A 144,179-nucleotide genomic window follows, 5' to 3' on the forward strand; every position below is an offset into this window, starting at 1 on the left:
AACTAGGTCTTGTTTCAAACCCTGGTGTCCTGTATCCAGGATTAGAGACAAGAGTATATATCTACAATAATATATAACCAAATAGTCACAAGGTTTCCAATTTTCCAGTTCTGAAAGAAAACATTCCATGACTGAATATTTAACAAGAACCTAATGCCACACATAGAAGTTGACAGAAAGATTAATTACACAGAAATCTAGCCTTCAGATAATGTATATAGGCCACGAGCAAATTGAGAGCCAAGAATATTCTTGCTTTATAATCTCAGCACCTAAGCGAGTACCTTACTAAAGCTGACTGAGGGTTTGGGTAATTACTAAATGAATGAAGGAAGGAAGAAAGGAATGTATGGATGGATGAACTGTTCTAGCTTATTACTTGTATGTCTGAAAAGTTTGCTATGGAATATTTTACAGATGAGAGAACTTAATGGAAGTCTGAGAATCAAACATTTGTTGGAGTAGTGAAATCATAAATCCCATGAAGCATCTCTACTGGGAAAATAACCATAGAAAAGTCTTTGATCAATTTAGTTCTCTCTTTTCTGCAGCTGTTATATTTTGCACTACAGAAGAAGTACAAAAACTGATCCCAGTTTAATTTATTTTCATGTGACTCCATTTTTTCTTCATCCCTTCCTTAGTGGTAAAATACTAATCACCCCCAACCACTAGAAGATAAGGATTAGAAAATAGAGGAAGTAAATTTCTGATTATTCATTCCATTAATTGGTTCTAATAGAAATTTGGAGAGCATAATTTAAAGTAATTTTCTTGTATAATCACATAATTCAATAATTTATGCTTTTCTTTATTATCATCATTGAGATTAACTTCAAATAATGCTACAGCTGAAGTGTATATATAAAAATAGGGATGTATGTGTGTATATATATATATATATATATATATATTTCACAATTCAGCCTGTGATGTGTAAAAGAGCAGAGACATTGCAGATGAGTTTTTGTTTACATGTGTACATGCGTATATGCCCTGGAACAAAATGTGGCTCTCTGGATGGGGCCCAGTGGAAAGGAAGCATCACAAAACTTTTTCTCAGGTTCCTTGTATAGTAGAAAAAAAATGTTAAACTCCTTGATTCGGCCCATCCAAACAAAATTCCATTATCAACGTGAAATTTCTCTTCAAAATCAGCAACACATGAAATATGAGTGAACCTAGGAAAGGAAAGTTACTTCATGTTTCTCTCATGGGTTTTCCTGATAATAATTGCCTGTGTTTTTCCATTTACCCTTAGCTTCATCAGACACCCTTCACTGCTTCCATAGATCATCCTACCAGAGGTCACAGATCATCCAGAACCTACAGAAACAGGAAATCAAACTTCCTGAGTCCACTACAAAACACAGAAACCTGTTTCCTCTACACATCTCAAATTGGCAAAGCTCTGTCTTAGCAGATTCAGTGTGGAAGCAGCCATCGAAAAGGCTAGAAGGACTTTATCCCCCTCCCAATTTCACATGAGCTTTCTAGCTTCAAACTACTGAAATGAAAGGAGCAAGGCTATTCATCCTGCTTTCTAGTTTATGGAGTGGGGGGATTGGGCATAACAACACTACACATACTTGGACTACACCCGAGGATGAGAACTCCCGGAACTCCCAGACCTCTGCTCCGGTTCCTCTAAGCAAAATACAAAGTCTTCAGGTGCTGCCAACCACCCAGATCACATCAGTGGAGATGGCCACAGCTCCCGAGGTAAGCACTTCCGAAGAGAGTCTTCTGAAATCAACACTGCTTCCCTCAGAGACAAGTGCATCTCCCGAGCGTGTAAAAAACCAAACTCTCACACCCACAGGGAAGACAGAAGTGGTACTGAAGTTACAAACCCTTGCCCTCCCAACCAAATCAAGCATCAGGTTCAGTCCTAAAGCAGAGTCAGTGGTCCTTTCCAACTCCACCCTGAAATTTCTTCAGAGCTTTGCCAGAAAGTCGAATGAACAAGCCATTTCTCTAAACTCGGATAGAGGCGTGGGAAATCGATCCCCACGGGAAACGTACCTCAGCAGAGGGGACAGCCCTGGAAGCCAAAGAACCAGCTACCAAAAATCAAGCTTTGAAACAACTAGAGGAAAGTAAGAAACATTCTTTTTTTTTTCTTTCTAACTATAAGGTTTATAAGATTGCAAGCTAACAGTTGTCTCACTTCCAGAAAAGGATTTCATGTCCAAGATGAAACCAGATCATATTTCAGTTAGGTGAGGTAATTAAGTGTTACCTTATCTAAAAGGGAAAAGATGAACAAACAAAACGCAGCAATTTATTTTAATTGAAGTGGTTGAAGTTACTAATAGAGGTGCTTTAACTGGGGATAGTCGGTAACAAACAATGTAACCTCACAGTGACTGTTAGTTAATTCAGATCAAGGGTATGTTGGTTGTGCTCAGAACTACACGCACACCATGAAAGAAAAAATGTCATTACTGTTAAGGTGTGAACAGATTTAAAAACTGAAACAGCCTGTGCTGTGGAAAGTATATGGTTATCAAGCTCAAACTAAGCAGAGCTAGGTTGGAATCCTGGCTCCAGTACTGTCTAGATCCTTGACTTGAGCAAGTCAATTGATGTCCCTGAATCTCAGTTTCTTCATTTGTAAAATACAGATATGGTATAACGAGTACAGATAAAAATACCAACTTTGCAGGGCTGTCGTGCAAGATTCAAATTAATGAGATGTGCTTAGACACACGCTTCTCACAGAATAGGTACTTAACAAGTCATATTTTACTAGTACCATTATATTGAATTATGCCATCATTATGAATGTGTTGACTAGAAAGGCCAATTTTTCAAATTGATTTTGATTTAAAATTAGAGAAAATTCAATTTGAATTGTTGAAGCAAAATAATAAAACAAAGCTTAAAAGAGTATCATTAAAGAAGTCTTTCAAAAGGACCAAAAAACAAAAGCAAAACCCTGGAAAATGCACGTCAATGTTCTATTCATTTAATGTTCAAAGTTAAACACCTGACTATAAAAAATAATTCGAGTTAATAATAGCAACTGACACCTGCTATGAAAGGCATTGTGTTAACACTGTTGTTGATATAAACATGAGACACTGGGAAGCATATAAGCCAATAGATTTGTATTTATGTATTCTTTATTATTCAAATCCATTTTTCACTGTATTTCAAAGGTTATGGAATTTTTTAAAACATGAAACTAAAGTTGATTTTATAAAAACTTATTAACATGGTGGAATTTGGAACATGCCAATTTACTGTAAAAACAAATGCTACAGATTACAAAATGTTCAACTTAGGATAGATAGACTGCCTAAAACAGACATTTTAACAGATATAAATTAAACTTTCTCATGTTTAGGAACAACAGAATGTGGTCTATTAAGTAAAAAATGTAATTTATTGAGAGTCTTTTCTGAGTCATGTATAAGATCATTTCTCTTAATCATATTTTGTTAGACTATGATTTAATTTTTTAAACCAATTATATAGAAATCTTAGTTATTCATAGGAAATGATTTGAACCTTTTAGAGATGTTATAAAGGGATTTTCCAATAGACTAGTAAATATAACCAAAAGAAGGGAACAGTTGAAAGTAAAATACCAATTAAATTTTACATAGCATATAGAAAGTGGCATATGGTTGTTTCATAATTAGAACTAGTAATTGATAATTTAATGAATACTAGTTTTTAAATAAATGCTATTTGTTTTATCCAAAAACCTCACTGTCAAAGCTTATGAACCCTTACTTATTTGATGACTGTTTATACATTGCTGGTCTCGGGGGAAACATAGAATTTTTCAAATAAAAATAATTCCTGCTCCCAAGGAATGTGTTATATAAAAAGAAAGCACCAACATATCTCAGATTTTTAAAAATTCATTATATGTTAGGAGGAAACAAGATATTAAAGGTGTAACTTGCTGAGCAGAACTCCATCCCATGCATTTTCCAATGAAAAAAATCTTAAATTATTTCTAGAGAAAAGAACTAACTGTACTTAGAGATTCTACATCCTGAGGTCCTAGAGAGCTAAGGTTCTCTTTGGTAATACTTTTCTTTTATAAATTTATTTATTTTTGGCTGCATTGGGTCTTTGTTGCTGTGCACGGGCTTTCTCTAGTTGCTGCAAGCAGGGGCTGCTCTTTGTTGCGGTGCGCGGGCTTCTCATTGCAGTGGCTTCTCTTGTTGCGGAGCACAGGCTCTAGAGCACACGGGCTTCAGTAGCTGTGGCATGTGGGCTCAGTAGTTGTGGCTTGTGGGCTCTAGAGCGCAGGCTCAGTAGTTGTGGTGCACGTGCTTAGTTGCTCCGCGGCATGTGGGATCTTCCCGGACCAGGGCTCGAACCCGTGTCCCCTGCATTGGCAGGCAGATTCCTAACCACTGCACCACCAGGGAAGTCCCGGTAATACTTTTCATTAAGTATTCATTCATTAAGTAATACTTCATTAAATCCCAGACTTCTTACTCATTAGCCATGCAATTGATAATGGTATTAGAGAAAACTTAGGTCCATCTATTATGGCCACAGTGCTGATGCAAAGAAGCCTTGGTAAGGTCAAAAGAGGTCTTTCATATTTTTGTTTGATTAGCAAATAATAATAATAGCAAACACTTTACGGCATTTTTCTTAGTACTGTACTATTCTGAGTGTGTGTGTGTGTGTGTATATATATATATATACACACACACACACACACTCGCATATTTTCAATCCTTTAATCATAACCATAATTCCATGAAGAAGATTCTGTTACTATTTCATTATAGAGAGGTTAAGAAAATTAACTAGGGTCACTTAGCTAGTAAATCCCAGGACAAAAATTCAAACCCAGGCTGGCTGGCTTCAGAGACGTAGCTCTCAATCCGTACATTATACTCCTTCAGCAAATACAGTCTATTATCCCAACTGGGAAAATACAAGTGGCCAGTTTCTTTCCCCACTTCTTAGGCTTCAGAGGCTATTCTTTGCCTCCAGAATAAATTCCAGATTTCATTCCTAGTCGGTCATACAACGCCATCCTTGATCTGGCTCCTGCCTACTTCCCCAGCCTCATCTTCTGTGACTTTCTGGCCATGAAAATTTGTAGTTTTCTAGTCCACAATATGCTGTTTGTTAAACCTATCTTTGTTCCCTGTTTGTCCCTCTGGCTAGCATGGTCTTCTTTTCCCATCACCTACTTCTTCTTTTTTTTTTTTTTTTGCGATACGCGGGCCTCTCACCGCTGTGGCCTCTCCCATTGCGGAGCACAGGCTCCGGACGCACAGGCTCCGGACGCACAGGCTCAGCGGCCATGGCCCACAGGCCCAGCCGCTCCGCGGCATGTGGGATCCTCCCGGACCGGGGCACGAACCCGTGTCCCCTGCATCGGCAGGCAGACTCTCAACCACTGCGCCACCAGGGAAGCCCTCACCTACTTCTTTTACACCTGATAATACCTCCAGGAAGCTTTCTCAGGCTCAGTTATGTGGCCCTTCTAACTGTTCACTTACCTCTCTTCGAATTCTTCTATCACCGCACTTACAATGGTATGTTATAATTACAGTGAACTTGTGATCTCCTTGCATTTAGGGACAGATTTCCAGTGCTAGTAAAGTGTTTGGTTTACAATAAGTATACAGTATTTAACAAGCTGAATGTAAAGTTTATGGATCAATATGTGAATGTATAGATGAATCCTTCCCAAAGAAATATTTCTGTATAATAAAACCTTGTTGACTTGGGATAAACTCATCTTAGGTTTTGGGTTTTTTTCTTACTATTTTTGGAATTTTATAGTGGTTCTATGTAAAAGGAATACTTCTGTCAATAGAATTTTTCTGGCATATTTTTGTCTCATCTTGTACTTTCCCTCATCTTACCACCACAGGAACTCCTGGCTACACCAGAGCTGTGGTTTCCTGTCTGGAACAGTGGGTGTTGGTCAGTGACCAAGCACTTTGAAACAGGCAGGATAAAAAGAAGAAATTGGGATTAATGCTTTTAGGTATTGAACCGATATTTGCTCAGGACCTAATATGTCCCGAGCATTGTGCTTGTGCTGAGGGTAAAACAGTGAAGACAAACTCCCACCTGTTCTGTCCTCATGGAATCTGCAGTCCAGTGGGAAAAGGGCATGGGGAGGAAAAACAGTACATCACAAATGCTGATGCTGAATCAAAATGGTGATGAACAAACATTCTGAACGAAGTTTATGAGAGTACATAACAGAATGAGTGGTCTACCCTGGAGGTTATGAGCTTTCCCTGAGAGGATAGTAGGTGAAACGAGATATTGATAGGCATTAACTGCCTACCTAACTTCTCTCACAATCCCAACCCCTGCACACACGTACTTGAATCTTCATCTCAGTGAATGGCTAGTTGCATAACTAGAAACCTTGGGTATACACTTTACACTTTTTCTCTCTTGTCCTTTATATAATCAATCAAGAAGTCTTCTTGGTGTTCCCTCCAATATCCTCCAAATCTGCCAGCTTCTCTCCACCTTCACCACACCATGTTATTCTCAGCCACCATTATCTACTACTTAGTCTCCTAACTTGTCCACGTTTCCACTCTTGCCTCTACACGTGTGAGATCTTTCAAACTTTTTTTTTATTGAATACTTTGGACATAGAACATTGTATACATTTAAGGTATTTAAACTTTAATTCAGGTTAATGCATTTCATTGGATGTAAGACTTCATCTATTGTGATGTGATTTTATGTACTAATCAGAAAGTATGACGTTATTTAAAGTGTTCAGATTTATCTCAGAGTTTTTATATCACTTTTGCCTCCTTGAAATGAAGATATAAATGAAACTGGTTAAGACATTTCTAAGGCAATGACAAAAACTACCGTCTGACTAGTAGTGACTAAAATATATCATTGATTTCAAAATATATTCCTGATTTCAGAGATGTTTTAAAACCTGTGAAATTTAGTATTTTGCTCACATGCTCAAAATCACTTAGTAGCTTTCCAATACATTTAGAGTAAAATCCTAAATCCTTACCATGCACATAGGGTCCTGCTTGACATGACCCCTGCCTATCTTTATGATCTCATTTTCTACCATGCTCCAAGCTCACTCCACTCAATCTCCTCCAGCCACACTGGCCTTCCTCCTGGTTACTGACCATGTCAAGTTAATACATATCTCAAGGAAACTCCTGTTTGCTCTTGAGAGAATGCTCTTCCCTCAGCATTTAGACAAATGACTCCTTTTCTTATGCAATTTGAGCTTTAATGTCCCTCCCTCAAGTAGACCTTCTCCGACCACCCAATGGAAAGTTGCCATCCTTATCTTATCACCCTTAATTTTTCTTCAGAGCATTTATTTGAAATTATTGGGTCTATTTATGCAGACAGTTGTGTATTTTATATTTTTCCACAAAATACATTCTGTGAAAATAGGACCCTTGACCTTCTTACTTATTATTATTCTATTCACTGCCAACAATAGTCCCCTGCACATAGAGAGAGCTCCACAAAACTCTGTGGAATGACTGATTATTGGATAGATTTGGAGTTCACAGTAGAGATAAAGACTAGAAATATAAGTTTGGGAAATATGAGAACTATAGAAATATGGATGCTCAATTGAGGAGTTTTTCTTTCTTTCTGCCTTTCTTTTTTTTAATGAAAGGGAGGAGGGAGAGAGGGCAGAAATCAGAGCTCTTCCAGAGAGTTTCCCACTTACTTGTTTGTCATTGTATTTGATTTTGCATATAGAATGGCCATAAATATGGTAAAATGTTAATGAAAGGGCCAGAAGGGAAAAGTTGAATATGAAACAAGATGAATACTATATTTGCTGAGTTTATTGACTTTATTTATTTTAGAATTTCACTTGTTTATTCTTTCTATAAGCTATATAACTTGCTTTATGTACAAATAGGTGGCTCAAGTTAAATGAATTCTGATTTCTAATATGTCTAACATGATAAATTCTACAAGTCTTTTATTAAACCACTTGTAATAGAAAATTTAAAATTTAAAATTTAATGGTTTAAAATTACAAAAACTAACCACTAAATTAACTCTGCTGCCTATTGTAATATGCATTTTTCTGCTTAATTCTGTAAATTATGAGGTTTTAAATATGAAAAATCTGGTCAATTAAATTCAGATGCCATCTTAGTCCATTCAGGCTGTTATAACAAAATGAGCGACTGGGTTCCTTATAAACAACAGAAATTTATTTCTCACAGTTCTGGAAGCTGGAAACCCAGGAACGGGTTGCCAGCATGGCCTTTTTCAGATTCCTGACTTCTCATTGTACTCCCACATTGTGGAAGGCATGAGGGATCTCTCTAGGGACACTTTTATAAGGGCACTAAGCCCTTATACCTAGCCACCTCCCAAAATCCCCATCTCTCAATATTATCACAATGGGAATTTGGATGTCAACAAATGAATTTTGGGGGGACACAAACATTCAGGCTTTATCGTGTGTAGTTGGCAAAGTTCTTATCAGTGGCCTAGTAGCATCCAAGGGGATTATTCTCACATGCTGTTAAATTCTAAAAAGAAACACACCATTATATTAAAGAGTATTTTTTATGTCCTTGAGAAATAAATGTATCTACTACATTACTGCCAGTGAAAATACTAAAGTATATTCTGTATCTCAGTTTTTTCTCATTAATCGTTTCCTTTTTTATTTCTTTGATATTTCTACTCACTAAATTGCTGCTGAATATACACATACATATTGTATGATACATGCCAGAATTTAAGGAGTGCTTATACAGTCTAGGTGATTAAACAAGAAATGTTTGTACACCTTCTGTTTCTTTAAATACCAAAATATTAATTTAAAAATGTGTTATTTCAGGAAATGCTAAAACAGTCAGTTTATAGGAACAACTGGTTTAAGTATAGAATTAAGCATCACAGCACCTATTAGCCTGCCTTTCCTGAGGCTCTGTGGTCTGCACACTGGGAAAGTCTGACACCTACTGGAATAGAATTTACAATGTCCCTGAATACGTTGAAGTAACAGGATGGGGAAAACAAACAAAAAAATAAAATTAGGTAAAATAAAACAAATTTGTGAAAAAAGTTTAATTAAGGTAACTTTAAGAATTGTTTCTTAGGTATAACATATGTATGTTTATATCTAATTCAGTGTACCTCTTAAAAATGTACTGTCATTGGCTTTAAAACTTTGAAAATAGGTTGGATCCAAAAAGCAAACTCCATGCACATCCTGAGAGGGGGACACACTCAGCTCATTCTCCTAAAATTTTACACTGAGAAATTATTATTAGTATTATTATTGTATGTACACAATGATTTGTGACTCTGAGGTACTATACAGCATATATCATTAAAAACTCAATTACATACTACACTGTGCCCACCATGGAAGGCAAATCAGTGATGCCTGACAAAAGATTTTCATTGCAAAAGTTGGTATATAAAAGGGGTTTCATCTTAAAACCTAAATTAACCAGAAAATTAAAGTATCAGAAATTCCCCGTAATCTGAGCTTTTCATGATTGCCTCTCAAGATTTGTTTCAAATATTTACATGACTCTTTTATAAAACTAATACTTCTATCCTAGTTTATATATTATGTAGACTTTTGAAAAAGGATGGCCTATATAAAGGTATTTACACTAAAATAAAATGAACCACAATATTTTTTTAATTTGAAAACAGTAATTTTCTTAAGGAGATTTGTATCAAGATGGACTTATCTTTTGGACTAATAGCCAAAACTAAATATAAAAAGTCTAATGCTTTATTTGTGTGTGATTTACATATTAAGAATCTTTTTACTAAATCTAAATGCTTACTTCCAATTTCTGTTAATATTTCTTTCACACTGGGTATATTTCCTTTCTCATTTATGACTGATGAACTACCTGTAAATCCTGGTCTCTCATTATAATTAATAATTAATAATTTCATCTTTTCTTTTTAGTTTGATTGAAAAAAATAAAGATTCCTATAAAAATTACATAACATTTAGGAAGTATTTTTGTTCATAACTACTTAAGACTATAGAGACATTTAGAATCTATTTCTTCTGAGAGCTAAGCCTCTTCATATGAATTGAACAACACCAATAATAGTCTTCTGTCATGGTTTTCTGGAACTTATTATTGACCTGATATACATAAGCAATTATGGTAAAGATGAATTTATCAGGTCATTACAGAAACAAGAAAGGAGCAATCTCTACTGGTGTACGAGGCCAAAAACAAAATGGGAGATATATACATACACATATATAGCTATATAGATACCTATGCCCTTCATAAAAAATCCTACTGAGCTCTCTGAATCATCTAGGCATTACCAGCAGCAGCGTTTTACATATATTAAGTCATTTAATCTCACAACAATCCTGTGAGGTAGGTAGGTAATATTATTATATTTATTGTATCGATGAGGAAGTCACATTTAACAAACAAGCTAATGGCTAATAAGTTGTTTCATTTTCTCTTGTTCCTCATTGAATCCCTAAGTTCATCTCAATACGGGATGACAGGAAACAAAGCCAAAATGTCCTTAAATACATCATCTCCCCAAGCAGAAAATCTTCTCCAACTTCCAAGAGAAAATTACATATCATTGGCTAGTTTATGGAGGGGATTTTGCTGGTTTACCTTGATTTCTAGTGAATAGCCTCAGGACTTGGTATTTTCATGCTATTGTGTCAATTCAAATCACAGGTTATGAATATGAATGTTTAAACATTGTCTTCTACGAACAGGATGACAAGCAATTTATTAATCTGTGCTCTAAGGACTAGTATAAATAAATAACATTAATTCTTAGATTGACGTCTTCTATTTCTTAAGGAAAATATTTGTCATGGTCATTATTTAAATGAATCCTTTTTTGCTTCAGTCCACTCTCAATTCAGGATAAGAATGGATATGTTTGGACCAGGGTTTGGTCAGGGTACACTTCAAATGGCAAATGACCAATTTACGGAATCTTTGTTTTTAATTTAGTGTTTTCACGGCTCCTTGGAAGACTGGATTTCTAAAATGTTTCAATCAAAAGTACAGTGATTGTTTACTTACAATGCTTTTCTTAGTTCATTATCCACAAGACTTCAAGTTGTCTATGTCAAAATAGAATCCTTTCCTCCCTTTTGTTTTGTAAGTTCTGCAAGCCAGGCTCATGTTCATAAATAACAAAAGATGTCTGCTTTTTCTTCAAACAAACATTTTACCTATTAACTTGGAAAATCCAAAGGATCAATACAAGCTTTTTTCAGTACATGTTGCCGCACAAAAGCAACACTGTTATTACCATTAAAGAGAATCCCAAATGAAGCCTGCTGTTTGGAGTGTTCGGACCCCACAGAAAGCTCAATACTTCAAAGAAACTGCCCTCTGTCCGCCATAATCACTCTGGAAAGGTACAAAGGATTTCTAGATTTAAGCAAAAATACTTGTCTGGGGTCATTACATTTGTTTTTATACTGGCCTGTCACTATTTCACCATGCTGAACTTTCTGTTTTTAAACTTATATTTTCAGATTATTACGTTTTAAATTTATATTTACATTTTTAACTTCTCTTAATGAGCTTATTTCATCGGTGGCATAAAACTAATTACAAGTCACACCAGGGGCTCTTTGGCTGTGGATTGTTCTTCCAATTGATACTGGATCAAAGATTGCTGGGCCACTGGCAATCTGCTTTTTTGCCTACTCAACTATTTTAGTCATGAAATGGTTTTACTATTTAGGGTTTTAAACAATCTCCGCAGGTGACACTGATTTATTCTCACAAACAATATCTTTCTGTTTGTCAATCTATCTTTCTAACAACCATCTCTTTTTCTTTTTTTTCAGTACCCAGGGTATGTAGGGACGGTGGTACTTTTTTCCTGCCTCACCCTGTGCCCTCCATAGTCATTCAGCCAATGCTCACGTGACAGATAATTTGTGCTTCTGATGAAGTTAGACATTCTCTGTAATTAGGATAATCAGTGGATTTGCAGGAGAAATCTATTTTTAAAATATTCCTTTATCATGGTGTCTTTATTAATTTAAAAATTTTTATTTCCTGTTTTTGCCGTACTTAGTTTCACATTATTTTTCCAAGTATCACCATGCTTGAACAAAATGTACCAATGTGTCTTTTTATGCCTTTATGGAACTGAATTTTCAAAAGAACCTTGCACAATAAGCTGTATAGTGCTCTATTTATCTGCCTTAGACAGATGAATGACTGAGTCAGCTTTATTTGTAGAGGGACATTTTGGTCCAAAGAGGCCTAAATATTCCAAAGCAGATGTTTACTAACTTTAGTGACTCTACTCTGGGGAAAAATGTGTTCAATCTTTGTTTTTTAACATTTAGGTTGACTTTTGTATTATTTTAATTATAATAATAATTATTATTTTAAGCAGCATAGAGTTCTTATGTTTTACTGATTTAGTGGCGTACATCTCATATTAATTTGAACTCATAGTGATTTGATTTTATAGTCACGTAGCATTTCCTTTAGTACTATATTTTGTAAATCATTTCTGCCTCTACCCTCGATAAAAAAAAACCTCCGAAAACAAATGAGAGGGAAGAATATAAATTTAACATAACAAGGTACATATTCACAATAGGGAGAAAATGACAGAAACAGAAAAGTAAAGAGAAAAAAAAATCATGCTATAATCCAATCATTCAATCTACAGTTATTAAGAACTTTCTACAGTTTAGCATAGGATGTTTTATAATAAAATAACTGGTATTACAACCAGAAATGAGGCTGATTTTTGTTTTCCTAAACAGTATCTATATGATTTTGGATGGTTTCTACCAGAATGTCATCTAAAAATAGGTATTTTAATAAAGGCTGTTTTTGTCTGATCATGGCATTTTTGTGGCAAATGGCCTACTTTGATGCTGTTAAAGTTTCTCAGCTTCACTGGAGCATAGTCAATTCATATTCCTCTACTATCTTATATGTTGAAGACTGTAAGCATACATGGATGGATATAAACAAAAGTTTTTAGAAACGGGCTTGAGAAAAGTTATGGATACAATATGGTCTAATTGATAAGACATGTGGATCAGAACAGCAATTCAGCTAAATCTTTCTGTAAGGCAGGATTTATTTGTTATTCTTAATCATATCATTTAAAACTGTGCTATATTTGATACAAAGTAGATGTATTATAATACCTAATTTTACCATATGTATCCCTAACAGTGTATCATTCACTTTTATATTTTAGCTTTATGTAAGAAATAAACATTGTATGGTATTATTTCTGTAACTTGCTTGCATCACACAAGTTTATTATAAGTTAAATTTGGGTTATTGGATATTACAGTCCCTTTGTTTAACTGGTGAATAATACCTATGTGTAAATATTTCAATGTATTTCTCCATTCTATGGTAAATGGACATTTAAACTACTTATAGGTTTTGATAGTTATGAATAATGCTTGCTACTATAAATACTCAGATAACATGATTCCTGGAACACAAGTGCAAGAGTTTCTCTAAAGTATATATCTAGAAGTGTAACTGCTGGGTCAGTATACGCATGTTCATTATTACATGATATTAACACACTGCTTTTCAAAGTGGTTTTACCATATATTTCTACCAACAGTATATATGAGTTCTCTATACCCTCTGAACACGTGAGATGGTCAAATTCTCAAAATTTGCTTATTTGGTGACATACAGCAAGAGCCTGGAAAGGCCTTTCCTAGCCTTCATGAATTGGGCCTGGTGTCAACCAGCAGCTTTACCAGAAACTCGAGGTCTGTGTGATGCAGCAATGTTGGCTGCATCTGGAAAACCCTTGAGTTCACGGGAGATGAAGGAAGGCACATCTGGGGACTCAAAGCACACTTCTTCCTTTATAGGAAGCACCTTGGCACACTAGAGGCTTGCCCCCCTCAAAGGCTTTCCCCCTTAGTGCTAGTTCTGAGGGGTTAGCCAGCCCCTCTGAGAATGGAAGTTTGGAGAGAAAGAGCACGTGTGTGAACACGAGACTCCTAAGCCACAGCTCGGTCAGTATTCCAGGTTTCAAACGCAAGAGCTGAGAACAGTCTGTGGGTTGCAAATCTCTAGAAAAGGACCTTCCCTCACTCCCCTCAAAAAGCAGAGGGAAATCAACCAGCCTCAAGAGGCATGAGAGAGAAAGCAAGAACCCGAGGGTTTAAGAACCCATTCCATCTCCTAATTTGGTTTCTGGAAAGAAGCAAGCCAATATAGCAGTGACTATCTACACCTTGGCTATAAGAATTCCCTGAGAAGCCACTGAGGACCAAGTCTCCAAGATGACTAGCTTGGACTTGAGGATTCACTTAGGGAACACTGGAAAGCTTTCCACTGGAGATGGCTGTCAGAACCGTAGGCTACATGCATGCTTCCCAGCTGCCAAGGAATCCGTCCAAGCAGTTCCAAGACTGTAGCCAGTTTAGTCAGAGAATCCTAGTATTTCTCCCCCATGTGCTGAGGTGGACTTGCCTACCGCAGAGGAGCCTAGGAAAGTCCAGCCTCTGTTTCACTCGCCACCCTGAAAAACATACCCAATAGGGAGGAGGGTTGAAGAGGTGACTGTATCCCCTTGAAGAAAGTGAAGTGGGGAGGCTGCCTGAGACTCAGAGCTGAATTTGACAGAGGATACAGGTTGAAATAATCAAGGCCTCACTTCTTTCTGAGCATGCTGGAGTTTAATCTTCATGGGAGAAGATCAAAACATTTTACCTCCCCAGCAGAGATCACAGATGAGCTAATCTAGACGTCTGGGCAATTTCCAGGTAGAATGCATTTAGGCCTCCATGTAGCCCATGGTATGTAGCACCACCAATGTTTGTTCCTCCTGGCAAAGTTTCCTTTTTACATACATATTTACACACTTAAAAGCAGTTCAATGCCTGCTGGCTTGGCTCATACAAAAGAGGGTTAAAACTCTCACTGAGGAAAAACGAAAATGTGCCCAATTGTATAAAGGCCTCTTCTCTTGCAAGAAACAGGGAGACAGCTGATTTCCTCCAATTTTTCCTCTTTTGCAAAAGAAGTCTTAATTGTAAGTTCGTGTTGTAATTCGAAGACCCATTCTCAGGCCATTTTCCCCGACTCTAGCCTATGTTGGAGCTAGGCAGTGTTACAAAAGAAAGTCATTTTCTTCTTTTTCATAACTCCAGTATACCATATACAGTAGGAAGTCATATAGAATTAAGAACATAATACGTTACCATTTATAGGATAAAAGCACGTAGCTAAAAGAGCCACATTATCAGAAAGGACAGGTACAAACTTACTGATAAGAGTTCTATATCCAGTTGATAGATATTATTTCCATTAGAAAACATTATCTCCATCTTCAAAATACTTCAACCCTCTCCAGCCACTCTCAAATGTGTTTAATACTTAAAGAGAATTCTTAGTGAGATTGTTGAAAATAGCTGTTATCAAGTTTTGTCTGTGTTTTGGAAGATTTTTTTGCTTTGCTTTACAGTTGGCTAAACGTAGGCCAAGTCTGACCACCATATTTCTTATTTAAACTGCAAGTAATTATACACAATTCCTCTTTGTCCTGTTACTGCCTTAACAATCTCAACCTTTCTTAAATTCCTATTTGTCTAATAACATTGTCCCACCTGTTTTGTTTCTTTAGTCTCTGCCTTTCGTTAACTCACTCTAAAGACACAGGTGTGCTTGTTATTCCATGCTGACCACCAATTTGGAAATAGACGATTTTTCTCCTAGCTCCCATTTCACTAATTTGACTTCTTATATTTCCTATTTGTTTTTACTGTGCTTACTCCTTAGACTGACTGGTATGATCACATGTTTCTTCTTTTCCCTTCCTGTTAAATTAGCAAGTATATCGTTGACATACCCCATTTTGGAAGGGCTTTTTCTCAGGATGACCAGAGCAAAATGACACCAAAGAGGCGTCTTGGGTGGAACTTCCTCTAACCCAGGCACAGAACATGTTCTTCAGTGGAGAGTTTTCCTGATTTACAGTCCCTCATTTCTCCTTTACCCTCTCACACAACATGGTAATTGGGGCAGGTTCCATTAAGAACACACACCTGTATCTATACCTCCAGGCAATCCTATTAGGCATGGGTGAAAAACCAACCCCTGCGTAAAGCAAGATTTCTAGTCAGGCAGCAATATCTTACCTCCTGATTCAGAGGACTCTCACTAATACCAGGTTTAATATTTTGCTACAGTCATCCACGAGCCAACCCCTCTTAACCGATCCTAACAAAACAGACATAGACAAACATGGACAAAGAAATCCAGTCTGAGGACACAATCCTTTGAGTACCTCGGCAGCTGTAACCTTTTATATTGTCTCCCTTAGGGTGGGAATCTAACCCACAATGCTGAGAAGGTTAATAGACAACTTTAGGTGCTGGCACATTTTAACAATGTTACTCACCCAAAAGACATCTGATCCAGGAGCGGTTTCTTCTCTCAAAAGTGAAAGCAGGGCTTCCCAGGTGGCGCAGTGGTTGAGAGTCCGCCTGCCGATGCAGGGGACACGGGTTCGTGCCCCGGTCTGGGAAGATCCCACATGCCGCGGAGCGGCTGGGCCCGTGAGCCATGGCCGCTGAGCCTGCGTGTCCGGAGCCTGTGCTCCGCAACGGGAGAGGCCACAACAGTGAGAGGCCCGCGTACCGCAAAAAAAAAAAAAAAAAAAAGTGGAAGTAGCACCAAGGAGCCTGGAGAGCAGCAGCGGGAAGCAGCAACGTGACAGCCGACCCTCTAGACAAGTTTGGTCTGGGTGACCGCTCAGGGTGGGTGATGAGGGCCTGCACTCTGCCAGGGGCTGCGGTGCCTTTGGCAGGCAGTCATGAGATTTACATCCCTTTGTGGTGACCAACACTGCTACCGAGCAAGGGCTCCTTGCCCAATGTGCACAGAAGCCAATACCAAGGCACTGGCTTTTGAGAAAATAAAAGCTCTACTGCGAGATCGACTGGCAAGGAAACAGGAAGCAAGGCGCTCGCATCTGTCTTCTCCATCCAGGGCTCGGGGTGAAGTTTAGGGGATTAGGGAAATTTCAAACTTGGAAGCTGATTGGCTAGTCTTCAATTAGTCCACATAAGCTCCCACTGTTGCTGGGAGCCAGATTTTCCTTGTTGAAGAACGTCTCATTTCATAAAAGCCTCAACACGTCTATTCTTTGAGTTCCACAGACTGAAGATTCTCGGCTCTGGGGTTATACTGGACACATGGGTTCCTGTCTTGCACATGCCCAGGGCTGTCTGTAAAATAACTCAAGATTTGAGTAATCAACATCCTCTTTAAGGATGCAAAACCAGTTTAAGCTGGTCAATGTTTTACATGCTGTTAAGTTTAACAAGAACAATGTTATTTGTCCTATTATAAACAGTATCTTTTTTAACTTTGTTGTAAGCACATCAAACTATAACTGATCTTAACTGTATGGCTAAACTTTTTTATTAATTATAAAACATTTTATATTGATCTTCACTAAATTGATGAACTCATTCATTAGAATCATTAACATATAGACTCCTTTATATTTTCTTTATTCACAATCATATCACCTGCTGCTAATAAGTTATTTTCCCCTCTTTTTCGATCCTTACATTATTTATTTATTTGCTTGTTTGTTTATTTATTTTCATCTTACTGCACATTGTTCAATGGAAGTAACAGATCTAGGTCTGAGTCACTACCTCAGTCTAATATTGATATCTGCGTTAGGGCAACTTTGGATTTTGACTTAGCTTATAGCTAAACAATAGAAATTCTGGTTTTAGCTCTGATCTATTCTTAATTTACTTTTATCTTACAGTGCCTTTTTTCTAAACATCTTTATTGGAGTATAATTGCTTTACAATGGGTGTTAGTTTCTGCTTTATAACAAAGTGAATCAGTTATACATATACATATGTTCCCATATCTCTTCCCTCTTGCGTCTCCCTCCCTCCCACCCTCCCTATCCCACCCCTCTAGGTGGTCACAAAGTACTGAGCTGATCTCCCTGTGCTATGCGGCTGCTTCCCACTAGCTATCTATTTTACGTTTGGTAGTGTATATATGTCCATGTCACTCTCTCACTTTGTCCCAGCTTACCATTCCCCCTCCCCATATCCTCAAGTCCATTCTCTAGTAGGTCTGTGTCTTTATTCCTGTCTTACCCCTAGGTTCTTCATGACCTTTTTTTTTCTTCTTAGATTCCATATATATGTGTTAGCATATGGTATTTGTTTTTCTCTTTCACACTCACTTCACTCTGTATGACTCTAGGTCCATCCACCTCACTACAAATAACTCAATTTCGTTTCCTTTTATGGCTGAGTAATATTCTATTGTACATATGTGCCACATCTTCTTTATCCATTCATCTGTTGATGGACACTTAGGTTGCTTCCATGCCCTGGCTATTGTAAATAGAGCTGCAATGAACATTTTGGTACATGACTCTTTTTTTTTTTTTTTTTTTGCGGTACGTGGGTCTCTCACTGCTGTGGCCTCTCCTGTTGCAGAGCACAGGCTCCAGAGGCACAGGCTCAGTGGCTCATGGGCCCAGCCACTCCGCGGCATGTGGGATCTTCCCGGACCGGGGCACGAACCCGTGTCCCCTGCATTGGCAGGCGAACTCCCAACAACTGCGCCACCAGAGAAGCCCACATGACTCTTCTTGAATTATGGTTTGCTCTTTGCTTCTCAAAGAACCAGTTTTTAGTTTTATTGATCCTGCCTATCGTTTCCTTCATTTCTTTTTCATTTATTTCTGATCTGATCTTTATGATTTTTTCCTTCTGCTAACTTTGGGGGTTTTTTGTTCTTCTTTCTCTAATTGCCTCAGGTGCCAGGTTAGGTTGTTTATTTGAGATGGTTCCTGTTTCTTAAGGTAGGATTGTATTGATATAAACTTCCCTATTCGAAATGCTTTTGCTGCGTCCCATAGGTTATGGGTCGTCGTGTCTCCATTGTCATTCGTTTCTAGGTATTTTTTGATTTCCTCTTTGATTTCTTCAGTGATCACTTCGTTATTAAGTAGTGTATTGTTTAGCCTCCATGTATTTGTATTTTTTACAGATCTTTTCCTGTAATTGATATCTAGCCTCATAGCATTGTGGTCGGAAAAGATACTTGATATGATTTCAATTTTCTTAAATTTACCAAGGTTTGATTTGTGACCCAAGATATGATCTATCCTGGAGAATGTTCCATGAGCACTTGAGAAAAATGTGTATTCTGTTGGTTTTGGATGGCATGTCCTATAAATATCAATTAAGTCCGTCTTGTTTAGTGTATCATTTAAAGCTTGTGTTTCCTTATTTACTTGCATTTTGGATGATCTGTCCATTGGTGAAAGTGGGGTGTTAAAGTCCCCGACTATGATTGTATTACTGTCGATTTCCCCTTTTATGGTTGTTAGTATTTGCCTTATATATTGAGGTGCTCCTATGTTGGGAGCATAAATATTTATAATTGTTATATCTTCTTCTTGGATCAATCCCTTGATCATTATGTAGTCCCTCTTTGTCTCTTGTAATAGTCTTTATTTTAAAGTCTATTTTGTCTCATATGAGAATTGCTACTCCAGCTTTCTTTTGATTTCCATTTGCATGGAATATCTTTTTCCATCCCCTCACTTTCAGTCCGTATGTGTTCCTAGGTCTGAAGTGAGTCTCTTGTAGACAGCATATATATGGGTCTTGCTTTTGTATCCATTCAGCCCATCTGTGTCTTTTGGTTGGAGCATTTAATCCATTTACATTTAAGGTAATTATCGATATGTATGTTCCTATTCCCATTTTCTTAATTGTTTTGGGTTTGTTATTGTAGGTCTTTTCCTTCTCTTGTGTTTCTTCCCTAGAGAAGTTCCTTTAGCATTTGTTGTAAAGCTGGTTTGGTGGTGCTGAACTCTCTCAGCTTTTGCTTGTCTGTAAACGTTTTAATTTCTCCATCAAATTTGAATGAGATCCTTGCTAGGTAATCTTGTTTGTAGGTTTTTCTCCTTCATCACTTTAAATATGTTCTGCCACTCCCTTCTGGCTTGCAGAGTTTCTGCTGAAAGATCAGCTGTTAACCTGATGGGGATTCCCTTCTGTGTTATTTGTTGTTTTTCCCTTGCTGCTTTTAATATGTTTTCTTTGTATTTGTTTTTTGATAGTTTGATTAATATGTGTCTTGGCATGTTTCTTCTTGGATTTATCTTGTATGGGACTCTCTGTGCTTCCTGGACTTGATTAACTATTTCGTTTCCCATATTAGGGAATTTTTCAACGATAATCTCTTCAAATATTTTCTCAGTCCCTTTCTTTTTCTCTTCTTCTTCTGGGACCCCTATAATTCAAATGTTGGTGTGTTTAATGTTGTCCCAGAGGTCTCTGAGACTATCCTCAGTTCTTTTCATCCTTTTTTAAAATTCTGTTTTGCAGTACTTATTTCCATTATTTTATCTTCCAGGTCACTTATCTGTTCTTCTACCTCAGTTATTCTGCTATTGATCCCTTCTAGAGTATTTTTAATTTCATTTATTGTGTTGGTCATCTCTGCTTGTTTCCTATTTAGTTCTTCTAGGTCCTTGTTAAATGTTTCTTGCATTTTCTCTATTCTATTTCCAAGATTTTGGATCATCTTTATTATCATTATTCTGAATTCTTTTTCAGGTAGACTGCCTATTTCCTCTTCATTTGTTAGGTCTGGTGGGTTTTTACCTTGCTCCTTCATCTGTTGTGTGTTTTTTTGTCTTCTCATTTTGCTTATCTTACTGTTTGGGGGTCTCCTTTTCGCAGGCTGCAGGTTTGTAGTTCCCGTTGTTTTTGGTGTCTGTGCCCAGTGGCTAAGGTTGGTTCAGTGGGTTGTGTAGGCCTCCTGGTGGAGGGGACTAGTGCCTGTGTTCTCATGGATGAGGCTGGATCTTGTCTTTCTGATGGGCAGATCCACGTCTGGTGGTGTGTTTTGGTGTGTCTGTGGCCTTATTATGATTTTAGGCAGCCTCTCTGCTAATGGATGGGGCTGTGTCCCTGTCTTGCTAGTTGTTTGGCATAGGGTGTCCAGCACTGTAGCTTGCTGGTCTTTGAGTGAAGCTGGGTGTTGGTGTTGAGATGGAGATCTCTGGGAGATTTTCGCCGTTTGATATTATGTGGAGCTGGGAGGTCTCTTGTGGACCGGTGTCCTGAAGTTGGCTCTCCCACCTCAGAGGCACAGCACTGACTCCTGGCTGGAGCACCAAGAGCCTTTCATCTACACGGCTCAGAATAAAAGGGAGAAAAAGTAGAAAGAAAGAAAGAAAAAAAGAAAGAGGATAAAATTAAGTAAGATACAATAAAATAAAGTTATTAAAATAAAAAATAATTATTAAAAGAAATTTTAAGTAAAAAAGAATGGATGGACAGAACCCTAGGACAAATGGCGAAAGCAAAGCTATAGACAAAATCTCACACAGAAGCATACACATACACATTCACAAAAAGAGGAAAGGGGAAAAAATAATATATGTTGCTCCCAAAGTCCACCTCCTCAATTTGGGATGATTCATTATCTATCCAGGTATTCCACAGATGCAGGTACATCACGTTGACTGCGGATATTTAATCCGCTGCTCCTGATGCTGCTTGGAGAGATTTCCCTTTCTCTTCTTTGTTCGCACAGCTCCTGGGGCTCAGCTTTGGAAATGGCCCCGCCTCTGCGTGTAGGTCGCAGGAGGGTGTTTGCTCTTCGCTCAGACAGGACGGGGTTAAAGGAGCCGCTGATTCGGGGGCTCTGGCTCACTCAGGCCGGGGGGAGGGAGGGGTACGGAGGCGGGGCGAGCCTGCGGCGGCAGAGGCCGGCGTGACGTTGCACCAGCGTGAGGCGCGCTGTGCATTCTCCCAGGGAAGTTGTCCCTGGATCCCGGGACCCTGGCAGTGGCGGGCTGCACAGGCTCCCGGGAGGGGCGGTGTGGATAGTAACCTGTGCTCGCACATAGGCTTCTTGGCAGCGGCAACAGCAGCCCCAGCGTCCCACGCCCGTCTCTGGGGTCCGCTCTTTTAGCCGCGGCTCACGCCCGTCTCTGGAGCTCCTTTAAGCAGCGCTCTTAATCCCCTCTCCTCGCGCACCAGGAAACAAAGAGGGAAGAAAAAGTCTCTTGCCTCTTTGGCAGCTCCAGACTTTTTCTCGGACTCCCTCCCGGCCAGCCGTGGCGCACTAACCCCTTCAGGCTGTGTTCATGCCACCAACCCCAGTCTTCTCCCTGCGCTCCAACCAAAGCCCGAGCCTCAGCTCCCAGCCCCTCCCGCCCCGGCGGGGGAGCAGACAAGCGTCTCGGGCTGGTGAGTGTCGGTCGGCACCAATCCTCTGTGCAGGAATCTCTCCGCTTTGCCCTCTGCACCCCTGTGGCTGCGCTCTCCTCCGCGACACCGAAGCTCCCCCCCTCCGCCACCCGTAGTCTCCGCCCGCGAAGGGGCTTCTAGTGTGTGGAAAGCTTTCCTCCTTCACGGCTCCCTCCCACTGGTGCAGGTCCCGTCCCTATTCTTTTGTCTCTGTTTTTTTTCTTTTGCCCTACCCAGGTACGTTGGGAGTTTCTTGCCTTTTGGGAGGTCTGAGGTCTTCTGCCAGCGTTCAGTAGGTGTTCTGTAGTGGCTGTTCCACGTGTAGATGTATTTCTGATGTATCTGTGGGGAGGAGGGTGATCTCCGCGTCTTACTCTTCCGCCATCTTCTCAAATCTCCCCTTACAGTGCTTCTCTACTGTCCATAAGTAAAATAATGAAATAACATATGTTTTCTGTCATTTCTAGATGTTTTAAAGCCAGATATCAAGTTTTCAATGTATCTGATACACAGTACTGACAGTAGATACAGGTCTATGCAAATAACTTTGATGAAAAGAATTCTTTCTGACAATAATTTTTATCTAACAAAAATGATCTCTTCCTTAGGAACTGGTGTGCTTATGTACATACCAGATTATCTCCAACAGTGATACTGGACAACCAAGTCACTTATGTTCCAACTGGCACAGGGCCCTGTGGCTGGACCAGTGGATCCTGTCCTCAGAGGTATGTAATATTTCTTGAAAATACCTACTTCTTGTACCATAATCATGTGTGGCCTGGAATATATAGAGAAAGTTAGTCATCCCAGGTCCACATAAGTATAGGAGGGTCAGGGTAGGGTCATCACATTGAACTGGAAGTATGATCTTAAATAAGTTAAGATGCAGAAACTAATTATACTTGCCTCATGTGGGTGTTTTTAGAATATGTGAGATAAATGGAGTAATATGTTTAGCCTAGTACCTGGTACTCTGTGAGTCTTCAGTGAATGTTAACTCATGTTTGTTTCTACTTTTACTGTTACTATTACTTTTATTCTATGACCTGACCAATAATCCTGTCCTTTAATTCCATTAAATTCATACACAGTTTTAAAGGGCTATTGATAATTTCCCTTTCATACTAGGCCAAAGAGAAGTCCATAACTTTGCAAGCCACTAATTGCTATTATGCATGGTAAAGCAGCTAAATAGGGCCTTTCTTCTTGTGTCTATTGTAATGACTTATTTAGGGTTTTTGTTTTAATTATGTAATTGTCCTAAAATGTGGGGCTGAGTAATTGATAAATTCTCTGAATTCATACAGTCACAGTAGCGCAGCTGGGGGTGTTTCAGGAATGCCTGCAATAAAAACTAAAATTGCCATTCAGGCCATGATGGCTAATGTTATACAAATAGTCATACAAATAACTCAGGCAGTGAATCTAACACATTGGCAATCTGGAACAGCGTGCAATAAGGATACATAAAATCAAGGTGTTTCGTAATCCCTAAGGAATAGCTAGGGCTCATGGTCCAGAGAGCTAAGCATATCTTAGGGATTTGGGAGAGCTGAGCTCCAGTTCTGTTTCTGGCATTTACTCCCTTTGTGACTATTTCCTAGTCAACCTGAGATACAAAGAATGCACAGTTAATTCTTTAGTAATGAAACTATTACCACAGTAACCCCCATCATACTGCCCTTCTGAGTTCAAGGTGAGCTTTCTCTCTTTAAACAAACTAGGAATAGGTATCTTTATTCTCATTTCTTATCTTTCTCTGCATTTGAATGGGTCTCTCCATTCACTCACTATTTCAGTGCATGTGCAATGTTTGTCACTTTTTCTTTCTGTCTGAGCCCCATACACCAGCAATCTAGTTTGCCAAAGCAGGAACACTGAGTCCAATAATAATGCAACTAACTGCTTGAGTTCACCCTAATAAACTCTAAAGAATCCTTTCCAAACTACCTTACTTCCTGTTTAGCACTAGCTGTTGGACTAGATATGATATTTCACTGGACAGAGTTATTTGCTGAGTATAATTTACAGAAATAAACACAGATGAATGATTAGCCTACTTTCAGAGATGGAGGGAGTCTTACAGCTCATTTTAAAATTGAGGAATAATTTCACACATAATTAATTGCCCATCAGGTTATAGCAGAAACTAAAACCCAGTCTGTTATAATGCATAATCCATGAGAGTGACTACTGTTGTCGCCACATAGTCATATGTAACAAACTCTAGATAATAACAGGAGGCTAACCCATGCACAGTGGATTAAAATACTAGCTCGATACTTTTAGATGTGGGACTTTCAGCAAGTATTCCATCTCTCTGTTCCTCAGGTTCCTCATCAGCAAGTCAAGATAATAATAATACTTTCCTCATAGAACTAATATGAGGACTAAACAAGATAATATGTACCCATTTCATAGAATCATTTTATAGATATTAGCTAAATATTGAAGTCATGGGGATAAGGATAATATGGCCAAATTGGATTTATGATTTACATTTACATATATAACGTCTGCAATTTAGGGCCATTCACTACTTATATTGATTGTTAATTTGAAATGTTATAGTTTCTTCATTTCCCTTTCATGGTTTCTTCTCAAAAACAACATTTTCTCATGTTAGATCCTTTTCCCTTCCCCACCTCCCTCTCAGAGAAATACTATATGAGAGAAATAATAGATGGTATAATTTAAAAACTTGAGATATGAGCAAGTACAGGTTGAAATCACAGTGGAATATCTAATTTGTTTTGAGTTATTTGATATTGATCTGGAGGAAAACAGATCCTTTTAACTATAATTAAATAAGAAATAACTAAAAAAAATATTCCCATAAACTATTTAAAAATTAGAATTAAAATAAGTTTTAACATTGGTTTAGTGAAAAGCATTACCAAGGGAAAAGTTATAGTATCTTTAGAAAACATAATGATAGGTATAAATTTTAAATACCAAAGAGTATAAACCTTAATGCTTTTTGTAATGTACTTAAGGAAATCTAAGTTTGACAGTAATATTGATGATGAATATTATTATAATAAGAAGAACAGATAACACTTACTGAATGCTTATTTTTTTAAATATTTACTTATTTATTTGGTTGAATGGGGTCTTAGTTGCGGCAGGTGGGCTCCTTAGTTGTGGCATGCGGGTTCCTTAGTTGTAGCATGCAAACTCTTAACTGCAGCATGCATGTGGGATCTGCTGACCAGGGATCGAACCTGTGCCCCCTGCATTGGGAATGTAGAGTCTTATCCACTGCACCACCAGGGAAGTCCCTGAATATTTACTATATTCCAGGTATCATCCCAAACACTTTTATTCCAATTGATAATTTAATGTGAGACAAATAATCTGTTTTCCCCCAACTGCTCTCCTCTCTAGATCTCAGAAGATATCCAATCCTGTGTACAGGATGCAACATAAAATTGTTACCTCATTAGAATGGAAGTGCTGTCCTGGATTCAGTGGACCAAAATGTCAGTTAGAAGGTATATTCTAATATTAATTTCATAATAACAATGAGAAGCATAAAACTTCTAAAGAATAAGCAACTGATTCCAGTGAAAAAAAGAGTTGCAATTTATCTTTTGAACAAAGTTAATTAACATGTAGCCAAACTATCAAGACTGGTACTTTCTTCAAGCTTCCTAATTTAGTAGCTGTGATATCTCATAAGCTATCCTTTAACTTCTTTCATCATTTTTATATTGGTTTCACAGGATGAATAATTGGAGACCTGATTACATATCTCACTGTTTCTTAGCTATATGGCATAGACACATGCCTTGTTAAAATATCAGAAATCCTAATTGTATATTTTTAAATAAGCTGTCATTAGAAGTGACCCTATGTAAAAATAAGATTACCCTCTAGTTTTGTTCCAGTTCAGTTATTTGAAATAATATTGTCTATAAATGAAATTCAGTTTTAAAGAATATACCAATATGACATGAATAATCCTGCTTTTTAAAAAATATCCTGGGCTTCCCTGGTGGCGCAGTGGTTGAGAGTCCGCCTGCCGATGCAGGGGACACGGGTTCGTGCCCCGGTCTGGGAGGATCCCACATGCCGCGGAGCGGCTGGGCCCGTGAGCCATGGCTGTTGAGCCTGCGCGTCCGGAGCCTGTGCTCCGCAACGGGAGAGGCCACAACAGTGAGAGGCCCGCATACCGCAAAAAAAAAAAATAAATAAAATAAAATAAAAATAAATAAATAAAAAAAATAAAAATAAAAAAATATCCTAATGGAGCCATTTTTTCAACAGATTTTAAGGATTTTCTGGTGGCAAGTCTGATCAAATACATGGTAACCTGCTGTGACCTAACATCCATGTGACTATTATTTTGCTTTGGGCTTTAAACAGGTTTCCTTTGAAAAATAAGATATGGCATCCGCATACATATTTTAAGTGAATGAATATTACAAGGAAGGCTATTAGTGGTAGTGGGGAATTCCATCAGCAGTGTAAGAGACTGTGATTAAAAATTAATGTAAGTGTGGAGAAACCATTATGATTCACATTTTAAAAAGAGAAAGTTGTAATATAAAAGCTCTAGGAAACCTGCAGTTTAGTTAAGGATATTATATATGGTTCTTCTAGCCCATTCGTTGAGAATCTATAGGCAAATTTCACTGTAACGCTATTTATTCTGGATATGGCCTTAATTTCAAAGATGTTATAAAAATTTAATACATTTCCAGAGTACAGCATGAATATGTACTTCATTTATAACCAGGTAAAATAAAGTTTTAAACAAAATATCATCTATACCAAAAATATTTGCAAACAAGATACTTTACCATATTCTAAAAAAAAAAAAAAACTCCAAATATGATCCTGCCTTCAAAGGATTTCTAATTTCCGTGAGGTGCACAGATATACTCACAGTGGTAAAACCTATTTGTTTATAGTCTGTGTAGGTCAGACGGTTAAGAGTTCTGGAGAGTATTTAGAATTATATTTCTAAAGTCTAAGATTAATTTTTATATTTCTCTCCTTATGAAAAAGGATTATAAGTCCATGATCATTTCTTAAATATTCAGTGTTTGTTCACAATATACCCTTCTAGAAATTGCGAATGTCGTTCCACACCCTATCGTACATAAGGGACAGGAAGCAAAGTCTGTATGTCAAAGAATGTCATGGTGTCCAGCTGATGAGGACTGTGTTGTTTCATGCTTCTTCTTCCTTTTATACCTGCTAATCGATTATTAATCACTATGACAGACTGTATATGCCTAGGAGGGAAAAACATAGAATTCCATCATTATAAATATACACACAAGAAACAAGACTAGTTGACAGTTTTGAATACCTGCTATGTACTATTTTCCCCTTTTAAAAAAAGGTATTATATGAAATACTTAAATGGAATTCAAACAGTTTAGCTTTGATTGCTAACACCTCATGTTCTAATGGAAGCAACCTGTGGATATCTTTAATACTGGATTCACACATCGTTATCTTGAATCCCCATTAACAAAAATGTCCCAGAACAGTTCTGTGACTTTCTGTCACAATACTGTAACTAGAATTACTCATAATTCAGGTATGTGCTGATTAAGCTGCTGTGGGAAGGACTTCTTTCTATTGAAATCTATGGTAGGAATAATTTTCTGATGGCAGATATGCCCATTGTGTCATTTTGTCATACAATCAACTCTAATACAACTGTGATTCCAAAAGAACCTACTGTTGCTCCCTACGATATCCTGACCATCTTAGTCTTCACTTTTATTGAAGTACATAAAAGCTGTTGAATTTTTTATTACTGCAATTGATGCACTGGTAGTATCAAGAACTACTGAGTCCCTTTGTCCCTTGAACCATTCTTCATTATCTCATCTATCCTTGGAGCAGGGGGTGGGGAGGTGCACATATTTTCCTTCTGATTCCTACCCAATTATGTGCCAAGGTCCCCCTCCCCTTTTCATCACACTTTATATATGTGCCAACAGTCTTTTATTCTTATGTGGGAGAGAAAATTGTCAGGTTTCCTTTGACAGCACTCTCCACACTGTCTCATATGACAAGCAGCTCCAAATATGGCAAGAATAATCAGTGTGGCTGATCCATTCTTTAAAGCTCTTCAGAGCCCTCAAGGGTTTGGAAAACCTGGTTATGTAGCTACCGTGATAATTACTTCAGTGCTAGTCCTTTACAACAAGAGGAAATTATTTTATTCACAGAAAATTTGTAAACTATTACATGAATTTCACAACTCCCTGTTTCCCCAACAAGTTTCCTCCCCAAAACAAAATTAATTTCATAATAGAAAAAGTAACAATTTTAATTTAAATTGCAGTAGGGAGGTCTTTTTAAATATATAAAAAAATCAGTAGATCAGGAATAAAATGGAATTGCTGGCAACCGTACTCTTGTTTATTTCTCCTCCTTCACTTTCTATCCTCTCTTTTTCTTTTTCTGTCTGTCTCTCTCTCCATAGACCCATCCCCAACCTGTTCAGAAAGGATGTTGTGATTCAAAATTCGGGTCCAAAGAATTTGAAAAAGAACAGATCCATGTATATGTATAACTGAATCACTTTGCTGTACACCTGACACTAACACAACATTGTTAATCACCTATACTCCAATATAAAATAAAGAGTTAAAAAAGAATCCATGGGGCAATTATTCCTGTTGTCTTATTCTCCAATGTGCTGTTTATAATATTACTAACCCTCCACACATGCTCTTTTTGCTGCAACTCAGATAATCAAAATTCTGGTAATAAGTTCTAGATCAGTTTATTAAAAATATTAGTCATACTGTCAAGAAGAAACTAAGTTTTAAGAAGTCTAAGTGAATAGAGTTTTGCTGGGAAAAAAAGGAGCATTAAGTCCAATGGCAAAGTAATACTTTTTATATATTTTACATTTGTTATATCTTTTTGAGGGTCAACGAGTTTGTCTCAGAAAAGGAGCTAGATTTGTGATATGATATGCGAGAAAGTTTTTTGAGATGTCAGTAACAACATACTTTTTAAGCCAATTTTATAAAATTTGCAATAATTTGCTTTTCCAGTAGATGTCTCTAAAATGTTCTAAAGTAGTACAAGGAAATTGTGGCTTTGCTCTAATGACACAAAGTACAGGGATTTAAGTTCAAATAATGTTAGATCAGAGAGGAGGAAAAAAAAAAAAAACTTCTTTGCAAATCTGTTTTTAAAAACTCCAGTCAGCACATGGTATTTGTTTTTCTCTTTCTGACTTACTTCACTCTGTATGACAGACTCTCAGTCCATCCACCTCACTAAAAAAACTCAATTTCGTTTCTTTTTATGGCTGAGTAATATTCCATTGTATATATGTGCCACATGGGAAGCAGCCGCGTAGCACAGGGAGATCAGTTGAGTGCTCTGTGACCACCTAGAGGGGTGGGATAGGGAGGGTGGGAGGGAGATGCAAGAGGGAAGGGATATGGCGATATATGTATATGTATAACTGATTCACTCTGTTATACAGCAGAAACTAACACAACATTGTAAAGCAATTATACTCCAATGAAGATGTTAAAAAAATTAAAAAACAAAAAACAAAACAAAACAAAATCCAGTCAGCTTTAATCAGATCCTTTAAGTAGGGAAAGGATATTTTATAAAATTGTGCTTTATAAGATCTATCACAGTTATTATGAATGTTAAAAAATGCAATTATGCAGTAATTGGAATGAACTAACCCTGCCATATGTTATGAATATATACAAATATTTCATTACACAAGTGTGTACTAATTCAATAAATTATGTAAGAGCTATTGTAACTAACATTTTATATATGGGGCTTCTCTAGTAAGATTATTTTAAATATTACTCCAATTACTATGCCATAAAAGTTATAATATTTAAAACAGAAAAAAAACCCTGTATTTCTTATATTTTTGCATATCTGGTTCTCCTCGGTGGTGATTAATGCTTTCCTCTTTGAAAAAGAACATTACCTCCTGTAAGCATCTTGCTCAATAAAATTATGATACATTTAGTCAAAAAACACCAGGGACCTTTGTTGCATAAAACTGCATTCTACTGTTTAACTACTAAATCTTGGTAAATCTTTACATATGTAGTGAACATCATCATGCAAGCATTCAGTTGATATCAAAGAATTGGCCGGAAACCAGTCTTGTCAAGCCACACAGGAAAGTTTCTGTTTCTAAGGCAGAGAGAGCAAGCTTCCTCATTACTGAGTTGCCATTAATGACTTCCACGATATGCCTTAAAGGCCTGGAAGGAAAAAAAAAAAACCTCACAAATAATACCTGTCTAATTAAAAGAAAGAAAGAAAGAAAAATCACCTAATAAGAAAACGGTTGCTCTTGACACTTGCTGACCTTGCTTCTCTAAGTCCTTGATCCACCAAGATCAGAGTTTCTAGTGCAAGGAAAAAAGACTAATTGTATTGGGAGAAGAGAGAAAAGAAATCCAATTTTTAAAATATATTGAATTTTTTTAAAAATGAGAAGTACATAAAGATCTCTGGAAATTATTTGACTTAAATAAATGCCCTTCTGTCTCAGCTCCAATATCTTAGAAAGGATCAAAAAAGAGAGACAGAAATTTGGGCCCTGTGGAACAAAGCAAAGGTCTGTGCTTAAGTGCAAGATAAGATACATTGCCTGGAAAACCTAGAATCGTGGCAGTCCTGTGGTAGAGAATACGTGGGGAAGACAGAAAGATTGCTAAATGAAAAAATAAAAGAGCATCGATCAACCAGGAATTTTATCACAGGAGAGTAACTGACTCCGCTGTCAGAGATCCTATCAGTGCTTCTCCACCAGCTAAATACTGAGAAATAAATTGGGATGAATGCAAGTATTGAACTCCAGTCAACAAACAGAGCTAAGAAAAGATAACAAACTATTGAATTTGCTAAACAGGTATTTCAGGTTTTCACAGACCCCATCCAATGAATTCCAGAGAAAAGAGGTTCATATGACAATTGGATCTCAAAGATCTTTGTGTGATGCTTAATAGTTGTTTCTTTTACAATTAGGAGTATAATTTCCTCACCTATTTCCTCCTAAAACAATTAATTTAAAAATAACTATAGCTAAGAGCAAATGGAAACTTTTATGCACACACACACACACACACAATCACATTAGTTTTTGTAATTCAATATTGAAAGGATTTTTCCAATTACATTTTCTTTCAAATCAGTCTCTTTAAAACTTTACAAAAATATGGAGAAATTTTCATTTTTATTTCATAGATATTATGTTTCCACATACTGAGGAGTGAATCACCAAAAATGAGTATGCAAGAAAACTAAAGACTTCCACTCAATACTTCTTTCTATGTGTTAATCTTTATCCCTTTCAATTTATTTTTTTTTCTTCCTGAAAACTTTCTTTATTTAATATCTCTTCTCTCCTACTTGTCACTGCTTTAAAATTTTTTTCTTATCTTTTTAGTTTTTATTTCTAATTTGCTGATTTTCTCTAGTATGTCACTTTCTATTCTCTCATTTGCAGTGCAATAGGATTTTTCCAGATTGCATGAATAAAACTTATTTGAAATTTTTTTGACCCTAAGGTCAATAGAAAATTACTCTTGAATTCTTTTTGTTTACCTCCTTTCTGTTCTTGACCCTTTCCCTCTAACCTAGGTTTGTTTTCACTTCTTGCACATTCCGGATCTTGCCTGGGCTGAGTGGCAAAGAGAGAACTATGACTTGATGAATTACCCCCCTCAAATAGAAATGGGGCACACATAAAATACCCCCTACTTCCCCTTGTGTGAATGTGAGTGTATGTGCATGTGTGGGCATGATTCCCTGCTTTGCCAGTACTTTTCAAGTGGAGAATATTCAATGAAATGCAATGTAATAATCTCTACATTAACTATGCAAGATGTAATACTTTGTAAAGAGATGAAGAGACCCAATTTCATTAGAATATGATAATGCAATATAAAATAATGCCTTATGATTTATAATAAAACTTTAGTATAGTATTTTGAGCCCCTGGAAATAAACCCTATGTAAAATGCTGTTGTGATTTTTATTGAGGTTGCTCCACCTTAGTCAGGATCTTGAGCGCCTCAACCAATCTGCCTCTTGATTATGAGGATGGGGTAAGAAGGGGCAGGGGTCATATTCAAACATTTGACAACTGACTCAGTATCCACTGACTCAGTATCAATTAATATATATGTTAATATAAAAATTAAGAATGCATTACTTTTATTTTCTTAAGTTAATGCATGTTATCTATATTATAAACTACATACCAAGTAATATAAGCCATAACACAAATCACTCGTTTATCATTCAAATAATTTCTAAACAGTTTACTAATTTCTACAAATTATTGGTGTGCTCTTTCTTTTGACATGGATGACACCAGCTAAATGATGTCAGAGAGATGATTTAATATAGGTAACTGCCTCCATCTCCTTTAGAGATTTCTCCATCAGATTTAGAGCCATTAGGTGACAGGATATCTCAGTATATTTATAATTTCTTTTAACATCAATGATATTGCCATCCTGCTGAATTATCTACTAGCCACTACTGAGTTAACAGTGATTGCATTCCTTTTTTTTTCAGTCCTTGAATAGTGTGTGCATTTTAAAATATTCAGTATATTTATTATTAACTAAAGCATAAAAATTCTTGTAGGAATATCCTATTTAATTAATTCATAGAGCTTTGCAAACATCATTTGGTCAAATTTAGGGCATCATAAATCAAGGAACTTAAACATTTATTATACTTTTGAGTTTTGTCATAAAAATTTCATTTTCATATGATTTATTAGAAGATCTATGTTTTCTCATGTAGTTTATCCCTTATTAATTTTTGTGTCAAATAGTATGTATAAACATTTTTCATATGTAAAATATCTTTTATCAGTTTTCGAGTTATCTCCAGTTTAAAAAGGGGAATATTTTTTTCCCTTATAAAGTTAAAAAAGGATTGTCATTTCTATTAGACTGTCATTTCTGAAAACCAATTCTCTTTTTTCTTTTTGTAAAAAACTTGTTTTCCAAATGCTAAATGTAAAACTGATTTGAAATGATATTCTTATATCAGAATTATTCCATATTATTATTTATTATTATTCCATATTATTATTATTAATATTATTCCATAATATTTTTCTTTTCTGAAATGATGTACTATTTCAGTTATATGATAATGTTAAAAGTTCTAATTTTTTCTAAATATTTTTATTTTATTGATTTTTATTAACATGATAAAGTGTTTTTGAAGTTTTTTATTTCAAAAGCTTTGCTTAACTTGAAAATTTTTATTATTACAAAAGCTTATTTCATGAGACTAATTTCATAAAGTTCTTTAATATTTTTCTCTTGATCACAAATGAATTTTAACAAACTGAATGTCATTATGAGGACAAATAAGTCTAGTAATTTTTATTTTACTTTTTTTTATAGGCTTATATTATTATTTAGATCAGTATAGAGGGTTTACTTTTTTATTAATTAATTAATTTATTAATTTGGCTGTGTTGGGTCTTCATTGCTGTGCGCAGGCTTTCTCTAGTTGCAGCGAGCAGGGGCTACTCTTTGTTGCGGTGCGCGGGCTTCTCATTGCGTTGGCTTCTCTTGTTTGGAGCACGGGCTCTAGGGCATGTGGGCTTCAGTAGTTGTGGCTCGTGGGCCTTAGAGCTCAGGCTCAGTAGTTGTGGTTCACGGGCTTAGTTGTTCTGCGGCATATGGGATCTTCCCAAACCAGGGCTCGAACCCGTGTCCCCTGCATTGGCAGGCGAATTCTTAACCACCCCGCCACCAAGGAAGCCCAATTTTTATTTTAAATGATACAAATTTATGTCATTATTTGAAATCAACATTTATATATTAAGTAAAAATAGTCCACTAATTTTTATTGAAAATCAAGCTGATTATATTTCAAAAATACAAATTACATTTTAAATTGAACTGATTTTTGATATTGATTTGATATTTTTGACTTTGATATTTTATATATCAAAAGATGTCCCAGACTAACTGATTTTTGCACTGTATATTAGATAATCCAGGACTAGGTTCATTATTGAAAACATTTCTGTTTTTTTCTCGGATTCAAAAAATTCCAACTCATGATATGTCAATGAAATACTTTGAAAATGTAAACTTTTGTCTCTTCCAGTGTTTTCAATAATTGATTATCAATTCTTTAATAATATTTAGCAAAAATTATGTGCTGAGGACAATTAGTACTAGCAAGTAAACTAAGTACCAAACAATTTGGAAATTCTAACTACTACATAAATCACACATAATGATAAACTGATGATTCTGCCAAAACATAGAATGTTTCATAAAATCTATGTAGTGCATGAAACGGGCCCAACAAACTGCTAGTTCTGAAAAATGGTTCTCGGATGTTATTATAATAGGAATTCCATACAATTATCATGTATCTTACAAGATTTATCTTTTATCTTTATCATGCATCCACAATTAACTTGGAATAAGTTAATATTTTGATTTTTATAATTAATTGTATCAGTTATTACACTTTATATATTTGCCAATAGGTATGGCTGTATTTCAGTATTTTAATAATTGCTAGGTCACACCGGTGCATACTGACTAAATACAGTTTTGGAGTTGGGGTATGTGGAATGTTACCAGGTGGGAGTCAGGAGCTATAGCCTAGGCTTTGAGCGGAAAGGCCCTTTTATTTCTGAGACATTCTACAATTGTAAGTGGACTCTAGGTTTGATCGCTGGGGAGGTGGCTCAGACACTTCACATGCATCCATGCTTAGGAGTCCCTCTTCAGGGATCTTGTGTCCTAACAACAGAGAGAATAATATCATCTATACTAGGGAGTCGCGAACTGTGACAATCATCCTCCACATCCACCCTGCTTCACTTACTCCTTGTAAAGGCCCGCTTCTCTATGGAATGGTAGGAGAGTAAAGGTTTTTATTCACTAGAGTTTTAATAAATCAAGTCTTTAACATATGCTCTTGTTATCAACAAGCACTTACGGCTGTTGAAAAATCTCTGAAGATCAATTTCTGGATTGCAATTTTTAACTTAAACATCTGGTATTTTCTGCCTTACACCATTGAATTTACTTATTAGAATTAGAAAAATTTGAAATTTGTTCTAAATTAGTGTTTCTTAACCAGGGTCATACATCGCAATCACGTGCAGAGTTTAAAAAACTCTGTACACACATGCTCAATTCCCCAGAACAGAGTTCCTGAATCATAATCTTCAGATGGGTGGGAGGGGAATGGACAAAACATTAACACTTAGTGTTTCAAAGTTAACAGATGCTTCTGATTTCCACCCATGATGAAAAATCACTATTCTAAAGAAACGTAAAAAAACAAAGCAAAAACATAATATGCATTAAAAGTTAATGATAGAAAAAGAAATGTGAGGAGCAACCTTGTTGTATGTCACAAAACAATATGGTCTTTGTTTTTACCGTAATTACACATTGCTTCCTAACAAAGTCTTCTGCCTACCAAGTCATGGTATGCATTTCAATACACCAGCCCTTTTTGTTTTCCTATGATCTAGCTCAGAAAGGTAAGCAGTAAAAAAATGAAAAGACCAATTTGTTCATTCTGTTAAACCCACCTGTTCCTTTTGCTGTAATACAAGTCTGTATCCTGAACACTTGCACTGCTAAGAGAAACAGGGAAGGTAGCGAGGTGGGAAGTTGCTAAGGAAGATGTATCTTGATATCCTACTCCAGTGGTTCTCAAACTTTAGTGTGCATTGGAATCAGCTGGAGAGCTTGTTAAATCACACATTGCTGCCTCACTCCAGAGTTTCTTAAATTAGCAGGCCTGGGATGGGACCCAGAAGTTGTATTTTTAAAAGTTCCCAGGTGATGCTGATACTGCTGATTCAGAGATCCTGGTTTGAGAATCATTGCTTTACTCTCTGGTAACCCTACTGGGTAGATAGATTTTAGCTGTCAGGAAAATGCTTTATTACATCATCTAAGAAGGAACCTTGATTTTAAAAACCATACAATTATTTAGCAGATATATTTATATGAATTAATTTGAATTGGGGCTATAAGAACTTTATTACTAGGATCTAGCAGAAATTTAATACTTTTCACCACCTACTGCAGCCCTCAAATACATACACTTTTCCCCAAGCTACAGATTGTCTTCTTCCACCAAATAAATCAACAGTTATGCAGGACCATCTATTATGCAGTGGAGAAAAAGAAGAAACAAAATCAAACCAAAAACCTTGGACATGAATGGAGATTCATTAATTTAGCTCACTGTCCTGAAGAAAGCAATGCAAAATTCAATCTAACAATAGAGACTAACTCAAATTAGTGGCAAATATATTTTCTATGGAGTAGAGATGCTTTAATATTATTGTCCCAGCCACATATGCCTTAGGGAGCATAATTAACATGTGCCAGAGGTGCAGTTTCATTGGTACATAATTTCACATGGGAAGAAGCATGGACACCAAACGCTTGTTTTCTCATGTCTGATATGCAGACTTCCATGAATAAATTTGTTCATTAGAAGTCTGCAAATTACAGACATACCTTAATTGATGTGTTCAATATGTTTAAAAAATCTTCCCTCTAAACTGTTTTCCCCAATGAAAAATTATATTGCCATTTAAAATATTACTTGATTCATGGGAAATGAGAAGCAATTATTTAATAGAGTAAATTTACTTTATAAGAATTTCTATTTTTCTGAAATTTCACTGATTTTACAGATTGATCCCCTCGAGACATGCCCTATAATGGTTTACTTTTACATGCAGTCCTTATGTTTTGAGCCTATGCATTTCTTAAAAATCTGGGAACAACCCATTTAAGTGGCACTATTACGGAGGTATTCTTTTAGTAAAGAACCTGTAGCTCTCCCTTACTTCCAAGTGGCCACCAGTTGGAAACTGCATTGATAAACAAGCCATCTTTGTGACAGTCCACTTAGAAAGCTGCTCTAGCTTTTAACACAGCTGATTTTAAGGTTCCTCTCAATCATGCCGGCAGTTTACATACCCCGGTTTACACGGCTTCCCCAAACTACCACCCATTTTCACCTAAAAGGAAACCTTAATAATTTTATTTTTTCCAAACAGAACTAGAGTCTTGCACTTCCAACACCAATATGGGAGCACATCACCCTGTGGATGGGGGTGGAGCCTCTTATTCTGCAGTCATCGCTGACCATCAAGCTTCAGTACACAGGAAAATGCACAGCAGCCATATTGCTGCTCAGGACTGGAAAAAATGAGGCGGTCCCAGTGCTTAACACTCTCTCTTCTCTTTTTGCTTCCATCTAGCCCAGGAACAACAGCAGCTGATACACAGCAACCAGGCTGAGAGTCATGATGCCGCAGGTGGCAGAGGGACGCCTGAGCAGCAGCAGCAAGACTGTGGTGACCCAGGTCACAGACTGTAATTACTGTCATCCCTAACCCAATCATTGTCAACACTATTCATGATGGCTTCCAAACAAGACATCACTTGGCTGTCAAACGTTTGATGGTGACATTAACATACCTCTCGATCCTTTTCTATTTGCATGTTGGGAGAAACTGTGGGTGAGCTGCAGGTTCCCAGCCTGAAGGGAACATGTGTAATTATTAGAGCTCTGTGTGCAGACACGGAAGGAGAATAAAAATGCTGTCATACTAGGTTGTAAGGAAATCACAGGTTTCCAAAATGAAATCAAACTTTTGTCCTGCAAAGAGTACAATCATGGAAGAACCTTGACATGGATGGGCGGACTGGATCATTTTAAGGGAACTAAGAAGGCTCCCTTCCCTTTGTTGATAAGAGATCACTAAGGGGTATTGCTCACTGACTAGGGCAAAGAATGTGGCTCAGAATCAAGAACCTCGTGTTGATCTAAAGTTGGCATGTTACGTATTTTCTCATCTTTCTAATCATAAATATTTTACCATTCCTTTTAGACTTAACCTCATCTCTTAGAAACATAAAGTTGGTTACTGCTAAAAACATCTCGCTATGCTTGGCATATATCTAGCCATACAAAATAAGGCACTCAAATTGAGAAATCTGATTTAAGGGGATCTCTTTAAGAATGCAGGTGAATATAGCTTAGGATCTGTACTCAAATTGTTTTAAGGGACTGAAATTCAGTATTTTCACAAGATACCATAAAGTCCTCCTTGAATTATTGAAACGTATGTGTAATGGCATGGAAAGTATCATTGCTTTATAAAGTGATTCTAACCAAATTCTGAATCTCTTTATCTCTCTAAAGAATATCTCAGTAAAGAATAAAATTCTCAGAATATAGATACAAACTACATATATACATGTACTATATATACATATGTGTGTGTATATATATATGGTTACATCTATTTAATGCTGGAGCATTGGATTTGAAAGCAGAAGATAAAGCATTAGCTTTGTAACCTCAAGCAAGGTATTTCAGTTTTCTGACCCTCAATTTCCTCATCTGTTGAAAGTTTAACAACAACTCTTTAAGGTTAGCAAAAGAGAGACTGAAAATCCTGGACAAAGTTAAAACATTTTAGAAATCTAAGATATTAGAATGCTTTTTACAAATTTCTACCCCTAAATATTAGTATAAAATTCAGGATGCCATTTGGTAAGTGCATATAATCTATATTTTCAAATATGAAGTGCAAACATGGCTTATTTGAATTACCTTTCAATCTATCATGAAATCTGAGTGGTTTTTAAATATGTATTTTTAAACGCTTCCCATTTTCTCTTCTTCTATATGCAGCAGTGACACAAAAAATGACTGACCAGATGAACTACCAGGCAATGAAACTGACCCTTCTGCAGAAGATGATTGACAATATTTCTTTGGCCGTGAGTGATATAAAGAACACATACTCCTCACTAGAAGGGAAAATCAATGAAGATAAAGGCAGGGAATTTCAATCTTTTCTAAAAGGTAAAAGGAAAATAAATTATTCATTCAGTTGAGATAAATAGCAAACGACTCATTTATCTTTTCTCACATCATTTTGGGATCTTTGCTTTAGATTGGGTGATAGAGAAGTCTAAGATTTTTTTTGAATAAGATACTTTTAAATCCCTCAATTTCTGAAATAACTTGAAGCATCTAAATATTTTTTACTAATATAGTCAACTTTTTGACTGAATATTTCATCTGACTTATTGACATTATGTACCTAGTTACAGTCTAACTTGTATTCCTTTATAGTTAAAATGAGCCATACTTAATCTGCTTCAATTGTGGTTCGCAGCTCAAGATAAAGAGGAGGTTAAGGGATGATTATCAGGAACAGCTAGATCCATGGTTATCTTAATGTTGATGAAGATATTGAGGATAAATCTAAAGTGCATTATTATCCCAGAGAGTATCTCGCTCATGGAATATAATCAATGAAATATATTCTAAAACATATCAGCTTGTTATTCAGAGAAATGTGAGTCAGTTTTGCCTGAATTTTGTGCTCTTAAAATAGCAGGCTGTGTTCCTTTCTGGAGGATCTACAGGATGATCCATTTCCTGCTAATTTGAGTTGTCAGAATTCATTTTCTTGCGGTTGTAGGATTGAGATTCCATTTTCTGGATGACGGTAAGCTGGCTTTTTCCCAGCTTCTGGAAGCCACTGCATTTCTTGGCTTGTGGCCTTGGTGAGCCCTCATGGCGGCTCTCAGGCCCACTCTTCTGCCTTCTTCTTCCTTTTTAAGGACCCATATGATTACACTGGACCCATCTGGTTAATCCGGGATAATCTCCTCATTTCAAGGTTCTTAACCTTAATCACATATGTCCAGGCCCTTGTGCCATGGAAGGTAACATATTCACAGGTTAAGGGCATTAGGGTGTGAACATCTTACGTGGGGCAGCATTTATCTGCCTACCAGAGAGATTTATGCTGAATATATAGTGAGAAATTGCCATGGTAGTGTTATGTACAATACAGTGGGACCCCTTGATAGTTTCAATAAATCCAGTCTTAGACTTCAGGGAAGGTTTCTGCAAAGAAAAACCATCTCAACTGATAGATAATGGATCAGGGGGAGTTAATTTGGCAGAGGTTTCAGGTAGCGCACAGATATTCTAGACAAGTATTTTGGTTACTAGGCGCATCTCAATTCACTGGGCTTATTGTTTGTTCCCAAGTTTCAGGATTATTGGTCCCTTTCACTTTGTTTTATACATAAAACATACTCACTGTATACCCCATTTCTATCACTCACAAGTTATTTTTTCTCTATTTTATGTGGTTCACAGGTAAAAGAAATAAAAAGGTGATTTCTATATCCTTTACCAGTACAGAGCAGTCATGATTTTTTTTAATCATGCAAATTACTGGTGCTATTAACCAACTGAAAGACTCCATCCTACATTTCTGGCATGCTCCCTATGGCTAAAACTTACCCATGGCAAGCCTGAGAGAGGAATATATTTTCCCTGAAGTGAGCATGAGAAAGAATTCAAATAGGAACAATACATAATTGACTATAACCACAGTAATGAAATTTGTTCAGCAAAATTTGGTTATCATAACCTGAGTGAATTAGGCCTGTCAACAGCTTTTTGTGAACCTACTAACAAAAATTCTGACCCTGACATGGGAAAAAATACACACTCATAGCAACAACAACAGTATTCCCTCTTCAACAGGACACGTTAATCATGTACTGAGCACAATCAATTATGAGAACCAGATGGCTTGCAGTTAATGAATGTTTATACAGGAAACAAAAACTAAATTCACCCCCAAGGCACTGTCTTTTCCTAAAACCACCACCCCTTCTCTCACTTACTCTACATCCAAGTTGAGAAGCAGTGCTTCATTTGCTAGTAGCCAGCGAAACTGTTCAAAATCAAATGCCCCAACACCTTAAGAAGTATCTGAATCTTATGAATAGGCCATGCATTCACAACCACAGAAGGGACATGCCTAGGTGTCTGATAATCAAATATATCTGTTGTTACCAAATACAATATCAAATCATTTAGGAAGTAGAAGCACATGAGTCACATGAAACAGAATCAAATAGAGTTAAAATGATGTGCACACTCATATATTGACATAAAGCACTTTTATGTATCTTTGCAAAATCAGATTCTTGCACTGTTGTTTCTTTAGTAACAAATTATAGAAATATTATCTGAAAAGCTTGTTTTCCTGAAACAAGCTTTTAAGCCAATAATGTGTTTGATTCCTTTTCAGACACTGCTGTGATTTTTACCCTTTGCCCAATGTAGTTTTCCATTGAAGGTTTTTGGGTTTTTTTTCTCCTTTTTTACTTACATTAAATACATCGGTAAATCAGCAGTTGCATTCTATTACCACGATTGTTATGTTGGGAGAGGAAGAAAGGGGAAAAAAGGCAAATCCTTTCTTAGAAGCCAAAAAAGAAAAAAAGATACCCCCCCTTAAAAAAAAAGATCAGAATTAAAAAATGAAGAGCTGGGAAATAAAAACTAAGATTCCCTAAGCCCAACAGAGCTCAAAGGAAAGCAGAAGAGCTAATAGAAAGTAGAAGGAAGGCAGCAGATAGGCCCAGAAGCTAAGGCCAATCCTGTTCCTAACAGGGGCAGGGGAGAGGGGAAGAAGCCTGGAGAAATGGTTTCCCAGCCTCAAGGCAATGAAACATCTTCACTACTGCTCCATGGGGAAAACTACACAGAGAAAGAACTTCATTTCTAAGAAACTTAAGGGAGCTGGCATAGTTCTTCCACTTGTAAGGATGCACTGGCTGCTTTGGGGGGCTAGTGGATGCTGGGAAAAGGAGGGGAAAAATGTGTATGTGTTTCAGGGCCACGGGAACTAAGGCTGCCCCTGGTAAAGGAAGGGAATTTAGGTGTAGGTGGAAGAACCTAAGCTGGGTCCTTCAGAATCTCAGCTTCATGGATTTCTCAGCTTCTCTGGGACAGGAGGCAGTCTGCAAGCCAAAAGGGCAGAAAGGTTCCAATCCTAGGTCACTATGGCCTCTCCTATCTTATTTCCTCCAATTTCCTCAAAACCCTGGGCTAGAACAAGAAGGGATTTAGAGTTCTCTCTTGCCTTGATGGCTTCCCAAAGACATCTTAAAATACTGGATGAGGGATGTGAAGAGAGACTAGAGATTTAGAAAGGACCAATGTCCTCTGGTGATGTGAGACAGTCGTGAGGGACCCTCAGTGCCAGTCGTTCCCTGTCCACAGGAACAGGTGTTATGACACTAGGGGGCCACAAATAGGCCTCTGTGGTACTACCCCCTCTAGTGGTACGTGGATTAAACCACTGGTTGCATGGGGGGTGGGTTTGGGGGGTAAGCATGGGGGGGCCAAACCGAAGATACTAACAAAGGAGAAAAGATACAGGGCCTGATGGGAGGTGGGGGGCAGAACAGACTGTACAGTGGGAATAAAGATCATACCTATTTACAGGGAAGTAGAAAAGACGTGGTAATGGGTGGATCAAATTGAATGGGAACCCTGGGAAAGGACAGAAAACTCCTCTCTCTTGCTGATAATCCTCTTCACTCCCCTACAACGGCCTATGCTATCCTGAGACTGCTCTCCGGTTGCTCAGTTAATTCCTCAGGAAAGGTAAACCTACACCCAAGAGTTAGGCTAGCCAGAACATAAGTGAAGTAAGAATCAGAGTTGGAGGAAGCTAGCAGGGGAGATTGGGCTTGAGTAGCTGCCACCGGTACTGTTCTCTACAGCCCCTCCCCAAACCTCATATACACCTCGGATTCCACTTAATTAAAAAGTTAAGAGGGCAGGTAAATCAATCAAAACCCCCATAAAACAGTATCACAACTGAACTACCATCAATTAAAGTGCAAACTGCAGGGGGGATATAGTGTCTGGGGCTGAGGCCATCTGAGCGCCAGAGAGGAAAAAATGCATATGTGTAAGTCAGAGGCTGGGTATCAGAAACTGGCCCGTCCATTTAGATCACAGTAGAACCAAAGATGCACGCAACCAATGAAGATTCTTTGGAGGACTCTGGGGTCCAGAATCTCCCCCACTATGGGGGAGAAGCTACCTAAGAGGCTGGGTGAGGGGAAAGTAAGCCTTGGAAGAGTTCCTGAGCCTGACACTGCATCTCCACCTCTGCCCAGTTAGCTAACAACAAGACTCCAACCTGGTGCCTGAGAGCTTGCCTTCCCATTCTCACCTCTACCTAGAAACACCCTCCACAAGGCCAACTTGGTGTTTTCAAATATGAGAAACTCCAGCCAAATAAAAACAAAAAGGAAATGTTTCCTTACTCCCCTCTGCTCTGAGGCTTACTTTCCCCCAGGGGCCCTAAAGTGACTGAACCGGAAACCTCCTTCCTCAGTTCCTGGGTTCACTACCTTTTCCATCCCAGGGAGGGGAAGAAAAAGAGGATCAAGAACAAAGACTGACCAAAAGCAGAAGGGGAAGGGGCAGGAGACAAAAAAAATTGTTTTCTGAAAAAATTGGGGAAGAGGAAAAGGAGGAAAGATAAGTAGGTCACTGTCTTGCACCTATAATACAAAGTGAAGAAAGTTTGATTTGGAAGGTAAGTCCTGGGGGATCTGCCCCCCCGCAAGCCCCAGAGTAGGGGTAGGAGGCCAGTGGCAACAGCTGCCTGGTGGTGTTGCTGAAGCGTTACAAAGTGCCATGATGGAGCTGTCAAGAGGCAGCCCTTGGGAGCCAGGGCTCAGTGTGCTGTTACCGTAGGGGCTGTGTGCTGAGCGGTGGGGATGGAGGTGATTTCTGAGCTCTCGTGCTAGCTCCATACTTGCTTGCTGCTAGCCACCCCTCAGCTGCTACAACACTAGCTCTTGTTCTGCTGGGACTGCTCGTGGAGATCCACACCCCAGCTTCGGCGTGCTGCACCCCCCAGATCCTGGGGTTCACTTCGGCAACTTCTTAGCTATTGCCAGGAAGAGATCGTTCAGGTTCTTAGCTGTCTTGGCTGAAGTTTCCATAAACAATAAGCTGTTGTCATCTGCATACGCCTGGGCCTCTTCGTACTCTGCCATGCACTTGTTGGCCAGGTCAGCTTTGTTCCCCGCCAGGGCAGTAACGATGCTAGGACTGGCCTGTCGCTGTAGGTCCTTTACCTGTGTCTTTGCTCAGGCGAAGGTTTCCTGATTGGTAATGTCAAAAACCACAGTTGCAGCTTGGGCATCTCTGTAGTACATGGGGGCCAAGCTATGGTATCGCTCCTGCCCAGCTGTGTCCCAGATCTCAAACTTGACTGTTGTGTCAGCTAGACAAACCGACTGGGTAAGGAAGGCCACTCCAGTGATGCTCTCCTGGTACTTGTGGAACTGCCCTTTGATAAAACGTAATACCAGGCTAGACTTCCCCACTGCAGACTCACCCAGCGGGACCAATTTGAACGGACATATTTTGATGGCCTGGGGCTGCCCGCTGGGCCTGGCTGTGCTTCTGCTAGTCATGGCTAGATTATCAGAGTGGGAAAAGGTGGAGGGAGGGGGATGCCACAAAGCGGCAGAGGGGGAAGGGGGGAGGGGAGGGAACTTCCAGGCTTCAGCAGTCCTGGGGCTCCGTCTCCCCGGTAGCCTGTGTGGAACAGACAAACAGCTGCAGCTCAGCCAAACCCTCCTGACCCTCCTCCTCCTCCTCCTCCTCCTCGCCCTGGGGTGGGGCCCCCAGCCTCCACTGAAGTTTTAAAGCATGAGAGTACCTTCCAATATTTACTTTGTTTTTTTCCTAATTAATTTGATCAAGATTCTGTACTGAATTTTACTTATTACAGTGTTTTCACCTATTTTCATTCTTTTTCTGACTTTCAGATCATGTAGTTTTTCCCTTGCTGAAGTTAAAATCTGTTGTTATTGTCCACAATTAATTAATTAATTTAATTATGCTTAAGTTTTATTTTTCCTTGTCAATCTTGAAAAACATTTTTTTTTGTGTGTGTGTGGTACGCGGGCCTCTCGCTGTTGTGGCCTCTCCAGTTGGGGAGCACAGGCTCTGGACGCACAGGCTCAGCGGCCATGGCTCACGGGCCCAGCCGCTCCACGGCATGTAGGATTCTCCCGGACCGGGGCACGAACCCGTGTCCCCTGCATCGGCAGGCGGACTCTCAACCACTGCGCCACCAGGGAAGCCCCTTGAAAAACATTTTAAGCCAAAATTATGAGGTTATAAATCCTAGGGAAGTCTGATTCCTAACCTTAATTATTTTATTGTGTTTCATCTAGTTGTTTTTGTCATGAAAATTAAAGACAGTTTTTTGTTTGTTTGTTTGTTTTTGCGGTACGCGGGCCTCTCACTGTTGTGGCCTCTCCTGTTGCGGAGCATAGGCTCCGGACGTGCAGGCTCAGTGGCCATGGCTCATGGGCCCAGCTGCTCCACAACATGTGGGATCCTCCCGGACTGGGGCACGAACCCATGTCCCCTGCATTGGCAGGCATACTCTCAACCACTGCGCCACCAGGGAAGCCCTAAAGACAGTTTTAACTAACAGGAAATGACTAAATGACTAAATAGAAAGTGCAATAAAAATAACTTTGCTATTAAGTAGTGCCTTACACTCAGTGAAGTTAATATATTCTATTTTAAGTATAAGAAATCTAATTTTTCAAATTTCATTTTCTGTGTAGCAGCATCTAGAATGTACTCAACGAAGATTTGTTGTATAAATGAGTGACATGTCAAATGCTAAGTAAAATTTAGAAAATAAGGGCTTCCCTGGTGGCGCAGTGGTTGAGAGTCCGCCTGCTGATGCAGGGAACACGGGTTCGTGCCCCGGTCTGGGAGGATCCCACATGCCACGGAGCAGCTGGGCCCGTGAGCCATGGCCACTGAGCCTGCGCATCCGGAGCCTGTGCTCCACAACGGGGGAGGCCAAAGCAGTGAGAGGCCCGCGTACCACCAAAAAAAAAAAAAGAAAGAAAATTTAGAAAATAAAAATACTTCAAAACTTTTCTTGGTATGATTATTCATGTTAGTAAATGCAAAAGTTAGAACTGTTTCAGTATAATTTATCTTAACTGCAGCTATATAATCTTTTCTAAGCCTTTCCTTAGTACTTTGGTGCTGTGTGTCACTAATTACTATTTCATACTTCACATGCTTTTATTATTTTTTTCTATTACATACAAGTTGATTTTCACTTACTTATAGTTTTTAGACTTTTAAGTTTATATCAGTTGCCACTAAGTTTAGAAATGTAAAATAAATTTTTGTACTCTGGAAATCCTAGACCCTAAAGATCAATTAAAAACATGCATCTTTAAGGTCTAGGATTTCCAAGGAAATATTTATCCATTCACAGCTTTGTCTTTGTGCCACATTAATTAGTATCAAGACCCTCAAGCAATACATCATTCTATTTGGTATAGTTGCTCTTTCACAATATGTTTTATGGAGGTCTCTCAAGCAACTTACTTTTTAAAACTTGCTTACAAAATAGAGACATGTAGAGACTATGTATTTTTATCCTATAATCATCTTTCTTGAATAGACTTCATAGTAGCCGTAACTTACTTCACAATACCCCATTGTACAGACCTTCCTGATTAAAATGCTTTGTATTATGTTGCCTGTATTTTACCTTATAGATATTGGCTACATTGGCTACATGTTTGAATGAACATATCTTCCATTTATATCTGTTTCATTGCCATGTACTATAAATATGCCTCAAGCATGTTTTATTTTTCCCGTTTTCTGTTTTTGTATGTAACAGGATTGTTTCTATGTTTTTACATGTTTGAATATTTATTTCCTGTTCTAAGTAGTTCTGAATAGTTCAAGACCCTTTTTTTCTTTTTCCTTTTTTTTTTTTTCTAATTCTACGTTTATAACTACCCATAATTCTGGCCCATGATCAGTCTATTCTTTCTAAAGGGGAGATACTAGTATGTGCTTCATTAGTGGCAAGTTTCCTCTCCTCTTTTTGTTAAGAATTAATGTCATGATATTGTAAATCAACTATATTTCAATAGAAATATTTAAAAAAATAATTATCAAACTAAAAATAAATAAATAAAATCACCTAAAAATTAATGTCATATTATGAGAGTCAATGTGTATCTTAAATTTCTGTCATTTGACTTAGTTTTGTGATCCTCAAACCTCTCATTATTTTTATTTTATTGTTATCATGAACTATTGTTGAATCTTGTGATTATTACTTCATATTGTTCCTCCTCTGGGAACCTCATTAAATTTCATCTCTGCAGTCAATATATTAAATTTTATAAGCTCGAAACACAAGTTCTGAAACCTAATTACATTTGACCCTTGATCAACATAGGTTTGAACCTCCTGGGTCCACTTACATAAGCAGACTTTTTTCAATGGTAAATACTACAGCGCTACACAATCCACAGTTGGTTGGCTGAATCTAAGGATGTGGAACTGTGGATTCAGAGGAACCTTGGATATAACGGAGGGCCAGCTATAAATTATATGTGGAGTTTTAGCTGTGCAGAGGGTCGGCACTCCAATCCCTGCATTGTTCAAGGGCCAACTGTACTAGAAACCTAATAAACAGTCATGAGCTAACATCAGGTATTATTTAGTAAGGCAGAAAGCCCCAAACCATTTATTTTCATACAAGACTAAGGCTAGAATCATTGAATACAAGGGTGTATTAACTGAAGTCGGTAGTAGTTCCTTTATGCCTTTGTCCAGAGAAGCTTAGTTCTATGATTCTAGCATGTTCCCGGCAACTGATTTTTTCCCTCAGACTTATCAGTTAAGAGTGTGACCACCTTATATGAACTCTAGTAATTTTTTTAAATTTCATAAGTAAATGTAGTCAAGAGATATTTTTATTATTTCATGTCATTAATGTTTAGTCTCAAACTTTTATCTTTTTAGAGCTATCTAAAGTTTACATTATTAAAATCATGTATCATTTATTGTTGTTTATTGTTTCTTTCTCCAGGTCTAAAATCCAAAAGCATTAATGATCTGGTGAAAGATATAGTAAGAGAACAATTTAAAATTTTTCAAAATGACATGCAGGAGACCATAGCGCAGCTCTTCAAGACTGTATCAACTCTCTCAGAGGACCTTGAAAACACCAGACAGATAATTCGACAAGTTAATGAAACCGTGGTTTCAGTAGCAGTCCAGCAAAAGTCTGTTTTAATGCAAGAAAATAGGCCCACTTCGACTGATATACTGGATCTAAAAAATCGCATTGTGAATGTAAGACAAGAAATGACTTTTACATGTGAGAAGCCTATTAAAGAACTAGAAGCAAAGCAGACTCATTTAGAAGGTGCTCTAGAACAGGAGCGCTCAAGGAGCATTCTGTATCATGAATCCCTCAACAAGACCCTTTCTAAAATGAAGGACGTGCAGGAGCATCTTTTATCAACTGAACAAGTATCAAATCAGAAGAGTGCTCCAGCCGCTGGATCAGTTAGCAATAACGTCACTGAATACATGTCTACTCTACATGAGACTATAAAGAAGCAGGGTTTGATGCTGCTGCATATGTTCGATGATTTGCACACCCAAGACAGCAAGATTAACAATCTCACCCTTGCTTTGGAGATGGAGAAAGAATCTGTCAGGGAGGAATGTGAAGACATGTTATCCAAATGCAGAGATGATTTTAAATTTCAAATTAAGGACACAGAAGAGAATTTACAAGTTTTAAACCAAACATTGGTTGAGGTTCTCTTTCCAATGGACAATAAGATGGATAAAATGAATGAGCAACTAAATGATTTGACTTATGATATGGAGATTCTTCAACCCTTGCTCGAGCAGGGAGCATCCTTTAGAGAGACAGTGACATATGAGCAACCAAAAGAAGTAGTAGCTACAAAGAAAAAAGTGGAAAAGTTGATTACTGCTGTTAGCAGTCTAAATTTGCTTATCAAAGAACTTACAAAAAGATACAACTTACTTAGAAATGAAGTACAGAGTCGTGGGGATTCCTTAGACAGACGTATCAATGAACATGCTTTAGAAATGGAAGATGGTCTAAATAAGACAATAACTATTATAAATAATGCCATTGACTTCATTCAAGATAACTACGTGCTAAAAGAGACTTTAAATACAACAAAGTATAATCCTGAGGTCCATCACAAATGTACCCAAAATATGGAAACTATTTTGACATTTATTTCTCAATTCCAACGTTTGAATGATTCTATTGAGATTTTGGTCAATGACAATCAGAGATATAACTTTGTTCTGCAAGTTGCCAAGGCCCTTTCATATATTCCTAAAGATGAAAAACTAAGTCTGTCCAACTTTCAAAAGATTTCTCAAATGATCAATGAAACCAATTCCCAAGTGATAAAATACCAGCAAAATATGAGTCATTTGGAGGAAGAAATACTCTCAGCCACAAAAATTTCCAAAAATTTTGAAACTCGGTTGCAAGGCATTGAGTCTAAAGTGACCAAGACGCTCATACCTTATTATGTTTCACTAAAAAAAGGCTTTGTAGCTACAAATGAGAGAGACCAGGATCTACAACTACAGGTACTAAATTCCAGATTTAAAGCACTGGAAGCAAAATCCATTCATCTTTCCATTAATTTATCTTTACTTAACAAGACTCTCTATGAAGCTTTAACAATATGTCATGATGCTTCTACAAGTATATCAGAACTGAATGCTACCATACCCAAGAGGATAAAAGGTTCCCTACCAGATATTCAGCTTCTTCAGAAAGGTCTGACAGAATCTGTGGAATCAGTGATTGAAATAAAAACTCAAATTGCCCTATCTAATTTAACTCGGTATATAAATCAATCATTGTCTGGTAGTCTTGCAAATATTGTCAAGTCACAGAAGCAAATAAAACCATTGCTGAAGAAACCCAATACACTTAAGAAACCAACAGTGAATCTGACCCCTGTCCTGATGGGCCGGACCCAAAGAAACACAGACAACATTCTACTTCCTGGTAAGCTATTGTTAAAAAAGAACTTTTAATCTCTCTTCCTATTTAAGTGGTATTTAGTAGGTCTGTATGGTTTAGCAAGACCATAAGAAATAAAGAGCACTTACTTAAGCTTGAGTAAATAGTTAAGAAATTCAAAGATCCCTGATATATTATTTGAATCTGATTTTATCCTATATAAAGCAGGCATCAATACAAAACAACTGTTTATAGTATAAATATTTTTCTCCATATTTCTTAACTTTTTTTCTGACAAGACCCCTATAAAACAATCAAGTTTGCCCTTGTAGAACATTTTTCTTTACATGTGTAATTAAAGGAAGCTATTAGACAATGAGCTCCCTGATGAGTAAGACCAGATTGTATCCTATTCATTTTGGTGTTACCTGGCAAAGTGTCAGTATGCAACAGGAACTCAGTGAATATCTGTTGAATGACTGTCTGGCTGAGTGAAGGTACAGTGAGCAGGTATTCAGTTTGGGCAGATCACAGAAGGCCTTGAATGACAAGCTAAGTATCTTAGTCCCTTTGGGCTGCTTTAACAAAATGCCACAGACTGGGTAGCTTAGAAACAACAGAAATTTATTTCTCGACGTTTTAGAGACTGGAAAGTCCAAAATCAGGGCACCAACATAGTCACATTCTGGTGAGGGCCCTCCTCCTGGTTCACTTGGCTCCAGTAATTGCATGCTGTGTCCTCACATGGCAGAAGGGGTGAGGGAGCTCTGGGGGGTCTCTTTTATAAGAACACTAATCCCATTCATGAGGGCTCCATCCTTATCTCCTAAGCACCTCCAAAGGCCCCACCTCCTAATATCAGCAACTCTGGAAGTTACGATATCAACATATAAATTTTGGGGAGATACATTCAAGGCATGCAGACATGATTTTGTAAAGAGTGGTCTTTGAAAATTTCAAGCAGAGCACTGGGTATGGTGAGAACTGTGTCTCAGAAGCACGAAGCTAGCAGTAGTGTGTAGCATGACTACAAAGAAGAAATCAGAGATACCAGTTAGGACACGATTGGCAAGATCAGTGAGAGTCAGATCTTAGGAAGAGGTAGTTGAATCAGAGGAGATGGGTATGAATAGTGTCATGAAAGTAATATCAACAGAAACAGAAAGATTGTGGAAAAATTAATGGTCTAAAGAAGAACAAATCATGATTCTGGTCCTAGTTATTTCGTATGTTTCTGTGTAGCCTTGACTAATTCCCCTCTCTGGGTCTCGGCTTCTTCCTTTTATGAGATGGGATTGCAGTAGGTATTTTTCTGAACTCATTAGTAGAAATATGTTGCAGACTGGATTGCTGTAAAAAAAAAACATGAGCTTTTCACAGCCTGAATACACAGCGCCTGGGGAGGGGAGAGATCTAGAATATTCTGCGGTTTTGCATTTGGGAAATGAGAGGGTAGAAGTACCATTGACAGATGTTGTAAACACCAGAGAAGCATACACTTGGGAAGAAAGAGGAATTTAGTGTAGTGCATATAAACTACTTAATAGTCTCTCTGTATGTAAGAAGTGTTTTATTAAGATGTCTGGCATATGAGTAATATTAAATAATCTTTCCATAATGAAAAGAATAGCTACGGGCTTTTATTAAAAGAAATGACAGTGAACCTCTCATATGAGTCTGCTGTTAAAATATACACTCATTTGGATGAATTTTGAATTTTATTGCTTTTTCATTACAAAAGGGTAATCATTATCCTAGCTTAATATGACCCTTCATGTTTAATCTCTGAATGTTTAGATAATATGAAAAATCACAGAATAATCCAAAGTTGAGGTGTCTCTTGACTATTTAAACTATTGTATTTATTTATGACTCCTTCCAAATTAATCTGACCCAGGCGGACTAATCTTACCATGTGGGACCACAGAACAAATTATTTAGGCTTACATGTTTCCAAGAGAAAAGTAGTATTTCAGTACAAGGTGTTCTTACAATAATCATTTTAGGAAAAATATTGAGTTCTTTCCCCATACTACTTTAATCCTTGGTCCTCCTGTGGACACCGCAAATGAGTTTCAGTTAAACTCTACAGGATGTGTGATCATACACCAGGCAAACTGGGTCATTTTTTTATTCCTTAAACCAAAAAATACCCGTATCTATACAGTAAGTATAAATTTAAATAGCTTCAAAATTAATTGAGTTAAGAGACTCAATAGAACATAAGAACTAATAAACTTTTAGAGTATAAAGAATGCATGTTAGGAGCTTATAAAAATTGCATTGAGATATTTATATCAAGTTGACTCAATATTGGGCTTAATGGGCTAATAATTAACTTAGTACTGATTCTCTTTTTTTTAATGATGCCTTGATAAATTGTTTCTTGTTCCTTTGTTTACTCTAAGTAGAATGTTTATAGGCCTCAAGTTAATAATTAATTAAAAGTTCTTTATTTTATCTTTGTAAAGATAACCCATAATGACGTCAGGGCAATAAAGGTATATTGGCCTAATTTCATATGTGGGGCAGATATTCACTGTACGCAGCAACAAAAATGTGTGAGGCCCTTTCAAGTGGATGCATAGATATGCATGCTCATTAAACGGCTCTGCTTCTATGGGTCATAAAACTGATGGTATTCATTGAACAGCTGAGCAGGTAACGTCTATGCAAGATAATGAAACCAGTGGACTCAGGCTACATTCTCCTCTAAGAATAAACCAATTGCAAAATAAACTACTTCCTTTGATACCAACTGTGAGACACACTGACACACTAGTTAAAATTCGGCTGTGTTTTCTTTGACCTTTGCTACGATACTGTAAATACTGTCTAGCCACATTACTTCCCTACCTAACACCAGAAGGTAATTTATCACGATTTTACAAATCTCACAATAATATTATTCAGATTATAGCCACTATCATTTGCAGAATAAATGCAGTCTGTAGAAAGAAAAACCACAGAAACATAGTTTTAAAATTTAATCTTTTTTTTCCTTTTTTTAAATTGAAGTATAGTCAATTTAAAATATAGTGTTAGTTTCAGGTGTACAGCAGAGTGATTCAGTTATACGGTTATACATATATGTTCTTTTTTAGATTCTTTTCCCTTATAGGTTATTACAAAATGTTGAGTAGAGTTCCCTGTGCTACACAGTAGGTCCTTGTTGTTTGTCTGTTTTATATAGACTAGTGTGTATATGTTAATCCCAACCTCCTCATTTATCCCTCCTCCCTCCCCCTTTCCCCTTTGGTAACCATAAGTTTGTTTCCTATGTCTGTGAGTCTCTTTCTGTTTAATCTTAATTTTAATAACTGATAACCTCCTTTGAAGCCTAATAGTAGTAATACTATAATGACATAATAGTGGATACCATTTATTAACACTTACTACATCCCAGGCACAGTACAAATTTTACTACATATGTTCTTTCATTTAATATCTATGAGGTAGCTATCATTATTCTTATTTTGAAGGTGAGTAAACTAACCCTCAGAGAGATGAACTAAGGTATCCTGCCTAAGGTCATGCAACTAGTAAGTGATGGAGCCTGACTCCTGGTCTGTTGGACTCAGGGCTCCGCTCAACTACTGTACTGAAGTAGATTGTGAAGTCTATTCACCTGCCTTTCTCTTCCTTCTGCTTGTGTTTTGTTTGTTTGTTTGTGAGGGCCTCTCACTGTTGTGGCCTCTCCTGTTGCGGCCTCTCCCGTTGCGGAGCACAGGCTCTGGATGCGCAAGCTCAGCGGCCATGGCTCACGGGCCCAGCCGCTCTGCGGCATGTGGGATCTTCCCAGACCGGGGCACGAACCCGTGTCCCCTGCATCGGCAGGCGGACTCTCAACCACTGCGCCACCAGGGAAGCCCCTCTGCTTGTGTTTGACGAATCCTATCTATCTCAGAGTCTGGCCATATCTGAATATTCCGTATGGCCAGAGTTGATATTCCCAGGGAGTTTGCTTTCTTGAAGATCCAAATATTACCACTTGTTTCTGCATTGACCAGAAGGAAGTAAAAGGGCTACTTTTCAGTTTAGCTTTTCTGTGTTCATGGCCAGTGGGCAGTTGTCATTGAAATTTGGCATCAGTTGTTCACCATATCTTCTTTGAGCTGATGCAGTAGGAGGTAACATTCAGAGTTCTCTTCCATATCACTTTCTTCGGAGCCATTCCCACATTCAGTTATGCTAATTATGATTCCTCTCAGGCCAATTCTGATAAACTGTTCTGGTTGAATCCCTAAATATTTGATTTGTTTCTAAACAATAGTCCAGTAGACACCAAGAGGATTTTATTTCCTCTTTGAAGATTTGTTTGTGGAGCAATTGGCAGATTTGTCCCTGCAGAGTGGGTTTGGCTGCTTGCCTTGCAAGAGGAGCTGAATCCTGAATTGAATTATTGTAACAATGTCAGCAGCGTGGCTGAGGATGCGCCTTCTGCTCGTGAGACCACTGACTTTTTATTTTAACCGTTCCTCCAGTATTTACCAAGTATATTTAACTCTCTTTAATAAACCTCTTTTATTCACCACTGTCACTTTAACTACTCTTCTTAAGACTAATTCTGTAACAGATTTGGCAGTATACCAAATACAACTTTTAAAATTATCATTTCTGTGAATATGAGCAATTTCAAAGAAAAAATAAGAACCTAGTGAATATTTTACATCACTTTAAAACCATTTCTAAATTTTGTGACACAGCATAGAGGCAGTTGTGATGACTGAGAAGCACTGGACTTGGAATCAGGGAAACAAAGTTTAAGTCCTGCCTAGCAATGTGTTTATTTGTAAAAGTCATTTATTTTCCTAAAACTTACTTTCCTCATTTATAAAATTAGAATAACATATCTACCTTACAAAGTTTGAGAATCAAAGAAATCAACTTTCATACAGTGTATTATTGAGGTAGTTATGACTACATGATACAATTTTCTCAGCTATATTCACTGTTTATTATTTTCTCTAAAATTTTCACTTAATATTTGATATGTAATTATTTCCATGTAGCAACATAATTTAAATGCTCATGGTATTCCATTGTTCCATCTTTAATTTAGGTCACTGTGTTTTAAACTCAGCATATGTTGATAAAAGAGCTTATGCTTACCACATAATAAATCGAAAAGAACAGGATTAAAAATATAAAGGCTTAAATGTATAAAAATGCATGGGGGGCTTCCCTGGTGGCGCAGTGGTTGAGAGTCCGCCTGCCGATGCAGGGGACACGGGTTCGTGCCCCTATCCCGGAAGATCCCACATGCCGCGCAGCGGCTGGGCCCGCGAGCCATGGCCGCGGAGCCTGTGTGTCCGGAGCCTGTGCTCCGCAGCGGGAGGGGCCACAGCAGTGAGAGGCCCGCGTACAGCAAAAAAAAAAAAAAAAACAAAAACAAAAAAATGCATGGGTACTGACAAGCACTAAAAAATCCACAAACGTTTTAATAAGAGTTTTTTCCAAGGTATTTCAGCTCTTTATATGCTTTTCCATATCATAAAAAATAAAGGTTCTCACATATACCTCAGGATAAGTTGACTTCTATACAAAATATTGAAGATAAGCTAATTAAATTTTGAAAGATAGCTACTTGAATTTACGATGTGTTTTGTAAGGTATCCAAAATGACACACAAGCTTGCTATGCTAGAAGCATTCATGGGACTCAGCATTTAGTTATACACACAGCTAAGGATTATTATAGTGAAATAATAAATGATAGGATCAGCAAGGGGAAAGACCCAGGCGGAGTCTGGAGAAATCCATGCATAGGCTTTCTTATGCTCTCTCCCTCCCATGAGGGGGTATACTTCTATGAGTTCTGTTTTCCAGTCACCAAAAAATGCAGTCACATGTGTGCAATTTTTCTGCCCAGAGAAGACCATCAGATATTAAGCTCTCAAGGGTTTTACTGGAGCTCACACTGCTATAACAATGTACCATAGATAAGGTGGCTTATAGTCAAGAGAAATTCACTTCTCACAGTTTTGAGATCAGGCCGGCATGGTCAGGTTCTGATGAGAGCCCTCTTCTGGATTGCAGACTGTCAACTTCTTGTTTTATTCTCACATGGCAGAAAGGGAAGGAGTGAGAGAGTTCTCTGGGGGTCCCTTTTAAAAGGGCACTAATCCTATTCATGAAGGTGCCACCCTAAATACCTAAATGACCTAAATACCTCCCACAGGCCCCACCTCCTAATACCATCACCTGGGGAGTTAGGAATTCCACCTATGAGTTTGTGGGGGACACAAACATTCACTCCATAATAGGGCTGGTTACATAGGCACCCTCTGTTGAGCACATACCAAAACTCCATACTCTAAAAGGAAAGTAGATGTTCAGCATAAACCATATAGCTTGTCCGAAGAGTCAGGGCACTGCAAAAGACACTTTTTAAATAGTTGGAGAATAGAGACAAGCCAAGTTCCCAGGCATAGATCAAGGGAAAATCCTTGCAAGTCAGCCTTTCTAAAGGCAGCAGTCTCAGGCCTGTTATACTGACTCTTTTCTGCTCATGATATTAAAGATATTCTTTGTGTCAGAGTTGGTTAGCAAACCTGTCTTCTGCGGACAGCCTCCCCAGTTTGTGTCAATAAAACATATCAGTATTGAAAAGAATATTAAATGAACTAGTTTTTGTTCATTGTTCCCTGGGAGAAGAAAAGACTCCCCTAGTTTTCCAGAGGATGCCCCTTTGTATGGAAGGATGACAGTTGAAGAGAGGATGCTGACAAAATTGACAATCCTTTCCTGCTTTATGTCTTGCAATAAAGTGACCATGGTACCTAAGGTGAACAGTCAGAAACTCATGCACTTGACACTCACATCTGAACCAAAATTTATGACACATGGTCTGACAATAAAAAGGAAATGGGACAGGATACCAGGTTCCATTTATATAGTCACTGCATATGCTAGGATTCGTTTTCTGACAAGAATCACAGGAGCTATTTCTCAACAATAGACTGTTTCTTTGACACCAAAGGTTTGACACCAAATTTGATTATTAACTGGTCTGTAATTAAATACACTGAATAGATGTCTTTCCACCAGTCCCTGACAACACTATAAGTTCAAAATTGCACATGATAGTATTATTTTGTGCTGTATTGATTATCAAACATGAAAAAGAATGTGTTGGGATTATTAAATCACAGATTGTGACCATGTGGCACAGCAGTCTGAGTGGACATGATACTCACATCTTGACAAAAAAATTGCAGCATAAAAATATAGCTCTGCTGTATATTAACTATGTATGAAATTTGAAAAACATACCCTAAAAGTTGTAATTGCCAGTTTTACTATATACAGCCTCAAAGTGGATCTGAATGGAAATAATAAGTATTTTATTATAAATTTAATTTGAATTATTCAAAGCTGTTTATTTTGAATATCATTGTTTTAGGGGAAAATATCACATGGCACTTTGTTGATACTATGGATTAATGAAAACTCAAGTCTCTTCACCTCTCGAACAAATTACCAGAAAAATTATTACACAGTGTTTGGACAGCTAAAGAAATCAGTGAAAGAAAGTTATTGTGTGTCACTGTGCCAGAGTCATATAGGAATTAAAATACACATCTAACTTTTACAAAAAAGGAAATCAATTTTTATAGTTAATCAACAGTCCTTTAAGAACTCTTTTCTAGGCTTTATAATCCTCAGCAAGCGTTAAATTTAAAAATTTTCATGGATATTTAGATTTGCGAGGCATCAGCATAAATATTGTGCCAATAAAATCAGGTATTGTTATAGATGCTTTGGATACATCATAACATTTAAAAATATTTCTATCTTCTTGGAGTTTACACGCTAGCAAGGATAGAGAAAAAAAAGTAAAAATGTAAATTACATACTATGTTAAAAGGAGATAAATATTATGCATAAAAGAAAAGGCAGAGAAAGTTAGAGAAGCAGAGTTTTGTGGGATGTGCTGAGTGTGTTGGGAGCCAAGTGCAGTATTATTAAATAAGATGGTGGGATAGGCTTCAACTGTGGGAAAAATAGTGAATTCTGCAGGCAACTGGGGATATAACGGAAACTTTGTTGTTTTGTTGCAACAAAAGTTGACAGTGGAAGATGTACCTATAGAGTAATGTGATATTTGGTTGTTATGTTTTATGTTTTAAATTTTTTTCCATGTGCTCTTGAACACTATGTTGTTATAAAGCTGTTTTGAATGTGAAAGAAAAGAAACATGCCACAGCATATACTAAGCACTAAATGAATGTTATAGGAGATCATTATCATAAGAGTTTCATGTCTTATTGAGAACTGGATGTTTGGGCAAATCTCATGGAAGAGGTAGCTTTGGGCTGAGCATTTATTCAATCAACCATTTACACACTGTGTTGAGTATAATATGTTTAAATTCATCCTGTTGGTAACAATTAAACATTTTTGAGCAGGAGTATGACATCATCTTGTATGTACATTATTAAGATTTATTTTGAGTTCTTCCACAGATCAGTTAGAAAATTATTACAGCAGCCCTGGCTTGAATAGATTAAGACTTCAAATAGTGATAAAGGAACAAAATGGAAACTAGGAATGTTAGTTAAAAGTGAATATATATTTAGTAGAAAACAGCTAATTGAAAATACAAACTCTTAGAATAAAGAATAACATCAAAGTTTAAATAAAGCATCAGTGATGGGAAGTTGGTCATTCCATTAATGGAAATAGGAAGGTTAAGGAGGAAGTACAGTTGTACACAGGAAGAGAAGTTTATTCTGTGATACATGAGTTTAAAGATCTCTTATCCCTGTGGAAATGTCCAGAAGTCATTTACAAATGTAGGTCTGGAACCAAAAGAGAGTTTGTAGGTAAAAAGTGGAAATTATTGCCCAGAGGTGATATTTGAGGGCAAAGAAGTGAATTAGGTAGCTAGAGAAAAAGAAGAGAACTGAAGACAGAAACATGGAGATTTCCTTTATTTGAAGAGAGCACGGGGGTTGGGGAAGGAGTAATCAGAACCATCAGAACAAGGAAAGTGCGTGATTCTCTGAACTCAAAGTCTTTAAGAAAAAGAAAAAGACAAAAAGACATAGTGATGTAGGAGACCTGTGCAAACAAAATAATAGAAGTAAAAATATTGGGGAGAGGTTTGTTTTTTTATGGTATAATTTACAGAGTTCAATTCACTGTTTTTGATGTGCAGTCTATGAATTCTGACAGATGTGTAGTCATGCAATCACCACAACAATGAAGATGAAGAACAGTTCCATCACCCCCCCAAAATTCTCTTATGTAACTTTGTAGTCAAACCCTACCTCCACTCCCAGCCACTGGCAACCAGTGATCTGTTTTCTTCCCTTATCCTTTTATCTTTTCCAGAGTATCTTTTTTTTTTTTTCAGAGTATCTTTTAAATTAAATCATACACTGTGTGTAAGCTTTTGAGTCTGGCTTCTTTCACTTAGTATAATATGTTTGAGATCCATCCATGTTGTTGCATGTATTCCTCTTCATTACCAAGTAGTAGTCCATTTTGTATGGCTGTACTACAGTTTGTTTACCCATTTAGTAGTTGAAGGATATGTTGGCTGTTTTCAGTTTGAGGTGATTCTGAATAAAGGTGCTATAAACATTCACATAAAGGTTTTTGTGTACACATATGTTTTGATTTTTCTTGAGTTAATATGTACCAGGGGCATAACTTGGTTGTAAGATAAGTACAGTTTTAACTTTATAAGGACAGGCTTGCTATTTCCACGAGTAATGTATGAGAATTCTAATTGCTCCACAACCTTGTCAGCACTTGACACTGTCAATTTTGTTTATTTTACCATTTTAATAAGTGTATTACTGTATCTAATTGTGATTTTATTTTGCATTTTCCTAATGACTAACATTGTTGAGCATATTTCAATATATTTGCCATTTTTAATACTTCTTTTGATTGAAGATTATGAGAAAAAGGCAAAACAGATGATAATATCAAATAAAAAACATTAATTTTTCTGAGTCATGGCTTAAGATAAATGAAAATAGTTTAATGACAAGGGTTATAGTAAATCATCTGGGCCAGGGCTACTTCATTTGGTAAAGATTGCTGATATGATTAAATGAGCTTTAAATTATATTTGAAAGGTTGAGAAAAAAGATCCCAGAAACAATATCAAGAACAACAGATGCGATTTAAAAAGAAGAACAAAAATTAAAACTGACAATTGAAGGAAAAGTAGTAAAGATGGTTGGAAACAATATTGCCATCTGTCTATACACCAATGAACAGAATATGAGTGATTAGAGCAATGAATTTGAAAATTTAATATAAACAACTGTTCACATTTCTAGAAGTTGTTGAAAGGGACATATGAAGTATTTTTAGAGCAATGGAAGGATAAGTATTATTTGATAGGTATAATTTTGATAAATGGTGCAACAGAATAGCATTGAAAATTAATGTATCCATTGGTATGAGGGTGAAAACATGTTAGAGAGCATTGGCATCAGGATGAAAGATAAAGAAAAGTTCAAATGTTGTGTGGATACAGTATCTAGAGCAGATACTGGTGGATTTGTATAATGTTTTCCTCTGTGTATGACAAAACTCACCCAGAGGCAGTGATAGGTCTCCTCACTAACCTGTTGCAAACTCCATTCTGCCCTAAGCAGGGATCAGAGTTATCTGCCCTCTACAACGTTACTGTTTAAATGAAGAAATAAAAAAATAAAATACTGATGCTAAAATAGAACTAAGCTTTACAAATTTAAAAATAATTTAAATAAGAAAAGTAAAACATTATGTTACGTAAAACATATTATATATGCCATGTTAGGGGTACTATAAATAAAAATAGAAGACATCAATATAAAGTGCCCTTTCATTTTATTCATCAAATACCTATTGAATAAGTGCTGAATGAGCGCCAAGAAAGGTTGAGTGGACAGAGTGGTAAATTCAACGCAATCCCTCTTCTCACGGAGTTCAGACATTAAGCAAGTAATTAAAATAAAGAATGGTAAATATTGGCAAAGACAGTGCTTTGAAAATGTAAGGAGCTCTTCAATCAGTTCAAATTTAACATGAATATTTATGAAATATGGAAGTAGGATTAATAGAAAAGTGTAACTTGAGCACATATTAGGGCACAGAAAGCAAAGACCAGAACAAATTGAAACTTATGAAACATTCTAAGACAGTGGTAAAAGAATTTTAGTCATATTCAGAGCAGGGAAATGAATATTAAAAGATTAGTTATGCTCTTTGCACAAGATAGTAGAATGTTGAGTTGGCATAACTTAACTAATTGTACGATCTCCAACAAAGAAAATAAATGGACTGGAAGGAGTTTAAGAGGTTATGGAAGCCCAAGGTAGAAGTTGTGGAAAGTTTGCTTGAAATAATTCTACGTCTCTAGAAAAACATGCCAGTGACATCATAGCATCAAACTCTACATGATGTTTGAGAAACTGTGATGAAGGGATAAGAGTATTAGATTAAGGATGAGGTCATCTACTCCATCTTCCATTGATTTGTTTATTCATTTTTAAAAAGACAACTTAGCACTTCTATATGTCAGGCACTGTGCTAGTCAATAATAACACAAAGTTTAAGAAATGGAGGACCTGAGCCCTCACCTCACAAAAGCCCACACTCATTGGAAGTAAGGACAAGTGAGCAATTACAGTAGGGTATGATAAATTCAACAGAACTTCAGAGCATCAGACAACAAATAAGAGAATGCATACAATTAATTCTATAAAAAGGGATGAGGAAAGATGTCAAAAAGAAAATGATGTATTGGAGTCTGATTTTTGCTGTTAATTCAAGAAGAAATTGCCTATTGAGCACAAATATGTACAGGAACTTATTATAAAGTATCTAACCATTTTTAAAGTATTTTAGTAATAAAGTAAAAAAATATGAGTCAGATGATATACAAAAGTAGATTTGTAACTGGTTGTATAATGAAATACAAATAGTTTCAACTGACAAATCAGTGCCAACCAATCTTTGGTTGTATGTTATAAGGCTCTGTACTTGACACTGATCCATTAAATATTTTTCTCAAAATGGGAATATAGTCAATATTTTATCATAACTTTAAATGGAGTATAGTTTGTTAAAATATTGCATCATTATATTGTACACCTGAAACTAATAACATAACACTGTAAATCAACTACACTTCAAAAAAATTTTTTTAATTCTAATTATACAGGCATGCAGTTTGGTCACATTTTATATGAATTAGAATTATTAAATATGAGGTAGAATTATTTAAAATATTTCTAGATCTCACTCTTGAGACAAATGTTAAAATAACCCTAAATTTAAAAATCATCAGTGACCATGACTTGAAATGAGTGAATTGTAAACTGTTTACACTATCTCCACAAGGTGGAGCCATAGTGGAAACTGTGGCTAGTAATGTATTCTTCCAACCTTTTCTCTCCACATAATTATGAATTATGTTTATAACCATATTCACAATTTGAGGCTTCCTAAATAACTGAAATTATTCTATATCTAATGAGTGAACTGAAACTTGCCGTCTTCAGCAAATCAGACATATTGGGGATTTACCCCACTCTTTTACTGCTGTCTAATATTCCTTGATGAAAAGATACTATAATTCATTTAATAAGTCCCTCATCAGTGGTCATGTACGTGTCCTACAATTTTTCACTAGTGCAAGTAATATCATAAAGAACTTTCTTGAATAATTATCTTTGTATACATATGCAAGGGTATCTGGAATATATATTCTGGCCAGGAGAAATTTCTGGCTCCAAAGCACATGAACCTTTTTAATTCTGTCAAATATGGTCAAATTGTCCTATTCGAAGGTTCCAACAATATAAGCTCTAACCAACATTGTATGAGAATGCCCATTTTCCTTCATATTGCATGATTATTTTGTTTTTAAATGTTGCCACCTGATAAAATGTTGTTGTTGGTAATTCGTTATTCCTTAATTAGTAGTGAGGTTGAACAAGTTCAGAAAATTTTAATGAGCCTTTGTAGTTTTTGTTCAATGATTTGCCAGTTCATATTATTTGCCCACTTTTCACTATTTTTACAGGGTTACATACTTTTTCTTTTGGATTAGTCACAACTTTTCATTTGCTATAATTAGTCATTAGATTGTTGTAGCTGTTAAAAAGATAGTTTCTCTTAATCTGGCACTTTGAAATTCAATAATGGGTGGTTTTCATTGCAAATGAGTTTTAATTCTTAGGTGGTCAAATGTCAGGATTTTTCTTTTATGGCCTCTGGGTTTTGTTTATTTTGTTTGTGTTGAAAGAGTTTTCCAAAATTTTAAAGCTCAACAAAGATATTCCTTTTATTTGATTGTAATGCAATCATATATGTTTTTTTCACATTTAGTATTTTTGCACACATGGAATTTATATTTTTATGGATATCCAATTAGCTTAGCACCATTTATTGAACAGACTTTTTTTTTCTCCAATGATTTGAAATATTACTTTTGTCATGTACTGGTTCCAAATATACATGATTGTGTGTCCAGATAGTCTATCTGTTCTACAGTTGACCAAAATCTTAATATTTATCACACAAATGCAGTGAATCACAGAATTAGTCCCACTTCCAAAAAGCAGGAAAGGGCTTCAGAAGAAGCAGCTCAGGTAGTTCAGAGATTTGCATGAAGTCCCATGATTACATTGGTGGGTGTCCTGGGCCTGGGAATGCATTTTCCTTATTTCTAATTCTGCTGCAAACTATGATTTGAGATCAACAGGAAAATAGGTCACTTTTACCCTCTTTTCTCTTGATTCTTTTTCAGTAACAGAGGAGTATTCAGACTGTAGTAGATCCCCATGCCAGAATGGGGGCACATGTATAAATGGAAGAACTAGCTTTATCTGTGCTTGCCGACATCCTTTTACTGGTGACAACTGTACTGTCAAGGTGGTGGAAGAAAATGCTTTAGCTCCAGGTAAGAAAGTACACGCATCCTTGGATTTGCTCAATGTCATAAAAACATTTTCTGAACTGTTTATGAATGTTTAGACCTGCTTAATCTGGACTCACTTGAGGATTAATTCCTTTTACTTCTCAAATTAATTGAATAACATACATGATTTTGTCAGGTAAACTCATTGATATACACTAGTTGAAATTTTCAATATTGGTATAATAGAGGCAGTTTATTGAAAATTCCCCCCCAACTTATTTTTTTCCTAGTGCATCTTAAAAGAAAACACATATATATGTATATATATATATATATATATATATATATATATATATATATGTCGAAATAGTATAAACTTTTTCTCCTCAAACAAGTTGTTAAAGAATACATCTTTGATTCATATCAGATCTGATCCTTTAAATGAAGCCATAAGTGAATAGCAGTATGTCTTCTATGAAGGTCAAGCTCATAGTGTCATTTTGACTGGCTAAGGGCTGTTAGGACATGCTCAGATGTATTGAATAAAACAAGATGCCTTTTTTGCCCATTTACTTTCATAAGTATTGGTTGCTATAGATTTACTTCCAGAGCATACCATTTCTGATTTTTATACAAGAAAATGTGTGCAGGGCTTAAGATATATTCTCTTTAAAATGACAGCAAAAAATATGTTGCAGATCAGGCTTTTCTTAATAGTGTGCTGCATAATAAAGAGTAAATTTTTTAGTCTGTTTTTAAATCTCAGCCTTTGTAAGTACATTTGGCATTAATTACATAGAAGATTGCTTTTGTCTACTTCTCGACAGTGCATACAATTTCATTGGGTTTCTGTTTTAGCCTCTAGAAACTGTTTGACAAGGTGCTGGAAAAATTGTTTCTGCGTCATGTCAGCTTTAATTCCTGCAAGAGGCTTTAAAACATTCTGACATACCATAATAATCATAGAGTGCTTTGAATTCCTTCATCTCTGGAGAGATCAAAGCAACATGCAAATTAATCTCTGAGGCATTTCTATGAGGAAGGTATTGAGTGTTACTATCATTCTATCCTGATCTAAATGAAGAAACAGTCTCAGAGAGGCTAAGCAATTTTGGGTAGTTCAGGCAAGAAAAGGGGGAAACACCCAGACACATATGCCCTTGTTAAGTCTGATGAATGACCGTTTTTCTTCTACTAACGCTTTTTGTTACCGAGATAAAATGATAAAGATATAAACAGAACAAGATCAAAACATGAAAATTAACTCTTCCCATTTTTTTCCGCTAACAGATTTTTCAAAAGGATCTTACAGATATGCACCGATGGTGGCATTTTTTGCATCTCATACATATGGAATGACTACACCTGGTCCTATCTTATTTAATAACTTGGATGTCAACTATGGAGCCTCATATACTCCAAGAACTGGAAAATTCAGAATCCCCTATCTTGGGGTGTATGTTTTTAAGTACACCATTGAGTCATTTAGTGCTCATATATCTGGATTTTTAGTGGTTGATGGAGTAGACAAGCTTGCATTTGAGTCTGAAAGTATTAACAGTGAGATAAGCTGTGATAGGGTTTTGACTGGGGATGCCTTATTAGAATTAAATTATGGGCAGGAAGTGTGGTTGCGCCTTGTAAAAGGAACAATTCCAGCCAAATTTCCCCCTGCTACTACATTTAGTGGTTACTTATTATACCGTACATAATTAGTGTGAAAGACAGACTGTCACCTTTTCTGAGATGTAGCCAGTGTTTTTATTTATCTTTGCATGCACATTTGCTCTGTTTTTGGTTTTTCCACATGAAGGAAAACCAACTTCTTTTTAAAATCTGAGTAAGGCTGGAAGTTCGTTTATTTCATAAAATTATTTGAATATCTTTTGGACAACCTGTATATGGAGTTCTTGCTCCTAAGGAGACTTAGCGGCATGGAAAACAACGTGCATTTGTTAGCATAACCATTCCTATTTTTGTCTTTTCATGTTAAGGCTTTCAGTGTAAAAGGAATATTATAAAATGACAATCACTCAATATTGCCAGTCACAGTAGTCTTTCCAATAGAACATTTAACTTTTGTTATTCCCTGTGTACACAAATATATAACATGTTTCTTAAATTCACAAATTCAAATAAAGTACTCAAAGACCAAGAAGTTTCTTTTAACTTTGATTTTTATTCTTTACTGTTGAGTTGATTAATTTTACATATTAAAATTTTCATTTGTAATGAGAATTTTTAAAGCTGAATTAGAAACTTAAAATATGCTTAACTATTGTTCCCTTCCTAAACTATATTCAATATCCTGTGATCAACCATAATGAAAAATTTGAAAAAAGAATATACATATGTATTACTAAATCACTTTGTTGTACTCCAGAAGCTAACACAACATTGTAAGTCAACTATACTTCAATAAAATTTTTAAAAAACTATTGGTTCCCTTCCTATAATTAGAGAACAAAGTAGTACTTGACACATTTGAACACTTACACCCAAGTCTAAAAATATAGAAGTGGATATTTTACCTGCCTCCATCATACAGTATCTACAGGGGAAAAAAATAACACTTTTCTCTAATGAGTATCCTGTGGTAACACATGCAGACCTGCCTTATTCTTATAACAGGTGCATATACGCCATGGTGATACTACAATTTATGGATTTATGGGATGCTCCCTCTGCCTTGGTTTTCTTCTAAGCAACTTACACTAATTCCTTACAAAAGCTTTTATAAGGTGGGTATTATTATCATCATTTTTATGGTTGAACAGCGATTGACTAAGGAATGGACCAAGCTTCACAAGTAGGAAGGACTGAGGCAGTATTTAGAATGAGCCATTCTTCTCCAGCACCCACATCCATCCTTTCTGTATGTTACCTCCTAAGATGTACCATAATTGATTTAATAATCCCTTATGAAGGCCATTTGGATTATCTCCAATGTTTCATTATAACAATGTTATTGTAGTGAACACCCTTAAACATATATTCCCTATATATTTAACAAGATAGTTTTGAAGAAGAAATTCCTATAAGTTATCCTAAAAATAATAAGTGAGAAGTTTTTGGTATGGCAAACATTTTTCATGAATTAATTACTTTAATGCTTACTATAATCCTATGACTAACATACTAACCGTATGAGATATATATCATGTATTATTCTCCTTACACTTATGAGGAACAGAGGCAGGAAGAAGGTAATTTTCCCAATAGTTCAGCAAATTGTGAGAATTTCAGGAACAAAGGATAAGCATATATTTTTATTTTCTAACGTACTATCAAGGTGCCCTTGAAAAGATTTGTACCACTCCACAGGCCCAGTTTGCTCATGTTTAACGAGTCCTCATTACCCCCAATGCATACTCATCAAAACTCACAATTTTTAAAAATATTGCCAATCTCAAAAGTGAAAATATTATCTCCTCATGGCAGAAACTTAAAAATTTTTCAAATTTGCTGAAACTTGAAAGCATATGTTCGGACAAAGAGTTGTACACAAATGTTCAGTGTAACTTTATTAATAATAGCCAAAAACTAGGTTCCACCCACACGTCCAGCAATAGATGAATAGTTAAGCAAACTCTGGCATACCCATATAGCAGAAGACTGCCAATCAATAAAAAGGAATGAATACACTACACATATCACAGATAATCTGTAGAAGATTTCAAACTGCAGCCTAATGAACCTTGAACAGCCCTGCAGGTAAGTGTGAAGTGACTATTGCCCATCAGAATGTCTCAGGTTGAGCCAAAATAGCTGTGCCTTCATAGCTGAGCCTCACTCAGTACGCTGGGGAAGAGTGTGAGCCAGATGCTGACAAGTAAAGGCTGAATGACTGACAATTTCTATTCTATGTAAATGTGTCATTTTCAAAAATATTGGGAAAGTTTTGATAATTTCTTTAGTCCCTGCCTGAAATTACATCACAATCTACAAGACAGGCAGGTGGGAGGGGCCCTCCAGGACCTGAGTAGTGGGAGAGGAGCAGAGGACGTCTGCCCCACCCACTCGAGCCCAGGAAACCTGCTGAGCACCCAGGCTGGTCCCCCACCCTCTGAGACCAGAGGGAGGAGACCCATCTGGGCCCCTTCTGTCTGTTGAGCCTAAGCTCCACACCCCACACCCCCCAGGGCCTTTTCCAGCCCTGTGGGTGCTAAGTATAGGCCCCACCCACCACCCAAACCCCACCCCTGCTTAGGCCCCACCCTCCACAGCAAGGCCTTCCCCCCCATTTTTTTTCTTCTCTCTTTTACTATTGCGGTTTTGTTTCACCTTCCAGTTGTTGTTTCATCTATATTTTTAGCCACTTCTAAGTTGCTGTGACCTTGTCTCGGTATCTTTTAAAAAGCCACCCAATAGGGCTTCCCTGGTGGTGCAGTGGTTGAGAGTCCACCTGCCGATGCAGGGGACACGGGTTTGTGCCCCGTCCGGGAAGATCCCACATGCCGCAGAGCGGCTGGGCCCGTGAGCCATGGCCGCTGAGCCTGCGCATCCGGAGCCTGTGCTCCGCAACGGGAGAGGCCACAACAGTGATAGGCCTGCGTACCGCAAAAAAAAAAAAAAAAAAAAGCCACCCAATAAAATGTAGGACAGCTGTGTAATATATTTCTAATCATCATGATCAAACTTTTCATGTATAAAAAATATAACACTGGGATTTTCTTGATTTTTCCTATGGAGACAGCAGACTTTAATGGATATTATTTTCTAGATTGAATTCCAGAGCTCTTCTCTCTCACCAGACCTTCTTGCCCAGCAAACTCCCAAAGTATACTAAGACTCTAATTACTGATGACAATTTCATACCCATTCATTCATCAATTATTTAATAAACACCTACTTTGTGACAGGCAGGATAAATCATATATTAAATAATGTAAAAATAAGTATCAAGTAAATCAGTGCAGATAGATACTGCATTTTCAATACATTATTCAGAGTCAGGCTGGGATTTCCTCCACCAAATCATGAGTAGTTCCATAAGGATAGGAAATGTATCTTTAATAACCAACCCCTCTTTTTTCTGCACCTCTGACTGAACTTCCATTACTTGCTTTTGGATCACTCTAAGAATTAAGAAACTTCATATTCGAAGCTAAGTGTGCCTACATTGCTCTTTCTTACTGTCTCTTACCAAATTTCTCATTTTGGTAGAATGGGCTAATATCATTTGGGCATTAAGATGCTAAAAATAAGCCATATTGATTTTCGGTTGACTGGTTTAATGCTCTTAAAGGGGATTTTTTGAAGTTGTTTATCTGTTTCAAAATATAAATTTACTGAATTGAATGAATTTCTAATTTGTAGAAGTTCAGTTATATAGAAACATTTTATATATAATATATATATTTATATTACATATACATTCAGTTATGTTATAAATATATATAACAAGGTTTTCACTTACCTAATATATATCTAATATAAATATTTTTCTATCTAATATATATAAATTATGTATATTATACATATAAAACTTAAGATTTGGGGCTTCCCTGGTGGCGCAGTGGTTGAGAGTCCGCCTGCCGATGCAGGGGACACGGGTTCGTGCCCCGGTCCGGGAAGATCCCACATGCCGCAGAGCGGCTAGGCCCGTGAGCCATGGCCGCTGAGCCTGTGCGTCCGGAGCCTGCGCTCCGCAAGGGGAGAGGCCACAACAGTGAGAGGCCCGCATAACGCAAAAAATAAAAAAAAAAAACTTAAGATTTTTATCATGTACTTTTTATCCAAGTCTAAAGAAAATGGGTATACAACTTGGTACTTAAAAAAAAATTGCTATGGTTTATTACTGTCAACTTTTTCACATTAGAAACTAGCTGAGTAATAATCTTTGTCTTCAAAAGAAATTTTTGATGCAATAAAATTCTCCTTATTCAAAATAGTTTGCCCATCCTCTATCCTTGCAAGCATGTGTGGGATGCATTAGAGCAGAAATGATAGCCCGCCCTTCCTAGATTGTACATTTAGTTAGGTTGATCCTCCCTGTAAGAGGCAGAGATGTTTGCTGCCCCAGTGTTTTCAAACCCAGGGTTTCATCAATGAGCAGAGGAGTGTTATAAAGCACCTTCCCTTGGGAGCTTTTATCATAGATCAGTGAGAATCTTCAATGAGCTTGTGCTTGGAGAAAAACAACAACAAAGTAGTGTTCATGTCTCCTGATTAAACAATCCCAAACTCTGGAAGAAGTACAAATTTAGGATTTTTTTAGTACTTTTATTCGTGGGTTTCTTCATGAAATATTAAAGCCCAGACTTTGGTCAAACATTTCCCAGGTACCAAGTGTTGGATGTAGTAATATTTAGTATTATGTAGTAATATTTAGAATATTTTAAAATGTTATTCCCATATTTTAAAAAATATTAGTCCATAGCAGATCCTGGCTGTAACATGATTTTCTGCTGGATTCAAATAAATACTTACATCAAGCCCATTGAAGACTACAGTTAAAATGCTACAAGACTGCAACCTAGGAGTTAGTGGGTTTTTTTCAATGTATTTAAATCTACATCCAAATATTTGAATTCAAACACTTGAATTCCCTATATCTTTTAGATTCAAACAAATACTGTATCAAGTCCACTCAGGTTAAGAATGAAAATACTACATGACACAACCCGAGGGGTGAGTGTTCTTATAAATACTACTCTACTTTGCTTACTTTGGCCACTAGTGAAGAAATTGACTAGATCCTTCTTACCAGGAAACAGACAATTACAGATAGTTTCTAAAATTACAGATAGTTTCAAAAATTTTTTTGGTAACTTACTTCCCTCCATTGATCTTTGCTGTCACCATCATCACCACGAAAGCATTTAATTGTACAGAATGTGTATAAAGAGGATGCATATCTATTTCTTCATCTATATGAAATTTGTAAATTAAGGATGACAATAATTTGCCAGAAAACATGTGTAGAAAAAAATACACTTATTTGTACCACCTAGCCATTTCCAAAAATCATTTGAGGTGGCTAGATGAATAATATATGATAGGAAAAATATTAAACTTTAACAAAGATAGTTGCTACTTACACATCCAATATATGTCAAGAACATGTGCTTTTCTTATCCTAATTTCTTAGATATACTCACATGTACTACTTTGCAAGATTTGTCACAGAGTAATCTTGTGCTTAACACAGAATACTCTACAGAGATGCTTCCCGCCATCTGAAACCCTCTTTCAATCCCCTACTGCACCTGATTCCCTATCCCACCATCGTAGAATTGCTGTTTAACGAACATGTTTAGATCTCTTTAATCCTGCTGAGGAGGCAGCTAAATAGTGTGGAAATTATTCTGTAGATGAAATTTAAAAGACTCTCCAGAGATTATATGTCTTTTTAATGCTACTTTCATTGCCCTTTCTGAAGCTTGTCATTAAGTTTTTGAATCATGATTCTATTTCATAAACACTAATTCTCATTCCTTTTAATGGCTGGCAAACTGACAGGTCATCCATGGGTTTTAGCCTTTCACAGAGCTCCATATTAACAGCAAACTATGAACTCTACCCCACTCAATGAATGGAAGCAATAAACAAAGACCATCATTGAATGTCTGTATAATTTTGGCTTCTCTCATCCCATGTGGTATACTCAAAGTAGAGCATATTTGAGAAAGCAACCACAACATCATCATTACCAACAATGACCACCAACATCCCTAAAGGCATTCTTGGGTATCACAAAGGAACCTATCTTTTTATACTTCAGAAATACATTGTAAATATTACTGGAGCAGTATCAGTACCTGAAAACTGATTCTGTGGTGTATTCTGAAAAATGAGCAGACTAAGATGCCTATAAAGCATCTTACAATAGAATTCCATGAGGTCAGGTACCATTTGCCCATCAATAAAGTTCTTGGCACTGCAGCTAGTGGAAGATCACTGAGATCAGTAAATACACAGAACATATTGTAAACCGAAAAGAATTAAATGTCTTAAATTTATTAATTAAATTTTACTAAAGGAAAATTTTCTAGTAAAATTCATTTTACTTACTTTAATGGAACAAAAATAATTTGAATATTCAAATATGTGATCACCAACCCCAAAACTAGTCCTGATTTTCTTTTCTTTTTTTTTTGATGTAGAGATTTAAAATGTGACATCTATATTTGGCTAATGTTGTTACCTTTGTTACAGGTTTTAGCCCTGTGATGAAGGCATCGAATTTTCTTAAATTTCTTAAAATTTTCTCATTCTGGGCTGTAATGAACAGCTACTTATTTGCCCTAGATACATCCTTAATACAGTGATGCAGTTTTGCCAGCAAGTTATGTCTTCTTCACACCAATGGAAAAATTATCTTGGCAAGTGACCTTGTAAGGAAACTATTTGCAAGAAGGCAAAATAGTTACTACCTCAGGGAGAACGACTACTTTCACTAGTAAGTAATTATACAGAATTTGAATTGCCATTCTCTTTTTGAAGTACACATCACACCAATTTACTAACCTCCCTTGTATCACTACACACACAGAACTACTAGAGCATGGACTTGAGGATACGGGGAGGGGGAAAGGTAAGCTGTGACAAAGTGAGAGAGTGGCATGGACATATATACAGTACCAAACATAAAATAGATAGCTAGTGGGAAGCAGCCGCATAGCACAGGGAGGTCAGCTCGGTGCTTTGTGACCACCTAGAGGAGTGGGATAGGGAGGGTGGGAGGGAGGGAGACGTGAGAGGGAGGAGATATGGGGATATATGTATACGTATAGCTGATTCACTTTGTTATAAAGCAGAAACTAACACACCATTGTAAAGCAATTATACTCCAATAAAGATGTTAAAAAAAGTTATAACATCATTTTTTCCCCTACAACTGTAAAATCAAAAGCAACACAAACTACAAAGAGAAAGCTCCTAAATATTTTCTTTCCCTCTTGCTTCTGGCAGCTATCTGACAGAAAATGTATGGAGACAACAGAAAGAAGAAAGATCAAAACAGAAATACGGGGGCTTCCCTGGTGGCGCAGTGGTTAAGAGTCCGCCTGCCGATGCACGGCACTCGGGTTCATGCCCCGGTCCGGGAAGATCCCACGTGCCGTGGAGCGACTGGGCCCGTGAGCCATGGCCGCTGAGCCTGCGCGTCCGGAGCCTGTGCTCCGCAACGGGAGAGGCCACAACAGTGAGAGGCCCACATAACGCAAAAAAAAATAAATAAATAAGGAGGAGGAAAAGGAAGATGAGTAGAAGGGGGAGGATGCCCATGAGAGGAGGATAGTGCTAAGAGGGAACAGAAGAAAACACTAGAGCCAAACTGGTTACTGTTGAGAGACAGAGTATGGTCAGACACAGGGTGAGAGTGTGGAGGAGTGAAAACCATCCGAGATGTAAGGTACTGGTACCATTTCATCAACTTACCTCTAAGCCCAGACGACGTCGTTACCCAGCAAGGACTTGCCGCCTCTCACACATAGAAGCGAATACTTTGGCACTGGCTTTTGAGAAAATAGAGAGCTTTCTTTTGAGGTCCACCATCAAGGAGACAGGAAACAGGGCTCAAATCTGTCTTCCTGCTCTAGGCTTCAGGGTGAAATTCAAGGTGTTTGGGAAATTTCAAACTTGGAAGCTGACTGGCTAGTCTCAATGCAGTCCATATAAACTACTCGTGCTGCTGGAAGCCAGATTTTCCTTACTGAAGGAATTTTTGACTGCTAAAGGGCTCTGGTGGCAACACTTCTATTCTTTGAGTTCCATAGACTGAAGAGCCTTGACTCTGGACTTATCCAGGAGGCATGGGTTCTCATCTTGCACATGCCCAGTGCTGTCTATGTAAAATAACTCAAGGTTTGATTAATCAACAGCCTATTCAAGGAGGCAAAACCAGTTTAAGCTGATCAGTGCTTTACCAGCTGTTTCAGTTTGATTAATCAACAACCTATTTAAGAAGACAAACTGGTTTAAGCTGGTCAATGTTTTACGCAGTGTTTCAAAGTGTTTTCTCGAGCAGAGAAAGTCTACAATGCCTATTGTTACTGTCTCTCCTCACTCCAGCTGCCTTTTTGAAAACCTGTAACTTTGTCTTGAAAAAATTTTGACATTGTCCTTTGGGCTTTGTGGAATACTATTCTCTGAGTAATGTAACACTAGCTTCACAAATTAGGAAGCAAAGGGGAAAGTATTACTCCCTCATTCCAAAAATTCTTTATGATTGTTTTCTCATATTTTCCCTCTTGGTTCTTGAAACTTGGTAATGTGTTTAAGAAGAGAAAAAGTTAGCATTCCCACAAATTTTCTTTTACTGGAATTTTAAGATTATTTCCTGGTATAACATAATTATTAGTGTGTTTATTCAGCATACTCTTTGAAGTCCTATGAGGCAGTTCTGCACATTAAAACAAACGGCATGAATGGGTAACATGGGCACATTTTCAACAAATGAAGCTTATGCTCCAGTAGTGCTAAGAATTGCCAAGCATCTAAACTGGCATTGCTGCTGAATAAATGTAGGAAGTTAGCAAATATAAACTTTCTATATGTTTTCTAAGATCTAAGAGCGAAGAAAATGCTATCGAATTTTTAAAAATTTAGAGTTAGTGGCTTTAAAATGAATCTGCATTTAATTCAGATTGCTCTTAATATGAAGTATAATATGTTCTGAATAAATATTGATCATAGGGCTTCCCTGGTGGTGCAGTGGTTGAGAGTCTGCCTGCCAATGCAGGGGACACGGGTTCGTGCCCTGGTCCGGCAAGATCCCACATGCCACGGAGTGGCTGGGCCCGTGAGCCATGGCCGCTGAGCCTGCGTGCCCGGAGCCTGTGCTCTGCAACGGGAGAGGCTACAACAGTGAGAGGCCCGCGTACTGAAAAAAATATATATATATATATATTGATCATAAAATGATGTCATAATATGCATCTCTCTCTCCCCCAAATTTCTCTTTTTTCTTAAAAGATAAAAGAAATTTCCACCTAAAGTAACATTTCATTGATTTCAGCCTGCATGTCTTTTGGAAAAGGAAAGAATTTGATAATCAAATGCATTATATAAATAATTAACTGTAGGGGTGGAGTTTGGGAGAGGAAGTTCTTTATAAAATCTCAGAACAGATATCAGAGGCACATAATTCTGATTTTCCCTCCCTGAAATATAACATCATCCGGGATTAAAATGACAATTTTTTTCAGAGTAAATGGAAAGACATTCCGGAAGGTATATTATTTTATTTTCCAACCCTTTTGTTGGAAAAGGCAAAGAAATAAGGACGACTCTATTCCTTTTTTTGCCCACTTTAAATCTTACTTTGACCTCTAGATTCACCCTTCCTGTGTTTCTCGGCAACTCCCCACATTTCCTCAGGAGCCTCTCAAACTGCTGTCACTTACCCAGCAACCAAGACGGTTCCAGGTGCAGACGAATGGCCTTTGCAAGACCTGAGAACCGGCCAAGACCTAATTGCCTCTCCCCAGGTCCCACTGGCAGGAGCTTTCATTCATTTCTCCCCCTACAACCACTCCTTTTCTAGGAAAGCAAGCCTCGAGGCAGGATATCACCTTCTCATTATCCAACAGCTTGGCGAGCTGCAGGAACCTCTGAGCCTTAGTCTGAGAATGTCTGGCCTTGCGAGTGAAAGGAAGAGCTTTGGTCTTGAACTTTGATGATTCTGCTTCTCCTTTTGCAGGTCTCTTCTATTTCCCTTTCCTTTTGCCTTTGCCCTCCGCCTCTTCCTCTCCTCTTCTTTCTTTTCTTCCTCTTCTTTTGGTTTTCTAACTGCCTGTGTTTTCTCTATTTACCCCTGTTGGCCTCTACTTTCACTTTTTTGATCTCTTTGGCTCTCTCCTTTGTGCTGCTTTTTCCTCCCCACTCTCCATTTCTTACACACATTTCCATAAACCATCATTTAAAGAATGTACAGATTATAAAGTCCTGCTGTCCCTTTTTTCCCTATTTTATTTTTTGCCCCATATTTTCTAAGGTCCAAGAATAATTCAAAACAAAGCACTCTCTAGGAAATTCTATATTTTCAATGAAATTTATTTTATTGTGTAAGAGACCTGAGGGAAGCCTAATTGTATTTTCTTTTTTGCAAGTATTACTACTAATGTGTTGTTCAATAGGATTCTGTAACTGTCTAAATTAATTAAACTGCCATCTGGGTGGTATATTTCAAAGAAATAAATTAACATCGTTATTTACAAATTGTATCCGGTTTAAGCATAAATTTTACTTATTTAGGTGAATTACTTATCTTATGCAGAGAAATACTCTACTTATTTAGATGAACTATTTGTCATGTGCAAAAAAATATATGGAATGAATGACCAGAAAAAAAGGACTGTATATGGCCACCTTTATAATCAAGTAATATGAAAATAATACACAACTAAATAACATGATTTGTAATAGGAGATGAGGCAATCCCTGGGGTAAATTAGCCACTGAACAAAAAATGTCCCAGTCAAAGGATTTTCTTCCTAAGTATCAGAAGCCTTTTGAATGTACACAGCTCACAGTTTTGAAAATCAGTACAATTCAATCGATGAAGATTAAGCATGATGAATGCTTGATTGTCTCAGATGAAATCACACGTGCTGACAGAACATCTGTTACAGCCTTCCTGTTGTTTTATTGCAAATTTACAACCTATTGCAACTAAAATAACATGATTAAAATTATAGACATTTTGAATAAAGGATAATTTATAGACCTCTCTAAATAATCAAACTTATTGCTCCAATGACCAAAATTTTAAAAAAGAAAAGATTTCTGAAACCCTATACATGTTGCTTTTCATTACAAAGAAACACTGATATTTGGTATCTCCATTCAGGCACAGTTACTATAGGGGAAAAAAAAAAAAAAAAAAAGGAATCCCAGAATCAGAAATCTTCAATGTTCACTTATTTGTTATATTTATTAAAGTTATTTCACAGACAGTTAATCTTGGTTTTTCCTGTTTGCAATACCCACAAGGACTAACCCAATAGTCAACATACAGTAGACATTTATTTAGTATTTGTTTACTGAACACTTGACTTGAATAAAAATGTCTGAGTAAAGTGTTCATAAGGTCATGTTTTAGGTAAGTACAAATGTTTCATGTTGCCTAAGAAAGTAACTAAAATTACTTCAAACAGAAAGATGCCATAAAGATTTGTATAATTTATACATGCAGGTGTGTGAAATAGTAAGTGTAATATTTAATGTTTATAAAAACAATCTCCCTTATATAATTGGAGTTCCCTGTAACCTGTCTGTTTTGTGTAACAATTAAACCTATGGAACTCTGTTGACTCCCAATAAAAGGCTACAAAAATCATTTGTAAACCACAGCTTGACTATTTGCATATTGCTAACTAAAAGTTCCAATTTCATTATTTATTTACCTTAAATCAAATTTTCTGACTAGAATTATTTATAGATTTAGGAGCCAAGATGGTCAGGAGTTTCTTTAACAAGGCTTGAAATCAGTTGTCAGTTGGTCAAACCCAGAGGTCACACCTATTTTATGGGAGAGGCAGTCTATTAGGGGGGCCGATCTTATGGGCACGGATTACTGAGTTCAAACTCCAGTTATGAGCACTGGACTCTTTTGTGCCACATTTTCTTTATCTGTAAATAGACATAAAAATAGTTCCTACTTATTATTAAGATTTTTATACAGATTAAATATGATGGTTCATGTAAAACGTTAAATGCAATGACTAACACCTAGTAAGTACTCAATAAATGATGGACTTAGCACTGTGATGCTGGAAAGAAAATTGAGAAGGGTAAAGGTGAAGGCACAGAAAAGGGGAGGAGACAAATAGCAAGCTCGCAACTACTGTTGGATTCAACTTTTAACAAAGAAATAAAAAGCAATTATTAGTACAGTAAGAAAGCTTATGAAAACGGATAAAACAAAATATGCTCTGTTACCAGAAGAAACTTGCATAGTCATCATGTAACAGACTGAAAAACTGAAAGAAAAATAAGTACAAAGAAACCCTTGCTCACTGGATAGCATACTTCTGAAAGGAAATGTATCCTTAGCCTGTGGTAATACATCAGTGTTTGGGGGAAACATAGAAAATGAGGGCATATGAAGAAGAAAATGCAACAGGAAATTATTTGTTGAACCTCAAACGCTATATTAATTCTTCACGTTTCTTTAGGTCATAGTGACACAAACCTCGCAGGGGAGTAAAAAAGTTTTATCTACAAAAGGATATGAAAAAAAAATTGCCGAAATGAAAAAGGATTTCTCATATAGGTAAATTTTTTAAAATTGAGATATAATTGACATATAACATTATATTAGTTTCAGAAGTATAAATAAGTTGCTAAATAAAGTTTTAGCCTGATTATTTGGCTTTTTTTTGTGTGTGTGGCTGTGTTGGGTCTTCGTTGCTGCACACGGGCTTTCTCTAGTTGGCGGTGAGCGCAGCTCCTCTTCCTTGTGGTGCAAGGGCTTCTCATTGTGGTGGCTTCTCTTGTTGCAGAGCACGGGCTCTAGGCGCACGGGCTTCAGTAGTTGTGGTGCATGCGGGCTCAGTAGTTGTGGCTCGCGGGCTCTAAAGCGCAGGCTCAGTAGTTGTGGTGCACGGGCTTAGTTGCTCCTCCGCATGTGGGATCTTCTCGGACCAGGGCTTGAACCCGTGCTCCCTGCATTGGCAGGCGGATTCTTAACCACTGTGCCACCAGGGAAGCCCTATTTGGCTTTTTAAAATCAGTTTTACCATAGTATTTATATCTTCTTTAGGTATTATATTAACCATAGTGTCAAGATAACAGATTACATAGAACATATAGAAGTTAAAGCTATTGAACTTCACAAACTGTTCTAATATATCAAAATTGCATGAAAATTAAGAAAATCATTTTATATTGCTAAGAATTGTTTGGTTCAGTAGTGGTAAAATGCTTCCCTAAAATTTCTTGATTTATCTAAAGTAAGAAGTTTTAAAAGTTGGATTAAAAATATTTTCCCCTGCTCTAGCACACTAGAAAAGACCCGAAAGAAAAAGCAGAGCAGGAGCAATTAAATAAAAGATTTTTAAGGAGGTTGAATGCATAATATTCACAAGTAAGATTGCATAGCTCAAAACCTGACTCTGCCACTTACTGGCTGTGTGACCTTAGGTTAGTTACTTAATCTCTCTGAGCCTCAGTTTCATCTTCTGTAAAATGAGTGGTAATAGTATTTACCTCATAGGGTTGGTGCAGGGATTAAATTAATAGACATACAGCATTTAGAATATTAGCTGGCACATAATCAGTACTCTTGAAATATCCACTATTAGCGTTTCTGGAATTTCACTTAAAGGCGATGGCAAAAAATAAATGAAATAATCTTAAAGTTAAAAAAATGATAAAAACTTTTTGGACATCAGTACAGTGTTGCTCAGAGTTGTACACTCCAATTTATTATCTAACAAAATATTTGTTTCTAATCTCAGAGATTTCACTTTAAACAAAGATTCCCAGAAAATCTCACTTGAAACAAATATAAGGAAAAAACTACAGGAAATATTTTATTAAGAATATCTTGAGGGCTTCCCTGGTGGCGCAGTGGTTGAGAGTCCGCCTGCCGATGCAGGGGACATGGGTTCGTGCCCCGGTCTGGGAAGATCCCACATGCCGCGGAGCGGCTGGGCCCGTGAGCCATGGCCGCTGAGCCTGTGCGTCCGGAGCCTGTGCTCCGCAAGGGGAGAGGCCACAACAGTGAGAGGCCCACGTAACAAAAAAAAAAAAAAAAAAAAAAAAAAAGAATATCTTGAGTAAGCTAATGTAGAACAGAAACATTCAGATAATACTAAAATGATTTCCACTTATCTCTGTTGCCCACCTGAAGCTTTTTCCAGTATCTAGTCTATGGTACAGGTAAATCACAGATTTCAAACTTAATCCACTTGGATTCCTACATGCTTGATTTAATTATTTTTCACTCAAACAGAAGGTCAGAAATGATCTAATTAGCTATTTTACAAAGGGGTTAAATCCACTGTGATGTTGTGATGTAATAGAAATAGGTATTTGGTTTTTATCCACAGTTCCTGGCATAGAGCTTCTAAAAGCCTCATAATTTCTTGAATGATAAGGCTGAGTAGAATGTCTTTTGTAATTCATAATAAGTCCCTTTCAACTATACCTGGGTATATGTTAATGACATGACTGGGGGCTGGAACCCCTAGATAGCTTTCCGATAAGGTTCTGGTTGCCAGAGAGACCAACCATATGATTAGAGGCCTGAACATTTCAGTCCCATTCACTGGACCTCCAGGGATGGGAGAGGGGCTGGTGACTGATCTAATCACCATAAGCCAGTGATTTAATCGATCATGCCTAGATAACAGAACCTCCATAAAAACCTTGAACAAAGGGATTCAGACAGCTTCTGGGTTGATGAAGGCATTCTTGAGTGCCAGGAGGATGGTGTACCCCAAACTTCATGGAAACAGAAGCTCCTGCACTTGGAACCCTTCCAGTGCCTCTTCATCTGGCTATTCATTTGCGTCCTTTAGAGTATCCTTTACAATAAACTGGTAATAATAAGTAGAGTTTTTTCCTGAATTCTGTGAGCCATTACAGTAAATTATTAAAACTGAGGAGGTGGTTGTGGAAACCCCCAGTTTGTAGCCAAGTCAGACAAGAGTGTGGGTGACCTGGGGACCTACTACTTGTGATTGGCATCTAAAGGTGGAGGGCAGTCATGTGGGACTGATCCCTTAAGCTGTGGGTCTGGGTAGACAGTGGCAGAATTGGTATAGGAACTGAGCTGATGTCCACAGAGAATTGGAGAATTGCTTGGTGTGGAAAATCCACACATTTGGTGCCAGAAGTGTTCCATGGAGGTAAAAACAGATCATAGTAGTAGACCACTATAAAGAACAAAGGAGGGTTTCCCTGGTGGCGCAGTGGTTAAGAATCCACCTGCCAATTCAGGGAGCACAGGTTCAATCCCTGGTCCGGGAAGATGCCACATGCTACGGAATAACTAAGTCTGTGTGCCACAACTACTGAAGCCCCGCGAGCCTAGAGCCTGTGGTCTGCAACAGGAGAAGCCACCGCAATGAGAAGCCTGTGGGCACTGCAACAAAGAGCAGCCCCTGCTCACCAAAACTAGAGAAAGCCCGCGCGCAGCAATGAACACCCAACGCAGCCATAAATAAATAAATAAATAAATAAAATTTATTTAGAAAAAAAAGAACAAAGGAATATTGATGAAAGAATAAGCATATTAAAACAATCGAACACACCTTGACAGTGAATGCAGTTAGGTAGAGTAAAATGGGAATAGAACTAGGTTGAGACTGACTCTGTTGTCTAGTGACTGACTCAGATTAGTGATTTGGCAGAGAGAAAAGAGCAGCAAGGTGAGAATGGACAACATATTCACAGAAGATACGGTTTCTTTTGTCATATACATATACATCTGAAAAGTTGAAATATTGAAAAAAAACACTGGGAGAAAATAATTTTGCACTCTAGATTTCCCATCTATTTTTGAAATGCACATGTATCATTAACCCGTAGGAAATCAGTCATTCTGTGTTTGGGGGAAAAGCTGGGTACTTAAAATGAGAGCATAGACAGAAGAAGATGTAATAGATTACTTTCTGAAATTCAGAATTCTCTTATCTTTTTGTTGTTGTATAAAGCAAGTTAATATCTTGTTCCATTTAGAGTTGAAATAACATCAACATGAACTATAACATGTGTTTATAGATTTAAAATATCTTTATTCACAAAGCACCGAGCAGATCTCCCTGTGCTATGTAGCTGCTTCCCACTAGCTATCTATTTTACATTTGGTAGTGTATATATGTCCATGCCACTCTCTCACTTTGTCCCAGCTTACCCTCCCCCCTCCCCGTGTCCTCGAGTCCATTCTCTAGTAGGTCTGCATTTTTATTCCCATCCTGCCAATTATACTCCAATAAAGATGTTAAAAAAAAAGATTATAAACACAGGAAAAAAATAAATAAAAAATAAACTATCTTTGTTATATATCTCAGATTTGGAGAAAAATCACAATTTTTTGTTTCATTGTATGGTATTTGTTCCCTTTACTATATCAAAATGTTGGGGAAAAATTCAACTTAACATCAAATATGGGAGAGAAGGATCAAATAACTTGCTAGGTGCAGCAATATGACTCTCAGGCCAGGAACGCAGGGTCAAATCCATTTCCCTTTCTCCTAGAACTGGTTCTGCCCAAGCTAAACCTAACTTCTGAACTCATGATGCTATACAAAGTACACAACACTCTGGGAAATGTAAGTCAGTCCCTCTTCTCAATCCCCATGCCCCCATCTTCTGCCCTATTATGCTTGCTTCTCTTTTGGAGAGCAGTTGCCTAAGCAGGGTCCTTTCTAAATCATTGGGAATAAAAATTTCTTCAGTTAATTTGGTCTCATTATTTGATTTGTCATGAATTAAGAGACAATACAAAGAGAAGATGCACAATCAGAGGGTGTCAAGCTTTTTGAAATTATTCCAAAAAATCCATTTATATATTATACTAAGCTACCATAGCTCTTAAGCCATTCAATGGACTGCACAGTTAATTCTTTGAAAAACAAGAAAAATAATGCACCAGCATATATTTGCTTTTCCATTGAGGATAACATAACTGTTTCATACAAAAAAAATCACTAAAAAGAAGGAGTTCTCTTGTTGATTTTTAAAATTTATTATATTAGTTTTACAGTTAAAAATCCTCAAAATATTGAAAAACTGAAGGAGAATAAGATGATAACTGTCCCATTATATTTCATAGTCTTTGACCTTCCAGAAACCCTGATGCTATCAGATGTAAGCTTTCCACTTATCTGCAGATTTCTTTTCTCTGGGAGGAAACAAATTAGTAATTACGTGCACAAGTTAGATCCAGTTACAATAACAGTAGAAATTGAAAGAGAAGAGTATTTCATGGAGGGTGGCCTGGGGCTTATCCTCCCTCTGGATTCTTATTGGACAGGGGGTTAACAACATAATGAGAAGCCCATTCTATTTTAAGCCACATAGATTGTTCCCAATATTGAGGTAAAATACATTTCCCTGTCATTTTCACAAGTTAGTTTAGTTCTGCCATGCAGAGTCATATAGAAAATAATTTCTACATTCTTGCTATGGCTTGTTAATATCTCTTTTAGAATGTCATACCCAGAAGGGAATGCTGTGCTCCAAGGACCAATTCAAACACCATGTGGTAGGATGCTCAGAAGCTATGCCTAAAAGGAATCGTCAGGGGTGTGGCAGGTTTTTGACATTGAGATTGCTAATGTCCACCCCTTAACAATTCCAGTTTCCCTGAGAGTGTCACTCAAGGATCATTTGACATAGGACTGTAGGCATCTTGTTCCACTATTGTAGCAGCTGAGACCTAAAAGGAGTCTAGAGCCATTTCACATTAAGATATTCTATAAAAGAAAATGGAACACTAAACTTAATCATGTAAAACTTTTAGCAACTATAATCAAACTCTATTAATTATGTGGTTATAAGCATAATTAATATGTAGTCATAAACATAATTAATATAAAATGTATCATTATGGGCTGCATCGAGTCCCCCTCAAAATTCATATGTTGAAATCATAATCCTCAGTACCTCAGAATGTAATTGTATTTGGAGATAAGGTCTTTAAGAAGTGATTAAGTTAAAATGAGGTCTTGAGGGTGGGTCTTAATCCACTGACTGGTGTCCTCATAATAAGAGAAGCACCTGTACTGAGGAAAGACCATGTGAGGACACAGCAAGAAGAGGCCATGTGCAAACCTATGGGAGAGGCTTCAGAAGGAACCAAACCTGTGGACGTCTTGATCTCAGATTTCATGCCTCCAGATGAAATAAATTTCTGTTGCTTAAGCCACTTAGTCTGTGACACTTTGTTATGGCAGCCCTAGGAAACTAATACGTGTATATTATATATAATAATTTATATAATTATTATACCATAATATACATGTATTTTTGATTATATACATTAATAAATACATTAATATATAACAATTAACATAAATTGATATATAACATTAATATTTATATATTATATATTTAGTTATATGTAGTTAAAAGTTTGATAACATTAAATCTATGTCTATATCATCTATATCTTATCTATAAATGTTCCAGTGGGGTGAATTCCCTTAGAAGAAACAATATTAAGGTCAGTATAACTTATTTATGTCAGTAATAAATTTTTATAAGTTTTCATCTATCCTGGAAAACACTAACTGTGAATTGAAAAAACAATAGAATGCAGAGATCATTCCTTATAGACAGCTTGTAGGGGACATATAATTTACTTTGCTACCAAGGAATTTGCCTTTTCTAGCCAAGAGCATTTTCAAGAGTGCTGACAACAGACTTACACAATTGCCTCCAACCTAACAAACTTAATGAGAAATTTCTATCTGTGTTTTGATCTTCCCACAGCATGGTGGCTGCCTCTCTTAGAAGACTGTACCAATCATTTGCTCACGTTATGCTGATAACAGCATGCTGTCAACCTCCACGTTGTTGGACAGGTCTATTGTGTTTGAATCTTTAATCATGGGTCCTCACATTCTCATAGAGCATACGTTTTTCCTTAAATAAAGCTTATTCTTTGCTCATGCAGTACATACGGTACCTTATTGTTAATATCGCCAAGCATTTTCCCATTCATTTTAAAGATATCGTTAAGACCCATGGGATTTAATTCTTGAGAAAAAGTGGCTCCAGAATTGTTGAATCTAATTTATAGTTTCCTTCCAAGACTATCATTCTGTAGTACAGTTTCAGCTGACATTATTGATAATATGTGAGTTTATTTTTCATCTCTCAAAGAGCAATTGAAAAATTGATGAAGTACCTGAGTGTCATTTGTAAAGTAAAATTGTGAGAATCATTCCATCACCTGAATGGTGCTTTATAATTCTCATTTTCATAGGAATTGTATTAACTCCATAGTTCTAGGGGTATTTTGATTCATATATTTTAGTGGCAGCAGGAAACTTCACTGGATTCTACTACAGTGCAGGTTTCAAATATTTTGGTACTCTACTTCTTTAAAATCTTACATAAGTGATATCTTAAAATGACATTATAAGGCATCTTATATACAATAACCATTTAAAACTGAAAATTAGCCTACCGGTGAGATACTATTATCCCGATTTTACATAAGCAGTTACTGAGAGACTCAGAAATGTTAGACTATTCACTAATCTGAACTGGATGTCAGAGGAAAGATATGAACCATGTCTGACTCCAAAATCCACTCTCTTGCCTACTATGCTACACGAATACATAACTCTCACTAAAATAATTGTGAATCAGTTCTATTTGGGTTCTGCATTGTAAGATTTTTATTTTAAGGTTGATGTTATTTAATAAATCAGGGTGTTCAAAACCCTTATTTAAAATTATACAACTGACTGATCAGGTGATTAAAATCAAGCATGAAAAATGGTTGGATAAGCCTGATCACAATAGAAAAAATTTGATATTTTGTTATTAAAATTAATGATTGAAGGGCTTTCCCAAGACAGCAGAGCAGAAAGATCCTGAGTTCACCTCCTCTCACAAGCACACCAAAATGATGACTATTTACAGAACAACTATCAGTGAAAAAGACAAGAACGTATCAGAAAAGATCTTCTCCAACTAAGGGTATAAAGAAGGGACCACAAGGAGATGAGGAGGAGGGGCTGAGTCATGGTATCGTCAAGACCCACACCCCCGGGTGGGTGACCCACAAATAGGAGAATGATTACAGTTGCAGAGGTTCTCCTCGAGCAGCAAGGTGTTTGAGCCCCATCTCAGGCTCCCCAGTGAGGGAGTTCTGCCCCAGGAAGATAGGCCCTCCCCAGTGTTCGGCTTTGAAGGCCACCTGGCTTACTTTCAGGAGACATAGAGGGCTGTGGGAAACAGAGACTCCACTCTTAAAGAGCATCACAAAATCTCACGTGCTCCAGGACCCTGGGCAGCAGAGGTCATTTGATAGGAGCCTGGGTCAGGCCCACCTGCTGATCTTGGAGAGCCTCCCAGGGAGGCAGGAAGCGAGCAGAGCTCACCCTTGGGTTGTAGACCCTGGTGGCAGCCGCTTGGGGAGCTCCTTCTACCACAATACTGGTGTTGGCAAGCGATGGTTTGGAGTCCTCCCTCCAGCTTATTAGCCTCAGGCCAAGCAACTAACTGAGCAGGGCCACAGCCCCACGCAACAGCACACAGGCTTCTCAGAAAATCCCTGAGCCCACAGCCTGCCCAGGACGTCATGCTGCCTACCAGAGGGTGCAGCCTGGGACGCAGCTCTGCCCGCCAGTGGGCAGGCACCAGCTCCAGAATCCCCTGGGGCCTGATGCCACTAGCAAGCCTGCTCTAGACTCTGGGACCAGACACACCAACCAGAGGGCAGATGCTAGTCCCAGGACAACCACAGCTCCACAGCCTGTGGTGGCAGGACCCCACCTACCCACCAGCAGGCCAGCACCAGCCTTTGGACCGGATGAGCCCCAGTCCCACCCACCAAAGGTCCACACAAGCTTCAGGACACCCCAGATCCGGCAGCAAGCTGTGGCAGGAACTGGCCGTACCAACCAGTGGTCCAACACCAGGTTTGGTGACCCGGACCACCACCTGGTGACCCGGACCCTTAAACCAGGCAGGGTCTGGGACAGGGGCCAGCCACATCTGCCAGACCACCCACAGTAATCAGCCCACCAGAACAGAAGGACCCAGGCAGCCCACATTCTTGCAAACAAAATCATAAAACGAGAATCAGAACATGGTGTTTGTTAAGCTAAGCTTTCAGATAAGGTATGGTGGGGCTGAACATGTTAAGAAATGGAAAACTTTCTTCAATAGATATTTACAAATGAGGTTTCCAAATAGCATTCGAACTGACCCAGTTATTTTGAAGATATGCTGATATTATCTCTTCATCCCTCGCTGTGGCAACTTTGAGTGACTGTCAAATAAACAATTTGAATTTGAGTATTTTCCTCTTGTACTATACGGTTTTTTCACCTAATAGAAATGATGTGACACTTGGAAAATCTGCAGTGATAACTGACAACAGCAGTTTTACCATTTCAACACCCTCTGTGGTATGATTTAATCATCCAAGACATTGTTTTTAACTTTTTTTTTCTCCCTTTGGCTAGGAAACCTTATTTGTGTAACAAATATACAAATAAAATGGAAAAGAGTGTACTGCAGTGATTGTAAAAAAAATGGTTTGGAAGCATGAAAACCCTGTTAACATTCCCTGCTCCTTCAACAGGAGGGATCTTGGCCACACAAGGCTTATTTCTATTTCTCGTGGTGTGAGGGGAAATAATGTTTCATTATCTGAATGATTAATACATTGACACACTGATCAACACCACTGTTTTCAAACATTGTTTCTTTAAAAGAAGAAAAAAATTTTTCATTCAAAAAAAAAAGTTGGAATGAGTCTAACCAAAAAAAAAAAAAAAAGAGAGAATAAAATTTTCCAGAATGCTTAGGAAAACTGTCCACACATCCCAGTTAAGAAACATTAATTGCAGTCACTACATCCTTAATCTAACAAAACGTTTTAAAGTATGAATTAGCACTATAAATGAGAAGTTTCATCTGTACAACTGTTAAAAATAATTTTTCGGTTTATCAACCAAATAAAACCACAAATTCATGATTTCTTTTCAAATCTTTGATCTCCAGTCTCTGTAATTCATGAATCTCTAGTTTGCCTACACAAAACCAGAAAAGAAGTGTCCTTCTGCTTCTAATTCAATGTGAGGTTTCTGCAGCAAGGGGCTGGCATCTGGCTTCAGTCTTGTTATTAGGTAAGTCTGTGTAGGTCACTTCAACTCTGCATCTTTTCCCTCATGAACAAGGAGAGTTACATTCAGTGTTCTCTGAGGACTTGTGGTTGGCCAAATGATGCCCCTCTCCCCTGAACGTAAACCCTGGAACATGTAAAAGTTAGCTAATATGGCAGATATGCTTAAGGTAATGATCCTGAGATTGGGAGATTATCTCAGATTATCTGGTGAGCCCCAAATGTAATCATAGCATCTTTATAAGAAGGAGGCAGAGGGATAGTTGGTACAGAAGAGGACAAGGCAATGTGATCATGGAGTGATACAGTCACAAGCCAAGGAATGCCCGGGTCACAAGAAGCTGGAAGAAGCTGGAGGGAGCATGTGTCAGCAGGTGTCTGCTGACACCTTATTTTGGCCCAAGAAACTGATTTTAGAGTCCTGATCTCCAGAACTGTGACAATAAATTTCTGTTGTTTAAAGCAACCATGTTTTTGATAATTTGTTACAGCAGCCCTATGAAACTAATACAGGACCTTTCCAGTTTTAAAATCGTATGATTAACAAAAACATATCGAAGATGTGAGAGTCAATAGGCATTCAAAATAACTTGCTTTTACTAACTAAAATTCTAAAGTACTACTTGGGTGTTAAGAGCTCTGGGCTTCTTGATGTCTATGAATCTGGTGGAGAGACTGGCTCTGATTTTTTCTTTTTTTTTTTTTTACACTTATTTGAATGCTTTTTACTTGAAAAATAAAACTAGCCATTTGTTACTAGTCTGGAACTGATCTAATGTCTAACTTACGAGGCTTACACTACAATCTCCTATGATATAGGATTTTCCTGACCTTTGTTATTTCCTATCCTGCAACTCATCCTGTGGTCTACTCAACATTTCCCATTTACTGAGGGACCAGTCAGTTGTTTGGATATCCAGTTCATTAAACAAACATTTCTTAGGAAATAACCCTTTCTGTTTTCTACTGTTTTTAATTCTTCACCTAGCTCTCACTCTTCAACAGCTCTGATTGCTGCCTCCACCATTCTGGTAAAGCTATTTTTTTTTCAAGGTCACTAATATCCTCCATATTGCCAAATACAAGAGACACATACCTGTTCTCTTCTTACCTTCCCCCCAGCAGTATTGAACATAGTTGATTTCCTTTCTCAATCATGAAACAATTTCCTCTTTGACTTCTACATCACCATGCTCTCCTGCCCATCTTTGATGGTTCCCTGACATATCTGAACTCCAGATTCACAAATCCGTCTGCGAGATTCATGGCTCCTCTTGAGTACCTAATGGCATCTGAAATTTAAATTGTGCAGAAAAGACTACTTTTCTACTTGCATGCTCCCCTTCCCATCTGCTCTTTCTCTGGCATTCCCTGCCTTAGTAAATGCTGTCATCATCTCCCAGCTTGCTCCAACCAGAAATCTGTTATCATTAATACCTCCTTTTCCTTTAAACACCATGTTAGATCTATCACCTAATTTTGTACATTATGACAAATATGTTTTCTATTAAATCATGCCTCTCCATTTCCATGGCTACCATTGTTTCTTGTCTGGACTACCTCCTTCCAATCTTGCCTGTATCCAACCCATTCTTCATTAGGCAGCCAGGTTGATCTTTAGACAAGTTTACTTGCTTGCTTAAACATCTTAATTTCCTCTAGATATAATTTTATAAATGAAATCCATGCTTAATCTAGCCCCTTCCTGTTTCCCCAAACTCATCTCAAACACTTCATCACATGCACAATGAACACTCAAGAATTTCTTCAGTTTCTCTAAATGTCAAGTTTTCTAACTGACATCTCTTTCTACATAGAACATTCCTCCAACCCCACCTCCAGCTACTCCTATGTATGACTTTTTTTAGGGGTTTTGTTTTTGGGTTTTTTTTTTTTTTTGGCTTCGTGGCCTGTAAGAGCTTAATTCTCCGACCAGAGATTGAGCCTGTGCCCTCTGCAGTGGAAGTGTGGAGTCCTAACCACTGGACAGCCAAGGAATTCCCACCACGTATGACTTTTTATTCTAACTTCAGCTTACATTTTACCTCTTTAGAGACATTGTCCCTGACCACCCAATACAGAAAGAAAGAAAGAAAGAAAGAGAGAAAGAAAGAAAGAAAAAGAAAAGAAAGAAAGAAAGGAAGAAAGGAAGGAAGGAAGGAAGGAAGGAAGAAAGGAAGAAAAAAACCTCCCCAGTTATTCTCTATCAGGCACCCTGTTTGCTATTGTTCCATTATTTTATTTATTTAGTTATTATTTACCTGTTTCCCTTACTAGACTGTAAGTCCCATGACTTATAGGGGTGAGACCTCATTAGTCTCTGTAAATGTTTTGTTTTTACTGTGTTTTCTTTTCACTGTTATTAAAATTTTATGTGTACAGAAGTTTTTTTTAAATTTTTATTGGATTATAGTTGATTTACAATGTTGTGTTAGTTTCAGCTGTAAACAAAATGAATCAGTTATACCTATACATATATCCACTTTTTTTTTTTTAGATTCTTTTCCCATATAGGTCATTACAGAGTATTGACCTATGCTGTGCTATACAGCAGGTTCTTATTAGTTATCTATTTTATATATAATAGAGTGTATATGTCAATCCCAATCTCCCAATTTACCCCTCTCCTCCACTTTATCCCCCAGTAACCATAAGTTTGTTTTCTGCATCTGTGACTCTACCTCTGTTTTGTAAATAAGTTCATTTGTACCCTTTTTTTTAGATTCCACATATAAGCGATATCATATGATATTTGTCTTTCTGTGTGTGACTTACTTCATTCAGTATGACAATCTCTAGGTCCATCCATGTTGCTGCAAATGGCATTATTTCGTTCTTTTTTATGTCTGAGGAATATTCCATTGTATATATGTACCGCATCTTCTGTATCCATTCCTCTGTTGATGGACATTTAGGTTGCTTCCATGTCCTGGCTATTGTAATAGTGCTGCAATGAACATTGGGGTGCATGTATCTTTTCAAGTTATGGTTTTCTCCGGGTATATGCAGAAGTTTTAAAAAGAAATAAATGCATAAGTTTGGTAACAAAGCAATCCCGTGGACGCTTTCCCCACATTTCTCCTTTTCACAGGCAATGATGTTCATCACTTTTAACTGATTTCTGTGGTATTTAACTCCATGGTTTTCATCAACATGTTGGTATTCCTACTTCTTGATATTTCAGTTTTAGGAATCATTTGATTAGTTGCTACTGTGGAAGATGAGCCCCACAAATACACAACCATCCCATTACTAATCCTCCCAATATAGCTAGGTCATTTGGTTGATTAGATTAATATTTTTGTTTACATTACAATGATTATGCAAATGCTAGTAACAGATGAGTTTTCTCTGGAGTTAATTATCTTCTTTGTTTGCTTAGTTTTCTCTATACTCATCACTAATTCAATCCCAAACCTTTTGCCAAATGTTTAAATCTTCTCCTAAATGATCAGATTTATGAGTCATTCTATCAATTTCATTTTTTGACTCCAATCTAGTCTCATTGTCCTCTTGGCCTGGTGCACAGCTGTCATCCAGGGACTCTTTGTACTCTCATTGTGGGGATTCCTTTCATGTCTTTCCAAACAGAATCTATTCAGTGTTTTCCTCTTTCTTGTTTTAGTCCTTTGTTTGAATAGATCATCTTCTCCAGCTTTCATAGAAAGAGTACAAGGGACATAATCCTTTGCTACCCTACATGACTAAAATATCTTTATTCTATCCTCATCCTTGATTGAGTGTGGTTTGATCTCGAATTCTCAATTTAAAACAACTTTCCTTCAGCAATCTTAGCATGTTGTCCATGATCTTTCAATGTGATCATGGAGAAATTCAAAGTTGTTTTGACCCTTCACCCTTTATTAGTGTCCCTCCATTTTTTTTTTCTTTTTGTCTCTGAAACCTTATAGAAGTTTCCCTTTGTCTAGAGTGTTCTGAATGTTCACTATGTGTCTAGGTATGGATTTATTTGTATCCATTAATTCGGGCACTCCATGAAAAGAAGGGAAGGATAAAAGTAGCTGAAATGGCAAAACTGAGGTAATTTCTCTTGGAGTTCATTTTTCAAATAAGGTAAGGTCTCCTACCAAGGCCCACAAGAATTGTTTGGAAAGTTATTCAAGTCTATTGTGGAAAATGGCAATGAGTTCTTATTAGGCAAGTTTATTCTTATCTCAAAATAAGAAAATGGGCCTCTTTGGATCTTAAGGATAGCTGAAGGCCTAAAAGTTTGAGAACTTTTTGCCAGTTTGAGAATTAACACACAGCTTGCAAGTAGTTCCACATTTCATAGTAATAGACATCTATGCAGGACTTGTAAAGCAGGTGATCAAAAATCAACTTTGTGCACTTAGCCAATACTTCTTCCTATGTCATTCCCTCTTTGAATTCTAGAAGTTTGAAGTTGAAAAAACAGGAGAGAAAGAGTTTCTTGGAGGAAAGCTAGTGAATTACTGCAGCATTTTGTCCTCCCTTTCCCTTTTCTCCCAGCAGAAGAAAGGATCAGGTTATTGGCCTTTTAACATGAGCAAATCGAGTGGGTAGTCAGGAGGACTACTCAGAGAGTTTGACTTGTACTGCCTAGAGTTTTGGGGAGGTACTACGTCAGTGTCATTCACATCTGGAAAAGTTTTAAAATGAGATATTACAGATGACTAGCTTTTCTCATCTTAAAGTAAATAGAGGTGACTATTGGAAACAAAAACTATATCTGCAGGCCTGCAAGGGGGCTCAGGATTAATGTTTTCCCTGAGCCAGAGTCACCTTGAAGGGATCTTCCCCAAGAGGGTGACCGCCTGACACAAGGGACCCAAGGAGTAAAAGGATAGATGGGGCGAGGGGATGCAACAAGAACTCAGCCAGGTATACATCACTGGTATAAAAAAAAAAAAAAGTACATTGTGCAAGTCCTCACAGAAATGACCAAGAGTGAAAATCAGCTTCAAACAAAGGCCAACCATAAAAAGCTTCAAAACCGGATTGCATCAGTACTGGTAAATATCAACAGATTACCAATTCGTATGGATTATAATCCAGTACCGTAGTTGTTTATATTGCTGCTTAAATAGGTCCAGATATGACCATTAGGAAATCCTTCAGGTTGGTCCTTATGTCTGACCCCACCGTTTTTTCTTTTTTAAGTATGGGTTTGTACATTCTGGCACCATGAGATGCTCTAGGCTTCTCTTGCATTTTTCTCAGCACGGCCCTGGAATCAGCTTCTCCAAGGAATTCTGGGTTCTTTTATTGGAGAATGTGTTCAAAACCAAGATCTAGATGCTGGGTGTGCTCTTTGACAAAGAGCTAGTCACTGCTTCCAGACCCTCTCAGTGTTTGAGCTAGGAAATATATGCATGTACCCTGAAACTTTACTCACATACATGCACTTATGTTTTTTATCTATCTATCTATCTATCAATTTGTAAATAAATATTTGTAATTAGTTCCGCTGATTCCTATGTAATGCAGTACCACAGGGTGCATTCTAGCATTCCCCTTTTGCTTAACCTCTTTCTCAGACAGTAAAACAAAGAATTTAGACCCTTTAAAGGGCTTCCCCCTGTACTCAGACCATTATTTGCATGGATTACAAGTCCTGTATGATCAGTCCTGCTCAACCTACTTACTGTTATATATTCGACTCTGAGCTCATTGGCCTCATTTCCTTGATTTGAAAGCCCCTGTTCTATTATGAATCTAGTTATTTGCTCTAGAGATGCCTTCCCTGTGTTTTTTGTCTTGCTGGCTCAACTCAAGTCACCTCCTCTAAGAAGGAGACCTTCCCTGACCATGACCAACAGTGGCACTCTCCATATACCTCTATCATATCATCCTGGTGACCCTTTTTATCACACTCAACAGTAACTGAAGCTTTCTTTTATTCTGGTTCACTTGTTTATATTCTCTCTCCTCAACTGGAATGTGCTGTGACAGAAGGGACCCATTGCTGTTTTCCTGACAGCTACTTCACCAGAGCATAGAATAGCTCCTGGCACGTGATAGAGATTTAATAAATATTTAGAGAACTACTCATAGAATGACTGACAGTCAGCAATGAGAGTTTGTTCTATCAGGATTGGACACAATGAGTCTGCTTCAGTATCAATTTATGCAATTATGACCATGCAGTATCTCCTGTATGGGAAAAGAAAGGTGGAACTCCATTGATCTAGGGTTGTCATTTTGCCTAATGGACACAACAAAAAGATAATAGGATAAGGCTGTTCTTGAACATTGGCAAGAAAGAAGCTGGGTAGCAGGAGAGGAGGATGCATAGCATGGAGGATGATATGGATATGAACTTTCCAGATTAGTCAAAGTAGTATGCTGATGGTGGGGGTGAGAGGGAAAAGAGTGGGGAGGCAAAAGGACTTAGACCTATCCAAAATTACATATTCTGTATTGAATAATTTTATCTATGACTGAACCATAGCACAGGTGGGCAGCAAATAATGTCATTTGTAATTTCCTGGCCTCTACCAAGTTTTGGAAAGAGTAGCAGTCTCTGATGCTTGCAGAAGATTGATGTCTTGGGACTCCATAGGAATAAACATTGGTCAGCTTTTGAATTCCTAATTAGTACATAGTTGTCTTGATAGGACACCTAAAGCATTATCATGCAAGCAGCTACGATAAACTCAATTTTTGTCTTCCTCCAGCCCCTATGGAGATGCATCTTGCTAGAATGAATTCTTCCTGGTGGCTGTCATTAGATCAGTGAATGCAGTCCCTGCCTTTTCCTGCTATAATTAACTATGTGTTGTTTGGTCATTCCCCAAGAATAAGTTTTAACATCATCTGTGCTTAGATGAAGATATAGCTGGCAGATGATTTTCAAGGTTAATAATAAAAAATTAGAAAGAGGGACCAATAGTATGTGATCCGTGACCTAGTCTGATGGGAATAAGCAAAAAACCAAAATGAACAAACAACAACAACAAAAACCTTAAAAAACCCAAACTGTACAGAATGCCCAGAACCTAATAGAAAGAATGGAATGAGACATAGGTTGTTTTTTCTTCTGAACTTCATGATCTCTTTCAGGCTACTAAAGTACAATTTACTTCACTAGAAGTAATTTACTAAATGTATTCTGGAGGAATCCCTGAGTCCATGTATCACTGAAAATGAGCAATTTGTTCCTTTCTTGTAGTAACAGGCTCAACAAATTATATAGAAATAGGGGAACAAGAAATGTCATTAAATATATTGAATTGGTTGAAGTAGCAGTTTTCAAACAGTGTTCCAAGGTCAGAGGCCACTTGATGAAGGGTAAAGCAGGGGCAGCTTCAAGTAGCTCAGCTCCATTTTTATCTGTTTTCTATATTGAGCTTCTGCATGAGATTAAATTTAAAAACAGGATTCTGCTCTAAAATGAATTAGAAAATCATTGGTCTTCTAAGGATAGAAAAAAGGAACATTTAAAAAATATACACACAACTATTTTCAAATATACTATATATCAAAAACATAATATTTTAAACTTCTGTAGCTATCATTTAAAAACATTCTCATATATTTGACTTCGTAATTTTGAAATAAAAAGGAAGTAAGAAGAGAAAAAGAGAGGGAGGGAGCGAGGAAGACAGAAATGTTGGGCTGGATTCCAGTTCCACCTTATTCATCTTTTAAGCAAACGTTTTTTGACAATGGCCCTTAAAGTCTAAGACTACATGAAAATAGATTTTAAATAGACATGTAATTATTTGTTTTTATTCACAAACTTAATAAAACATTGCAAAAAAAAAGAAAAAGAAAATTTCCCCAGAAGGATGAACCAAGTGACACTAAAATATAACGAGAATATACTAGGCACTCTATGAATATTTGTTAAATAAATAAATGATGAAATAAACCTTCAGGAGAAGATGTAAAACTATAATTTCATCTATTCAGTCAAATGTAAGATGATTATTAAACTTTTGTGGAAACATATATTTCCTCACACTCTCAGGAAAAATTTTATCTTTCTTTGGATCTCCAAAAAGACTTGATTCTCTCTCTCTTTTTTAAATTAAGGTGAAATTCACAAAACATAAACTTAACCAGTTTAAAGTGATCGATTCAGTAGCATGTAGTACATTTACAATGCTGTGTGACTCCAATCTGTACCCCATTCCAAAACATTTTAACCTCAAAGAAAACCCCCAAGCCCATTAAGAAATCACTCCCCATTTCCTGCTCTCCTCAGTCCCTGGCAACCAGCAATTTGCTTCCTGACTCCATGGATTGATCTATTTTGAATATTTCATATAAATAGAATCATGCAAAAATGTGACTTTTTCCACCTGATGTATTTCTCTTAACATAATATTTTTAAGGTTCATCCATGTTGTAGCATATTCAGTACTTTAGTCCTTTTCATTACTAAAAATATTCCATTGTTTGTATACACCACATCGTATACATCCATTCATCTGTTGATGACATTTGGACCATCTCCACCTTTAGCTATTGTAAATAGTGCTGCTATGCACATTCATTTACAAGTGTTTCCTTGGGTACCTGTTTTCAGTTTTCCAGAGCATATACCTAGGAATGTTGCTGGGTCATATGGTAATTCTATTTTTCATTTTTTGAGGAACTGCCAAACTGTTTATCACAGTGGTTGTACCATTTTACATTCCCCCAGCAAAATATGAGTGTTCCAATTTCTCCATATCCTCACCAGCACCTGTTATTTTTCATCTGGTTGTCTTTTAATCAAACATTTTTGTGATTAAATATAATTATCAGTTTAATAGAATAAATTATTCAAAAAAGGATTTTTTCATATAATTCCTTTGATATTTTTCCAAAATTGAATTTCTTGCTCCTGTTTATTCAACATATATAAAAGAATAGTTTCTGACTTTATTAAGGCCCAGATGTAGAATACCATACCTTTATACTGTAGGGACCTATTTTCTTTAACTGGAATGCGAGGATTCATTAGGATCCCAGGTAACATTCCTAGTCGTTTTTATCAATTCCCACTCCATTCTCATGATGCTATATGTTTCCTCCTCTACTAAATGGTTTTGCTGTAGAGTATCTAGGTCCATTCCAGTGAACATGGGGAGAGACTAGGGAACAGAAACACAAAGATGAGAATTAGGAAATATTTTTTAAAAATCACAGTTCGAACAGGTATATCCATACTATATGCTGTTTCACATATGTGCACCAAATTATTTCATAGCACAAGAAAATGTAAGTCTCAGAACAATGAAACATGAATGTTTTGGTCCATCTTTTGACACTTCACCATTATTTTATGTGATTTCACTGGTAATTTTGCTTTTTGTTCATATAATTTTATTTTTCTGCTCCATGGCTACTTTATCATCTATAATCAGTTGTTTAGGTGACAGTAATGTGGCCACATATCAGTTTAATACATTTCTGCTCAAGCAGTGATCAGTCACACACCACCTGCCAAGCATTGTAACCGATCGCCAAGTAGACGATTTTGACAGGCTGTTCCCAGGAGATTCCTGCTCTGTAGTTTGTAACAGGCGGTTGCCCAGCAGGATCACAGTCTAGGAATGTAAACCCAAAAGCAAGAATGAAAAAAGAGAGAAATAAAGGATGAAAGTGACTAAGCACAGAATAAAACCTTTAACGGTTAGAAGTGTTGAAAGATTTTAAAACCATGAGCACAGGAGAGAAACATTATAAAGAGTATGGCCTCAGAATTAAAAAGAGATGTTAAAAATACTGTACCACAGTATGAACAATGAAAATTAAATATGGCAAACATAAATTCAGAAAATGACAAGGGGGAAAACACATAGCATTTGGCAATTTTTGCCAAACAAGTTGGAAGGATAGAGGATATAAAGCCTAATGTAGCAGAAATAAGCAAGGAAACACAAGCAAAGCAATAATTCCTAGAGGCTGTAGTCCATTGATAGAACACACTTTCCCTATATGAAGCATAGGGTTTCAGACTCATCATCACCTGCTTATGTGCACTTACAAGAGCTCAATCAATATTTATTGGTTCTGTAAGAAACAAAGATATGTTTTACATATGTTTTACATATGTAAAACATAAAGAAAAAAACTTTTTTTTTCTTCTTCTAACCTGTGGAAACATATTAATTTGTATGTGTTGATATTTCCTAAAGATGTCCTTCCTTTGAGACAGAATAATGTGCCTTTACTGTATGATGTACTTACCAGGAAGTAACACGAAGTAAACCACATAAATATAACCAAAGGAAAGCTTGCTTCTTTCAAGACTCCTGTTAAGAGTTGTAAGCTGGACTTCAGAAATGGGATGAGGGTCCCCAACAGTTTGCACCCAATTGACTCAGAGTAATGTGGCAGGTGGGAAGACCACAGACACATTCTGCTTCCTCCTGTCACGCTGAACAGCTTGGAGAACCTACAAGCAAAGAAACCAGGGCTGTCGCCTTGAATCTTGTTCAAGAGGAAGACAAAGAGCCTTTGTGCTTGCTTCTGCCCAAGGGAGAGTCCTGTGGGCACAGGATCTGTTACAGAAAACCTGCCTAGAAGGAAAGCATATTTGAGACCAGACTCTGGGTAACTGGAGAGTCAAGCTTTTGTGTGATGCTGGAACCTACAGGGGACAGCCCTGATTTGATTTGTACGTATCTGCTCTCTCTAAACTGAGCAGTGACATCTTCTTTTGGTGAAGGCACCGAAGTTGGCTTTGTGGTAGAAAATGATTTTAGTGTTACACTTGCTAACTAATTTTTATGAGTTGTAGAACAGAACAAGATAAAGTCACAAAGCCCAAAAGTCCATGGACATAGAAAACAATGACCAAATAGTTCTTTGAAGAGTGGATGGAAAAATATTGGATAGTTGTACTAAAGTGGAGGTGGTGGTGAATGCATAAGAATCAAAAGAAGTTTGAGTAAGAAGCACCAAGGTGGGGCTTCCCTGGTGGTGCAGTGGTTGAGAATCTGCCTGCTGATGCAGGGGACACGGGTTTGAGCCCTGGTCTGGGAAGATCCCACATGCCATGGAGCAACTGGGTCCGTGAGTCACGGACGCTGAGCCTGCGTGTCCAGAGCCTGTGCTCCACAACAGTGAGAGGCCCGCGCACCGCGATGAAGAGTGGCCCCCGCTTGCTGCAACTAGAGGAAGCCCTCGCACAGAAATGAAGACCCAACACAGCAAAAATAAATAAATTAATTAATAATTTTAAAAAAAGAAGCACCAAGGAACTATTAAAGATACCTCTGTGGAGAAGACTATTATAACAATTTAAAAGAGTATATCCTCTAATTCTAGAAATTCCACCTTTAATTATTTAGAATTTAAATATAATCTTGGATTTACATACCACATGGATTCATTCTTTAACAGCCAGTTTACGTAAAACCTATCCAAGATGATTCACAACAAATTTATCTAACAAATACAGAGACACAGTGTGATTAGCTCTTCACACAGAATAAATTTGTTTCCATTATAGCCATTAATAGATATGTTAAAAATAAGGTATTTCTGACATCTATAAGTTTAAGGTATAACAGAAATAAGCATAGACAGATCTGATTCAGAAATCATTAGGTAAATGATGCTGCTTGCCTGGTCAGCCCACATGTACAATATGGGGGTTGTTTTTGTGGTTACAACTATGAGTTTGGCACGTGAGTTCAGATCTCTCTCTCAAGGTCAACACAATAATGTCGATAATCACTGATGAAATATTATGGGTTTGGAATTGGATAATGGAATGAACAGGTTATAATTTACTAACCAGAGCAGATGTTGTATAACAACTTCAAATAATATGCAAATATAATTACCATGACATTCTTGCTAATCACCAATACCTTCTTACTTAGTCATTGAAAACACCTTAGCCCAACATACTAATGGTGCTATGAGGATCCTTTTGTCCTTTCTCCTTTTGTTTCCTCATTTTGTGATGATTTATATTCTATATAGGATTTTGGAAATAATATAATATCTGCACCATAGGATTTTGCTGAAACATGTCAGTCAGATTGAGCATTTCCTTTTTATCAGAATTAATGAGAAAGTTTCAAAACTTCTCAGCGATTGAGAAAACATGGGCCTTTAGTCAGAACAACCTGGGTTTGAATCTTAGTTCTATAGCCTCAGTCAAGTGACATAACCTCTCTAACCCTTCGGCTCCTCCATGCAAAATGAGACTATCTACCATCCAAGGTTGTGTTAGGATCAGGACACCTTGCTCAAGGCCTGGTGAGTACTTGGGTACTTGTACTTGTACCCACTTCCAAGAATGCGTACTTGGAAAATGGCAGATTTTTGTTTGCTTTTTATCCCTCCAATTGTTCTAGGTTCAATCTTAAAATTGCAATGATTTTCTTCCCCAAACAGATTTTACTAATCCAATTTCCATTGCTCTAGTCCTTTAATAAATTGTTGACACAAATATCCATGCAAGAAAAGACATTCTGGCAGTAAGGTTCTATCAGGTGTGTACTAACATATTTAGTGTGTCTTCACTATCTCAAAGGGAAATGAGTTCAAAAAGCGGTTCTTTTGCTAAATCCTGAATTATAACTGCATTATTTATTTTAAAACTACTATATATGTTTTCACATGCATCAAATCCATGGAATTTGATCACCCCTTAAAAACTACTGATTCACAGAGATCCTATTTGTACATATGCTATGTCAACCCATTTATGAATCTCAAACTTACTTAATCTCCACTAAAATTACATAATTCATGCAGGACACATGCATGAAGTAAATTTCATTAAAGACTTTCATGGGAGTGAGGGAGTTGAGAGAGGCTGACACTGAAGCAACAGCAACAACTTCCAATCAGATATTGACAGCTATGTTCTTTAAAATCCTTTTGGCTCCCAGGCCACTTGGGGTTTCTCACTGGCACTTTGGTCCACATAGGGCCCATACTTAAATGAACTCACTCAGTCCTTCTCATTCCCACCTCATTTTCTCTGCTCTTTCCCCCTGGGCCCCTCCCTAATTCAGTCTCTCAAATTGTTTTCTAAAGGCGACCGTTCATGTCGCACATCAGAGTATTACCTAAAGACCTTAGTTGGCAATAGTCATTAAATTCCCTTAGGAAATATTGGCCTAACTCTCTTTGCTAAAAGGCACATTTGAACCAGTTTGGTCTTGTAGTGGGCACTATGGTGTGGCACCAAGATCCCCCATCAGGAAGGAAAGACTTCTCCCCTAGCCGTTGGTAGTGTTGTCTCTGTGAGCCCCGGAATTGGCTCAGGTGAAGACAGTCTCCTTGACCAAGGGCAGCCCAGAGCTAATGATTGGTCTGTGTATGAAGGCCTTGGCCCCTTGTAACCAAGCAGGACCCTAGGAGGGCTCCCCAGAATAGATCCCCACCTGTGTCCTCCGCCTGCCTTTTGTCTGTAGAAAAACTGTAGTCAAAGAATACATTTAATCAGAGAAGTGAGAAAATGGAGAAAGAAAGGAAAAGAGTCAAGCAAGACAAAATAATAATACTTTAGCCATTAAACAAAGTAAAGGACCTTTAGTTCTTCCTCAAGGACTACAGATAATATTCTGAGCCATGTCCTTTGAGCTGTTCTGCAGATACTGAAACCCCCATCAGGTGGGAGAAATGAACTATATGCTGCCCACAAGCAAGTAGACCCCAGACTGGTTGGAACCAGAAGGTTGATGATGCTGACTCCCAATTACCTCACCACCAACCAATCAGAAGATTGTCCACGAGCTGATCATGCCCTGCTCCTTGAACGCCATAAGACTCCTCACTACGCCCTCCAGGGCAGGACACACAGTCTTTGAGGGCATTAGCCTGCTGCGGACCCCTTTGCCTGGCAAAGCAATAAAGCTATTTCTTTCTACTTCACCCCAAAGTTTTAATCCAGCACCAGTGAACAGAGACCGAATTTTGGCAACACCCACATTTAAACTCAGGTCTGTTGATGGGCCATCTCAGCCCCTGTGCTCCCTATGGGACCAGCTGACTGACTGAGCTGAAGACTTAGATGTGGCTATATTGTCACTCAATCTTTTCCTCTGCTCAGTCCTGCTTTCCTCTCTTTTCTTTCCACAGTTGTCAATCTAGAGTCCACTCTCTAACAAACCTTATGGAAAAAAATTGGATCTCAGAGTCTGCTTCCCAGCCAATCCAACCTGCAGAAGTCCCTTGCTAGTTAAGAATATGAAATGAGTAAGCTAAAAATGTTTGAGAGGGATGGAGAAAATAAAACTGTGGAGAGACCCAAAAATTTGTTTAGGAAAATAGAAGTGTGAAGGGGAATAATCCAATTTCAACATTTAAGAATGAAAAATTCAGTTGTAACATCTTGGCAGTATCAGTCTGGTATTAAGAGAGCAAGTAGCAATTGATGGAGATAAAATAGTAAGAAAGGAAATGATCCAAATAGAAAAGTTTCATTACATAACAGGAATATTTCTCTGCAGCAGTCAGAATGGCATAGTGGCACAGTAGGGTTTAAATTATCTTTGTGCTTCCAGTAGTTTGAAGTACACAATGCTGTACTTCCACGAGACACAATTTTTGGCTTATTGATTACGAGCCCAAAGATTCTTACTTTGCACCTAAATATAGAAGCAGAAGATAAATGCCTGATTATGAAAACTAGGAATATTTTAACAACCTATTTGAAAAATGATTCCCCAGAGACATTGACTGTGAAAACCATTGAAAGATATTTCCTTGGTTTTGGTCACGGTAGGTTCACATCTGGCATTTGGCCAATCACTCATTAAATATTAATTAGCATTATTTATGCAATTTCAATGCTCTTTTACCCTTTTAATGGGAGAAACCTGAAGAAAAGGGCTCTTCAAAGGACCTTAGGTTCTTTCTCACTGATCTGCAGATTGCTTATCCAATTTAAATACATTTGTTTTTCTTATTTCCCTTTACCGTAAGCCTGAAGTAGCAACAGTTAATTAAACACAAAGATCTTTACTTCTCAGCATTGAATTTTTTCCAAATAAAGTTATCCAGTTAATTTTTATAAATGTAAAGAAGAAATCACTACACTACTGAGCATTTTCTGAGTCTGCATTTTCAGCTTTTTTAAATATATAGAATACTTTTAAAATAGCATAACTCTAAAACTGAAGAGTTTTATCCACAGAATGCTGTGCGTATGTCTAGCAATGGCTAAAACATGCTACACGAAGTTGGCTCCTTAACGTTCCAAGAGCTTAAAAACCATTTAGCAACAATGCAGGGATCTGGAAATATTATAGAATAGTAACATCTTAATGAAATCATAAAATTCTTTTTTCAATACATAATTGAGCCTCTGCTGTGTGTCAAGCATGGTGGACAAAGGGTTTCAGAAGTAAACATGACCTCCTGCCCACTCAGCAGGAGCTCACCTTCTAGTGAGGAGACTAATGAAAAGTTAGCAATTATAATACAGGGAGAAAAGTACTGCAGTGGACCTAGCACAAACAGTAGAGAGAGGGAGGATCTAATTCATCCCGAGGAATGGGGCACGACCAAGAAACACTTGCTCATAGAGCCTAGAAGAGCAAGTTAGTCATACACAGGTGTGGAGTGAAAAGAGGGAATAAGACTAGGATAAGAAGAGGAAGAGCATGTTCAAAACTGAGAATAAGGGGGCTTCCCTGGTGGCGCAGTGGTTGAGAGTCCGCCTGCTGGTGCAGGGGACACAGGTTCATGCCCCGGTCCGGGAAGATCCCACATGCCGCGGAGCGGCTGGGCCTGTGAGCCATGGCCGCTGAGCCTGCGCGTCTGGAGCCTGTGCTCCGCAACGGGAGAGGCCACAACAGTGAGAGGCCCACGTACCGCAAAAAAAAAAAAAAAAAAAAAAAAAAAAAAAAAAGACTGAGAATGGCCAGTGTGTCTACATCTTCCAGCAAAAGATGTGTGTGTGTTTGTGTGTGTGTGTGTGTGTTCATGGCAGCAGCTCAGGCTGAATATACATCTAGTGAGAAATCAGCGAAGGGTCTTGAATGCTCTGTTAAGAATTTTAACTTTATCCTGAAGTCCATGGGGACCCAGTGAAAGATATTCCAGATATTCTAAGTACCTAACTCAGGAAAGATAAAAGCAGCCAGGGCTTTAAGAGATTGATGGAGGTTAATCTGTTCCATATTCTTGGCCCTGGGGCAGGGTAGGGGATTGTACTGCTAATTCTTTCCAGTGGCCCTGGTTTTACCCAACAGGAAAGACCAGTCCTCCTTAGACAGCCTATACCAGAGCTCCTCACACAAGAATCACCTGAATATCTGCTTTAATTGGTCCAAGGAGGTCTCTGGGTATGGGGTGTTTTTATTGTTGTTGTTGTTTTTTAGCCCTTTAGGTGACTCCAAAGCGCAGTAAAGGTTGGAGTTGCTAACTTTCCCTAAATCATGGAAGGAAGTGAATAAAAATATAAAGTTGTGAGGTTTATAGAGAATGGAAGACAATCGAACTATAATGTTCAGCTATTTGAGGTTTGCATATCCCCCAGCGTCTAATGCCTAGTAGGTGCTTAACAGGGGTTGTAATAAATGAACACATTTAAAAAGAAGGTTTATAAGCTAAAGTAGAAGAATTAGATAAAGTCCGTGTTGAGGGCTATCATTCCCCCAGGACACTCTGTGAATACTGTTCTTCAAACATCCTCTGAATTTTTATACATTTCTGCCTTTGACATATAGAATAAACACTCCCAAACTATTCACATGGGAACATCTTATCCTTGCTTCAAGGCTGTTTTGCTGGGTCTTTCCCAAAGCCACTTTCACATCCAGGAAAGAAGAGATCGTTGCCTTTGCTAGGCTCCTGCAGGAGTGCTAGTACTTTTATAAAGCACTAACCACTGCTGTCCTTGCTGGACTGTGCACTCTAGGAAGACTAAGTCGCCTGGAATCCCTCTGCAGTGCCTAGTAGCAAATGTTTGTTGAATAGCTTTGAGTATGTAAAGGAGAAAAAGAAAGTTGTAGATTATATATGCAAAGATGCATAATGGGAAAGGTGGGTGAGCAGAGAGCAAAAGGGATGATAGTCATTCTGAGACCTATTTTCCCAAACTGAGAGATTACACAGAGAGTTGGGAGAAAAAGAACTATGACTGTTACTCAATATCACAATCATCATGCATTTCTATCTGTGGTGGACTTGGGCTGTTGTTGAATTGAGTGGAAAAGGACAGAAGTTTCCTCAATCCCAGTTTTCAGTTGCATCAAGCAACTGAAGAATGGGAGTGAACAGGTCCTCAGGGAAATTCTCAAAACTATTTGTGATCTAAATAATAAACAATTACTTGGTGAAACTCAGAATGGTTTAACTCTAATGTACTATTTTGTGACTTCTACAAAGTAAGAAGCTTTTCTTTCTTCCTTCCTTCCTTCCTTTTCTTTTCTTTTCTTTTCGACTTGAGATTTTGGGGAGCACAGGCAAGGCAAAAACCCCAAATCCTGTGCCACTTTGGATAGGAAAAACAAAAACAAACAAAAGCAAAACTAAAACCACTATGTGTGGTATACTGTTACCTCCCTGTTCCTGAAAGCATATGTTCAGACTCAGGCTCTAATCACACCTGTGGTAACAGGGCCCATATGCCCCCTCCACACTTATGGGCATGAATAATTCGCATAGGCTTGTACTGGGCATTTTTTCTTTGATTTTCTTTGTAATTTATTTCTGAAATTACATTTAGCAAATCACATCTATACTTTTCCTTAATGTATGTTGTGGTTATGTTGGGAAAGAAGTAAGAATATTCTATCCTCTTGTAGATAGCAGTATCTCTACCATTTGAAGATTATTTTTTATTTTGTAAATAATACAAAATCTGTACCCTAGGCTGTTTGTAATGTGCTAGAGATTAATATGCCTCTGGGTTACTATAATATTTGCTAAAAATGGAAGACATATAGATTAGATGTTTGAGATTCAAAATATACAAACATAATATGTAGGATCTAATCAAACTTAAGTCTTCAGATTTTATTTTCTACTACAGAAAATCACTATAAAAGACTTCCTTATTAAGGATTAAGTAAAACTGAATAAAGGGCCTGCTTCTTATTTTGTCCCTCTTTCCTGCCGGTCAGATTTAAACGAAGTTCAGATGTCAAAGCCACTGTTGAGATAAAATAAGGAGTTTGATTTGATCCTGCCATCGATACACTGTGCAGCCATGGAGCAGGCCTTTAACCTTTATGAAATTCGCATTCACTAAGTCAAAAAGGACTTTGTTATGAGGTAAATAAGATTGTGTCTGTAGCATATTTTAAGCGCTTTTATTTTCAGAAGGATAAGCAAGCCTGAGGTTTTATTATCATTATTATCATTGGCTTCAAAGGGAATTTGGCTTTCATAGCTCAGTGGGGTGAAAAAAGATAAGAAGCTGGCTACTAGTGTTCAAATAAACATCAGGGTTAAAATTTCAAGGAGAAGGTCAAGACACAGAGGGAGAAAAACCTCATTTCACTGATACATCAGTGATGAGAGTCAGCTTGAGCAAGATTGAATCCTAAATAAACTAACAACAGGGCAAAACATACATATCTCATCTCCTCTCCCCTCTCCCCCTCTCTCTCCCTCTCTCCCTCTCTCTCTCTCTCTCTCTCACACACACACACACATACACACACACACACACACACACGCACACGCACCGGCTCATGTGTAATATATTATTCATGCTCCCATGTTAAATTCAAAAGGTAGTAAAATTAAACGTATTCCTGACTGCTTTTCTTAATGCATGTGTTCATGGCATTTCCCTCATGCTTAATGTTGCATATATTAATGAAAAATATAGCAGACCACTTCTGTTAGATCAGCCCACAACAATTTGGTCGTAAGAAGTAATACCTGTAATCTCTCAGTTTGAGACGGATGATAATTTTGAAAAGAAAACCTTAACCTTCTAGGGCTGTTGGTTCTCCCATGGTAGTGAAATCAAAAGTGACACATTTTTAAAATGGTTTAATATTTGCATTTTTTTAGCTCAACTGAGAGCTAAAAGAAAAATCTGCCTCATATATCTAATACTGCTCATTGAAATGTAAATCACAGTAAATGATACATGTAGAAATAAATGGATAAACAGCAGAAAAAATAAAAATGTATTACCACTATGCAGCCATTCGTCTTCTTAGAGCCTGAGTAAAGCTTAAGTCAGATACAATTAAATGGACTGAAGCTTTAACAGTGACTTTTGAACTGCTTGAATTAACAGTCAATCCTCATAAATTAAGCTATCAGTGATCTATGATACAATTAAGTTCCATAATCAAAAAATGCTACAGTGCATGCAGTGTCACTTGTGCTATTTCTAACACTGAATTTTAAGTACTGCTGGCTAACTCTTCCTGCAGGGTTGTGTAAACTCCATCTGGCACACTAGACACTAACACTATGATACAGGGTTTCTTTTCCGTTCTTCAATTTAGGCTGACATCTGGTGGTCTAGGGAAACGACAAGTAATGCTTCTGAATGTAAGCCAATTCACAAATGTGGCGTTTCTCAGTTTTCCCTTTGTCTTTCTGAAGTGCTTGAAATTGCGACCAAACCAGTTAATTACATGGAAACTCACATAGAATAACTATTTAAACGGCAGGACAATAAGGGTGAAGAAAGTGACTTCCGTGTGATGAATTATATACGTGTAAGTACACCGAACTCTGTAGTGACTAAAAACATCAATAGAAAGCACCATATATCGTCCAATTAGACCCACTCAGAAAGGGTACTATTTAATGGCACCACAATGGGGTCATAATGGGGATGTGGTGCATGTAAGATCTCCTTCTTTCTCTTGTCAGGATAGTTGGAGGGAGGGAAACCAAGAGAATGAGGGGGAGGGGTAGAAGAAGCTACTGTGTATAGTCAGAAATTGATGTTTAAACAGGCCTAAGGTAGTGTTCAAAAGCATTTAGCTTTTATTTTTTCTTTGGGAGGAAGAGGCACTTTCTGCAGTTTGTGGGCATCCAGATGGTAAAACACAGTGGGCCAGAAGCAAGAGCAGTTCAATTCCCCCTATGCCGAGGATTAAAAACCAAACATATACCCGGGGCTTCCCTGGTGGCGCAGGGGCTTCCCTGGTGGCGCAGTGGTTGAGTCCGCCTGCCGATGCAGGGGACATGGGTTTGTGCCCCAGTCCAGGAGGATCCCACATGCCACGGAGCGGCTGGGCCCGTGAGCCATGGCCGCTGAGCCTGCGCGTCCGGAGCCTGTCCTCCGCAACGGGAGAGGCCATAACAGTGAGAGGCCCGTGTACCGCAAAAACAACAACAACAACAACAAAAATCATATACCCAATTGACTTACTGTCGTGTATTCCAGTAATTAGCAGGTCATGGAGGAATAGAATGGTCACTGTCGGCCCTATGACGTTCATACCAGTTAAGAAAAATAAAAAAGCACCCTGATTTTTCTGGCTTTCAGCACTTAGCTATATCATTTGTAGTGTTTTGACCATGAGGAGACTTAATAAATTGGCATTTTTGTGTTCAGATCTGATTGATTACTATTTTTCTGTGTGTGTGTCTCTTACAGTGATTCTAACTAGTACAGGAAATAAATGTAATGCCGGATTGACTTTGTTCTATCCCCATATTTATAAAAGGTTCTAGATTGACAGAATGACGGGCAAAGCTCCCTCTTATGAAAAGCAACCACACAATAAAACAAAACAACAAAAAACAAAGAAACAAAAAAGACTTTAACCTTGTCCAAGAAAGACCATTGTGAATATTTGCTTTGCTCTGTTTCCACTTACCCTTGTGGCTCTGAAAAGGTTACTGGAAGGAGTGCCAATTACATTGGTGTTTCGAAATATGGCCAGTTCCTCTAGGAAGTACCACAAGCTGCCAATGCCCAATTTCAGAAAGGTCACTGAGAAGTTCAAATGAAATTGCTTTTAGTTTAGTTTACTATAAAACTCACCTGAGCTGAAATGAGTAAGCGAAAGGTGAAGTGTTTCCATCTGCTCTTACCGGTCCTTTCTTCCCTTTAAGAGTGAAGTTTAGGGCTTCCCTGGTGGCGCAGTGGTTGAGAGTTCGCCTGCCGATGCAGGGGACATGGGTTTGTGCCCCGGTCTGGGAGGATCCCATGTGCTGCGGAGCGGCCGGGCCCGTGGGCCATGGCCACTGAGCCTGCGCATCCGGAGCCTGTGCTCCGCAACAGGAGGGGCCGCAACAGTGAGTAGGCCTGAGTACTGCAAACAAACAAACAAAAAAAAAACAAGAGTGAGGTTTAATTCTAATCAGTAGCCGTAAATTCTCTCAAGAAAGGAGGATTTTATTTTCTTTTAATAAGCTTAAAACTATTATATAAACTTTTAAAGAGGGGAAAGAATGAATACACGTCTGTAAAGAAAAGTCTACAAGAAGTTATCAACTGGAAAAGCAGTGCCATTCAGTAGACTTCATGTGACTATTACATTTATGAAGGGCTGTGGCAGAGGAGAATTTACTGTGATTTTAGGAGCGCTCAGAGAGTCTTTGTATCTCTCACAAATATCTTACACTGACTGCTAATGAAAGTGATCTCAAAGCTAGACATTGGCTTTTGTTTTTTTGGCTTTGGATTTTGTGGCCTCGTTGAATGTAAATATTTTCCCCCCAAATCACTTTTTGAAATAAAAATCTTATTTTTACCAGTCTAATTTCCTCTAGAAAAAAAAATTTTTCACAAATGTAAATTCCATTTCTTCTAGTTACTCCAGTCTAGGTATAAATATGGTGTCATGTTCAGACTAAGTAAAACTATTTCTTTGAAAACATAGTATTTTATGTTCTTCAAAGACTTTTTCACATACTAGGCAGAGTCCCAAGAAGTGGCTCATGTGTACCCTTGGATAAGCCATCTATTCTGAGACCTCCATTCTGAGTAACCCATAGGAAACCTCCTCATCACCTCTACCAGCACCACTCCTCACTGCTACCTACTCATCACCTCTACCATCACCACTGCTTCCGGCTGAGGTTGACCCGGCTGGTGCCAACAAAACCCACAAATGCCGGCACTAGGTCACAAGATGAGCACACTTCTGCTGTTGTCCACTGAAGATGGTGTGGCTTTGGCATTGGAGCACAGTGGCAAATCCTCTTCTAATTTCAGATTTAGGTTTCCTTCCTTCCCTCCTTCCTTCCTTCATCAAGGAAAGTGTTGCTCAACTAATATGTTTAGATGCTAAGCTATTTACACAGAATGGAAATGTAGTTACCATGTAACATTGTAATATGATCCCAAGCTTTTAAAAATACAGAGCGTGCTCAGAAGGAAGCAGGGTTCTATAAAATGTTGAGGACAAGAGCCAAGGATGTATCCTTCCCTTCCTAGTGGAGTAGAACTAGATGAATTTTAGATAAACAGATTCCTTAATTGGTGTTATTTCTGTTGGGTGATGCTCTGGTAATCCTATTTTAGAATCTATTTCTTAGAACTATACAGACCCATTTTTGAAACTTAGAAACAAATGAGAGCATAATAAAATAAATGCTGGGCAAAATGTAAAGATCAAATAATATACTGTTATGTTTATATATATGAATTATTTTAGTGTCCCTCCTATTTTTTTTCAAAACTTATATGAAGCATGATTTACAGATGTTGCCAGGAAGGGAAAGGAGAGGGGGAATCATTGAATCAATAATCACTGAATACTTTGTTTTTCACATTGTCCTCAAATTCTCATGAGATTGTGGGAAAGGGAGGACAAATGTAACAATTTTTTTTCAATATAACTGTTAATGAAATGGCTTCATTGCTTGTCTCCTATAAGATATAGAAGTCATAAAAAGGGAACTAGAAATGTGGAATATGTTTTTAAAAGTAGACTTATAGTATGTTGCAAGTTTGGTTTTATGTAAAAATACAGAGACTATGTTTATATATTAAAGAGCATCTATAATACATACATTCATTAATGTTAGAATGCCATTATTTTAAAATAACAATCATTTCATTTTTTAATGAAACTTGACCCTTTAACAAATGAAATTCAGTTTAATATTAGTTCATAGGTATTAGGGGTTCATTCCAGAAATGTAGAGCAGTTTCTGTAACTCTAGCAGTTGGACCCATTATATGCTTCTAGGTTTAAGATACAGGATCCCTGGTTTTGGACTGGGGCTACTGTGCCAGTGTGTCTGGATGTATACACACAAGGTGGCTCATCTTAGCAAGCAGGCTCATTTCCAGATGGTTAGCTTGAGTAGACAGTGAGATTAGATGACTCTTGTCAGGAAGCCAAGAATTCCTGAGATGGTCCAATATTTGTGTTCCAGAAAGCAATACCTGGATGAAGGCAGCTGTCATGGCTGCTGAAATTTCCTTGGTACAGAGGGAGCCAAGTAGCTCTTCTTTGTTGAGAGGCTGGGTTTTTGCTGTTATTGTTGTTTTGTTTTTTCTTTTACCTGCATAGTCACAGCGAGGATTAAAATGGTTAGCATTTGTTTCTCTCCTTTGAGAGCCAGTGCTTTTCCTGCCCAGCTGTCTGTAGTTCCAGAAGCCATTATGCATGAGGTTGCAGAAGCCAAGTAGCAGTTTCCTTGATTCATTCCTGAAAACCTTTCCTTCCCTCATCTTTCATTCCTAGGTGTCCACATGGCCTCACTATGGGAGCCAGAACCCAGACAATGAGTCAGCCAAGGGCCGATTGTTTCCTAAATGTAGTGGTTGAATAGTAGTGATTAAGCCTGCCTTAAACATATCTGGCACAGTTTGAAAGACATTACTTTCCCTTCTCACATATGTAACCTGGAATTTCCATCATTAGAATCATCATTTGATTGAAGGTATTATCACTGTAAAAACAAAATTATGCACCAATCACTATGCTATACATTGGAAATAAAAGATGATCAAGGAATCGTCTAACCATTACTATGTAATGAGATAATGTTCAGTAGAAATACAGGAAGGAAGAATATGCCTAGGAGGGGCTTCTCTGGTGGCGCAGTGGTTAAGAATCTGCCTGCCAATGCAGGGGACACAGGTTCAATCCCTGGTCTGGGAAGATCCCACATGCCGTGGAGCAACTAAGCCCATGTGCCACAACTACTGAGCCTGCGCTCTAGAGCCCGCAAGCCGCAACTACTGAGCCCACTCGCCTAGAGCCCGTGCTCCGCAACGAGAGAAGCCACTGCAATGAGAAGCCCGCGCACCGCAACGAAGAGCAACCCCCGCTCGCCGCAACTAGAGAAAGCCCACGTGCAGCAACAAAGACCAAACACAGCTAAAAATAAATACATTTATTAAAAAAAAAAAAAAGAATCTGCCTAGGCAAGAGAAGGGAGTCAGTGAAACTAAGACAAGGAATGAGTGCATTTAGCAGGTAGAGAGAAAAATATGATGTTTCAGGGAAAAAAAATAAATAGCACAACCTGTGAAAGTAATGGGAAATGAGAAAGTTAATAGTGTGATCAAATTTCCAGCAACATGGAAGGTAAATTTTAATGCTGAGGGCTGAGAAAGCAGTTAGGACATAGATGTAAAGAGGTGATTGAGATGGAGAAGTACCACTGAGAGTGGAGAAGAAGGGCCTGAAGTGAGAGGCATTCAGGAAGGGATATACCTATGTTTAGGGGTGGGGACCTCCTTTGGAAGAACATCCGTGAACATAGTATAAGGGATATATGCACTGGATCAGTTACATATCAAATTGCAGAAGTCAAAGGAATATAGCACCTGGACAGGTAAGTTCAAGGGGCAAGATAAGAATCTAGGATTTGCTCAAGGAAGAGAAGGGACCCCTGACTTGGGCCTGTAGGAACAGAGCAGTAAGGGCATCAAATTCACAGCAGTGTGCAAAGAAATTCAAGTGTGCAGAGCATCTTCTTCCCAACTGCTGAATTACATTGCAGTACTAACAATTTCTCAAATACTAGCAGCTAACATTTCTATTATTTAATTTCTGATTATTAACTATGTTAGCTCATGATTCACTGTATATTGTGGCCCTTTTGCAACAATTTGAGAAAATGAAAGTAATTCTTTACCATTTTGTTTCCACAATTGAATATCTAGCATGGTACTGGTGGTTTATAAAGATAGCATCAATATTCTTAAAGAATTTTTTCCATGAGAATTTAACCAATGAATAATTTTAAGTATTATTTTCTACTGAAATTATACAGATAAATTATTGATGAGAACACAAAATGCACATAAAACATAGGACTTAGAATTAACTTAAGGTGAGAGGTCAATTCTCAAGGTTACATGTTTATTTCTCTCTGCTGCAGGGAACAATTCAGTGAAATATTTCAAATAATTTCCATTAATATATTTTCCAAATAACAATTTTCTAGCTGAAAGTGAAAATATTTAAGTATATTCATGGCTAATCAAATCAAAAGAGTAAAAACTGGTAAGTAATGTGTTACTCACCAGTAAGTATTTTGTCTTATTCCAGTACCTCTCATGGGACTAAGCAATAATGTCCCATGATCTTTCTCACAGTCAAAAGCATTCACAGGGGCGCTGGTAGGCAGAGAGAAAAGATGACCGTTGGATTAAGGTTGGAATTGGTTAGGGCATTGGTGGTGAAAGGTTTCTCTCTTTAATGCAGTGAGGTTATCTCAGCCCACAAAACCCCAATGTTTGAACTTTTGTTTAGTTTTAAAAAAGAATATTTTTCTCTTACTATGACACTTGATTTCCATTTCAGCAATGCTATCACACTGTAACACAGTAGCCGTTACTGACAGTATTTGAACATAATGAGATTGAATGCTTCTTTTCATTCCCCAAAACCATGCTTCCAGTTTAAGACCTCATTAATTCTTGTCTTATTTACTATAATAACCTCCTGACTGGTCTCTTTGCCTTTAATCTATCCTGACTTGAATCCATCATTCTGTCTGCTTAATCTTCCTTTAATACCATTCTTCTCTTGCTTCTCTCTTTATCAAAAACTTCAATACCTCTCAACTCTGCATTTCAAAAAATATTTTAAATTCTTTAGATCAACTCTTTGCAGAATTTTGGGTTCCTGCTCCAAGTAATGTGTTAATCTGCTGAAAATCATAGACTCTCTCCCAATAAAACTGCAATTATCTTTACATTTACACCAAAGTGCCACAAAATGTCCAGCTAACTCACAAGACTCTGAAACACCTAGGAATAAAAACCCTTGTCTTTCATTTATTAACAAATGTTAGTAGACTTTATTACATGTCAGTCACTGTTCTAGGTACTGAGGCTAAAGTAGTAAACTTTTATGTAAAATTCCTAACCTTATTTGGCTATATTCTGGTGTGGGGAGGTAGACAATAAAGAAGATAAATAAGTAAAATGTATAGTATGTGACACAGTGATGAGTGTTAAGGAGAAAATAAAAATCAGAGAAGTGGGAGAAATCAGAGACATCCTAAAGGGCAGTTGAGAAATCAAATAGGTCAACCAGGGAAGGTCTTCTTGAGAAAGTGGTTATTAAGCAAAAACCTGAAGGAAGTGAGTGAGTTAACCATAAAACTATTTGGGAAAAGTATCCAGGCATTGGAATTAGTAAGTGCAAAGACCCTGAGGTAAGCATGTTTGGCAAGTTTAAAGACCAAAAAGAAGACCATCAGAGCTGTAGCAGAGAGAACAAGGAAGTGAGTAATTAGAAATGAAGTCAGAGAGTAACAGTATATGTAGGGCCTTATAAGTCATAGTAAGTACTCTAAGGACTGTGGTGTTTGAGTGAGATGTCAGTCTTCAAGGTATGTTCAAATTTCTCCACAGCTGGTTTTAGCCAACTTTTTGTCTCAACTGTGACTGCTCTCCAAACCATATAATTTTATTTAATCCTCGCAACATAAAATTTAACCACTTGCATCTATACACATACATACATACACATATGCACACATAAATACACACATATGCATATATACATGTAGTTTTAAGTGTGTATGTAGATAGGTATGCAAAAATATTTTCCTGTCTTTCATAATTAGTAATTAACTCATGCAATCTAAAATTTCAAAATCAACACAGAACCAAAATGATCTTTATGGCTTATAATTCATACACAAGTTTAAGAAAATAGTATTTATCACACTGTTATCAAGGCAGAAAAAAATCATATCAGATAATTCATGTTATAGTAACTGCTGAAGAAAAGTGTTTTCCTATTCAAAACATTAAGTTTTAGCAATTAATCCAACCACATAGTGTTTTAAGGCCATTAAATAAAGGTTCAGACTTCTTGGAGTATTTATTTATCATCTATTATGTTCCAGGGATCTTGCTATGGACTGGAGATACAATGATATGTCAATTAAATGATTTTGCTGCATAATAAACTACTTAAAAACTTAGTGACCTAAAAACAACAAACTTTTATTCTTTCTCTTGAGCCACAAGATCCACTGGGCAATTCTTCTGGTCTGAATCAGTTTGGGTGATCTCTGTGGTCAGGTAGTGTCTTAGCTGGGGCTGTTTGGTCTAGGATGACCACCAGCAGTGTGCTTGGGCTTGGGGGCTACAGCAGAGATAACTCAGCTCAGTTGTATGTGATCACTCATCCTCCAGGAGACTAGAGTGGACTTCTTGATGGGGGACAATCACAGTGATCGCAGGAGCAGCAAAAAGGGAAACCCCACAGTGCAAGTGCTTTTCAAGCTTTTCTGCTTAAGTCATATTTGCTATTGCATTGGCCAAAGCAAGTCATATGGCCAAGCCTGGAGTCAGTGTGGGACGTAACAAGTGGAGGCCATTACTGCAATAGAGTACCATAAACAGAGCATTGCTGAAGGTGACAATTACAGTAGGTGCTCTCTCTTACAGCAGTAACAAGACATTTAATATTGCAACATTCATGAGTGACATTTTGAAGAAAAGCCAAAATGCAAGTCAAACTTTGTAAGACAGCTTTTTTTTTTCCTAAAGAAAGTTATTCTTCAGGGAAAGATGTTACTGAGAATAGCTTCTATTTGTTGACTACATTTTCTAATTTAACATTTACAGAAAATCTGCCAGGTAGCAAGTATTATTCCTTTTGCATAGACAGTAATTTGAGGGTCTCAGGGATTAAGTTACTTGTCCAAAGTTACTTAGCATGTTTTGAAATCAGGCTTTAAGCTGAGGACCTACTGAATATAAAGCCTATGCTCTTTTCTCTCTCTCTTCCTCTGTAATAGAAAGAACATGGGCTAGGAATCGAGAAAAAGATGCATTCTTGGCTAGACATACGTTCCTTATGTATACAACATTTTACCTCCTAAATTCTCTTGACTCCATCCTCTGCTTTCCATCTTGCCCTCTGTCACCCTAACCCAAGCTGATAGCCTTTGCCTGGATTATTACAGTGACTAATCCCAGAGGAACTTTTTAAAAATTTATATCTGCTCATGTTCCCCTTCCTAAAATCTTTTAATGGTCTCTCTCTCCCTCTCCCTTTCTCTCTCTATCTCTACCTCAGTTACAAAACATCACAAGACTGCCAGGTCTGGCCCCTAACTCCCTTTCTAAACTTCATGCTCCAGACACAAGCCTTCCTTCAGCAATCAATAAATCAGTCGATTCAACCAGTAAGTATTTTTTGAATGACTACTATGTATCTGTCTGTGGTATTTGGTATACACCAGAAAATTTTGGTATACGTCAGACAAATATTGTTGCCCTCAACAGAGCCTATGTTCTAGCTGAAGAGTCAGTTAATACACAATAAATATTTACATATAAATAAATTATAAACTATGTGAAAAAGTGATATCTTATGGGGAGAAGAAAAAAGAGTAATCACGCCACATAAAGCAGTACTGGAGGATAGAGTGGAGCAGATTATAGTGTCCTGGAAAGTACGATGGTCAGGAGAGACTTCATTGAGAACGTCCACCTGATGTATATATGTAAGGAGCTGTCTGAGGAGATATGGCATGGATGAGGGCTAGAGCGTTAAGGGTTGAGGAAGCAAGCTCAGCCTGCTCAGAGGATGGCAGGGAGGACGGTGTAACTGATACTGAGTGGGGAGGGGGAGCACTGGAGAAATATGTCTAAGAGGTAATGGGGGCTTTGTAGACCACCCACCATGGGGCCTTTCTACTTACAATGTTCTCTCCCTTATTTGGTTAATTCCTACTCATAATTCAGCCCTTGGCTCAAGTTTACTTCTGCTAGAAGATCTCCTTGATCAAGTCAAGTAAGGCACCCTATTGTAGGTTCTCACAACACTATGGATTTCTCTTGTATTATTTATCACAGGTGTGCTTTATATTTCTGACATGATTATTTTGTAGTGTTTGTACATTCTCTGAGGCTGTAAGCTCCATGAGGGCTAGGACTATTGCTGCCTGTGCCTGCCACGAACTCCACAGCACATATCACAGTGTCAAAAATCCAATAGATGTGCACTAAATTGTGTTGAGATAATCAGTAAATGAAGTAAATATTAAGCACTTGCTATGGAGTGACACAGCAAAGTAAATCTGAACAAGTCACATCCATGAGCCAGGCTTCCACTTCTTCCATGTTAAATGGGGAGTTAGACTGAGCTATCTCCAAGATCACATAAGGATATACAATTTGGTGATTCTGTGAGATTTAATATATTGCCTTCTAATATATTAAAGAGTTAGTATACTCCTAGTTGTTCTAAGCTTTTACAAAGAGATATTATTTTAAGTAAACTTTGTTATGGGCCAAGTTGTGAACCTTCCAAAATGTATACGTTGACTTCCTAAAATTCAATACCTCAGAATGTGAGTGTATGTGGAGATAGAATCTTAAAGAGTTAATTAAGGTAAAATCAGGTAACCTGGGTGAACCCAAACACAATATGACTGGTGTCCTAAGAAAAGGATTTTAGGACACAGACAATACAGGGATGACCATGTGAAGACACAGCGAGAAGATTGCTATGTACAAGCTATGTTTTTTTTAGGTTTCCCCTACATCTTTTCTCTCTTCTTCTGGTAAAAGCAGCCAAAATTCATTTCAGGGAACTGGCACAATTCCACTGTGTATGGTCTTGCTAAGACTTTAACTCAAGCCAAAGTTTGGGCACTTAACCCAAATAGGCGAATCAGACTCTGTCTTTGTAGAATATCTCCAGCCATTTAAATATTGAGAGGAAAATCTCAAGGACAGGAAAAATTAATTTGTAATCTAGACACTGTGGGCCAAAGTAAACAGTAGTGGTAACGCCATGGATGGAATGTTCATGCCCCTCCCCATTTATATATTGAAACCTAGTCTCCAGTGTGATGGAGTGGGTCTTTTGGGAGGTGATTAGGTCATGAGGATGGAGCCCTCAGGAATGGGATTAGTTCCTTTATAAAAGAGACCACAGAGAGCTCCCTTACCCCTTTCACCACGGGAGGACACAGTGAGAAGATGGCCACATAGGAACCAGGAAGAAAGCCCTCACCAAACACTGAGTCTGCTGGCACCCTGATCTTGGACTTCCCAGGCTCCTGAACAGTGAGAAGTAAATGTCTGTTGTTGTAGCCACCCAGTCTATGGTAATTGTGTGTTAGTAACTCAAACAGACTAAGATAGGCAGGTTAATTATAATTTTATAATTCATTATATACATGATTAGAGTTTTATGGATGAGTGTGTACTAAAATATGAAGTTCATTTTGTTTCTTCTCAGGGGAGTGAAGATTTTCCTGAATTGCCTGGAAATAGAGCTTCAAATTAAGAGCCTAAAGTTTGGGAGCACCCATGTACTATGCCACTCCTGTGAGACAGTTACCTCATCCAGAGCCCATCCTCTCATGCACAGCTCTATACGTGTGAGTAGAGAAATGCTCAGCTGTTAGGGAATGGGGTGGATGTATGGACAAAGACAGACCAGGTGGAGAGTGTGATCAAGCTGCTGTCTGGAAACTGTCAATGAAGTATGGTAAGGAACAATGCAGGAACAAATTGGAGGTTCTTGAAACAATGAGCGCTGTTGATCAAAATCTACAGAACTTTGGTTCTAAAGTTTTCCAGTACCTCCAGGATTTATCTACCAAGGAAAATTATATTGTAAAAATAGATTGCCTAAATACACAAGGCTGTGGGTTTTTTCTATTATATATGGTTGCTTGCTAAAATTAATTTAATTTTTAAAAATTACTTCTGACTATAGACGCTTACCTTTCTTGAACATTCTAATTTATTTTTAAAGAAAAATGAAACTCACTAGCATGAATATTATGATAACTAACTACTCTGCACCACTGAATTTCATAGAAAACCAAAATAACCTAGACAATGAAAAAAAAAAGGAATAAAACCCAGAATCCTTAATCTTAATAAAGCATGCAACTGCCTATAACATTCCGACATGGATGGCCAGCTGTGGTTCCCCAGAGCACTTCTTGGATATTTGAAATGAGATTAAAAAGCAGTCTCATTTTCTTCACACAGCAAACTGGAAAAGGCCCTCTAAAACTAGCTACTAGCAACATCTCTTTCTGAAAGTATACTACTACAGAGCATGCCCCACATCCAAACCCCTCCTAAAGAAATGACTGTGCCAAGAGGAAGTCTAGCTATATTAGAAATTTCACCTCTGTATATAATATTAAGTGGAAGATGTACATTCCCACACAGCAGCCATTACTTCCCTTTACCTCAGTGTTACTTAGATTTCACCACAGTCTACAGTTCATTGCAAATGGAGTAGATAACCTGCAAGTGTGGAAATCTGTTCATGCCTCAGTGAGGCACCCTTTGTTGTTAATAGGTTTTACACATTGTTTCAGATTTGGCTTTCAGCCTTTCCAACATCTTCATACAGAATGTGAATACCAATGGTAATATCTGTAAATTTCCTTTTTGTGTTTTTGCCATCTAATGCTAAACTGTCACCCCTTGAGTTCCGTTCCCTTTATTTGGTACACAGCTTGACCCTATTTTGTTATATTCATCAGAACTTAGCCTCCAACTGCATGGTTATTTTTCTGATCCAACTGTGTCATAACCCTTGCTGTACTTCCTCTGTCTCAAGACACTTTTACATCTTGCAGTATTACCCTTCCATCTGGCAAATGGTCTTTTATGATTTCTTACTTATCAGGAAAGGCATGCTCCTTTGTTCAGGAGACTTTGTTTATTATATGTATATTTTCCACATATATTAAAATCATTGCCTGTCTCCTCAACATTACTTTTTGGTAGATAATATTTTTTGAGGAAATAGAAACATGAAACCTGAATAAGCTTGTTGTCTGTTAAAGATGTTAGGCCAGTAAGAAATAAACCCACTGATGAATGTCCGTGTTACTGTGCTCTACTTGGATTCATTGACTACTAGTGTGGCCACATAGTAAACTCAGTACTTCTATAAATAGAAGCCATTACTCTCTTAGAAAATCTTAACTACTGTTCAAAAATTAACTACAGGTATACCTAACGAGGATAAACATCCAACATCATTAAGAAAATATGAAAGTGAAGTGAAAATTTAAAAAATAATAATTAAAATATAAGAAGTAGATTGTCAATTTCTATTGAGTATCCAGACTGCTAGATACTAAACATTAACTTATGGGTTTTTTTTCCCTCCTAAAAGATGTAGAGAGAATGCTTTGGAATTAAGTTCTGTATTCTTCAATCCTATCATTCTAGCCACAGTAATGCAGCACAGCTTGCTACTTTATTAGGGGCATGTAAGTGACTTAGACTTGGATTCTACTTCTCTGTCATTTGTTAACTTTCAACTATAATCATATCATTTAACTTTCCCAATCCCCATTTCTTCATATTCCAAATGAAAGAATTGTAGTATTTGATATCCCAGTTATACAACTCTGTGATGACATAACTACCACACGTTTCTCCTCTCCTATTTCTTATCCCTTAACCCTAATTCTCTAAAATTCCCGTTTCTTTCTAACTTATTAATTAGTTTTGTGACTATTCTTCAAATTTATAAATTTATATAATTTTTAATTAAAAATAATGTATTATTGTGTGCGCCCTCAGGAAACCCACTTTCAGTAGGTATACCAGCCAGTAGAGCATAGTTCCTAAAAAGCTAATGATAGGGAATGATCACCTAATTGACCTGTTTATTTTATATATTTAGAAACTGAGGGTCAAATAGATTAAATAACTGATTAAAGTTCTTAACTATTTGGTAGCAGCATAAGGAATAGATTTCCATTTATATGTTTTTTGATATACATTTCCCTCCTTTCTGAATTCCCTCCTATCTGTTAATATTGTTGGGTTGGGTTTTTTTTAAGAAAAAATTTCATGCTGTACTCTCAGACTAATGCTTCATGGTCAACTTGTTATGAACTATGATCATAAGCCACTTTTCTCTGCCAGATTTATGGGATATTTTTGTTTTCCCTCCTAATGCACAGCTCCACAGTTGTCTTTATTGAACTACATCCTGTATCTGATTATTTCTTTATTAAACTATGGTTTCTTGCAATCTTTATGACCTTACTTAATCTTTCTGGGCCTCAGTTTTCTCATTAGCAAAATAAGGGACTTTGAGTGAATTAACTCCTGAGGCACCTTTTACTTCCAAAGCACCATTTTCCAAACTGGGACTGAATCTATGCCACTTTCAGATTTTAAAAATATGCTCTGTATTTTATCATCCAGACACTTGATGAGAAGTGTCCCAAATCAACTCTTCCAAGACACCATTTCTCACATTCTCCTGAAGTTGTCATTAATGCATTGATCACATCCCTATTACTCATTTATATTTTCTCTAAGTGTTTTCAGTTCAGGGGACATTTGTCTGTCGATGTTTTACAAAATTCCGGGGGCAGATTAATTTTATTTTCTGTATCTTTATATTTTTTAAAATATTTTTGCTTTTTCAAATTGATGAGCTTATACGGATTTATTTTTTATATTATTTCCAAGACTTTAAAAAGATGGAAATGTTAAATCAGTTCAATTCAGTTTAAAAGATCAATATTCTATTGATTCCAGGAATACCAAATTTATCTAGTTTTAAGATTGAGAGACAAATGGACTGTAGTTATTGTCAGAGGCTTACAAAGCTTAAATTCATCTTGTAAAGTAATTTAGCTTTACTTTGTCTCCTAGAACTTTGATGGAATTAACCAAATTAGATGTGTAAGCATAAGCTTCATTATTTTTTAACAAATTAATATAAAATTTTGAACAGTAAAAAAAATAACATTATTTCCCACTAACTTCATTTAGCTTTGCTATAAACTGCAATACGAAACTTGCCTGCAGTTCTTTCAAGACATTTACTGAATTAATTCAAATCTGTTTTGCTCCGTCTGTAAAATGACTGAATATAATGTGCTGTTCTGCTTCCAGGATTTCATTTCTGTCTCTAGAAAGAGACTCTGATCTTAACTTTGCCAGCAGAGGGCACATACACATATCCTTCTTTGTTTCTTCTAATCTACAAAAAGGAAATTTTTAAGAAGCCTCATTTGAGGTTCTATAACATATCACCTTATTGGAACTGAGTCTAACTGAAAAAAGAAAACAACACAGGGGAGAAGCACTGGTTTGAGAAAAGCATGGGTCGCAAGTACACATTGGGACCCTGCCATTAATGGAGGGGAAAAGCGGGGAGACGCCAGCAGATTCCATCCTGTAAGCTGGTAGGAAGCCTGAAGGCTTGATGGGATTCCAGTGTGATAGGAGGCAAGGACATGCTTCAGGACCCCGGAGGAAGATGGCGGAAGAGTAAGACGCGGAGATCACCTTCCTCCCCACAGATACATCAGAAATTCATCTACACGTGGAACAACTCCTACAGAACACCTACTGAACGCTGACAGAAGACCTCAGACCCCCCAAAAGGCAAGAAGCTCCCCACATACCTGGGTAGGGCAAAAGAAAAAAAGAATAAACAGAGACAATAGGATAGGGACGGGACCTGCACCAGTGGGAGGGAGCCGTGAAGGGGGGAAGGTTTCTACACACTACAAGCCCCTTCGCGGGCGGAGACTGTAGGTGGCGGAGGGGGAAAGCTTCGGAGTAGCGGAGGAGAGCACAGCAACAGGGGTGTGGAGGGCAAAGCGGAGAGATTCTGGCACAGAGGACCGGTGCCCTCAGGCACACACCAGCCCGAGAGGCTTGTCTGCTCGGCCGCCGTGGCGGGCGGGGCTGGGAGCTGAGGCTCGGGTATCGGCTTTCAGTCGGAGCGCAGGGAGAGGACTGGGGCTGGCGGCAGGAAGAGAGCCTGAAGGGGTTAGTGCACCACGGCTAGCCCGGAGGGAGTCCGGGGAAAGGGTCTGGAGCTGCTGAAGAGGCAAGAGACTTTTTTCCCTTTTGTTTCCTGGTGCGCGAGGAGAGGGCATTAAGAGGGCTGCTTGGGGAAGCGCCGGAGACAGGCACGAGCCGCGGGTAAGGCACGGACCTCGGAGACGGGCGTGGGCCGCCGCCGCCGCCGCCGCCGCCGCCGCCCGCCGCCGCCGCCGCCGCCGCCCGCCGCCGCGGCCCGCCGCCGCCCGCCGCCGCGGCCCGCCGCCGCCGCTGCTGCCGCCGCCGCGGGGCCTGTGTGCGAGCGCGGGTCACTGTCCGCCCCGCCTTCCGGGGGGCCTGTGCACCCCGCCACTGCCGGGGTCCCCGAGACCCGGGGACGGCTTTCCCGGGAAAGCGCACGGAGCGCCACGGGCTGCTGCAACGTCACGCCGGCCTCTGCCGCCGCAGGCCCGCCCCACACTGCGCGCCCCTCCCTCCCCTCTGCCTGAGTGAGCCAGAGCCCCCGAATCAGCGGCTCCTTTAAACCCGTCCTGTCTGAGCGAAGAACGGACGCCCTCCGGCGACCTACGCGCAGAGGCGGGGCCAGGTCCAAGGCTGAGACCCGGGAGCTGTGAGAGCAGAGGCAGGGAAATCTCTCTGTGCAGCCTCGGAGGCAGCGGATTAAAGCTCCACGGTCCATTTGATGTGCCCTGCGTCTGTGGAGTGCATGAATGGACAGCGAATCATCCCAAATTGAGGAAGTGGACTTTGAGGACAAGATTTAAGACTTTCCTCTTTTTACAACGAATTATTCCAAATTAAGGAGGTGGACTTAGAGAGCAAGATTTCAGACTTCTCGCCCTTTTCCTCTTTTTACAACGAATTATCCCAAATTGAGGAGGTGGACTTGGAGAGCAAGATTTTTGATTTTTCCCCCTGCTCTCTTTTTGTGAATGTGTATGTGTAATCTTCTGTGTAAGATTCTCTCTGTATAGCTTTGCTTCCACCATATGTCTCAGGGTTCTATCGGTCCGGTTTTTTTTTTTTTTTTTCAATAATTACTTTCTAATTTTAATAACGCTACTATATTTCATACTTTATTCTATTTTACTTTACCTGCTCTTTCTTTTTTTCCTACTCTCCCTTCCTCCCTCCCTCCCTCCGCTCCTCCTTTCCTTCTTTCTTTTTCTTTCCTCCCTCCCACCCTTCTTCTTTCCACTTTCTTTTTCTTTCCTTCCTCCCTCCCTCCTGTCTTTCTTCCTTTCCTTCCTCCCTCCCTCCCTCCTTTCTTTCCTTCTTTCTTTCCATCCTTCCTCCCTCCCTCCCTCCTTTCTTTCTTCCTTCCTTCCTTCCTTCCTTCCTTTCTTCCCTTCTTCCTTTCTTTCCCTCTCTCTTTCTTTCTTCTACTAATTCTTTCTTTCTACTTTTTCTCCCTGTTACTCTGAGCCGGGTGGATGAAAGGCTCTTGGTGCTGCAGCCAGGAGCCAGTGCTGTGCCTCTGAAGCGGGAGAGCCAACTTCAGGACACGGGTCCACAAGAGACCTCCCAGCTCCACATAATATCAAGCAGCGAAAATCTCCCAGAGATCTCCATCCCAACACCAGCACCCAGCTTCAGTCAACGACCAGCAAGCTACAGTGCGGGTCACCCTATGCCAAGCAACTAGCAAGGCAGGAACACAACCCCACCCATTAGCAGAGAGGCTACCTAAAAACATAATAAGGCCATAGGCACCCCAAAACACACCACCAGACGTGGACCTGTCCACCAGAAAGACAAGATCGAGCCTCAACCACCAGAGCACAGGAATTAGTCCCCCCCACCAGGAAGCCTACACAACCTACTGAAACAACCTTAGCCACTGGGGTCAGACACCAAAAACAACGGGAACTACGAATCTGCAGCCGGCAAAAAGGAGACCCCAAACACAGTAACATAAGCAAAATGAGAAGGCAGAAAAACACACAGCAGGTGAAGGAGCAAGATAAACACCTACCAGACCTAACAAATGAAGAGGTAATAGGCAGTCTACCTGAAAAAGAATTCAGAATAATGATAGTAAAGCTGATCCAAGATTCTATTTCCATGATCCATAATCTTGGAAATAGAATAGACAACATGCAAGAAACAGTTAACAAGGACCTAGAAGAACTAAAGATGAATCAAGCATCGATTAAAAACACAATAAATGAAATGAAAAATACTCTAGATGGGATCAATAGCAGAATAACTGAGGCAGAAGAACGGATAAGTGAGGTGGAAGATAAAATAGTGGAAATAACTGATGCAGAGCAAAATAAAGAAAAAAGAATGAAAAGAACAGAGGACAGTCTCAGAGACCTCTGGGACAACATTAAACGCACCAACATGCGAATTATAGGGGTTCCAGAAGAAGAAGAGAAAAAGAAAGGGACTGAGAAAATATTTGAAGAGATTATAGTTGAAAACTTCCCCAATATGGGAAAGGAAATAGTTAATCAAGTCCAGGAGGCACAGAGAGTCCCATACAGAATAAATCCAAGGAGAAATACGCCAAGACACATATTAATCAAACTGTCAAAAATTAAACACAAAGAAATCATATTAAAAGCAGCAAGGGAAAAACAACAAATAACACACAAGGGAATCCCCATCAGGTTAACAGCTGATCTCTCAGCAGAAACTCTACAAGCCAGAAGGGAGTGGCAGGACAAAATTAAAGTGATGAAGGAGAGAAACCTGCAACCAAGATTACTCTACGCAGCAAGGATCTCATTCAGATTTGATGGAGAAATTAAAACCTTTACAGACAAGCAAAAGCTGAGAGAGTTCAGCACCACCAAACCAGCTTTACAACAAATGCTAAAGGAACTTCTCTAGGCAAGAAACACAACAGAAGGAATATACCTACAATAACGAACCCAAAGCAATTAAGGAAATGGGAATAGGAACATACATATCAATAATTACCTTAAATGTAAATGGACTAAATGCTCCCACCAAAAGACATAGACTGGCTGAATGGATACAAAAACAAGACCCATATATATGCTGTCTACAAGAGACCCACTTCAGACCTAGAGACACATACAGATTGAAAGTAAAGGGATGGAAAAAGATATTCCATGCAAATGGAAATCAAAAGAAAGCTGGAGTAGCAATTCTTATATCAGACAAAATAGACTTTAAAATAAAGACTATTAGAAGAGACAAGGAAGGACACTACATAACGATAAAGGGATCGATCCAAGAAGAAGATATAACAATTGTAAATATTTATGCACCCAACATAGGAGCACCTCAATACATAAGGCAAATACTAACAGCCATAAAAGGGGAAATCGACAGTAACACAATCATAGTAGGGGACTTTAACACCCCACTTTCACCAATGGACAGATCATCCAAAATGAAAATAAATAAGGAAACACAAGCTTTAAATGATACATTAAACGAGATGGACTTAGTTGATATTTATAGGACATTCCATCCAAAAACAACAGAATACACATTTTTCTCAAGTGCTCATGGAACATTCTCCAGGATAGATCATATCTTGGGTCACAAATCAAGCCTCGGTAATTTTAAGAAAATTGAAATTGTATCAAGTATCTTCTCCGACCACAATGCTATGAGACTAGACATCAATTACAGGAAAAGATGTGTAAAAAATACAAACACATGGAGGCTAAACAATACACTACTCAATAACGAAGTGATCACTGAAGAAATCAAAGAGGAAATTAAAAAATACCTAGAAACAAATGACAATGGAGACACGACGACCCAAAACCTATGGGACGCAGCAAAAGCAGTTCTAAGGGGGAAGTTTATAGCAATACAATCCCACCTTAAGAAACAGGAAGCATTTCGAATAAACAACCTGACCCTGCACCTAAAGCAATTAGAGAAAGAAGAACAAAAATACCCCAAAGCTAGCAGAAGGAAAGAAATCATAAAGATCAGATCAGAAATAAATGAAAAAGAAATGAAGGAAACGATAGCAAAGATCAACCAAACTAAAAGCTGGTTCTTTGAGAAGATAAACAAAATTGACAAACCATTAGCCAGACTCATCAAGAAAAAAAGGGAGAAGACTCAAATCAATAGAATTAGAAATGAAAAAGGAGAAGTAACAACTGACACTGCAGAAATACAAAAGATTATGAGAGATTACTATAAGCAACTCTATTCCAATAAAATGGACAACCTGGAAGAAATGGACACATTCTTAGAAATGCACAACCTGCCAAGACTGACTCAGGAAGAAATAGAAAATATGAATAGACCAATCACAAGCACTGAAATTGAAACTGTGATTAAAAATCTTCCATCAAACAAAAGCCCAGGACCAGATGGCTTCACAGGTGAATTCTATCAAACATTTAGAGAAGAGCTAACACCTATCCTTCTCAAACTCTTCCAAAATATAGCAGAGGGAGGAACACTCCCAAACTCATTCTACGAGGCCGACATCACCTTGATACCAAAACCAGGCAAGGATGTCACAAAGAAAGAAAACTACAGGCCAATATCACTGATGAACATAGATGCAAAAATCCTCAACAAAATACTAGCAAACAGAATCCAAGAGCACATTAAAAGGATCATACACCATGATCAAGTGGGGTTTATCCCAGGAATGCAAGGATTCTTCAATATACGCAAATCAATCAATGTAATACACCATATTAACAAGTTGAAGGAGAAAAACCATATGATCATCTCAGTAGATGCAGAGAAAGCTTTCGACAAAATTCAACACCCATTTATGATAAAAACCCTGCAGAAAGTAGGTATAGAGGGATCTTTCCTCAACATAATAAAGGCCATATATGACAAACCCACAGCCAACATTGTCCTCAATGGTGAAAAACTGAAACCATTTCCACTAAGATCAGGAACAAGACAAGGCTGCCCACTCTCACCACTCTTATTCAACATAGTTTTGGAAGTTTTAGCCACAGCAATCAGAGAAGAAAAGGAAATAAAAGGAATCCAAATTGGAAAAGAAGAAGTAAAGCTGTCACTGTTTGCAGATGACATGATACTATACATAGAGAATCCTAAAGATGCTACCGAAAAACTACTAGAGCTAATCAATGAATTTGGTAAAGTAGCAGGATATAAAATTAATGTACAGAAATCTCTGGCATTCCTGTACACTAATGATGAAAAATCTGAAAATGAAATCAAGAAAACACTCCCATTTACCATCGCAATAAAAAGAATAAAATATCTAGGAATAAACCTACCTAAGGAGACAAAAGACCTGTATGCAGAAAACTATAAGACACTGATGAAAGAAATTAAAGATGATACAAATAGATGGAGAGATATACCATGCTCCTGGATTGGAAGAATCAATATTGTGAAAATGACTCTACTACCGAAAGCAATCTACAGATTCAATGCAATCCCTATCAAACTACCAATGGCATTTTTCACAGAACTAGAACAAAAAATTTCAAAATTTGTTTGGAAAAACAAAAGGCCCCGAATAGCTAAAGCAATCTTGAGAATGAAAAACGGAGCTGGAGGAATCAGGCTCCCTGACTTCAGACTATACTACAAAGCTACAGTAATTAAGACAGTCTGGTACTGGCATAAAAACAGAAAGATAGATCAGTGGATCAGGATAGAAAGCCCAGAGATAAACCCACGCACATATGGCCAACTTATCTTTGATAAAGGAGGCAGGAATGTACAGTGGAGAAAGGACAGCCTCTTCAATAAGTGGTGCTGGGAAAACTGGACAGGGACATGTAAAAGTTTGAGATTAGATCATTCCCTAGCACCATACACAAAAATAAGCTCAAAATGGATTAAAGACTTAAATGTAAGGCCAGAAACTATCAAACTCTTAGAGGAAAACATAGGTAGAACACTCTATGACATAAATCACAGCAAGATCCTTTTGGACCCACCTCCTAGAGAAATGGAAATAAAAACAAAGATAAACAAATGGGACCTAATGAAACTTCAAAGCTTTTGCACAGCAAAGGAAACCATAAAGAAGACCAAAAGACAACCCTCAGAATGGGAGAAAATATTTGCAAATGAAGCAACTGACAAAGGATTAATCTCCAAAATTTATAAACAGCTCATGCAGCTCAATAGCAAAAAAACAGACAACCCAATCCAAAAATGGGCAGAAGACTTAAATAGGCATTTCTCCAAAGAAGATATACAGACTGCCAACAAACACATGAAAGAATGCTCAACATCATTAATCATTAGAGAAATGCAAATCAAAACTACAATGAGATATCATCTCACACCAGTCAGAATGGCCATCATCAAGAAATCTAGAAACAATAAATGCTGGAGAGGGTGTGGAGAAAAGGGAACACTCTTGCACTGCTGGTGGGAATGTGAATTGGTACAGCCACTATGGAGAACAGTATGGAGGTTCCTTAAAAAACTACAAATAGAACTACCATATGACCCAGCAATCCCACTACTGGGCATATACCCTGAGAAAACCATAATTCAAAAAGAGACATGTACCAAAATGTTCATTGCAGCTCTATTCACAATAGCCCGGAGCTGGAAACAACCTAAGTGTCCATCATCGGATGAATGGATAAAGAAGATGTGGCACATATATACAATGGAATATTACTCAGCCATAAAAAGAAACGAAACTGAGCTATTTGTAATGAGGTGGATAGACCTAGAGTCTGTCATACAGAGTGAAGTTAGTCAGAAAGAGAAAGACAAATACCGTATGCTAACACATATATACGGAATTAAAAAAAAAAATGTCATGAAGAACCTAGGGGCAAAACGGGAATGAAGACGCAGACCTACTTGAGAATGGACTTGAGGATATGGGGAGGGGGAAGGGTGGGCTGTGACAAGGCGAAAGAGAGGCATGGACGTGTATACACTACCAAACGTAAGGTAGATAGCTAGTGGGAAGCAGCCGCATAGCACAGGGAGATCAGCTCGGTGCTTTGTGACCGCCTGGAGGGGTGGGATGGGGAGGGTGGGAGGGAGGGAGATGCATGATGGAAGGGATGTGGGAACCGATGTATATGTATGACTGATTCACTTTGTTATAAAGCAGAAACTAATTAAAAAAATAAATAAATAAACTTAAAAAAAAAAAAAAAAAAAAAAAACACAAACAACACATTAAGATTTTCTTTGAAAAGTCTAATGCCTGGATGAAAACCAAGAGACACTGGAATACTACTGCCACTGAACCAGAACATCAGTTTAATATATCTATTTTTGCATTGTGAAATTTTGGGGGGATTTTACTGCTTATTTTGTTTTGGTCATATTTTGATCTGGCCTTTGTGATTTAGTATTCAATTCCGGACTTAGAATTAACAAAGAAGTGGTCAACTAATATTTATTTACGTGTTCATTTATTTGTAGAATTAGCAAAATTTCAAACAACCAATAATCTATGTTGTAGCCTAAAGTTGCTATAATAAACACATATGCAGAATATAGAATTTAATTAGACAGTTATTTAAATGTTTCTGAGAGAAGGAGCGATAAAAATCAGTCTGTTGACCATTTTGGTTAATGGCTTAACAACAGTCGTGAACATTTTAATCTTCTGGCTGCTTACAATGAACGGATAGAATGGTAGCATTTTTTACATTGTCAGCTATGTGAGCACAGTGGAGCATCTGTAATTTCAACATTATGCATATGCATCATGTAATTATATAATTGCAGATATGTTGTGCCTGCACACATCGAAAGGTTATGCTTTTAAAATGGAAAAGTAATATAGAAAAGCAGAAGTCAGAGGCTCATATGCTGATATCTATCTCCAGCAGCATAAATTTTAAGGATTTTGTATAAGCCACTGTACAGCCTGACTTGCACCAAAACCAATCCAAGAACTCACAGATGGATGTTCAAATGTTATATCGACGTTTAAAAAATTCTAATGCATTAGGTCAAGATGCTAACTAATCTTTGCAGGTTAGTCTAAACTTTAGTATATATGGAACAAGAACCACTGTGATTTTTTTTATTGAGATGTATAAATCAGGACACTTTGGACATTAAAAAATAAGTTATTTGAACCTTAAACACAGAAAAATATTATTAATAATGTAAGAGTTCAGTTCAAAGCTTAGATTCTGCTATTTTTAAGTTTTTCCAGCAAAAGATAATCAAAAGTGATTGTTGTAGGAGGAGAGACACGGTTCCAGACAAAAGAAGCAAAAACACCCTGAGAATATGAGACTATTTCCATTCATAAGGAGGGCTTTTTCCAAATAAAGTCTTTCCTGATTGGGAACCCCAATAACTCCCTCCATAAGGAGTTATTTTTTCCAAGTCTTTGCCAATAGAGCCCAATTCCAATTGCAACCCCAATTGTAAGGTCAACTGAGATTACTATTAATGATACCAAACATTTCGTCAGGTCCAAAAATCTTAAGCAATGTTTTAAAATTTACATATTTATGTATAGCTTTAGTTAACATCTACATATATAATTATAAGTAATAATGCTTAATTATGATTTTTAAAAAGACCTAGTGCTTGTAGCCCATAATATTTTAATGTCTCTCTCTCTGTCTCTCTGATAAAATAGAGACTCTACAGTCTTAAAAAATTGAATCTGTCTAACATCCATGAACTGGAATGCTGAGTAGAAAAGAGAGAAATAAATTGTAAGAACACAGAATAATCAGGAAGGTTAAGTGGCTCACAAAGAAACAGACTGTACACACTGTGAGTACATATGTCATGTATGGTTTCCTCCTTAGCTGACAAACATCAGGCTCAAAACAATGCTTCTCCGGTAACATTACTTGTTTTTTCTCTCTCCATCTTCATCTGTCTACCTTTTCTGTCTTTCTCCTTTTGCTAAACTGGATTACAGAATCATAATTTGCTGAATTTATAGCTAATACCTTAGGTACATATAATTTTACTTTAAAACCTGGCCAGTATCATGGAAAATTAATATGCTATTACTATGGCATGCATGGAGCACCAAAGCCTTAAGGAGGAGATATCAGACCAGGACTCAGTGCTCCTAATTTTTTGTAATTTACACTATGGAACTGGACCAACCTATCATCTTTCTTTAAGTCTCAATTTACTTTACTTCCTGAAACAAAAGAACAGAACAAAAGCAAAATCTGTTTCAAATTTCTATGGCTTGCTTAAATTGTTAGTGTAACATAAATTATTTAAAATTTGTACTACTCTGACTCATACAGATGTTTTCAAATGTGCAGCAATTGACTTCTCCTTTAGCAATAAGGTAGTGGGAAAAAACAAGAAACTTGTTGTGGTTCCTTAAGGTATAAACCTACTGGGGTTTTCCATGATATGATTTATTCTGAAATAGAGAAAGAGAACTAGAACATAAACATTGATACTACACCAATTAAATGAATGCATTTATCATCCTAATGAATAAATTTATTTTTAAATTATTATTATTCATGTTTTATTTTTAACCTCTTAGGTTGAGTGAACCAACAATCCAAAGTGGATAAGTCAATTAATACCTTCACCTGAAAGAGCTAAAAAAAAGAATACTTTCTTTAGTTACCTGGATAGCTTTTTATTAATCATATTATTTTGAGGTATTACTCATTTTGGAAGTGGGTGAATACTATGGACATGTATTTATTTCTGTCCTATCTTAAATCTGCCTTGATGCAAACTAAACCTCTTATATGGAAGTAGGTATTCGGTTGCTTTTATGGTAATTATTTTGTGTTAATGATTAAACAGTACAATACATATGTTATAATTACAATGTGATAAAATCCTTACAAGAGCTAACATGAATAAATGAGATCAGTTTAATACTTTCCTTCCTAAACAATGGTCAAATGAGAAAAATATGGGTGAGAATGGGCTTGTGATAACTACATAAATAAATACTGAATTCCAGAGTACTTTGCACACACATGGAAGTGCTGTATCCCTTGGCAAGAATTTTTTTTTTAATCAATTTATTAGAGTTAAAGAAATGGAGCTCGTTGAAGGCAGAGAAAGCATCGTGGAGGTCCCCAGCCATAGGTGAACTTTCTGCTGGCCACCAGAAGGTTGCAGGTTCATGGAGGCCTGCTATTTAAAAGATGGAGAGTATATATACCTTGAGGTTGACAGAAGGGCGTTGTTAGTAGCGATGATGGGAGGTGTGATGATAGAACCTAGTTAGGTGGTTGCTAGCATGTTGGAAACAAAAGGAAGATCATATCTATTCAGAAGCTAAAATGTGCTAATACCAAATTAGATGCTTAGCCAATATAACCACTACTGCATGTGGTAAGTGCTTATACCTCAGAGACGCAGTTAATTCTCTCTCTTCAATTTACCAGTCTCTGCTTGAAACCCAACTTTAGCCATCTATTTAATGCCATAGTTGAGGAAGATGTAGGTTTTTTTCCCCTGTATGAAACAGAATCAATCTAGTTCTTTCCCAGAGAGTGACATTTAGTCACCCCTGTGTTACTAGGCTTATGACTGGGATTATGATTATTATTCTCATTTGTCTTGGAGGTTTTGTGCTTTCAAAGCCTTTAGAGCAAATCACATACCCACGGAGAAAGGTCCACTGATCACCAGTTCCCCAGCACCCTTTATCAAGTGGGTCCTGAAGAAACTTCTTCATATTTCCTAGTGCATGGTTTTAAGTTGTTTTTATTCTATACAGAATAGATGCAGGCCACACACAAAAACACTTCAATTTCTAATTGTATATCTGAGTCAACTTTATAAATTTGATATCTAAAAATAACACTTTGGTCAAAATTATTGGTTATTTTTTATATCCTCCTGATTTTTGTATGCTTCAAAAACTGATGGAAATTACTTAAAGAGGATGAATAATATTGTCTGATGTCCAAGAATGTATGTATACTTTCTTTTAAGGAAATCCAAGGGCTTTATAGGCAATAAAAATGTCAATATTCTAAGGTCTCTAATTACTGAATCACTGTTGAAAGACTAATGTATCAAATAAAACACAGAGGAAAATGCATTATATAATTTTGTCAGTAAAAATTTTTTCTTGGGTACATCTCTATGTCTTTTTAGGGTTTTTTTAATATAACAATTCAATTAATATTTATTTTAGCACCTACAAGCCACTGTACTAGTGAATTTAGGCATTTGGGAATAATAATATCGCAGTAGCAAGCCCTTCCTCTGCCAAACATTGCACTGTTTTACATCTCATTTTTCCTCAGAGAACCACACAAAATAAGTATTACTATTATCTCTGTTCATTAATGGGAAAACTGAGATACAGAGAGGGTTAACTAATTTACCCAAAGTCACACAGCTTATAAATGATTTATCCTGTATTTGGACATAAGTAATATAACTCCAGAGCTTTACTCTTTTTATTTTTGAATATGAATCTACTCTCTTCCCTTATCTATCTAAACTGAGGTTTTCCTACTTCTGCTTTTTAAAAAAAGATTTAGAATTGTAATAAACCAAAACCAAACAAAACAAACACAAAACCTGAAATGTATTCACTGCTAGTATAATTTAATTATTTGCTATGCTTTCTTTGGTAATTTGTTTAAAAAGTCACTTACTTGTTCTGAAAACAACACACACACGCACACACACATTCCATGTTATTTGGGTAATGTAATACACAGCAAACATCTACAGTCAGCTGGATTAATTTGTGGTGCCCAATGTGAAATGAAAAACTGGAGTTCCTTGTTCAAAAATTAAGAATTTTGAGATGGAGACAGATAAGTATTAAACCAAATGAGACTGCATAGGTCACATACTCATGATGCTGGCTCTGGCAAGAAACTAGCATTGCTCACTGAAGACCTTCTATTGTCAGAGTAACCTGTGAGCCAAAGAGATTCCTGGGAGACACAAAAGGTCATGAGAATAGATAAAATGTTGATTGTATTAGCTTGTCTTTCTATCAGTGAAAATCTTCTTGAATACAATGTGTAGGACATATGGCCACAGAGAGTTTTTCTGTTAACAATTTTTACGAAGCAGATGCAAATATTTAACTGAGAGTTGAGTATGTTCCAAAGAGATTCATTTCTTTTCCTTTTTTTTGCATGTGTATGTCCAGCTACTCCAACGTCACTTCTTAAAGACTATCTTTTATCCATTGTATTGCCTTTCTCCTTGGTCATAAATCCATTGACTAAATTCCTGTAGCTTGCTTCCTTATTCTGTTCCATTGATCTATTTGTCTATTCTTTCACCAAGACCACACTAACTTTACAGTAAGTCCTGAATACTGTAGTTTTATAGTAAGTCTTGAAGTGTGGTAGTGTCAGTGCTCCAAATTTGTTCTTCTCCTTAAATATTATGTGGTTATTTGGGGTCTTTTACCTTCCCATATAAACTATAGAATCAGTTATTCAATATGCACAAAATAATTTGCTGGGATTTTGATTGGAATTGTATTGAACCTATAGATTTGTTAAGACTGGACATCTTAACAACATTGAGTTTTCCTATCCATGAATATGGAATATCTCTCCTATTATTTTGCCCTTCTTTGATTTCTTTCATCAGAGTTTTGTAGTTTTCCTCATGTAGCTCTTGTATATATATTGTTAGATTTATACCCAAGTATTTCATTTTTTTTGTCCTAATGTCAATGATATTGCATTTTTAATCTCAAATTCCACATGTTTATTGCTGGCACATAGGAAAATGATTGACTTTCAACCTTGTATACTGCAACCTTGTTATAATCACTTATTAGTTCCAGGAGTTTTTTTTACCCGTTCTTTAAAATTTTCTACATAGATGACCATCATCTGTGAAGAAAGATAGTTTTATTCTTCTTTCTCAATCTGTATACTTTTTATTTCCTTTCTTGTCTTATTGCACTAACTAGAACTTCAAGTATGATGTTAAAGAAAAGCGATGAGAGGGGATATACTTGCCTTTTCCTGATTTTAGTGGGAAATCTTCAAGTTTCTCACTATAAGTATAATGTGAGTTGCAGGGTTTTTGCAAATATTCTTTATCAAGTTGAGGAAGTTCTCCTCTATTTCTAGTTTACTGAGAGCTTTTATCATGAATGGATGTTGGCTTTTGTCAAGTGCTTTCTGCATCTGTTGATATAATCATATGATTATTCTTCTTTAGCTTGTTGATGTGATAGGTTACATTTATTGATGTTGAATGTTGAACCAGCCTTGCACACCTGGGATAAATCTTACTTGCTTTGGGCCTACAATTCTTCTTATACATTGTTGGATTCAACTGGCTAATATTTTGTAGAAGATTTTTACATCTATGTTCATGAAAGATATTGATCTGTGTTTTTCTTTTCTTGTACTGTCTTTGTCTGATTCTGAGTTAGGAAAAATTCTCTCTCTTCCATCTTCTGAAAGAGACTGTAGAGAATTGGTATAATTTCTTCCTTAAATATGTGGTAGAATTCACCAGTGAACCCATCTGGGTCTGGTGCCTTCTGTCTTAGAAAGTTATTAATTGTTGATTTAATTTATTTAATAAATAGAGGCCTATTAACATTGTCTATTTCTTCTTGTCTGAGTTTTGACAGACTGTGTCTTTCAAGAAGTTGGTCCATTTCATCTAGGTTATCAAATTTGTGGGCATAGAGTTGTTCATAGTGTCACTTTATTATCCTTTTAATGTCCATGGGATCTGTAGTGATGTTCTCTCTTTCATTTCTGGTATTAGTAATGTGTGTCCTCTTTCTTTTTTGCTTAGCACAACTAGAGGCTTATTGATTTTATTGCTCTTTTCCAAGAACTACCTTTTGTTTTTTTGGGTTTTTTTTGACTCACAGACCTGTCCCATCTGAGCCTCAAATGATTCTTCAATTACAATAGGTTTTCCTTCCCCAGCATTGGTTCCTGCAAAGGTTTTTACTTGGGTATTTCTGCTCCAATAAGTTGTGCATTTTTGTATCCAGCCTGTCTGCCTCTCCAGTTTGGGGGGCAGTGGTTTGCCCTGGGACCTCACTTCTCTGACAGACCCAAGAAGAGATGTTGATTTGTCTGTTTGTTCAGCTTTTTACTTGTTGTTAGGACACAGTGACAACCTCCAAGCTCCTTACATGTGAAAATGAAAGCCAAGGTCTAAAAGTAGTTTTAACCCACAAAGCAGGATTATTATGACAAAAACTTATAATAAAAGAAGTCTGGGCTTCCCTGGTGGTGCAGTGGTTGGGAGTCCGCCTGCTGATGCAGGGGACACGGGTTCGTGCCCCGGTCCGGGAAGATCCCACATGCCGCGGAGCGGCTGGGCCCGTGAGCCATGGCTGCTGAGCCTGCGTGTCCAGAGCCTGTGCTCCGCAACGGGAGAGGCCACAGCAGTAAGAGGCCCGTGTACCACAAAAAAAAAAAAAAAAAAAAAAAGAAAAAGAAGTCTGAAAAATTTTTTAAACCATATGTATCATTGCCACTCTAATTCCAAAGTCTTGAGATTTCATCTTCCGTTGAGTGTCATTTGCATTTTCTAATTTGCTCTTATCAGGTTTATCCTGTCAATCAATAAGTATACTATAAGCCAACATGATAGTCTAAAATGTTACCTCCCTCACGTGATTTACTTAGACTGATTTTCTTTAACCGAATGATTAATCAAATATACAATTCTAATTGATTCTAGAGCATATTAGTTGAAATGATTTTCAATATTTTTTATTAAAAGGCTACATGACTATAATTTCTAAGGCTTTTTCCCCAACAATTTAACAAACATTTTTATTTCATGCCCAGATTCCAGTTAAATGTGCGAAACAGCAAGGAATAATTTATATATATATATACATATATATATATGTGTATATATATATCAATTTAAATCCTTAGAAGAACAAAATTAACAAGTATTTATCAGGATATGTCTCTGAATTAAACACAATAAACACTTATTACATGATAAATTTATATTCAACTTAAAAAATAAAACTTTATGAATTACATAAAATAAAATTTAGGCAATCAAAGTAACCCATACACAGGGTGTGTTACACTGTTTCCTTTTCCCTTAACCTCCATTCAGTGAGCCAGGAAAAAAGTGCTTGCAAGAGACAGAAAACGTAAGGACATTTTCTCTTGTTTTATCAGAAAGAAAACCAGACTCTTTCCTGCTTTCATTCATATATAGTTTTGCACATGAATGCATACAGCCAATAAAGCAGCAGTGTTTTCTTTTTCTATCTTTATTTATTATTAAATACTTAGTCTTCATTGAAAGACACTCTTTTGTGTTAAGAGGGTTAGGTCAAGTGGGTTTAGGAACTTTCAGTAATAGTTTTCAGCACCACATAGTTCTTTGAAGGGAAGGAATGCATGTGACTGATAGTCCAAGCATGAAACACATAAAGAAGAGAATGTGTCATCACCATCATGAAAAACCACTTTGAATGGCAGTGATGAGTCTATAAAATATGAGCAAAGCAGACAGAGTTCCTATCCTCTAGTAACACAGCAGTAAATAACAGAGGTTGTGCCTTAGAAACATCCTTGATGCATGATCTGGAATTCTTAACACAAATTCAAGTATGTCTGATAGCTCTTAATGGTTCATGGGAAATAATGAGAAAGCTGTAATTTCATTATCCTGGGAAAATCCTGTTTCAGTTAAGTAGAACATTGTGTTTTGCTTTATCTTTTACTCAATCACTTTTACCTTCTGGAAGGTAGGGGGAGGCTAGGATGGCAAAAGAGGGATAAAAATACATTGGCCTAATTGTCCACATCTCATTGGTCCTTCAGTATGTTCATGATAATGCATTTATATCTTTGTCTCTGGCTTCATATACACCCACAGAAGTTCTTTGTCTTCCTGGTAACCTTAACTGGGGACTCTTCAAAAATAATTTCCATCTTAACATCCATCCAACTGAATGAAGCCTCTGCTGAGAAGTATGCAAACAAAAAAGTTTACCTAAGAACATTTCTCTGTATATGAAAGGAGAAACACAGTTTGTAAAGGAAAAGCTGAAAACCCCTTATTTCTTGATAGAAGGAAGTTTTATATGAGGTATATTAAGGCAGAAATTTCGACGTACTTGGAATATTTTAGAAAATTACTGCATGGAGCGGATTCATGTTGAATTGAATATAGAAGGGAGCAAATAAAAATGGACCCAAAATATTGTTTGTTTTGGAAAAGGCAAAGAAGAAATATAAAATATTGCAGACAAATATAAATTAAAATCAAGTTTTCAACATATTCAGATTTATCATTTTAAGTAAGAAAAAAATGAAAACATTGGTAATACAAGGATAGAAAGACAGATAAATAGATATATAGATAGGCGGGTGGATAGGCATACATGTAGATGGTCAGTCATAGCCAAATGTTCTGCAGTGAAAAAAGGAGAACAATTTAGAGGTTTCTTATTGATGACCCATACATACATCTATACTAGTTTCCAAGAAGAAAAGTAATTATTAGTTTGTAATACTTACAAAGTGACAATACTAAGAGTATAACCACCTTACTTGAATTAAAGACTCTGTCTTTCTCTTTGATTTGAAACAATGGATAAATTACTAAGACTTTTTGCCATATGGTTTCTCCGTTGTGAAAGTTGATAATGCTGACTTTCTCACAGAGACTGTGAAAAGTAATGAGATTAATAATGTGATTCTAAGGTTGAGATAGATGTCCAAAAAAATGCCACATTACTTACCATAATGAGAAGAAAAATGCTTGTGCTATAAAGCAAAATCACCTTTGTTCAACTAAATGCAAGACAACTGACCTATCATCTAAAAATGTTCCCCCATTTCATACAAAGGTGGGATTTTATTATGAAGAGGAATTTCCTGTATAATACATTTTCTTAAAAGATAAAGTAAATTAGAACCAAAGCACATGCAAAGCTATTTAATGGCTAATAACCACAAATCTTCAGCTAAACATTCCTTAGCACAAAAGACATTATTGCATTATTACTTGTAATCTCACCTGTGCCTGATTGCTCTAACATTGCTTCCAATGGTTATTGACAAGTAAATTATCACAGTGTCATCATTTTCTTTTGAATAAATAAATGATAAAACAGCTAACTCTTACCTGACTGGCACATAGCAAACACTCTCAAAATGATGGCTATTATACTTGCAAGACACTGTTCTGAGTCATCCATTAAATTCTAAGAATGATTTACATATACTCTTATTGAAGTTTCCAATAACCCTATATGGGAAACGGTTTATTATTACCATTTTACAGATGAGTACACTAAGACATAGAGAGGTTAAATAACTGACAAATGTGTTAGTCAAGGTTCTCCAGGGAAACAGAACCAACAGGAAAGATAAATATATGGAGATTTATTATGAGGAACTGGCTCACACAATTATGGAAGCTGAGAAGTCTCAAGATCTGTTGTCTACAAGCTGGAGACCTAGGAAATGTGGTGATGTAATTTAGTCCAAGTCCAATGACCTGAGAACCAGGGAAGCCAATGGTATAAGTTCCAGTCCAAGGGCAAAAGAAGATGAGATGAGATGTTACAGCTCATGCAGTGAAGCAGAAAAACAAGGGGCAAATTCCTCCTTTCTTCACTTTTTGTTCTGTTCAGGCCCTCAGAAGATTGGATGATGCCCACCCACACTGGGGAGGCCAATTTACTGAGTCTGCAGATTCACATGCTAATCTCATCCAAAAACACTCTCAGACACGCCCAGAAATAATGCTTAACCTGAGTACCCCATGGCCCATCAAGGTGACACATAAAATCAATCATCACAACCAAAGTCCCCTAAGTAACCGGCTCTACAGAGTCATGCTCAGCTGCCATTGCCATATACAACATACAGTATGATGCAGAATTAATGAAATCTGTTAAATTCTAAGATTTATCAAATGTTGAATACGTAAGTTTAGAAACACATTTATAATACATAAACTACGTAATATTTTCCAAATATCAGACTCAGTTTGATATCATTAAATTTTATTAAAATGTTATTAAATACTTTATTAAATATTCACTAACTGAAAACTCAAAAGGTCTTTAAATCTGTAAGAGAATTACAATCCACTAAGTGTTTAAGAACATTTGAATAACATTTTAAGGAAAAACAACCTCCACAATTGGATTAAAATACTAGCAGCAAGATCATTTTTTATAAACCTCTTTTGGATAGATTTCTATGTGGAAAACATTTGAGACATATGACTGTAGAGTTTGATGTCCATCCCCAAACTGCCTTCTTGTAGGCATTCCCTTCTTTAGGACTCTAGGAGTCTGGGGAATGAACAGTTTGAGAACCTAATCTTAGACTAAACTAATCATTTTAGGATTTATAAATATTACCTTGAATGTGAAAATTGGAAATCTATTTTACAGAAAAAGCAGGTAGCAATTCTATAGCCATATAAGAATATACAAAAATATTTGCCTCAAAATTGCAAGTATCATTTTGTTCTTCTAAGAAAATGATTTTGAATTGCCTCCATCACTAACCACTTTATATTATTCTGGTTGGTTTTCACATACTGTAACGTCACAATTTTTATGTAGTGGTTTTATTATATTTTCTCTTTTGCCCATTTTTTTTTCTTTTCTTTGTTAGCATTGGTAAAATAAGAACAGTGTACCCTAATCATAATTCCTAAACACAGTTATCTGACTGGCTAGGAAAAAAAAAATATGTTTAAGTGTTGAATTAACTCATCTTCCCTTGCCTAGCAGTCTGGCTGGAGTGGGTCACCTCTGGCCCCAAAGCCACTCCACAAATGCATATTGAGTGTCTGCTCCGAACCAGGAAATGGATCTGTCAAGCCAATGCCTTATGATCTGTTTTTAGCGAGTTTTAGATTGGGATAGAAATTCTAGGCTTTACAGCTACTTAAGGGAGTTAGATAAAGATAAGTTAGCAAGGGGTGGGCCTACATGTAATGAAGATATGAGGGAACAGGGAGAAATTCCTGAATTGGGTTGTAAGTGGTGAATATGGGCGGACAAAATGTCTATAGATGTAGGAAATGGAACAGAAAGGAGTGGTACCAGGCATATTAGTTATACAATTAAAATATGAAGGTCACGCCAATTATACTACATCTATTAAGCCACTACTAAATGCCCTTTTTTCTAGTAGACACTATGAGATATCAAGTGCGTACACTTTTGTTTGTGAAATGGTTTCCTTGGATACATGTAGTCCTGACAACTGATTTGAATTTAAATTCATGAACAATTAAATTCTAACCATATTTCCTTAATAAATTCACTTTCCCAATCTCTATCCAGTTATTAGGTTCTTTATAATCAAGTGCTTAGGGAAACTGTAGCCCAAATTTCTGGATGGCAACCTAATTATAGGAAACAGCCTAGCCTTGTAGTCAGACAATGTGGTCTTAACTTGGCTTCCTCATTTCTTAGCTCTGTGACCTCAAGTAAGTAAAATAACCTTCATCTCAAAAAAATATACAGCTAATAATAGGTACCCCACCTGGCTGCTATTAGAATGAACAGGAATGCACACATAGTTAGCCCAAAAAGTGTCAGAGAAAAAAAGCATCCAGTACAGGACACAGTATTCAAGAATTCTACTCACTTGGTTAAAAATCAATAAAGCCTACCTAAATATTTCAACATGGAATTCAAGGTGTACTGATGGAGATTTTATATATTTTGAAATGTATATTTTCTTGGAGCAGAGGCCCCAGAAATAAAAGATGTGAGAAAAATCCAGAGGAAGATGCCGGGCAGTGAGAGAGCAGTCAGTTTTCTCTTTTGGGATCAGCAAGAGATGGGCATTAATAGTCTCTTGCACATTGTGTTTTTGCTGAAGAAATACTTAGCATAAAAATTGTCTGGATTACGGCAGATATAGGGCTTCCCTTAGGTTGCTCTTGGCAGAACTGTTTTGAGCAGTCTTGGAGGCCCCAAATTCTAAGGAGATTAAGCCAGTGGAAATAGGCCTGATAGGACCCTGGTTATCTCTATGTATCCAGTATGACAAGCCTTATTCACAGTAAAGCAATTTCTGATGACATTTATTTTTTCCAGTTTTACTTTAAATTGATTTAAGTAACAAAGTGATAATCATGGGCATGAGCTGAGAGATCTTCATATCCAGGGAGAAAAATGTAAAAGCCTAGCCACAGCTGATGTTCGGTTTGGGGATTTAGGGAAAATCTGTGACACATTCCTTCTGAGGATGACTTCCATCCCAGGGCAGCCAGTAGCTGTGTGACTGCATTTGAATGCTAACACCTGTAACTTTTAGAAAGGGTCTTTAACACCAGCTTTTCCTGGTATAGAAACTATTTGAAATCAAGAGAACTCACATTTTCCTCACCTTTCTAAGTCTTCCATTAGGGGGATGTGGGGGAAGGGAATTGTTTACTCTTAACCACCTGCTTTTGCTTCTGCTCAGAGGCCTGACTGCCTCCCTTCTTCCTAATAAACAGAGGGGGATTGTATTGACTAATTCATTTTCAAAGAGACTTAAAAAGGCCTTAAGCAATCAATTCTCACGTAGGGTCCAACCTGAGTCTCTCACTTACTCTTTTGCCTGAGAATAACCGGAAAGCAATATTCACATAAAACATATTCACTCAGGAAATAAGCAGGGGTATTGCTTTATTTACTGATATTTACCATGTTAGCAGGATTCTTGAATACTATGTCCCATACTGGTTGATTTTTATTACTTTCTTTCTTCCCCATTTCCCTTCTGTGTTTCAACATTTGAAATTTTATAATGGTTAAGGTTTATTTATTTTTATGTATGTTGTCTTAAAGGCTTTGGAGAAAAGCTAATTCAAAATCTCACTAAAAAATTAAAATGCTTACCAAGGTAGTCATAGAGGCAAAGGAATAACTTGCTCAAATATTATTGTTTCTTTTGACTGATGTTTTCCTTTCAGTGATAATGACATTTTTGACAGTCAAGGTCATTTATTGTATGCACCTAATAGAAAAGTCCATATTGTTAAATTTTATTTCTCTTTGATGTAAAATGTATTACGTGAGGAAAACAATGTTATCATTATTGTAAATAATAACCAACATTTGCATAATACTGTATAGTTTTGAATGTGCTGGCACATGAATTACCTCATTAAATGAGACAAATGAGGAAATTCACAGTTAATCATTTCAATTCCTGAATGAGATAGTTTAATTTTCCCTTCTCGTTACCAGACTTGAGGAGCATGTCTATTAAGTTCATGTTCATTATCTGTGAGGATTCCAGATGCAGCTGGAATGGAGTATTGAAGTGAAGAAGAGTGACGTACTGTCAAGCTGTGTGATTAGAAAACAGAAAATGATTTTGGCAACAGTATTAGTCATGAGAAATTACAGGACGGTGGATAGATACACTGAAGCAAGAAGCCAGAAAACAACAACTAAACTTTATAAAGCAAGTGAAAAGCATTACAGCAGTAGAATAATAAACTAAGATATTAATACCCTTTTAGAACTTGCTTGATATGAGAACATATACACAGATAGATAGGAAGATTTGATTGGAGCTGCTTATGGAAAGATACACAATGGAAGAAATCACTCAACCAATATCAGCTAAAATTAATTTGATGTTTTTGCAATATAAAGCCTGTAGTTATATACCTTCCCCCTAATTCTCTAATTTGAAAT

General features: G+C 37.5%; 2 protein-coding genes across 2 annotated transcripts; one reads left to right on the top strand and one right to left on the bottom strand.

Moving 5' to 3' along the window:
• The first annotated feature begins 1,494 nt into the window (after nt 1-1,494).
• On the top strand, nt 1,495-66,383 carry MMRN1 (multimerin 1). Its single transcript, XM_081227959.1, has 8 exons — nt 1,495-2,099; nt 22,840-22,959; nt 25,622-25,728; nt 37,500-37,604; nt 38,942-39,115; nt 48,039-50,027; nt 63,744-63,896; nt 65,145-66,383. Exons 1-8 carry the CDS (start codon nt 1,513-1,515, stop codon nt 65,564-65,566), a joined length of 3,657 nt encoding a protein of 1,218 aa, XP_081084085.1. The 5' UTR covers nt 1,495-1,512; the 3' UTR covers nt 65,567-66,383.
• On the bottom strand, nt 44,023-44,646 carry LOC308613883 (ras-related protein Rab-5B-like; the record flags this gene model as incomplete). Its single annotated transcript, XM_081227970.1, has 2 exons — nt 44,257-44,646; nt 44,023-44,133 (listed from the first exon to the last, which is right to left on the bottom strand). The coding sequence occupies exons 1-2, from the start codon at nt 44,572-44,574 to the stop codon at nt 44,023-44,025; spliced, it is 429 nt and encodes a 142-aa protein (XP_081084096.1). The 5' UTR covers nt 44,575-44,646.
• Nucleotides 66,384-144,179: the final 77,796 nt, after the last annotated feature.

Source organism: Mesoplodon bidens, assembly GCF_964165515.1.
Source record: "Mesoplodon bidens genome assembly, chromosome: 1".
NCBI lineage: Eukaryota > Metazoa > Chordata > Mammalia > Artiodactyla > Ziphiidae > Mesoplodon > Mesoplodon bidens.

Bases quoted from the DNA above. Each gene is read 5' to 3' on its own strand.
- MMRN1 (XM_081227959.1), top strand. From the start codon at position 1,513: ATGAAAGGAGCAAGGCTATTCATCCTGCTTTCTAGTTTATGGAGTGGG. The intron at 22,960-25,621 runs GTATGTAATATT...TCTCCTCTCTAG, and splicing joins AGTGGATCCTGTCCTCAGAG to ATCTCAGAAGATATCCAATC. The intron at 63,897-65,144 runs GTAAGAAAGTAC...TTCCGCTAACAG, and splicing joins AGAAAATGCTTTAGCTCCAG to ATTTTTCAAAAGGATCTTAC.